Genomic DNA, 143126 nt, shown 5'->3' with positions numbered 1-143126 from the left:
TTCAAAAGCACGTCGTTTAAAAGCGAAACCATGGCGAAATTGTCATCAAAACGACGTCTTATGTACGCCCCATCACGTCTAAATATCATTTTACGTCGGTTTTTACATAATTATGTCGTTGGAAAGTTATTACACGTCGGTTACGCAATTTGTTTTTTCTTTTATATTATGAAAACCTCAACAAATTTTCAGGGAAAAAAAGGATGTATATTATAAACAAAATTTGGACATTATATATTATATAAAAATATCAAGTGTTCCAACAATCATCTAATCCATATGAAGGCAAACAAACTCGGCCCATTCTTTCCTGACTTCATCAATGGCTGCTTGGGGGTATGGCGCTTGATCTTTTCCCTTGGCAAACTGCAATCCATAAACAATGATTATTAAGCTTTACAAAATAAAAAGAAATTCAGAGACAGACGACGTTGTTTTTCATAACCGACGTAGTATATCGATTCAACGACGGTAATTTTAAATGACCGTCGTTGATAATACAAAAAACCACAAAAAATGTTTCTGAAAATTTTATTCTTACCTTCTTCTCAAACTCCAAGGAAGGATCCATGATGATGTCCCTCATGAAGCGCATCACATAATACCCGCATTCGACACTGCTGGGTTGCTTTGGTGTGCCTGGCAGAGTTTTCAGATTGGTGCTTTACGGCCTGGTCGCCTATGTGGGAATTATAAATTTTAAAGCACTGTTCACGATGTTTTTGCCCTCCTCATCAACCACACGATTTCCAGGCAGAGGATCCAGAAAATAGACGGTTTCCTCTTTGCCCTCACAATCGCAAGACCCAATGACGGCGCACAAAAATAAAATAAAAACGACGGTTAATATAAAAACCGACGTATTATATAGTTTCACACGACGTAATAACTTAATCATCGACGTCATTATAAATTTATCACGACGATAATTAACTACCGACGTGGTTAGTTGTTTCAAACGACTCAATAAATAAATAACCGACGTGGTTAGATGTTTCAAACGACACGAATTAGTTAAACAGTTTTATAAGTGGTCAATTAGTGAAAATCATACAAACAAAATCCTTTTAAGGAGACTAACCCTGGATTGTAAGGCATCATGAAAATCTGTTCACCATCTGTTTTTGAAGTCGACTGGCTACAATTCGTGATCTGTCAGTTAGTGACCCATTGGCACTAACTTGAGCGAGGGTCGATAAAGCCAACCATGCTGCACATATTTGCTTCTCTCAAAACATCATATAAGCACCTAAATATATAAAACAAACGACGGTTATTTATACACAAACGACGTATTATACAATTTCACACGCGAAATGAAATAGAAACAGACGTGATAACTAATTTATCACGACGGTAGAAAAAGAACGACGTGTTTAGTGGTTTAAAACGACGTAATAATTAAACAACCGACGTCTTATGATATAATGTTTGATATTTGATTAGGACAAACCTCATATATCACTGCAACCACAGTAGCCCCAATTTCTTCCATGCCTGCAAACTGTGTAATATCTTCATGCAAGACGAAGGTACTTGATCTGCACCAAACACCTCCTTCTCAATGTTGAAGGTCATGATCTTCTCCACTGAGGCTTTAGTGTCGTTTCCACATAACGACAAAGGGACTGTAAGGAAGATGGCACCTCCACATTCGAATAATCAACTACTTCAGTACCCTCGCTTAAAGAAATAAAGCAAAATAAAATGACGTGGTAATTCATTAAAAACGACGGTTTAAATTAAAAAACGTCGTCTTATTATAATTTAAACGACGATAATTAAATACCGTCGTTTTATATAACTATCGACGTCGTAGAAAATAAATTCCGACGTCTAATGTGAAAACAAACGACGGTTTAAAGAAAAATATCGACGTCTGAAATGTGAAAAACAAATTAAAAAGGCAAAGTTATGAGAATATACCTCCTCGTCATGCTTTTCTTCTTCTTGTTTTTCTTCTTTCTTCTCTTCATCATTTGTTTCTTCCTTTTGTCCTTCATCTTTTTCTTTTTTTCTTCCTTCTTCCCTTCATCTTTGTTTTCTCCTTTCTTCTCTTCATCTTGATTATCTAAAGCCCCAGATTTCTGTTTTAAATAATAAAGAAATATATATATAAGACAGATTGTACAGAGAGTAAAAAAATTAAACCAAAGCGTCGTGGTAAGGCATAACCTAAGACGGTATGTAAGAATTATGGACGTCTTAAAATTATTAAACGATGGTAAATAATAAACGTCGTGGTAATTGTATATTACGTCGTTAAGGACTAAAACCGTCGTCTAAAAACCACAAAGTACGACGTCTAGTGGCGTGTAAAACAAGTAAACTAAATACGACGTGATATTTAAATAAACACGACGGGTTATTTATAAAATCGTCGTGGTATGGTTTTAAAACGACGGGTTTATTCATAATAACGACGTCTAATGTAAAAAAAAAAAGAGAATTCAAAGTTCAGTTATGTTACCGCTTCTTCCTCGCTTCCCATTTTTGGCGGATCATCCTCTAAATGTTGGGATCTCCTTCAGCCCAGAACAGCTTGCTTTATCGACATTGGATTTATGGGACTTTGCTGTAGACCTTGGTTTTGAGAGGGGCTAGTTTTCGGTTTAAGCATGCTTGGATCAAAATTGGGGATGAGGTGGGAAAGCTGACTTAGTAAATGTTCCCTCTCAGCCTCTACTAATTGTTTGGTTCTAGCTTCCATCTTCTTAGTCTCCTCTTGAAGGACAAGTCTTACACTTTCCTTCAATTGATCAGCAAACTTTACCCTCTGTGGTCTAGGTAAATTGAAGAATTGCCTAGGGGAAATCCCAGCACCTACCCCTCTTACTCTCCCTGGATGCTCGGGACCCAAAGCCAAGGTCAAGACATCATTACTGCCAGTTACACTCAGACTGCCTTCAGCCACTTGTTTTTGCAATTCATCCTAAAACAAAGACATACAAAAAAGTCAGCACAAGAAAACACACGCGGTTATTTATAAACAAACGACGCGTATATAATTTCACACGACGCACCAAAATAGAACTCGACGTTATAATATATTTATAACGACGTTAATTAAAACCGACGTGGTTAGATGTTTAAAACGACGCAATAAATAAACCACCGCGTCTTTTCTCTGTAATTACAGAAAACAGAGTTGTGATTCCAGATTTAGATCTTTCACGACGTTTTTGAAAACATTTCGGACGTAGTAATAACATTAAAAGCGACGAAAAAATTAACCACCGACGTCTTATCTATAATTACGAAAACGAGTTGTGATTCCAGTTTTAGATCTTTCACGACGTTTTTTAAAATATTTCGACGTAGTAAAATCATTGACACGACGAAAAAATATAACATTAGACGTAATAAGAATTATATATACACAGTTTAATAAATTTTAAAACAGAGTTGTGTAGGCTTACAATTAATTTTGCTTTCTCTGCCACCTTTGGATCCTGGGATGTTACCATGTTTGTCCTGTCTAGCTTTCTTCCATAAGGTAGATCGATCAATTTCTACCCCAGGCATGGTTTCCTCCAATTGATCCTCCAAACCAGCATATCCTTTTCGAGACAATCGATGATTGTACTCAAGTTTCTCCCTAATCTGTGAATGTTGAGAATGCACAGACTCAAATTCTTTGGATAACCTTGAAGCTACAAAGGCATCCCATTCTGCTTTCTCTATGAATTTATATACTTCAGGGGGTTGGCTTAATTTCTCCTCTCCTTGATGTATGGAAGGATATAATGCCTCGTCAGTGTAGACTTGAAATCCTTCCATTTCTTGGCAGCAGAAGATAACACCGAGGTCTTGCCCCCTTGACCTACCACAAAAGCCATGTCAACGGCTTCCCAAATCTGCTCCTTTATATCATTGGGGATTTCAGCCCATTTCTTGTCCACAAGTGGGACTCTGGAGCGTGCCAAGACACCAATGTAGGACTGCATCTCAGTATGTGCAGGGCCACATCCTTTCCCCCTTTTATTGTACTCAACAACGGCTTGATTTTCTGCAATTTTCTCTTCACAACACGAGGCATTGTGCTCATACCTCGACCTGACTTTGAATCCTCAGAAATTGTTGTCGGGCTGCTTGGTTCTGTCTGGATGAAACAAACTTCATCTTCTTCAAGGGCTTGTCTGAGGAGTTACCATTCCAAGCTCCTTACCTCCATTTTTTTTGGAGCCAGAGTACTTACTTTGGTCTTGAGAAACCATGGTTACAGAATAAACAAACTCTGCAAGTGAAAATATTTCGGGAAAAAATTAGAACACACAGACGGTTATTTATACACTACGACGTATGATAAGATTTTACACGACGTAATAACATAACATCAGACGTAATAAATGTTTAAAGAAGAAACAATACAAATGTTTAAACAACGACGAAACAATATTAAATAAGACGTAATAAGAACTTATTACGGCGATATTTACACGACGTCGTGATATTCATATTAACACGACGTAAATATTAATATACCGTCGTGTTATGGATATTCACACGCGTGAATAATAAGCTACCGTCGTATTTATAAGAAACCAAAAACATTTTTCTTTCTCTGTGAATGTTTGATTGCAGGTTTAATTTCTCTGAAACATGGTTTTTGTTTTTCCTAATTTGATAAAATACAAAGAAAAAAAGCTTTGGCATCTTTTTATAGACGACGGTATCTTAAAACAACGTCGTGGTATGAACATTCACACGGCGTCAATAATAAGATACCGTCGTCTATATAAGATACCAAACCCTACTTTCTTTCTCTCTGTATTTTATCAAATTAGGAAAAACGAAAACCATGGTTCAGAGAAATCAAACCTGCAACTAAACAAGCAAATAAAAATTTGACCGTCTGTTTAAAAACAACTTAGATCAATTTTAAGACGACGCTAGGACGACTGACGAACCGTCGTGGTCTACATATTTAACCACGCAAATACAAAGCTACCGTCGTCTTATTTAGTTGAATTAGTTGTGTTCAAAGTTGAAACTTTCCCTCTCTTTCTGTGTATTTTATCAAACTTGAAAGAGTAAAAATGATTTTCGCCAGAAAAAAGGTAAAAAGATTTTCAAAACAAAAACAGTATGAGCATGCAAAATAGCAACAAAAATAGTGAGAAATGAAAGCTTACCTTTTGCGTGCAATGAAAGCTTTCTCTCGGATTTTGGTGTTTAAGTTCAGAGGCGTACGACGAAGACAAGAGGAAGACGATGAGATACTCTGACAGTGCTCTGACAAGGAAAAAGGACGAAAAGTTTTCTCTGGGAGATTGAAATTTTTTCTCGGGTTTGGAAACAGTGCATGTGTAAGTCAGGTAGACGAAAAGTTGTATATGTATACAAACCGTTTCATAGTAATAAGACGGCGGTTTACATATAACGACGACGTATTAATAGACAAACTACGACGTTAATTTGAACTTATGACGTGGTACATAATACGACAGTAGTGTTGTAGGTACCGCCGTAGTAAACTCCTAAATAAAAGTCGATAACTCAATATCTCGCGTCATGGTAGAAATATTTAACACGACGGTTGTTTTAAATTTACGACGTTTATTTTTATAATATACGTCGTTTTATTGTAATATACCGACGTGGATAACACTAAACTAAAACGACGTATTATGTTTTCACGACGTGGATTCGTTTTTACGCCGTTATGTAATATAACCGACGTGGATTTTATTTTTTATTATAAATATAATTTTTTCTCCTTTTTCTTATAGTTTATTTTTCAAAAAAGGTTGCCTTATACATATAGTTTTTTCCCGAGGAAATTAATGTTCTAGAATTTATAAAGTTTCTTTTCTAGGTGACTGATTTAAATCAAATAAAAATATAAAACAACGACTGTTTTTGTTATACCGTCGTTGTTTCTTGTCGTCTTAAGTAAGAAGAAAACGACGTAATGTATTTGTTACCGACGAGGATTATTTTTGTTAAACGTCGTTATGTGTAATATAACCGACGTGGATTTGGTTTTTTAATTATAAATAGGGTTTTTTTCCACGGGTTCTTTCAGTTTTAGTATTCGATTAGGGTTTCAACTTCTTCTTGCCCCTTTCTCTGTCTCACCTCATCTCTTGGGAGGCTGATTGCAAATCTGATTGCAAATCACCAATTTTCAATAAATTGTCTCACTGATTGCAAATCTGTGGCTGCCGTCGTGAAGTTTTAGGAGGCAATTGTTTGATGTGAATGTTCACTTCCAAAAAATTGTCTCTCTGATTGCAAATCTGAGGCTGCGTCGTCAAATTTCAGATGCAATTTTTTGGATGTTAATGTGTATGTGCGTTTGTGTATCTCAAAGACACAAATACACATACATCATTAACCTCTAAAATATTGTCTTCTGTAAGATGATGATGAGCAACAGAGTTCCATCTTGTAAGATTTCCTAACCCTTGTGATCTCAGAATAATCTGATTATGTCGGCGGTTTTCTATATAAACCGTCGTGGTTATTTCAATTCTTGTCGTTAAGTAGATCTACCGACGTAGGATAACAAAATCCAAGAAATAAATTGTTAAAAACAATTCTTATTCAGACGACGGTTTAAATATAATGTATGACGTATAAAGTGGACAAATACGACGTTAAATTATATAATACGTCGTTATATGAAAACCCCAACTTGGTAAGAATTAAAGATGTAATTCGTCGTAGAAATACGAGAAAGACGTCGTTATATTTACCTTTGCCGTAGTTGTACATTAATTTAATACGGCGGTATTTTGTATTTTACCCGTGGATTTATTTGTAATTATACGGCGCCTTATACGAAAACTTGGTCGTGTTAATTTCCGGGTAAAGCACGACGGCTTTTTTTGAAACCGTCGTCTTTACTTTCTACGTCGGTCGGTTCATAACTTCCGCCGTTATTTGTTGGCTTCGATTTTACCTCTTGAAAATCCTATTTCAATAAGACGTCGGTTTTTAAATTAAGTACGTCGTGTTTTATGAACAGCCATTTGAAACTCCATTTTTAGTTGTCTAATGTGTTATTTCACGGCGGTTTTATAAAACGTGTTCTTTATAAAACAACGACGGTTTTCACTTAGACCGTCGTGTTTTTCTGGTCGTCTTTTCACTTTTTGTAGTAGTGACAACACTCCCATCTACAAAATTCCTAGCAACAATGGTGGAAACAAATGTCCCATGGCCCATTGTGTCTCTAGAAGAATTCATTTTTATTTCAAAGCTAGTATTGTGGTTTAGCAAACCGTCATTAAAGTACCTGGCTCTTATAAGCTTTAAGTTACACATTGAGGACTTTAATCTTCCCCTTCCTCACATGAACCCTGCCATTTACTCAGATTTGTATGATCTTCAAAGTTTGGGCTTTCAGGCCACACTCCAAAATCTATGATACTGATAATAGTATCTTCATTGTAAGGAGAGAAATTTAGGTGTATAGGTACTCAACGATGTTGTAATTTGACCACAATCAACTTATACAAATCATTGGTACTTTTTTAAAGTCTCTAGTTCTTCTAGTGATAGAACAACACTAAAACCATGTAAAACAATCTCATATGTGTATAAAAGTGACGGTGAAGATCGATATAGGTCATCAAACAATGTGAAATTTGTAAATTTAAGGGAATCAATAATGGCAAGATAGCAACAAACATATGAAAAATAAAGAGTAAGGAAGCAATTTTTTTTGGTTCTAGAATGATTGAACTACAGTTTTGGTCTTTATGTTCTAACCTTTTTTGAGTACAAGCGATAGTCTAAAGGGAGAGGATTTCTCTCACACACATAACCACTAAGCGGATCCACAGAGGCGCAAAGAGGTGCAGCTGCATCTCTCCTCGCCAGAAATTTCCTTGGGAATGTTGGAATTTGCCCCTTTGCTAGTGCCCACCAATTGTTTCACTAAATGTCTCAAAGACGTTGTTTTGTTTGCTGCTGTGTGAGACCCTGAATATTTACCTTAGATTATTGGGCTTGATCTCACGAGCATGTAGGAGAAAACAGTTCATCAATTGGAGCTCCACAACCAAAGTTATGAATTTTCTAAGTTTTTCTAGAATTAAAGTTGAGTTGCAGAGGCTCTTCGAGGAAGAAGAAAGACTCCACGTGCTTCTCACTTTTGATTCTTTTTTAAACAGTCCAATAGCAAGTTGACACATGTCCATTTCTAATTGGCCTAACTTAAAAAATTCATTAAAAACTCATATGTGTGCCAAAAATTCACCGAAAATTACCCCGAACTTTTAATCACGTCTACTTTTATCTCGTGACCTCCAAATCACATGTGCTTTTGGTATTAATTTTGGTTAGATTAATTAGTATTGACTTTTGTTAGATTAATTATGTAATTGACATGGATTTTGTTCATATTTGATATGAATTTTTGTAAACTAATTGTGTCACTGACATGAATTTTGTTCATATTAATTGATATTCCATACAGACTATAATCAATTAGTAATACACGTAAAATTCTTATTTGTTTGAATTATGAATGACATTAGTATTGTTTAAATTCTAAGGGCATTTGGTTGTCTAAATTAATTTTTGAATTTTTAGCTTTTTTTTTTAACACACCACATGGATATTAGACTTAAATCTTGGACCTTGCTTGAGTCCTTTGCGAATTTTTAGCCTTTTAAATATTGCACATTCTCTGAAAAATTCCTGATCCACCATTGCATACAACTAAGGTGCCATGAAAGTTTAAACTTGAAACCTCTTGTCACAAGTCAAGACTTTTTCACTGGGCAGACTGTTCCGTTAGCTAATATTTTAACGTAAAACATATAATTGGTTCATGAGATTTAGATTTATCAATTTGGTCCCTACATTTTAAGTCATTCACAACTCTAGGACAATTATGAAACTCCATCAGTACTTAAATATGCATCATGTGATTGTTTTTCTAGTATTTGATATGCGTAAAACGCCTCTCTATATTTATTTCGTACCATAAAATGTATGACAAATTGGTTATAATCATAGTAAGAATTCCAATATCACCAACAGTTGAAGAGTCGAGGATCTTATACAAATCTTATCTTCACTCGATAAAAATATGGAAGGGACAGAGAGTTGCTACAATGTTATGGTCGCTAATTATAGTGTTATTGTATAATTATTAGTACTTTCTTGTTGTCAACAGACAAGTCTCTTCAAATATATAAGAGTTTAAAAAGGGCTAGAAACTAGGCATTCTTTGTACAATTTTGAACTAGAGTTGGGACGCAACACAACTAATGTAAATAAAATTTTGATATAAAGGATAGAATTGAACGGCCCCGATTTGTAGTATTGTCGTTTTTAGGTTTTAGTTTTCATATGTTTTTTTAGAGAGATATAGAAAATATATGAAAGAAAATAGGAGGGCGATTGAAGGGTGATAGAACGTACGTGAAAGAAATGTATATACAATTCAACATACATGTGTAATATAATGAAAACTAAAACCAAAAACGACTCGAGTTACAAGCCCCTTACTATCTCTATAAAATAGCTACACTTACAAGCCTCTTACTTATCCCTGCTAGCCCCACTCAGCTCCTATGAAAAAACATGGTTCCAGTCCAGCTCACATTCCTCTACAGAAATAGACTTTCAAGCGAAGCAGACAATCTGATAACACCATGCTTTAGTTTCTTTGAATAAAAATAATCATTATGGTAAATCCAGTGTTTCCATACTACAAATATTATGTATATATGACCCAATCAATCAGTTCACGAACAAATATAAAACCCACTACAATTTAGTAGTTTGATTTAAATTGGCAATCCACTCTAATCAAAGGAACCCAAGAAAAAGAAACTTTGGAAAATCATTATCATCCACATGCTAAAGAATTTTCAATTTTCCATGGGCCACTGAAGTCTTTGCATGCTCCAAACGACACAATGCTTTTTGAGTTCCACTCAACCCAGAACATGTTGGACTGGCTCCTAAAGTGACAGCAAAGTAAAGATAAACAGTGCAGAGGAAAGTCAGGAGTGCTAGGGCCGTTAAGAGGAAGCGGTGCCGCTGAAATAGAGTCGACCAGCTACCCAACTCATTTTGTGAGAATTGCTTTCTGAATGATGCTGACTTCCGAACAGGAGAAGACAAAATGCTGTCAAGAACCATGGTATAATATGTACTGGCCTTGCTCAGACTACCTGAAGTTTGCACACTTGAGGTCATGATGACAGGTAAGAAAGCCAAATTTTCATCATTAGGAGATGGTGTTCACAGATTCATTCGATATTACAAGCAAGGTTACACAGACCGAGGACACAGTTACACGCAGAGATCAAGGGGGTACAGTTAAGGAAAACATGACCATACTAGCACGACTAATCATAACAAATTTGTCTTCAGTTATAATCAACAGTCACATTCATACTTGAAGAAGGACGTAGCAAAAAAAGTCAATACAGTGAAAATTATCAAACCATTCTTTGGATGAGAGAAACGCCAACAAGAAACAAGTTTTAACAAATGCTGAAAACAAATTACTGAATTTTATGCCACAAAGACCAACTAAACAAAGGGATTAACCTACTAAATCATAAATCAAATGGTAGTACCATTGACAGACCAACATTATTTATGTACAATCAAGGATGTCAATTGGGTGGACTAGCCGAGGCTCAGCCCGCAAAAACGAGACTAGCCCAAAGGGTTCGAACTCAGCCCATCAGGCTTCAGGCTGAGTTCAAGCACTATTCAGGTTTGAAAGGTCGAGAAGTATGAATTTTAAAAAAATTGCACATCATGTAGCTTGAATTCACAACCTCTAGCACAAGATAAAAAAGTTCAGCCATCATCCAAAGAAAAATCTTAGTTAGAATGGTAAAATATAGTATATGAATATAAATTCTATAAAAAGAGTATAAACCAAAATAACAAGCAACGCGTACTGATTGGAAATGCTTATGGGAGGGCTAAAACACTCTTGAAAAGTGCTTCTGGGTTCTAATAGCACTTTGTAGTGCTTTCTGGAGAAGCACCTGCCAGAAAGCATTGAATTAGTCCAAATTTTCCATAAAATAGCCTATTGGCTAGTAGCAAACTGAAACACAATGAAAGATCGTATTGGCTCAACAAAATGATGATTTTATGCCTTAACAAAAAGAGGTTCTCCTTGAAAAACTGCAACTGCAAAATGAGAACCATACTTCTGGAAAATGTACTAGAAGCAAGCTACAGTTCTCATGCAAATCAACATCTTGCAACGTGTAAGGCAACAAAATTTTTGCAAAAGCATACCAACTAGCACATGCACTAAAGGCAAACTTTCAAGGAAAATTACAAGTAGCAAATGACATAAATTTTACAATGAAACTTGCTTTTCTCCAACTTTACTGAAATCCTTCAAGAACCCACGGAATACATTCATAATAGCTTTTAATATGTTCTTCTTGACTAAGAATAATGCAAGAGATCAGGAAGGGCAATGCCAATTTGATTATGTACACCAGAAATGTGAACAATACAGCACACATATATCTACCAAAATAAGAAATTAAGACCTGACAAGGTCCAATGCAAGAAGATAAAAGCACCCATGCAAGCATGTCCATAAAAGTTCAAAACTTTACAGATGGATGGAAGCTTGGCATCTTAATATTTGCAAGAGCAAAACGTTTGGCTCAGAATGAAAATAGAATTAGAACTAAAACCCAAACTAAACCCTACCAAAAATAAGAACCAAGTTCTGGAAAGAATATTAACTTGAAATAATGGCTAGTTACATGAGTATGAGAATCTACTGTTCAAAGGCACCTTAACAATAATAAACTTCTGAAAAATGAAGATGCAACACTATGCAGTAAAATCAGATGGAATTGCAGGAAGAAGCATAAAAAAAAAATTGTCTGCCCCATTGCATAACCAAAATTGAAGCGATTTTTAAAATCTTATGTCGTCTTACCATGAGAATCAAATACTCTTTTGAAATTTTCTCCAACTATAGTTGAAATTTCTTAAGGTTTGTTTGCAACATACAAGTGAGTTCAATTCATTATAATTGTCAAAGCAGCTCCTTAGTCTATTAGTTGGCCTGCTTTCAAGCAAGAATCTAAAAGTGATTACCTAATGTTTAGCTTATTGAGTAAACAAGATAAGCTAATGTCTCTTTGTTGCACAGTGGCTGGCTGTACTGTAGTTTTTCTTTTTCTTTTTTTAATTAAAGAAATTATGTTTCAAATCAGAAAATACATATTATTATTATAATACCAATCCAATGTTGATAAGTTAAACTCAATAAGAAAGCCCAGTTCTGGAAAGAATATTAACTTGAAATAATGGCTAGTTACATGAGTATGAGAATCTACTGTTCAAAGGCACCTTAACAATAATAAACTTCTGAAAAATGAAGATGCAACACTATGCAGTAAAATCAGATGGAATTGCAGGAAGAAGCATAAAAAAAAAATTGTCTGCCCCATTGCATAACCAAAATTGAAGCGATTTTTAAAATCTTATGTCGTCTTACCATGAGAATCAAATACTCTTTTGAAATTTTCTCCAACTATAGTTGAAATTTCTTAAGGTTTGTTTGCAACATACAAGTGAGTTCAATTCATTATAATTGTCAAAGCAGCTCCTTAGTCTATTAGTTGGCCTGCTTTCAAGCAAGAATCTAAAAGTGATTACCTAATGTTTAGCTTATTGAGTAAACAAGATAAGCTAATGTCTCTTTGTTGCACAGTGGCTGGCTGTACTGTAGTTTTTCTTTTTCTTTTTTTAATTAAAGAAATTATGTTTCAAATCAGAAAATACATATTATTATTATAATACCAATCCAATGTTGATAAGTTAAACTCAATAAGAAAGCCCAGTAACCCCACTTCAAATCCCCAAGTATACCGAGTAAGAATATATCTGATAAACAATAATTACTACACACAAATGAACATGCACTGTCAACTCAAACAGGACCAGGAAGGTATCAACCACTGATGATGTATATGACACAAAAAAAAAGGTTGTCAATCATATAAATTTTAAAGGCCATTTAAAAAAAATTATATATATGTGTGTGTGTGTGTATATATTTTGAAGGATTTCATACGAAATCAAATCCACAAATCACCAGCCCTTCATCACTACACAACCCGCTTATCATTCTTAATTTACTAGTTTTTAGTTCCATCATGATTAACATTATAACTATATCAATAATATACATTATGAGGAAAACAATATAATGAAAAAAGGCAAATCCATCCCGGTATAAAATTAGAATTCAAATCCGTGAAAAATAGACAATGCCTAGACAAAAAGTTAAAAATAAACAAAAATATATTCATAGCAGCACCATGCACTAAAGCTCATTGTCGCCATCAAACTACACACATCACACATTTCTTGACATCAATTCAGAAAAAAATTAGCCAATTTACTGTGTTCTGTGAGATCCCAGCAGATCGTACCGCAAAACATAGAAGGTGCAGCATTATCAGTGCTCTGAAGGCGTTAGAAAAAGAATTTAAAAGCTATAACCATGGGGGCATTTATCATATCTTTTTCTTTTTTCAGTAGATTATCAATAATTCAGCTATCCTTCTCAAATGGGTTCAATCCAAATCAAGAATTGACCTTCTACCTAAGCTTTTCTCATTCTCATAGGACCTAATCCAGATCTCCTTTCCCTTTCACGTTTCCTGATGATACAATTCTAATATCTCACATGAAAAACCCCATTTCACATTTATAACCCAAATCAACCCAAATCATGTCATTCTCGAAAAACCCATATCCATAAAAACAAGAAATACAAAGAAAGTAAAAGGAAAAAAATTGAAAAACAAAACACAACATACATGAAAGCAGTAGCTCAGATCTGAAGGGAAATGAAAAAGGAAAAGATGTGGGAAACTTACAGATGAGGCAAAATTCGATTGGATCAAAAGGAGCTTGATGGGTATTCTACGTTTGGTCTTCTTCTTCCTTTTTTCTTTTCTTTTCTTTTCTTCTCGTTTCTTTTGGGGTCTGTGTCTCCTTCTTCTTCTCCTTCTTTATATGATGTTTCGGTTTGAAGTTTGGAGAAGAGATGAGGAGGAAGTGGCCGTCCGGTCCACCGTGTTTTGACCACAAATAGAATAAATAAACAAAACAGATTTGCTGATTGAGTGCGCCGGTGTCACTCGTTTTGTGTCTTTTCTACGCGCTCAAGGGCCGTTAGGCATTATTCAGTACCTTAAACGGTGCGTTTTAGTTTGTTACCTACAAGGTCTAAAATATCGATGGTATCGGAAATCTCGGTAGTCAAAAAACATAAATTTTGATGGAAATATCGGAATATTATCAATATCAATAAAAATTGAATAAAAACCATGTAAATTGTCAGAAAAATTTGAAATTTTTTATTGAAACTTTGGAGGATGTTTATTTAGTCAAATATCTATTAGTTTATCACAAAAAATTGGAAGAAAATGCATTGCATGATAGGTTTAACTTATTTAAGTTGATTATATAGCGAGCTGACAAACATTATGAGTGTAGAAAATATGTAGTAATTAAGGAAAAAAGATTAAATACACCATAATCATTTATATATGATTTACCACAATATTTTACACTTTATACATTGCATGGTAAGATATATGAGTAACTTAGTACCATATAGAGTTCTTATGAGATTCAAAATTTTCACTATCTTCGTGACCCAAAAAAACAATAATATCCTTGATATTTTGTTGATATTATCGATATTTTAGACTATGATTCTTATTACGTTCTTTGTTTAATTCAAATTTCTTATAGATTTAATCTATCTTATCGCATTTATTTTATTGTCATTTAGTTTCTTTCATTCATCATAATCATTGCACTTATCATAAAAACGCTAAAAACACACCTACGAAACCTAACCTTCTCAACCATGAGGAAGTGAAAGAACATAGGCCAAGAAAAGGTCCCTGACTTGGCCAATCAATCATTGATTAAAACTTAGAAGCGCAAACACATCCATTCAATCTTTTCTATCTGAGCCATTAATATACTAAACATATAACTTCTAGAGTTTATACCCAAAAAAACATAAAACGACACTAGTAGAAAAAGCCCTAATTATTCTATGAAGTATGTGGAATATGTGTAGAATGAGTATATATTCATATAAAATAATGTGGCCTAGAAATCGAGTTGGGTTCAGACGGTCAAGGCCTCAAACTGACCCATAAAATGATTAAGTTGAGGTTGAGCATGTCTTCATTAGGGGTTGGCATTTGAACCGGTGAACCGAGTCGGATAAAAAAAACCATGTTGACAAAAAAGTAACTTAGGCTTAAAAACTAAATCGGACCGTGATGGATTGGTTCTCATCCCGATTCTTCCCTTGGACAAAAACATTCTAAACTAAATCGAACTGGTTATGTTAAATTTACATACTTATTTATATCCAAATTTATTAGGAAGCCTAAATAATACTAGATACTTTAGCCCAATTAATACCCAAATGCTTTATTCCCAATTTATACCCAGCTAAATAACAATTATAGCCCTACTTCTTTTTCTTTTTGGTGAACTATAACCGTTCTTCTTGTTGCACCTCTGTCTTTCTCTCTTTTCCACCTCTTTCTTTTCCCTCTCTCTTCCTCTTCCTCTCTTTCTCTTTTCTTTCTCTTTCTTGTTTCTTCACCTCTTCCTCTTTTTCTCTTCTTCCAAATCAAAAACCAACCAAATTGAACCAAAACCGTATAGCACCAGCCATTAGCCCTCCAAAATGAACCGTGTAAGTTTTGGGGAGGCTCCAAACCCATGCAACACGTTGTATGAAAATCTAACTAAACTCGTATGTAACTTTTGGTTTTTACTCCAATTAAAGGGATAAATCAGAATGAACCGAACTATGCTCACCCTTAATGTTCACCTAATTCTAACTTGTCAAATCGGGTTAATGATTAAGTTAAGTTTGGGATGATCCAAGTTGCACCTGTAGATGAGAGTGTTTATGTTGAATTGATAAAGTTGCTTTTGTACAAGGAGAGAGAAAAAAACCCGACCCCACCTATGGTGTTTGTGGAAATATCTGAGAAGAAAACCCGACCCGACCAACGTGGCGACTCAGTTGGACTTGAGACAAGGTCCAATAAAACCGTGGAAAATTCGAATCCGAACCTAAAAGCAAAAGTCTTTGTAGCTTTTATTAGGCTCTTAATCTATCTTCGCTCTGTTGATCTTTGCTCTCCAATTTCCAGAAGGTAGTCGATCTTAATTCTTTACTATTAGAATTGTATGATCAAATTTCAGGAACAATTAATATGTATTTCATTAATTACATCATGGGTTTTGTATAAGTTTCTTTCAATCTGATCGAATTTCTCATTTTGTTTATGTTGTTTCTAGGGTTCTAGTTGTTTTGCAATATAGGTTTATAATTTCTTTGTTGAATTATTGAATTGAGCTGCAATCTCAAATAGGGCTTTGAATAAAGCTCAAGGCCTGAAACTTATTTAAAATTTTCGTATTTAGTTGAAAATTCCATCAGGGTTTTGTATTTCATATGATAAAGTCTTGAATTTTTTTTTTGGGGGATTAATTTGCTTATTAAAGAGTTATCTGTGGGTGAGGCGTGAAAGAAGAAGATGTGGGCAGCTTCCTGCCTGGCGTCGTGCTGCGCTGCTTGCGCCTGCGATGCGTGTCGGACGGTGGTGTCGAGTATCAGCCGCCGGTCTGCAAGGATTGCATACTGTGGGCTCTTCGCGCTTTCTCTGATCGTCTCATGGATTCTCCGTGAGGTCGCAGCTCCCCTCTTGGAAAAGATTCCTTGTAAGCCACCTCTTTCATCATTCCAAATATTAGGCTGTGGTGTTATGATGTACTTGCTGTGCTCTGTACAGATGTTTTGAATGTTTGGTAATGCTTTATAAGAAACTCATTATGACATAATGTCTTTAAATGGGTGAAATTTTTTTGATTTCCCATGGAAGTTTGACTACAACTAGAGGATTGTTTGGTTCTTGGGTTTAGTGGTATGTGGTCTTGCATATGACACTGATCTCAGACTGGTTATTGATGCAGGGATTACTCAGTTTAATCAGACACATAACAGGGAGTGGTTCGAAACAGATGCAGTGCTTCGTGTTAGCTTGGGAAATTTTCTCTTCTTCACCATTTTAGCTGTTATGATGGTTGGCGTGAAAAGCCAGAAGGATCCCCGTGATAGTTTGCACCATGGTGGATGGATGATGAAAATTATTTCCTGGTGCCTTTTAGTGATCTTCATGTTTTTCATGCCAAATGAGATTGTTAGCTTCTATGGTAAGCACTATATTCTCAGGATTTTTTTTTCGTAGTGCATAAAATTTTCGCTGTTTTCTTGTTTCAAAAGTCCCAAGATGAATTCCAGTCTCTGGGCTTGATGAACACATTGCAGTTTTACATTTAAGAAAAAAAATCAGATGCTAAACTTCAGTACATTTATTGACCTTTCTTGACCAGTTACTGCTAATCTCTGCCCACAGAGACCAATCATCTGTTTATTTCTTAAATTTTGAACAGACAAGAAGTGTCATGATTGCGCTTTCTTTTCAAAGAAAATATACTTAGTATATCTCATGTTGTCACATCTGAATAGTATTGCATACATGCAACATGAATTTTTTTTTACATCAATAATACTCTTATTGATTTAGCACTTATTGCAATCAAAACAGTATATCATACTGTTGTAAGTTCAGTTTATTATGTTATCATAATAGAAAACCTATATGTCTGTAACAACTAGTATGTCCTTGTCATCTGCGTATTTCCATTTCTTTCTGTGAGTGCTTCACGTACTTGAGCGGAATGATAATAGTGGTGATTTTCTGCTTTAGTGTAATCTTAGATTATTCACTCATCTTTTTATGTTTTCCATATTATTTTTTGACTCCTGAACATTTTCTATTGCTAAATCAAAATAGGCTTTACAAATTGGAGAACTTACTTATGGGCTTACATATGTTGAACCTAGAGAATAGTAGCTAGGTTAACACTCCAACATTGTTCTACATCTATCTGTGAATTATGATTCGTTTTTGGGTTCTATATATATTTTGCTCTTAATTTTTTTAGTGAATTAAAATGTACCTTGGTTAGAGTATCCTGATGCTATAAAATAAAAGGTTTGTGGTCATGATTTGTGATGCAAGGAAACTGAGAAGATTGGATTAATATTTGAGTCTCTTCTGTTAATTTCCGAATTTAGGTTCTTCTGTTAATTACATTTTTGGAAACTCTTTTCATTTGTGTGACTAAAATTGACAGTTAAATATCGTGTTTGCAGAGACAATTTCAAAGTTTGGCTCAGGATTTTTTCTCCTTGTACAAGTTGTACTTTTGTTGGATTTTGTTCATGGGTGGAATGACAAATGGGTTGGATATGATGAGCAGTTCTGGTTAGTTTATTATTTCCTCAAGTATCTACTATTTATTTTCACATTTCTACATTTCTACATTCTTATATTGATTTTAACTTGAATCTTCATCGTTTATATAGGTACATTGCACTTTTTGTTGTTTCTCTTGTTTGTTATCTGGCAACATTCGTCTTCTCTGGACTTCTTTTCCATTGGTTTACGCCATCCGGACATGACTGTGGGCTCAACACCTTCTTTATTGTCACAACTCTGATCTGTGTGTTCCTTTTTCTCATAGTCGCTCTGCATCCTGCTGTAAGTTTTTAAATTTCATGGTTCTTTCTTTATAGCTAATTATAATCAGTTACCAAAAAAGGAAAAGAAAAAAATAACACCATAATTGTATCACTCATGTTTGCAAAGATACAACTAGAAGAAATAAAAAATGAAGAGGGATAATACAAGTTGTATAAGGCTGATATTGGTGATTATAATTCAAGGGATTGTTGCCTTATCTTTTACTGCTTCTACGAGGGCACAGAGACTAGCTATAGATTCAGTGATATACCAGAGTTGCAGAACACACAGAGGAAAAAAAATAGCCCTTGTTTTATTTATTTTCTTTTTTGGCAACGACAAAGAAAGAGGCAAACAAGGAAGAGAGGGAGGAATTTGGAGGAAACCATGTTCTATTTCCATGGGACATTGCAAAGTCTGACTAGTTAAAACTCAAAATGATATATTAAATTGGGATTACATCGATTCATGCTTTGTATAGATGAGTTAACTGTCTTCTTGGGCTAAACCAGAAGTATATCACTCTCCAGATTATGGTCATCTGTTATAAGGCAATGCAGGTGATGAGTGAGGTTTTCATAAACTTGGTTCAGTCTACTATTTATCTCTGTATTCTGTTGAGAGCAGCATATGTATTCAATACTAAATCTAGATTCTAGAACTGTACTTCCACTTAGCTTAAAAGAGTCTATATGTTGCTTAGCTTCTTGGTTGCACATATTTTGTATTGGTATGGTTCTTTTTACATTTATACTCTGATGTTATACATGTGTAGCCATGGTATGTTGATTTGTGCAGATTCATTCGTAATAATTCAGTATTATGATTTCTGTAATAATTCAGTATTATGATTTCTTAGTTATGATTTTTATGTTATACAGGTAAATGGCAGCATTTTGCCAGCGTCAGTTATATCAATGTATTGCACATACCTTTGCTACAGTGCACTTGCCAGTGAACCAAGGGAATATGAGTGCAATGGTCTTCACAAACATTCCAAAGCTGTTTCCACTGGGACCCTTACCCTTGGTTTGCTAACCACTGTTCTTTCTGTGGTTTATTCTGCTGTTCGTGCTGGATCTTCTACGACTCTTCTCTCCCCACCAAGTTCTCCTCGTGCAGGTAATTCTTGGCAGAACCTTTAAAACTATTGTTTCAACATATGCAATTTGTCTGTACTAACCGAGAAAAATGTGCTTAAACTGTCTTACAATTATTTTGTTTTTGGTTTTTGTTTCTTGAACAATTGTATTTGATGTTTGGTTACATGAGAAAATTTTGAAGGCAAAAATATTAACATTGATAGGCTATCTAGTTTTGCTATAATACTAATATTCCTTTTCTGTTTTTTTGGGTTGTAAATTTCTTGCCTGGTGAAGGTGCTGGAAAGCCTCTGCTTCCATTGGACAAGGCAGACGAACATGAAGAAAAAGAGAAGGCAAAGCCAGTATCATATTCATATTCGTTTTTCCACATCATCTTCTCTCTTGCTAGTATGTACTCGGCAATGCTTCTGACAGGATGGACAACCTCAGTTGGGGAGAGCGGGAAGTTGGTTGACGTGGGGTGGCCATCTGTGTGGGTGCGGATTGTGACTAGTTGGGCAACTGCAGGTCTGTTCATTTGGTCTCTTTTGGCTCCTATTCTGTTCCCCGAGAGGGAATTCTGAACCCTGCCACCACCAAACTAGAAGGGTTTGCTCATCAGTGTCTCAAGTATATTTATTTATTGTGTGTATGCATCTTCTATTGTACTTAAAATACCATCCACTGTGTAAATAGAATGGTGTGTGTTGACTTTTGGAATAACCAATTGTGCTTGGTAAACTACATGTTAATGAGCAAAACAATATTATCAGTGATTTCCCCCAAAGTTTCTTTAATGGATTTGATCTTTTTTCAATACTTGGCTTACCACTTGAGCTAGCCCTTGAGGTTCTTCCATGCACCATCTAGGTATGGATAAGGAAATGTCAAGCCTGGTTTTGGTTCTAGCTTTTGTTCCATTTCTTTTTACGCGGCCTTGTTCTCTTTCATCAGCAATTCTAACTAAATAGTGTGAAGATTGCGAAAACAAGCAAAGCCTAGAAGATTTCGATGCAAATAAAAGGATTTCTCCACTCCAGTTCTCATGGTTTCTACGTTTGCAATTCCTAGGGAACTAAAACATATTTATCTTTGGTGAAGAATAACCAACACCATTTTAGACAGGTCTCTAATTCTTTTTCCTTAAAAGGATCAAGCAATTCAAAATGTCGCAACCGTCATTTAGATTTGGCGTTACCGATTTGGTTGATTCATGGAGGTTAAATTGATATAATGTTTAATTTTGGACCTGTTTGAAAACCATTTTAGTTTTCATTTTTTCAGTTTTTAGTTTTCAGTTTTGATTTGTATAAAACTGAAAACATAAGTTTTTATTTTATTTTTATAAAGTCCAATTTGGGAAGGGGGCAAACCGAGCCTTGGGACCTTGAAAATAATAAACTTGTTTAGTAACTCTTTTTTAATTTCAAAAAAAAAAAAAAAGAATTGTTTAAAAGTTGTTTGGTAAGGGGGCAAACCGAGCCCTGGGACCTTGAAAATAATAAACTTGTTTAGTAACTCTTTTTTAAATAAAAAAAATTAAGAATTGTTTAAAAGTTGTTTGGTAACAATTTTCAGTCTTATGTTTAACTTGGAAATTAAATTTTTATCGGAGGTCATAGAATGAAAATGCATGTTACAAAAAGTCTCTTAACATTTTTTAGAGTTTAGGATGAATTTTGGTTCTAAAAGTCCCAAGGCTCGATTTGGGCATGCAGGCGAAAACAAGAGTCGAGCTCTGTTCCAAGTCAGGAGGTCCCAAATACCGAATTTTAGGACTAAATTGAAATGTATGTGTAGTAATGTAAAATTGGTAAATGAGAAAGGAGGGTAAAAAAAACTGAAGACAGTTTATTATTTTAAAAAAATATGAATGATTTTGAAAATTACTTCTTTAAAAAAATAAAAAATGGAAACTGTTATATAACATGTCTATAGTTTTCACTGAACTGGTTATCAAACAGACCCTTAGTGAAATAATTAAAAAATTTATGTCCCCAAAGTAGATTTAAATTGAAATAAATTTCGTACAGTATAGGGGAACAATATCAAAAATCGATGACAGAATAAGGATGACAATTCTCTGATAATAATAAATAAATAAAGATGACAAGATGTAACATTTAAAAAACATAAGTTAAAATAGAGACCTATAATATTAAAAGAAAAATAAGTTAAATAAATTCTGTGTTTATTGAACCCCTATTGTTCTTGAGATGCAGACGAAATATATTTTTTCGAAGGAAAAAGAAACTCAACCTTTCCTTTGTCAACATACTGTTCTCTCACAAGAAATAAACCTCAGCAAAAGATGTTCTATTTAAAAATTCCATCTGGCAAAAACAATTACTATTAATTAAATTCATTATCTGGGGACATAAGCTGCTCCAAACACTACACGCACTACCTGAGTAAAGATGCTGCAAGTGTCAAGGATGCGGATTCAAAAGAATAAAACTATGAATCCAATGGGGGTAAGCATAACTGGGTGTTTAGGACAATCATTCAATCCTCAAAATCTCCAGCATTCTCCAATAAGTAGTTTGCTGCCAATTCTTCATTGCGATCGCATGCTAAAAATGCCTCGATGACCAAAGCCCTATCAAATCCCATTGCTTCGAGCTATAGAAAATACCAAACTAATCAGTGAATGTAAAAATATTACATGCAACAGTTCTCAGGAACAGACAGAACACATACTCGTCCAATCTTGATAATAATAAAAAATACATACTCGTTCAATCTTGATAATAAAAAAATAAACACTCGTTCAATCTTGATAAATAAAAAATACATACTCGTTCAATGGCCTCCTGCTCAGCCGGGGTTACGTTGATGGCATGAGGCATATCTTGGTCAGGGCCGTCAGGCTGATCAAATATGTCACTGGAAGATGGAGTACTTTTATAAGAAAGGCAAGTCATGATTTTGACAATTTCTATGCATGAATTAATTCGGTCTTTTTTATGACACTTACCCTTCAGACCCCTCAAGAGGTTCATTTATTAACTGAAGGAACTCAGTGTGGTGTTCCTGAATTAATCTTAAAAGCTGGGGGTTTTGCTTTCCAAGCTCCTGCAGCATGGGCTGTAACAAAAGCAGCACAAAGCAACTGTGAGACATTTAAAAGAAACCATCACAATTTTTAATCTAAGACATAAAGCAAATGCAAACCTGTAAAATTTGTGGATTTGCTTGCACCATTGAGCGCAACGCTTGGAACTATAACGAAAACAGACATTAAGTAGAGCACACCTTACATAGTCAACAAATGAATAAAACATGCAAACTAAATCAAACATGATCTCCAACATTTACTATTCATTAGAAGCACGTAATAGTGCTTTTGTACGACTATATGACATAGTTTAGCCAAACATGGCTTGCTACAAAGAGAATGATATCCACTTTTGGTTGCTTCTACAACATTATTTCTTCCCAGAAAATACAAGAATGAAATAAAAATGTAAAAATAAGTGATATGATAAAAATGTATTATAAACTCGTATACTATCTCCACTCAACACATGCGCCATCTACCCTGTTTCCAACACCAATATTATAAAAACGTCAACAAGTTCAATCGTGTTGATTTGCTAATTTATAGAATCCAATATACAGAATATACATCTTGGTTGGAAATATTATAACAGGAAGCTTACCTGGCGATTATTCCTGAGGAAGGCGAGGGATCCAAGTGCACCAGCACCAGCACCAGAGAGTGTTTCCTGGAGGACTCCAGCTTAGATACCCAGCTAAGTAAATGTAAAGGAAACATATCCAACAATCCTACATTTTACCTGAGGAAACATATTCAAAGGAGCAGAGTTAGGTGCTCCAGAGACAGGTGCAGCATTGGCTGGCCCTGTTTCAGTTGCCTGGCTTGCCGGGAAATGTCCTACCGGCACTGCAACTTCTGCTGTTTCTGGAATACTCTGAAGAACACTATGTCAGCGGCTAAATAAAGATCAATATAACAGCAACAAGTTTAAGAAATCTAGACATACAGAGTACAAGTAGTCGACTGCTCTCTCTGGATTGTTATATGCCGCTCGAAGTGCACGTGTAACTGTTTCTCTGTCCCAGTTTCCACCGCCCATATCCATTATTTGTTGAATAGTCTGCTCAAGATTAGTACCAGCAAGTAAAGTTGAAGCAGCTTGACCATAGGTATCAGTATGCACACTGCAGTTGTAACAGAGGGACTTAAAATCATCATGGTCTATGCCAATCGAAGTTAAAACAATGCAAGGGGAACCCCAACAAATTTTTTTTTTTATATAAAAAAAATAAACACTGTTCTTTTAAAATACATTAAAGAAAACAAATTAAAAAGAGGACTATAAGAACAGTTTCCGGATTACCCTTAAAAAATTCTGATTCATACCACACAAGAATATATTATAAACATGCCTAAACTAAACCAGCAGCATGCCAACATGGATAATACATTCGCTACATCACTGGATATTCACATTGAGCAGCCCATCCTAGCTACATCTACATTAATTAATAATATCTGATTGTGTACAAAGAATTTGTTTAAGCAAGGCAAAAGTTAACAAACAACCTGGTAAACAAACTTAACTAAGTTCAGGAGCTTGACTTCAAGGCTCAAGTCGCATGTACCAAGATGGTTTTGAAAAACTTTGTATTGACAGTTAGAATCCAATTTCAACCGTAATATCTGATTACACACCACCATTGCAAACTGCAATCTAAAAATTAATTTTATACACAGTGATTGTGCATGCTTTCTGTTTGATAAATAAATTAACTTAATTAAAAGGCGCCAGTGGGCACAAACCAGGTATACAAGAAGTATACAAGGCTAAAATCGTAAAGAAACAATGAAGGCCACGAGAGGGAAAAGGAAAAGACAACTCTAGTCATCCACGTGAAGGTGTCAAAAAAATTAGCCTTCAACTCAAACAGAGGATTCCAGCCTTCAAAAGATGCTTAGTAAAAGTCATTTCAATCACCGTACTTGATTCCTCAGTAACAACTGCAACTTAATGCAACAACCTAAGGTAATTCAACTCTCAACTGTTGTACAAGTATCTTCATGCCCTAGCAATAGATTGTTAAATATAATCAGGATAAAGAATCATACTTTGCAGTGTCGGAAGCAGATATGGTACTCTGTACGGGTCTGCGGCAGCACAAAAAGTAAAGGTTTGTTAAAGAGAACTAATTTAATCTGAACACAAGTTCAAAAGGCTCCTTGTCATGTAAACTCACGGTGGTTGTGCAGGAGCTTCAGGTCTAGTTGTAGAATTTGTGGTTGGTGGAGTTGCAGGAGGATTTGTGGAAGTAGGCTGCGATGCAGAGATACAAGAATTAGCTTAAACATTAAAATACAACCAGGAAAAAAAAAGGGCCCAGAAAACAATAAATGATTGATAATAATACCTGAGCGGATGAAGCCCCTGCTAAGCCTGAAGTTTTACTCTGAAAATTGGCAGAAAGAAAATGAGACAAAAATGGTAGGGATGAGGGCTTATGCGGATTGCAGACAAAGCAGACAATAAACAAGTTTCTAAAGTCGTCTGCCAATCTTGGTTAAACTTTAGAATACAGATAACTTGTGGTAAAGCAAACATGTACCATTGAACATAAACCATTAGCAAATTAAACTTCCAGAACTACCCAAATCAATTAGCAAAGTACAAGGAGATGAGAACACATACCATTGAACAGACATATGTCTTTACAAAATAATTCATGCTCCAGAATGGATATTACATTTTTTAGATTATATATCTTTACAAAATATCATTTGTGCAAGTCAATGAATAAAAGAACAAATGAAAATCTGATTGCATGTCAACTAAACAATATATAGTGATTCAAAACAACTTAATCAGGAACACAGCTAATATATAGTATCACAATAAAAAATATTATATACCATCAGAAAATAGGCATTCTTGCTTCATTAGGAAAAAGCGTGTTTTTTTTTTCCCAGCGTAACAGCAGAAATAATTAATGTATCCCAAGTTTCTAAAAGACGATAAACAGTATACACAACCTAGAACTGTTAATCATAGTTAGTAAATTTGCATATAATATGCACATTATGCACATATGTATTTTTTAAAGTACTTCCATCTCCAGTACACTTCCTAATTATAGAAGACATGTTTCTCAAAAACCCAATGTATTATATGGGTAATATACACATGCATATGTATTTTCACATTTAATACATGTATTATCACATATGTTTCAATAATATAGTACAACTTACATATTATACATGTATTTTTCACGTATTACTATAAAAAATACTAAATTAGAACTTCCATATTTTTAACGTATTTATTATACGAGTAACTTACATATTTCATTCATATGTTTCCTATCCAATATTTTATTAATTATCCCCTAATTCAATATCTATTTTCCTTTTAGTAATATTACTAGCATAAAATCTGATTCAGTTTTAAAGGCTTCTCTCATCGTTACTGAATTGTAGTTTTTTTTTATTTTTTCCGCTTTCTCTCTCTCTAGCCTCTATCTCTCCCTCTCATGCTCACACATACACAGAGACTTATCCTTCTAATATCAATCAAATGAGTGTTAGCTTTTTTTGAAGATTATATCACATTTTATTGAGTAAAAAATAGGGCCTTAATGTACCTCACTTTAGAACAAACGCCAAGTAAATTCTTTGTTAGCCACGCATTCACGGAAGCTCCATTAATTCTTAATGTTGTAAACTCTTGCACTCCATATAATGACAATTACCTTGACATATTACTCAAAATGCCACCGTATTACTTCCAAAGCCAAAATTATCAGGCTCAAATCCTCAACATTGTTAGACTAATATCTGATTTGATTAAATCATAAACTATAAAAACTAATGAAACTTGTCCTCTTCCCAAAATAGAGGTGTGGAAGCATGTGTATCTTGCCGCATTTATTAATTATCCCTTTCCATACGAATGTTTAACCATTACTCTCATATAGGTAGTGGATAACTATTAATGTACAGAAGCCAAAAATACTGTACAAAAGTCGTGGCCTAACTTATAGTATACACGTTTTTGGCAGAAAAGTTCTGCATTACCATTACCTACTGTTTTTATATGTTTCATTAGATTGAAAGTAAGGCCAATCATGATGAGATAAAACACATATGTCCAAACTAGCAATATCTCTATAATTACTGATTTCTAGTACAAAAAATTGCCAAACAGCACATAATAAGAAACTTCTTTACTAATCTTAGAACCAAGAGCAAAGTATCCAAAAGTGAAGAACTGAAATCATATAATTGATTAAAAAATCAATAAATAAAAAGTGGCTGCCATATTTGAATAAGAGCAACTTTGAATATAATTAGCACATTGCCTTTGGATTTAAGAGAAATATACCTTGCTAAGCATGACAACAAGAAAACCATCTTCTGTGACCTTGTTGTCAGCCAATGTAGTTTCATCTTTCAAGACCTTCCCATTGTGAATCAATAACTGCTGCCCACATGGATAATTATCTTTTCCTTGTACATCTTCAATGTTCTTCTTCACAGCCATAACCTTATATTCAAAGTAATAAATGTACATTATAAATATATTAAATTTCAATGCAGCTAATTACATCAAACTTCTATACAACAACCACTTTGTATTAAAGTTATTCTTTTATGCAATTATATTCATGCAATATGTAAGTAAATGTGCATATAAATAAAATAAAATAAAATATAGATATATTTAAGCAAAATTAACGACATTTCAATTATTGTGGTGCCCAAAAACGAAAGAAAAAGTTTCAAAAATCTGAATTTTCATTATGTTTTTTCTCTCCTTGTTTTCTGCCTAGCTATACAGACTGAATAGGAGCAAAAAAATTCAAAATTCAAAAAAAATAAAAAGGAGATGAAGAAAGATGCTCACGGTGTCAGTGGGCTGAACCCTAATTTCGAAATGGCTGCCTTTGAGGGTCTTTACAGTGAGCTTCATCTCGGCGAATTGGAAAGTCCAGAAACGACAGCGTCTGGATTGGCGAGAGAGAGAGAGAAAAACCCTAGAAAAGCAAAAGGCCGAAGCCTCAACGAGAAGGGAACCGAGTACAGGGAACGAGTAGGCACTATATCAGTCTTTCATTTCCTTGGTAATAAATAGTGGACTGCACGAGTGGCGCACGTGACTTAAATGGAAATTGTGCATGTGGTGTTTTGTGGCTACTAGTTTGGAATTGAAGTGAATATAAGAGCTCGTCATGAAGAGAAGCACGTGGGATTAGGGATGGCAATGAGTCGAATTGGAGGTGGGTATGTCATTCCTTTTCTTATTCTTGTTAAGCTTTTTTCTCCCCATCCCCGCCTTCATACCCGCAATATTCATATTAGGGATTCCCCATCCCCATCTTCGTTCGAGAATGAGTTCCCCAACCCGCCCCGTTACGGGAAAAAAAACCAATATAAAACTACTTTGTTGAAAGGAAAAAAAAAAAGATTAGGGCAAGATAATGAATATATATGTAGAAGACAATATAAAAATGTTTACATATTGACTAGAACTTAACTAAATATATAAGTAGGGTGTCTTAAGATTTATATAAATTATATAAATATATAATATAAAATTTTGTCGGCACAATCACTTTAATATCATATATATATATATATATATATATATTCTAAACTAGGAGGGTTCTGGTCAAGGATTAAAATATCATCCACGCCCCTCCCCGAATACCATACCCATAAAATTCCCTGTACCCATCCGATACTCATTTTTTATCCTTCATACCCGACCTATTAAGGTCGAATCCCCACGAAGACCCTTACCTAAGAGGAAAATTGTCATCCCTACATGGGATGTGCTTCTCTATAATGATCACCTTAATTATAAGAGCCTCTCCAATAGTAGTAGCAAATAAAACTCTTCAAATTGAAGTTTGTCGACTTACGTGGCAATTTGAAAAGCCTTATTTGCTACTTGAATAATTTTTGCTCCAACAGACTTTTCAATTCAATTAATGCAATATCATGGAAAATAATGAAAAAATATGAAAAATGTCTATGTATTTATTATATGAAAAAAAAAATACATTTTTTTTTTAACATTTCCAAGGTAGGTTTTGTTTTTCCAAAGTAAAATTAAATGTTTGAAGAGCCAAAGTTAACTTACTAGCCATGAAGAGAGAGAAAAAGGTTGCAGCTTTGATGATTGAGATTAAAAAGGCTGTTGGAGAGGGTTTTTGTGATGTAACTCACCTATTTTAGAACTCCAAAGTTGTTGAAGAGGTTGTTGAAGATGCTCTAAGTAATTTTATGTGATAAATGGACTCGTTTGAGAGTGATTCTAGATAAGGCCAGAATTCCTTTTCCGGCTTCTTCATAAAATCACTTAAATTGCACAACCTATTAGTAAAAAAAAAATATTCAATTGATATATTCCTCTCTTCAATACTATATATGATACAGTATATATAATAAAAAAATTATTTTCATATAATTCTAACTATTTTCTTATAATATAAATAATATTATTCTAAGCATTGTTGGTTTAATTTAGTAAGTTATTTTGGGGTTATTATAAAAGTATGAGGATACTTTTGGTATAAAATTTGGATTACTAATGGCCCATGATTACCAACAATCACAATACTGCCCAAATTATAGAGTTCAATTCCTGAAAAATGAGGTGTGATTGTTGTTTTTATGCATGCACCATGCTTAATATGATTTCCTAAGTGTTAATAAACAGTGGAATGACCTTGAATAGAAATTAACTCTCATTTCATATTAGTAAACACGTCATTGTTGTGGATAAGAATCATGTTGGCAAAATACTCGATTTGTTAGCCAAGGTAATATTTTTATTTCTCAAATAATTGAACTCTTCATAAGTCTTTAACTTTTTTAATAACATAACATCATATTTGATTTCAAAGTAGTTATTAAGGCAATTTGTACCAAATTATATCCATTTGTAATCATAATAATATTGAGTGCTTAACTTGAGCTACACGCTTTTAGTTAATCATTGATTAAGGATTTCATGGCACTTTATATTGTTCAAGAAATCGATTTAGGCGATGTACTTGAGATATTTCATAAGCTTATTGAAGGATTTCCTTATAGCATACGGTCTTGATTAATATAAATTGAATATACATGCTATGAATTGCACATCAAAAGAATAACTATATCTCATATGAATGTGGTTGCATGTTGGGATACCATAATCATATCTCTACCGAAAAACCTTACTCCATATTAGTGATTTTATGTCACTTAATTATAAACACTAATTCATAACATTCAAGTTTAGAATTTGGTGTAGAGCTATAGTTCAATATCTCTCGCTTCTTATAATGTTAGGGAAATAGCTCAAAATGCCACATATTTTATAATTTTTTTGTGAAAATACCACCCCTCCCCTAAAATTTTAAAACTATCACCTATAAATAAATTTTAATTGTTCACTGATTGCACAAATATCACTTTTTTCAGAAATTTTGGTCTATCTCACCTCTCTTGTTCTCTCTTTGGCACAGCTATATGTCTTTCTCTTTGCGCTCTCTCTCTCTCTCTCTCTCTCTCTCTCTCTCTCTCTCTCTCTCTCTCTCGCTCTGTCTTGCTCTTTCTTTTGAATCGCGAACCCCTTCCCTCGACCCCGTATTGGAGGTATGTCTTCTGAATAGGTGCTTGCAACCTTGAAGCTCTACTAGATCGGTGACCTTGAAAAGGTAGGGTTGATGATTATTTTCTTAATATATGTGGAATTATGTGAAATAGGTTTTGTTTGATTGCTTGGGATTATGTTAAATTGGTTTTGGGTTTAATTGCTTTCAGTTAGGTTTTTTGAATCTTCATGCTCATCCATCTGGGTTTGACCAATTGCATTTAGATTGATATGGATATGTAAATCTGGAAACTTGGGATTTTCCATCTGATGTAGTGGATGTTGTTGTGTTCATGTTATTTTGCAGTCGTATTGTTGTTACATTGCTGTTATATTGTGGTTATATTGCCTTTATATTGCTGTTGTATTGCCTTCTTACTGCCTAGTTATTGTGGTTGTACTGTGGTAATGAAATGTCATTTTTTCATGGTCAGAAATGGAGACAATTGTTATTCTGGTTTGTTACAATGAAAAATGGGTAACCTCAAAGAAGCTGTGCAAATATGAAGGGGGTGACTCAAAAGGCTTAATAGTTCCACGGACCATCACATTTGCTGAACTGTTGGATCATGTGCATCAAATTGGTAATACAAATTTGGTATTTTCCCAAATTTCCAATTTTATATGCAGTTGCTTTGTATTTGTTTTTCGGCCGTATCACGTTTCTATATTTTCATTGTTCTTCAGATTTTGTCATTTTCAATCTTTATGTGATTTGAGTATATTTGAAAATTGGGCATTTCCCAGTAAGGTAATTTTCCAATTTTCCAATTTGGCAATTTCATTTTCTATGTTTTTAAAATTTCCAAAAATTGCTTAGTTACATAATTTATTTTTGGCCTGAAATCCAATTTTATTGCTATTATTGTAATGCTCTAATGTTCTAAATTACAGCCAAGGAATAAATGGTGTACATTTCAATCCAATCAATTTAATGCACCAACTACATACCCAACTTCGTCATATATAGACATGCAACTAACTCCTTGAACACAATATAAAATAGACAAGTTCCTATACATAATTGAAACATAGGTAGCTTCTTAATATGAGGTTTGGGAAATGTCATTCTTCTGCACTTACTCAAAGACAAACATTCTCCAGTAAAGCTGACCATATTTTTGTTTACAAGTTTTCAATAAATACAATTATGAGACTGAATGTACCTTTGAGTTTTTTTGCAGACTGCAGTTGTCAATTGTCCCCAGCAATAGTTAAAAATGTCGGACGTACTGCCTCCAAATGAAGATGTCAATTACCCGGGAGACCAACCGTGGCATGTGCCGTTCCCATCTCCTCCTCTTACTCTAATTGCCACCCTATTGCGTGTATCCTAGCGATAGTTATTGCTACCCTATTGCGATTATATTGCCTTCATATTTCCACTAGATTGTCTATATATTGCCTAAATATTGTGGTTCTATTGTATGTATATTGACTAGGGCTCGTCATTGGGTTTAAAATTTATGGCATACTTTATTCGAAAACAAGAAGAAGAGGAGAAAGGAACAACGTGCCTTTCAAAAAGAGGCACTTAGCTGCATCATAATTACACTGTAAGACATTGTAAGAAATAATTATTAAAAATTATTTAGAAAAAAAGGAAGGTATGAATAAATATGCAAATGCTTGGTGATGGGTTGAAGAAAAGCATGATTGTATTTGGTTGTATGATTATGTTTGGTGATATGATATGTTGTTCGGCTTAATCTTCATATATGTAATTGTTGTATTAATAAGCGACACAAATTAATCTTGTAATCATCCTATTATTAGCTAGTAATGGGTCAAGATGAGTAAATAAAATGAAACAAAACAAGAAACCCAAAATAAACACAAACAACAATTTCCAACACCCTTTTATTGCCACTATATCGCCACTGTATCACCAGTTTATTGCATTTTATGCAGAAATGAATTATGCACTTCCTCTATTTTCTACCCATTATGCAAATTTTGTGTTATGTATATGATTGGATTGAGCACAGAAAATGAACAAAACTACACGGACCAAATGTCAAAAAAAAAGTAGAAGTCAGTGGAAATGAACACGTCATTTCAAACAAATAAACGGTCACACCTCCATAAAGAGCAAGTATGCTTATATATAAAGCAATATGAAATAGTTGAACTTCACAATCTAAATAATAAGTAGGCTAACCATGATTGCAACTCGAAAACAAAACCCAAAAATGCAATCAATGTATGTGCCATGTAAGGCAATTAGCCACTGCCACCGACTGTACAAATTACATTTCACGTGGCTATACAGAATATTTAAACCAAATAGCTATATTAAAATGTATGGATGATCATATAAAGCACCTCCAGCACAGCTTCTATGTCTGCATCTTCATATAAAGGATTTCCTGACATAATTAAGGAGCACAGTGAATTCCCAAGTGATAAGTGAAGACTGAACTCAATTCACTAACATTATCATATTTACCTCATATATATGCCTCCCCCCTTAAAGCCTCAATTGCAAGTTTAAGTCGGTAATATGTAATCTTCGAAGAGTCAACTTTATCCAAAGAAATGCCGGCACTAAGATGCTCAATGAATTTGGCCGTTATGATTCCTCACGAGGTATTGTCGGGCCAAGAAGTATAGAAATTAGAACTGCAATTATGTACAATATTGATAAACTGCACTAAATTCACATAGCTTACCCATCACGTTGTTGTGGCACATCTCCAATAAGCATCCATTGAATAAACAAGTGCTTTGATACCTTTTCCTACAAATTAACAAAGGACACCATCGTCCAATGAACTTTATTAATTTCCAGTGAAATTGGAAAATAAATATTGCTTAATATTAAAATTCCAACAAAAGCTATTGCAGCTGCAAAAACAAACTATAAAGATTCATGTGCCTAATGTAGAGACTATAAATGAACACCTACAATTTTCCTACTTTGGATGAAACAAAAACAACAAACAAACACAGAATTCAATTGCATAAATCGCCAAAACCATTAAAACCACAATGGAATGGGAATAAAACAATAATAAACTAGCAATAACACAGCAATACGATGCTAATAAAATACCACTAAAATGGCAATCCAACATCAATAAAACAGTAATACGATACCAATAACAGCAGCAAAACAACATCAATTTCAAATGAAGAACAAAGAACACACTCCTTCATTGTTTCTGAAGAAACAGAGTTTTCCTTGTATTTCAAAACTGATATTACAATCCATTTATACATGAGGAATATGAACATAAAACCTATCAGTTACTTCATAACGGAAATGCATGTACAAACTAATAATAACATAACAGCTGCAAACAATTTTATGCTGGCATTCAATGGTTTTAAACCACCCGTTACTGGTCATAATGAGGATAGCGCCTAACATTCCCGTAAACTGGACACCGAGAGGTGACGAGTTTGAAACAAGATGTGCAAAACGATCAGGTAACCCTTTTGTGAAGACATTTGCAAGCTGAAGGTGAGAAGGAACGAACTAAACTTTGTGACTGCCAGAGGCGACCCGTTCATGGACAAAGTGGTAATCAATAGCAATGTGTTTGGTACGAGCATGGAAGACAAGATTAGCGGCTAAGTATGTGGCAGACAGGTTGTCACAATGAAGTAAAACCGGACGGGTAAGCGGACAACGGTTCGTTAAGAGACATTGAATCCACAGAGTATTTGCAGTGCATAGGCAAGAGCTTGATATTCAGCCTCGAACGGAAACGGTGGGCTGCTTCTTAGCACTCCAAGAAATGAGGTTAGGTCCCAAGAATACACAATACCTGGTTGTGGACCTGCGAGTGTCAGGACATCCAACCCAATCGACATCGGAATAGGTGACGAAGAAGGAACAATCAGGAGACTGCGGACAGGAAGGATAACTCCAAGGGTGCCTTTGAGATAACGTAAAATCCATTTGACAACTTCAAAATGAACATCACGGGGTGATCCCATGAATTAAGAGACATGTTGAACAGCATAGGAGATATCTGGACAAGTCATGGTGAGGTACTGTAAGGCTCCAACCATCTGCAGATAAGGTATATGATCCGCAAGGAGAGTACCATTGGTTCGAGAAAGGGAACCTTTGGAAGTCATGGGTGTAGAAACAGGTTTGCAGTCCAAGAGATTGCTGCGTTTGAGAAGATCAACGGTGTATTTGTTTTGAGTAAGATGGATGGAAGTAGGGTGATAATGGACCTCCACACCAAGGAAATAATGTAAACGCCCCAAATCTTTTATGTCAAACTCAGTGCCCAATGTGCGGAGAAAAACAAGGAGATGAGAAAAATCACTGCCAGTGAGAATAATGTCATCTACCTAGAGCAACAAGATCATAACAGAAAATTGATCATGATAAACAAACATAGAGTTGTCAGCCTGACTTTGAGTAAAACCAACACGGAGGAGGAAAGAACTAAAACGCTGAAACCATGCCCGGGGAGCCTGCTTAAGGCCATAAATGGCCTTATGAAATTTACACACATGATTGGGCCGGTGAGGATCAGCAAAGCCAGGTGGTTGCCGCATATAGGCATCTTCGGATAGGGAGCCATGCAAAAATGCGTTTTTGACATCGAGTTGCCGAAGAGGCCATCCAAAAGAAATAGCCAAACAGAGAACAATGCGTACGATTGTGGGCTTAACCACAGGACTGAATGTATCAAAATAATCGATACCAGATTGTTGATGGAAGCCTTTGGCAACAAGGCGTGCCTTATATCGTTCAATTGTGCCATCGGAGTGCCGCTTGATTCTGAAGACCCATTTGCAACCAACCGTATTAAGCGAAGGAGATGGTGGTACCAAGGTCCAGGTGCCCTGTTGAAGAAGGGCATGATATTCATCTAGCATGGCCTGTTGACATTTGGGATGATGACATGCTTGTGTGTAACATGTGGGTTCAATTTCTGTAGTGACCAAAGCAGAGAAAGCATGAAGAACGGGATACCGAGTAGAAAAATTGGCATGATATTTGGGATTGGGCTTGACAATTCCAAATTTGGATCGGGTGTGAACAGGACTGAGACGGGCTTGTGATGGTGGAGGAGCGACGACAGGTACAGAAGAGAAGACAACGAACAAGGTGGTGGAGAAGAGACAGATACGGATGGCTAGGAAAGAACAGGAAGGCATCTGGTTGTGTTGGAGAAGGTGGGTCGGAGGAGGGGGAAGAGACGGCCGGTGGTGGAGAATAAATGGGGACGGCGTGGGGTAAAAGGGAACGACATGCTGGTGGGGTTAAAGAGCCAGTGGATTGATGATGGGGGCGATATGGGTGATTGTAGAGAAGAGACGGGAGCTGGTGGTGGAGAGCTAGGTTTGACGGGAAAAGATGGAGAGGAAGTGGAGCCAGAGGTAGGTTGGGCTGATTCTTGGGAATTGATAGCAATAACGGGCTGAGTTGGTGGACTAGGAAGAAAGCCCACGGGGACTACAGAAGATCAGAGAGCTGAACAGGCTTAGAAACAACAGCATAATAGAGTTGGTCTTCATGAAACATGACATGGCGGGAAACATAGAGCCGACCTGTAAGAGGATGAAGGCAGTGGTAACCATGATGGCGATCACTGTAGCCAACAAAAACACATTGAAGAGAACGAGGTTGTAATTTGTTAGTTACATAATCTCTAAGGTAAGGGTAACAAATACAGCCAAAAACACAAAGGAACGCGTAATCCGGGGAAATGCCAAATAATAACTTGTAGGGGGAATTCTCTTTAAGGATAGGGGTTGGAAGGCAATTAATCAAAGAAACTGCCGTACAAAAGGCTTTGACCCATAGGTTGTGAGGCATGTGAGCAGTGTGTAAGAGAGTGCGACCTATGTCAGCAATATGACGATGTTTGCGCTCTGCTAACCCATTCTGCTGGAGTGTATGAAGACAAGAAAAACGATGCACAATGCCATTAGTAGCACAAAACTGTTTAAATTGCATGTTATCATATTCCTTCCCCCCATCACTTTGAAATTGTTTGATAGACAGAGAGAATTAAGTTTTAACATACATAGCAAAAGTAGAAAAATGGCCAAAAACTTCAGATTTAAGACTCATAGGAAAAATCCAGGAATAACGAGTGTAATCATCCGTAAACAAGACATAATATCGATATCCAGAAATAGAAACAACAGGAGACATCCACACATCTGAATGGATTAAAGCAAATGGTTCAGTAGAACAATGGTCATGAGATGAAAAGGAGAGTTTTATTGATTTAGCTAACACACAATGACTACAAGGTGAATTTGATAAACGAGAAAGAGAACCTAATAAAGAACTAGAAACAAGTGAGCGTAGAACTTTATTAGAGGGATGACCAACATGATGATGCCATAGGGAGGACGACGTGACAATAGAAGAAAAAGCGTGCTTGGAACAAACAATAGCGTTGGAAAAATAGGATAAAGACCATCTTTACATAGGCCCTGAAAGAGAACAACACCACTCTGTAAGTCACGAATTTGGTATCCCCAAGGAAAGAAAGTAATACTAACAGAGAAAAGATTTTTACGAAGGGAAGGAACACGGAGAACATTAGAGAGACGAAAGACAAAGGTACCAGAAGAAAAAGAAAGGTTACCAGAATGAGTGATGGGGAGAGTGTCACCATTACCAACAACAACTTGATCTGAAGGGGCATACGGAGTGCGAGAGTGTAATTGCTGCGCATCATGCATCATGTGATTGGTGGCACAGGAGTCCAAATACCAGCTAGGGTCCGAAGAGGATGCAACATGCATGCCCACGAAGGGACGAAGAGAGGGGCACTTGGCTTGAACATGGCCAAATTGATTGCAATTCCAACATTGAATGGACCGACGAGAGGGTGGAGGACCCAAAAGACCGGTAAAGAATGAGGAAGGACGGGAAGCACGATGGGAAGGCTGGCCCAGGCCAGAGAAATGGCGGACAGGAGATGGACCACCAAAGGAATGAGGGGTTGGTCACGTGGGCGCGAGTGGCGGGGGCCATGGTGGGCACGAGCAGCAACAAAAGCGGTAGGGGAAGCCACAGAGCCAACCGAGCTGCTGAGGCATGTTGCCCTTCAAAGCAAGGAGGCGAGTTCGAGGTCCGAGAAGGATGGAAGCGGGGAAGTTCAAAATTGCCGCCACGATCATTTGGTAGTCAAGACCTGCACCACGGCACATAAGTAACCTGGTCGGAGTTGGAGACAAGTTCCTGGATCGCAGAGAGTTCATCAGCCAAACTCTTGGCCTGAGAAAGGTATTCAGAGATGGATTTGGAACCTTTGGTAATAGAGAAGAGGCGAAATTTGAGCGGGGCAGAATTGGCAAGGAACTGCTGCGAGAAATTTTGTTAGAGACAATCCCAAATTTCTTTTGAGGTAGAGAACCCAATAACTTGGGAAAGAACACTCTCAGACAACGTAGCACAAAGAATACTAATCAGACTTTGGTAAGTTTGAAACCAATAGACATAGTCAAGATTGGCAAACGGGGGAGTCGAGGATTCAGACTTATCAGAAGGAGGAAGCGTAGGGGAAGGGCAAGGATGAGAGCCATCAATAAAGCGCCAAAGATTCTAGCCTAGTAAGAAGGGTTTGACCTGGCTATGCCAGACAAGATAGTTGGTATCAGATAGTTTGACAGAGACAAGGTGAGAGATATTGGGAATTGAGATAGCAGGAACATTGCTGGAAGCCATCGAAAAGAGAAGAAAAAAAAAACTTAGGCTCTGGATACCATGAAGAAACAGAGTTTTCCTTGTATTTCAAAACTGATATTACAATCCATTTATACATGAGGAATATGAACATAAAACCTATCAATTACTTCATAACGGAAACGGAAATGCATGTACAACCTAATAATAACATAACAGCTGCAAACAATTATATGCTGGCATTCAATGGTTTTAAACCACCTGTTACTGGTCATAATGAGGATAGCTGCCTAACAGTTTCAAACAAGGAATCATCACAATCAGACAATTTCAAAGAAATCCTTAAACCCTAAACCAAATTCAAAGAAACCCCTAAACCAATTTCATAGAAACCCATAAACCATAAACCAATTTCAGACAAACCCTTAAACTAATCTCAGACAAACACCTAAACCCTAAATCAATTTCAAAGAAACCCCTAAACCCAAAGAAAATGATGATGAACAGTACCTTTTGGACATGAACAATGGAGTTAAGCTTCGATGAATAGACACCGTTGAGGGAGGAAGACCACTGCGTCACAGTGAGAGAGAGAGAGAGAGAGAGAGAGAGAGAGAGAGACCAATAGTGAGAGCTGAGTGAAGACGGACTGAGACTTGAGCGACGGAGAGTATTGATAGGTGATAGTTTTAAAATTTTGGGGGAAGGGTGGTATTTTCACAAAAAATTATAAAATGGGTGGCATTTTGAGCTATTTCCCTATCGTTAATTGGAATTCACTCTTTCCATTTTCCTAATCACGTAATTTGTCAAAATTCATGAAATATGGTGTCATATTTTTCATCAAGCACTTAATGATTTTAGTAGCTAGGATAAAACCAAAATTATCATTGATTATCATCAATTCATAATCTACAATTCTCATGTGCATACCATGCCACTTAGAGGACTTTCATGTCAACCATCTTTTCTAAGATGAATTGTTCAAGAATGTTGAATAGGCTCATAAATATCCCTTTGCACTATTTGTAATAAAAATTGAGTCAAAGTCAATTTTTATTTAGTCTTATAACCAATTTTTCTTGTAAGAGAGCTTTCATTGGACAAGAAAATATGTCAAGTCTTTAAAATATCACCTTGTGAATTTGTAATAATCTTATGTATCATTCTGGATCAAGGATGACCATGACGACCATGTGAAAACATAAAAGTTATTGTGTCAATAAACTTCTAGTTCATGACACCATTGATGATAATTACTTTGATCATTATAGTATACAAGTATGAAGTTCCTTCAACAAATAGCTCTGACTATATTAATTTTGGACTCTCACATCGTAAGTTTTGAAGATATTTGGAGATACTAGTCAACCAATATATTTCATAAACAAGGCTAGGGCATTCTAATTATTAAAGATAACACCTGCTCCTCCTTACCCACCTTCTTTGTAGCCAACGAAACATGTGTATCCGAACAGACACACATGCGATATATTCAAAAGTCCACCACCGTCCATCATCACAAAATCTTAGTATATTCAAAATTCCAAGTTCTAACCCCCAACAAACAATTAACGATTCAATTACTAGGGTTCATATTCAAAGAGAAGGGGTTTTGTCAAATTTCCAATTAGTTTCAGAAAAATATGAATTGTTGGGTTTAGTCTTCAAAGTATGGGAAATGGTTTACTTTTGAACAGAATGGGACTTTACTCAGGGTGAGTTGGGATTGGTCAAGGTGGGTTGGGATTGATGGTTGTTGAAGATAGAGTGGGGAGGGAAGACATAGAAATAGGGAGAGAGAAGGAAAATAGGTGGGTGGTGGAGAAGACAAAGGGTGGGGTTCGTGGTTGTAGATGAGAGAGAAGGCAAGGAGAAAAAGGGAGAGAGGGAGCAGGTGGGTGTGAAGAGACAGAGGGTGGAGGGTAGGACCTTGTTCAGAGGTGAAGGCACATGGGGACCACTGCAGTTACTAGCCCCTATTGAAATTTTATTATAAAAAAATAAAGTACTATTATGTAACTCAATTGCCAAAATTATATTACCACAGGACAGGACGTGGCCTAATGAATGGGTCTTAGCACAAGATAGGACATATATGGACTAAAAGTAGTATTCAACCAAAAGTATATTACCATGTGGATCCTATTGATCAGCCAAATTTCCTACAATCATACACTACCCACTCCCAAAAGGATTAGAATTCTTATTATAATTATATATTGCCTTATTTTATAAATTAATAAACTTGAGCCTTTTTCTCTTTTCTTAGATAAAAAAAACATGACCAGACCAGCCAGTTGCTTGTGAGTTTTTTTTTCTTCTCAAATTCTAATTATATTATCAAGTTTTTCTTTCTATTTATTTTAATGGGTCTTTCAATTTATGTGTAGATTTCCAAAGGAAAAAGGCTTTGAAGATATTTGGTAAATCGCTATTTAACTCCAAGTATGTATTTTCCTATCTCTTGTAATTTTTCTTGCGTAGTATGTAATTGTTTATCCCTTTAATACAATTGTGAACTTGTGTTTGTGAATTTTAATTTTAATTTATAAATTTCTATATATATGATTCTCTATTAGTTTGATTAATATATTGCTTGCTCAATTTTTTTCGGTTTATAAGTTTGAGAAGATGTTCATAATTGTTTCAAGGCTTATTTACTGTAGTACCCCCTGAAACTTTGGTCAAATCTCACTTTACCCTCCGAAAGTTAAAATGGCCCACTTAACCCCCTTGACCAAGGTTTGGTGTTTCAGTTTGCCCCCTATCGTTATCTCCATTAATGACTTCGTCAGTTTTGATCATGTGGCATGACTATTTTAATCTTTTTACCATAAGTGATGACAGGCCCCATTTTTTCTGCTTAAGTAGACTAAAATATTAATAAAAAAATTAAATTAAAAAAATTTAATAATTTAATTACTTGTTAATATGAAAAAATGAAAAATGAAAAAAAAAACTAATATTAAAAAAATCTCTTCTTCTCCATCTCCCTCCCTCTCGTCCCCTCCCTTTCCCTTAACTTCACACCACAAGGCATGGTTGGGGCTCCAAAAAAGATTTATAGAGCCCCATTTAGAGCTCCGATGGAATCTTTGGGGCTCTAAAGGAATCTCTTCCACAATGAGAGGCCCTATATTCATGGCGGGCTCTATGTTTTTTTTTTTTTATGATGTAATTTGATTTTGTGAACATTTCAACAACAAAAAATCAAAATTTGGATAAGATTTGGAAATCAACAATTTATTTCATAGATACGATACAACATGGTAAAATTAAAACAAGATGCACAACATTAATTTGGTAAGTTGGATATGGGTCCCTTGCATTATGACTTTCTACCCCTCTCTTATCTATATTGTCAGATAATAATTGTGGTAGCATGGTGATATCTGGATATGGGTCCCCTTTGTTATGGCCTTCCATCCCTATGCCATTTATATTTGTCAGATAATAATAGTGGTAGATGGATGTGGATCCTATTCATTATGGCTTTGGATAAAAAATCTAATCTCTTCAGATTACATCTTAGAATAACCGTTGGATCGAATTACCTCATATGAATCTCATCCGTATATTTGTTATCTCTTAAACCATCACATCCTCTATAAATGAACAAACACCTTATTTTCATAACACACCACTCCCCAAATCTTGTTTTCTCAATATTCATTATTCTACCACCGCACTAGAATGGCCAACAATGGATATGATAGCTCTACTAGTGATGAGATAGGTGCCAACATAATATTTTTGGAAATGTTGGAAAGCTACCAAAGGAAAAAAGCAGCGAAGAAGAAGGAGAAGACCTAGATAGTTGTCCACGGGAGTACATCGTCACGACGACGTACTATACCAAGAGATCGAGTAAGTGCCCATGAAAACCTTTTTCAAAATTACTTCTCTAACCATCCGTTGTATCCCGCTTTAGATTTTCGTAATAGATTTCGCATGAGGCGTGAGTTGTTTAATCGAATAATGGAACAAATTGTCCCTTTCAATGCTTACTTCAAACAAAAACTTGATGCCACTAGAAAGCTTGGTTTCTCACCACAAGTGAAGATGACAACCGCCATGCGTATGCTTGCATATGGTACGGCAGTTGACCTCAATGACGATTACCTTAAGATAGCAGAGACCACATCCTTTCAAGCATGCAAGAGATTCTGTCATGCAGTCAACAACTTATACGGAGCTGAATATCTTCGTAAACCAAAGAGGGCGGACCTACAAAAACTGATCCAAAAAGCTGAGGAACGGGGGTTTCCTGGCATGCTAGGAAGCCTTGACTACATGCATTGGGAGTGGAAAAACTGCCTAATGTCACACTATGGGGCATACACGGGCCACCATGGTTGTCCAACCATAAAGCGGTTGCTTCTTACGACACATGGATTTGGCACGCCGACTTCGGAATGCCGGGAGTATATAATGACCTCAATGTACTATACAAGTCACCTATTTTTTATGACGGCATTCAAGACGTGCACCACGGGTCTGATATTATCTGAATGGGAAACAATACAAGCAAGGTTATTATCTTGCATATGGAATATATCCAAAGTGGAACACAATTGTCCAGTCATTTTTGGATCCTCAGGGACGACAACATCAATTATTCTTTAGGATGCAAGAGGCGTATCATAAGGATGTGGAGAGAGCTTTTGGAATTTTCAAGCTCATTTTGCAGTTGTCCCTAGGCCTGCCCGTCAATGGTACCAAGAAGACATTTTGGAGGTAATGAAGACTTGCATAATTCTTCATAATATGATTATTGAAGATGAGCGTGACCAAGATGGCATAACTCCTGCTGAGGACACACCATAACATGTGGAGAAGGCTCTGGTACCACATGAACGTGGATCACGCAATATACAATTAGAATCTATTAATTGAAGCATAATAAATGATCCAATTGCCCACTACAATCTTCGATCTGATATCATTCAACAGTTGTGGGAGCAATATGGAACATAACTTTAATTGTTGTCGGTGTTTTTCAAAGGCGAGGCGTATAGGCGATGGGTTTTTAGTACCACTATACGAGGCGTAAGCCTTGAAGTATTGAGGCGTAAGCCTTTTGAACATTAATTTATTTTAATAAGAAAAATTTATGAATAATACAATACGATTAAATGGTACAACTAATTCTTATTCAACCATAACAATCTTTTAAATATAATCAAATATAAGTACTAATTGTCATTCAAAGCATAATAATTAATCCCAAAACATAAAATATTTATTCAACATCAAAACAAAAACATAATTCACTCATCCCACTCCTCAACACTAATATCATTCAAACTAGCATCACTATCATATTGATCAACTGTATCAATATGAAAAGGATATTTCCCACCATCAAATGTTGAAGGATCTTTATCTATCTCATCATCTTCATCCATAAGCATCGCTCTTATGGACTTGCTTTTGACTTTCCTCTTACTTGTACATATGAACAATTAATTAAAATTATAAAATTTAGTGGTAATGAATTAAACACTAATTGTAACTTTCACTCCATGATTTACTTTCCATACTTACTTGAGGTTTCACCATCTTTTTTTTTTTTTTTGAAGCTAACGAGGAAAGAAGAACGTCATCGTCAATAATAAGATCATCATCAATAATAGGATCTTTAGTTCTAGAATGGACAATAGGCTCTTGAGTCCTAACATGAATATTCCCTTGCTCCTAAGTCCTAGGATCACCAATAGGCTCCACAGAAATAGGCACTCGAGTATGTAGATCAGTTTCATAAGGTTCAGTGGACCTATTTCTGATGACATCAACGTCATATAATTCTTGAGAATTAAGCCAAGTAAGATCAGTTGGTAGAATTGGTTCTTCAACCTCAGTTATCCATTCATCATCAGACTCAATTTCATTCACCAATATTGGATCAATCTTTGACCTCCTTCTAATACTTCTCTCTCTTAGTGTTGTATTATACTTCTCTCTCTTAGTGCTGTATTATGCTTTACATATACTAGAATATTGAGCTTGATATTCAAGTCTATTTCTTTTCTTTGTATGAATCTAAAATGAATATAAACATTCAAAATTAGATTTAGAAGCATAAAAATTTGAACAATAAATTAATTGAAGAGCTTTACCTACTCAAATGTGCTCCAATTCATCTCACACCTAGATGCACTACAAGTAAGGCTAAGGACCCGAATAGCAAACTTCATCAACTCAGGTGTGCCCCTTCCAAAACGCTTTCACCAATTTGCTAAAAAAAAAAAAACAAATCCATCTAATTAAGTTTAACATTTATTTCAAGTGTTCATTATACTCGAATGAAAATGACAAAGTAAAGATTATAGCCCGGAGTTCGTAGTTTCCTTGAATTCACATCAAGACAACTTCCAAACTCTCCTTTTGCCTCATCATACAAGTCCAACTAGATATCAGCAGCCATACGATCCTCAAAAAATAACATCTTAGTCATGCAATCTTCCAATCCCTTCCTCACTTCATCAGCATTAGAAAAGGTTTCTTCATAACGCAATTGTGGGTTCAAATAATAACCAGCATGTAAAAGTTGATGAAGTTGTGGTCCCCAAATTGGTTTATACTTTCTTTCAACTTTTCCACAATTAAAAGCAATCTTCTCTTTTGCAACATCCATTAACTCATAAATAAATCCCAAAGCAGGTCTCTCCTCCGAATCAACTTCTCTCAAAACCGATACTAATGGAATAATATTTTTGATGCAAAAAGCAACATGGGACCTAAAATTAACATCATATAGTATAGTTAAGTGAGAATTAATTCCTTCATTATGTTGAACAAATGGTTCATTATGCCATTCTCTAGAAGAAAACATTGCCTGAAGAGGTTGCTTTTGCTTATAGATACTTTGAAGAATAAGATAAGAAGTGGCAACTCGTGTGATTGTAGGGCGAATTATCTCTTTCTTTTTTCGTGAAAGATTTCATCGAAGTAAGAACCCATGTATGCCCATAAATAAACTTCACTACTTGCTTGGCTAGTCTAATTGTATCTTCAAAAACTTTCATTTTGCTAATATCTTCTAACATCAAATCAATGTAGTGGGCAATACATGGAGTCCACCATAACTTCTTCCTCTTCTCCATAAGTTTCACTTTAGCATTCTTATAATTAGAAGCATTATCTGTTATTACTTGAATGACATGCTCCTCTCCAACTTCTTCGACAACATCATCTAAATATTTCAACAATAACGTTCCATTTTTTATGGAATCAGATGCATCAATAGATTTCAAAAACCAAGTACTTGCAGGGTTATTCACAAGAAAGTTTATTGGTACTCTATTTTTACCATCAATCCAACCATGAGACATAATAATACATTCATACTCTGCCCAAGCTTTCTTATGTTCTTCCATCATCGTATTAATGTCGCCAACTTCTTTCTTAGAATTCAATGTACTTGCAATTTAGAGTTGTGTGTCTAATAATTAAATTGCAATGTTCTTGAATTCAATCATTTTATTAAATTAAACAAACTATAACATTTTTAAAATAATAAAACAAAATACAATGGAATTTAGATAATAAAACAAAGTACAATGGAATTTAAATAAAACAAACTACAATATTGTTTAAATAAAACAAACTATTAAACTATTCTAGAAATCATCATCTTCTAGGGGTTGGGATGATAGACTTCATCCTTAAATTTTAGCGAACGGGAAGAACACTTCGCGATAATATTAGCTTCTTTCTGTTGGACCCATCGCATTCTCGCCAGAGTTTGGATTGTGTCGGTTTCCTTAAACATAACATTCAACTCTTTGTTCTCAATCATACAATCTTTGTAAGACCTCATAATTTCTTTGAGCTTTTTATCGTCTTGAGATGACTCTTCCACAACAACCTTTCTTTTTGGCTCATTAGCCTTTTTTTTTTTTGTCTCATTGGCCTTCGCCGTGGGTGTGAGGTTTGTTGAGGCACTTGAATTTCTAGAACATATTCATACGGTGAATCATCATCTACATAAATAGATTCACTCATTGGAGAAGCGTTCACAGAGGGGGAGGATTGGAACCCTTCAAAGGGTTGCCACTTATGAGCATGTTGAACAACATTCCAACAGTGGTCAAGGAGGAATGCTTTCTTGGTCTTCTCGAAAAAAAGTCGTTTTGCATCAATAATCTACACATTATATGCAAGAATTTAAATTAGTTGACAAAATATTAAGTTGGCAAAATAAAATAAATTAAATTAAAGAACTTACATTGTCGTTTTCATTTTGGCCACTCTTGTTCAACCTTGCCACTTGAGTAAGACACTCGGAGAATTTGTTACACATTTGGGAGATGTTCGTCCAACGCAATTTCAAGCTCTTTGATGATCTAACTTCTTAGGCATCGGATGAAATTGTATAAATTAATCTCTTATTCGATTCCACATCGTGCCACTTAATTGACAATTCCCAATAATTGGATCTTCACTAATGATTATCCAAGCTCGGCATAGAGCAACATCTTCATCGATGGAGTAATTTGCACATTTTTGCTTCGAACTTTCGGCCATTGGTGGAAAAGAGATTAACAAAAAATTACAAAAAATTAAATAATCTAGTGAGTGAAAAAATTTGACAAATTGAGCAATAGTGATAAAGATGTTGTGGTGTGTAAAAATTATAAGAGATATGATGGATTTTATAGGGAGAATTGAGTTGCAAATCTATTTTTTTATTTTTTTTAAAAAGAAAAAGAAGAAACAATATGGCCGTTTATAGCCGTTGGACATAATGTAGCCATTTATATTCGTTGGCTTTAGAAAAGTGGCTTCACAATATAGTTGTTTGCACAACTTTTGAAAATTTGATTTAGCATGTTGGGTTAGTATGTTGTTGACAAAACAAATAAATAGCAAGTATGGCCTTATACAATCGCAGGCAAGTGAGAGACCAAAAAAGTGGGCTGCAACTTTTTAAATTTGCGGGACACACTTAGTTTCAAGGGCTTCAATCAAGCTCACACATTTAGCAACTACTTTGGTTGGGCTTCAAGTTTTAGAGCCCCAAATTTGCACCATTGGGGATGCCTTTTTAAGGAGAGTTTGTATTTATGGGAGCGTTGTAGTGGTTGAGTCCCAAATAGAGCCCCCATTGGGGATGACCTAAGACCACAACCACCACTCAACCTAAAGCCACCCTCACCACCACCACTCTAACCTTACCCAACATCACCCACCCAGCAACCAACCCTTACCACCCTCCCACCACACAACTTCTCAAGACACCACCACCTATCTCTTCTCCCAAGCCCAGCCCCGACATCCACATAGTCACCCACCCCGCCATGACCTCCCAATTCCCAAGCCCCTTATTCTGAACCTACCCCCTCTTTCCCAACACAACGCATCAACCTAAACCCTTAGTCCACTCCTTAAAAACACGGCCTCCATCAATGGACTGGATCTGGAAATTTCTTTGCTAGCCAAATACCAAAACATGTATTTACCAATCTAGGCCAACTTGAATATCTCAATCTCTCCATTAATCATTTCCAAAGACCACCGCCATAAAACTTTCCCAATCTTAAATGCCTCCATTTAGCAGTGAACCACTTTAGTGGCCCAATTCTTGAAGATATTGGTTTGATATATGCTCTTCAGCATATTGACCTACTTCAAAATCCACTTGAAGGAAAAATTTCATCCTCTATAGGCCAAGTCAGGCAATACCTTAATTTTCAAAACAATTCCTTAAATTCTTCAATTCCTATGGTGGGTATGGTGATTTAGATGATAGATTTTGATGTTTGGATATGTGGGTATGGTGGTGTTGGTGGTTTATATGGTGGAAGGATATAGGAGGTGGTAGTAGGGAGTATGAGGGATTGATGTGCAGTGGTTGCTGGGGAAAAGAGAGAGATGCAGAAGAAGATAATTTTTTCATATTAATTTTTCAATTTGTTCATTAAATAAGTAATTTATTTTATTTTATTTTAAAATTAATATTTTAGTCCACTTTAAGCAATAAAAAAAAATGGAGTCTGCACATGACACATCATCACTTGTAGAAAATAGACTAAAATAGTCCTGTCATGTCATCAAATTAACGGAGTTATAAATGAAGATAACGGTAGGGGGCAAAGTGGAACACAAAACCTTGGTCAAGGGGGTTAAGTGGGCCATTTTAACTTTCGGAGGGTAAAGTGAGATTTGACAAAGTTTCAGTAGGTAATACAATAAATAAGCTTTGAAACAATTATGAACATCTTCTCAAACTTATAAACCTAAACAAATTGAGTAAGCAATTTATTAATCAAACCAATAGAGAATCATATATATAGAAGTTTATAAAATAAAATTAAAATTCACAAACACAAATTCACAATTGCATTAACGGGATAAACAATTACATACTATGCAAGAAAAATTACAAGGGATAGGAAAATACATACTTGGAGTTGAATAGCGATTTACCAAATATCTCCAAAGCCTTTTGTCTATGTTGTTATCTCTTTAAACTTGATATTGGAGAGCAATTTGATGGTAAATCTTTTGTTGGTGTTGGATTTTCGAATTGGAAGAAAAAAGATAGATTACAAATTCATGTTGGAGGATCGAGTAGTGCCCATAATATAGCTTGGAGAAGTTGTGAGGTCTTATTAAACCAAAAGTAGTATATTGAAACAATTCTCTCAAAACATTCAAACCAAGATTGAATTGATTATCAAACTCATTTAGGTGCATCAGTTGGTGTTAGTAGGACACTTTTACAACAAGGGCTTCCATTTTGTGGGCATGATGAATCTAAAAATTCAACCAAGCAAGAGAATTTTCTTGTATTTTTACAATGGCTATGTTGTTTCAACGATGATATAAAAGTTGTCACGCTAAAAAATGCTCTTGAAAATATGAAGTTGACATCACCTGATATCCAGAAGGATATTTCAAGTGTTATTTCAATTGAAATTATCAATGCAATCATCAAGGATATTGGTGATTCATTATTTGCAATTCTTGTTGATGAATCATGTGGCATGTCTTCGAAGGAGCGAATGACCATTGTGTTAAGTTATGTGGATTGGTCATGTAATTGAGCGTTTTGTAGGTGTTGTACATGTTACATATACTAAATCTCTCTCACTCAAGTTAGCAGTTGATGATTTCTTTTCGGAACATGGATTAAGCATCTCTAGATTGCGAGGGTATGGTTATGATGGGGTAAGTAATGTAAGAGGTGAATTTAAGTGTCTTAAAACACTCATCCAAAATGAGAATGACTCTGCTTTTTATGTTCAATGTTTTGCTCATAAACTTCAGCTAGCTTTGGTAGCTGTGGCAAAGAAACATACAGAAATTGCATATTTATTTACTACGGTTTCTAATATGGTGAATGTTGTGAGTGTATTCGCTAAGTGACATGATATGCTGAGTGAAAAGCATGCTGATGCAATTTTTGAAGCACTCAATAATAATGAGCTTTTAAGTAGGCAAGGCTTGAATCAAGAAACTAATCTTAAGTGGTCTAGTGATACATGATGGAGCTCTTATTATAATTGTTTAATCAGTTTGGAAAACATGTTCCCGTCTATGATAGATGTGCTTAAGATTGTAAGAACATATGGATCATGTTACGAACAAAAATTTGAAGCAAATGTTCTATTAACTTTTATGCAATCATTCATCTTCATTTTTGGTCTACACTTGATGAAAAAAAATTTGGGAATCACAAATGACTTGTCTCAGTTATTACAAAAGAAAGATCAAGATATTTTGAATGTCATGGAGTTGGTCAAAATATGTAAAGGAAGATTGCAAAGTATGAGAGATAATGGTTGAGATTCTTTACTTGATCAAGTTGCTTTCTTTTGTGGCAAGTATCATATTGAAATTCCTAAAATGGATGATATTTTTTCTAATGGAGGGAGACCAAAACGTAAGGCTCAGCCTATCACAAACTTACATCATTATCATGTTGATTTATTCGTTGATGTCATTAATATTCAACTTCGTGAGTTAAATGATCGGTTCAATTAGAAGAATACTGAATTACTTCTTTGTATGGCATGCTTGAGTCCAAGTAATTCATTCTTAAAGTTGATGTGACTTGCCCAATTTTATCCGAGTGATTTTTCTGAACATGACCTCAAATTACTTGAAGAACAACTTGAGAATTAGATTTGGGATGTGAGCTCTAATAATGAATTTACATAATTGAAAAGGATTACTAATCTCGCACAAAAGATGGTTGAGACAAAAAAAGATCAGATCTACCCCTTAGTGTACTTGCTTCTGACACTAGCACAAATCCTACCTGTTGCAACCTCAAGTGTAGAGCGAGTATTTTCTGCTATGGATATTGTGAAGAATCGGTTATGCAATCGAATGAGAAATTGTGGATGAATGATTGCTTGGTTGCATATATTGAGAAATACATTTTTTTAGTATGGATGACGAGGTTGTTATGCAACAATTTCAAAATATGAAAACTCGTCGATGACAATTATGATTGCAATGAATAGACAATATAGACAATATGATTTGTGATGTTTTGATGTCTTGTGAGTTTGAAGTTTTTATTATTTATATTTTGTGAGAGGCCCCCATACACATGAAATCTTGGCTTTGCCACTGATGGTGTTGGTGGTCGTGTGTCGAAGAGAGAGATAACGAGGTGGTGGATAAGCTCATGTATAGAGAATAATTTAATTTTTTAATTTTTTTTAATTTTTGTTAAATGGTAGAATGGGTGGGTAGGTTTTTCCCCAAGTCCTTAGAAGTCATTTTACAAAAGAGTAAATTTGTCTTTAAAATTTTGAAGATAAAGTGGATGGAGAAATAAGACAGAGGATGGAACAACAGTACTGATAAAGAATAGGCTTAATTGCTACAATGCACCCTAAAACATTGGTCAATTCTCACTTTATCCTCTTAAAGTTAAAGTGACCCACTTGCCCCCTTGACCAATGTTTGATGTTCCATATTGCCCCTATCGTTAACTCTATCCAAAAGTCTGTTAAGTTTGATGACGTGGCATGGGTCTTTTAGTATTTTTGTGCACCTAGGTTTTTAAATTACTTTTAAAAAATTAAAACAAGAACATAAAATTGAAAATAAAATAGATTTTAGAAAAGAATATAAAAACCCTACCCATCCATTTTCCCCCAGTCGCACCAACCCACCAAAGAACCCACAACCCACCCATTTCCCTGTAGAACCCGGAAAGCCATCGCCTCCCACCTGCAACCCACCCTCCTTGCACAGTAACCCAGAGACCTATTCCTTCCCCCAACTTGCAACCTACAACCCACCCCTCCTGCGCAAAACCCTCAAACCCATCGCACCCCTCACACACACCCTAACACTCCCCTCCGCCCGTAGAACCCACCCTCTCTACACGTAACCCAGAAACCTATTCCTCCCCGCAACCTGCAATCCACCCACTCCTGCGCAGAACCTAGAAACCCATCGCCTCCTCCCTTGACAACCCACTCTCCTGGGTAGAACCTAAAACTCACCGTGCCTCCCTTTCCCCCCACCCCATTGATTTCTTTCACCTCCCCGATTTCTTCTTTGCTCCATTCTTTCCCCATAGAGACCCATTGCCCCCTCCCTCTGGTTTTTTCTACCCCACTCCTACAGAACCCAGCCCCCATACTCATTCCCCTTCTCCCAACTCGTGCCCCTCTACAAAATTCTAAGAAACTATAAGATGCGATTCTTTATGAGTCCAAGAAAAAAATGCACAATTCTATGGAACATCATTTTTCAAGTAACATAGGAGAGGAGAGAGAGAGAGAGAGAGAGAGAGAGAGAGAGAGATTAATTTTTTAAAGTTTTAAATTTTATGTTATAGAAGCCCAAATTAAAAAAAAAATCCTATATAAAATAGACTTTAGAAACACACCCAAATCTCATTTACAACATAACAAAAAAGCCTTTAACTTTTTTTAAATTATAAAATTGCAATTGATTTCTTAAAACAAACTCAACCCCCAAACCTCATAAAAAAGCCCAAAACACTCAATAAGGCATCGAAGTAATTTAATAATTAAAATTAAATTCAATAGTGCCAGCGTTCATTTTTTGGATTTTTTTTAGGTTTGTTTATAGAAATTAAATAGTGTAGGGTTTATTTATAGTTTTAGTGCTAAGAATAGGTATATGACTAAATATCTTTTAATTTTTTTTATCCATGCTGGTGTAGGGGACTTTTTCTTCCTGCAGCTAATGGGTCAAAAGGCGACTGAGGAGATTGTCATTTTTTGTTTAGGTTCGAAAATTAAGCCCCAAAATACCTCGAAAGGGCATCAAAACCTTAGGAGATATTTTGGATAATCTTCACCAACGAGAATAATGGTGACTTGCAGATAGTTTTGGCATGCTTACAGATGTTCTTTTTAGCTCAGCATGAGTGGCATGTGGCATGAGAGCAAAACCAACATGAGTTTAGCATTAAGAGAGGGATTAGGCTTGGTTTATGAGAAAAGAAAGTGTTTAAGTAAGGAATGAGGTGTTTTGTGAGGAATTTGACTAGGGAAAGAGGAAAAAGAAAGGCAGAGTTCTTCTGGCAGTTGCCAAAAAAAAAAACAAATTGGAGAAGAAGATGAACAGTGCACGAGTTTGTTGAGTTTTTGCAAGTTAGAGAGAAAGCTTCCTCTCTGCAGGTTGTGGGGTTGTCTCTGTTGGGTAGGGGAAGGCTCAATTTATAGCTGCTGGAAATCACCATTTTTCAAGAAACCCTAATGGCTTCTACTTATTTTGGCTAAGTTTTTTCTTCCTTTCTCCTCCTCTTCTCTGACTTCCCTTTCTTGACAAAGATTGCTTCTGTCTATTTACATGAATTCAGGGGATTTTGGGGCTCAACATCCTCCTTTCCCCAGCTGTGCAGTGGGAGCTTCCACTCTTGGTTTGTTGTTTTTCTTCTTTCCTTTCCTCTATTTTAACCAAATCAGGCAAAGGAAAGGAAGTGAAGATGCATATCTGGTCCAAGGGATGCTTCGACAGCATGCGGGATAGTACTCATCGATTCTTTGGATGTCTCTGACTTGGGACTTGTTTCCAGCAACTTTGCTTAAGGAGTCTGCCAACCTCTCTTCACGTGTCCTCTATTTTCTTCAAACAAAAGCTGAGGTTTTTGTGGACTATTTTAGGATTTTTATATGGGCCAAGGTGATTTTCTAAGCAAAGGGTTTTTATTAAACATTGGGCTTCTTAGTTTGAGCTTTATTTCGGTTGGATTGTTTTGCTTGGATATTGGGCTATTTTTTTCTCTTGTGCTTACCCATATGTTTGGGCCTAAGAAATGGGCTGAGCCTCAAGGCTCCCAAGTAACCCTAGACTTTTCATTTCTGGCCCATCAATGGCCTCATGTTGATTTATTACCATCCGTTCCATAACCCACTCAAGCAAGCCCCGAGTTTTTTAGTGGCTTGGGCCCACCTAGGCTTGTAGCGTGGTTGGGTGCGAGATAACGGCATGACATGTTGCTCGACATATTTTAATTTATCGCTCTTGGGAAGGATTGTTTTAATTTTAGCATGAGTTAATCATATTTTTATCGCGAATCATATCATGATAATTTATTTATTTAGCGCGGCATGTGGATTATAACTCGCATGTGATAGACCTTTTTTTCTTTTCCTTATAGAATATTGTATTGGGCTGATAATTGCTCGGGCCCAATCCATGAATTTTTTGGGCCTCAACAGCTGGAGGTGGGCTCCATTTTGCCACATTACTCACTCAAATTTGTGAATAAAAAATTTGAGTGCCCAAAATTACTAAAACACCCCTCCCACGTCATCAAACTTAACTGACTTTTGGATGAAATTGACTGCAGAGGGCATTATGAAATATCAAACTTTAATTAAGGAGATAAAGTGGATCATTTTAACTTTAAGGGGTCAAGTAAGAATTGACTAATATTTTAAGATTCACAGTAGCAATTAAGTCTGAAAAAGATGTGAGAGGAAAAAAAAGGTCAAACTCTTTACTTCCGCTTGGGCCGAAAAACTCAGCACTGGCCTGGATCGAATAATCAAAACAACAGTTCGACTTTTCTTTTCTTATAAAAAAATGGAATCCTAAAGTGACAGCAAAAGGTGTCAGAAGTATGTCGGCCCAAATGAAACTGATAAAAAAAAAAGTCAAAACAAACAAATAAGACTAAGACACGTGGGCATCACGTGCCACCAGGTTGAAAAATCGAAAAAAGAAAAAAGAAAAAAAAAAATATAAATTGACTATGTAAACAAACAAGTGGCGGCCTGGCGGGATTCCTGCATACAAACGTTTCCTCCTCTGTCTTCCCCTCTCTCTCTCTCTCTTCACAGCTTTTAGCGGCGATCCGCTGCCTTCGCGAACTTCATCGACATTTTCTCTTTCTTGCCAAAATCCCAAAATCACCGAACGAACAAATTAAATTTATGAAAATTAAAAAACCTGAGCTTTGCTTTTAATTCTTTTTTTCCTTTTTTTTTTTTTCACGAGAAAGCGTTTGACACCAACACCAACACCAGCACCCAAAAAAACCACAAACTTGGTTTCGTCGTCATCGTTTTAGCATTCAATGCCGTTCTTTATCTTTTCCTTTCCTTTTTCCTCACTCTCTCTGCGTCTCTCATGTGACCGCCATTAAAGCTCGCTCTCGATAATGCCTACTCTGCATTTGGTCCTTTCTTCATTGCCTTCTCTGCTTCTGGCTCTGCGCACCACACAATGAGCTTCTGCTGCTGCTGCATTTGCAATTTCGTTTGATCCAAAAGCGAAAGAACGTGTTTTTGTCGTCGTCGTTGTTGTTGATGATGGAGAAGAAGAAGTATCCGATTGGACCAGAGCACTACACGCTGTATGAGGAGGTTGGCCAAGGCGTAAGCGCTTCCGTACATCGTGCGCTCTGTAAGCCCTTGGATGCGATCGTCGCCATCAAAATCCTCGATTTCGAACGCGACAATTGCGATCTGGTACTCTTGGAATTTGATTTTATGATGTTTTGATCTGTGTTCGAAATTTTCTTTGGTAATTTGATCGGTATAAATGCTAATAAGGCAATGGGCCCACCTTGTAAATGTAGTTGAGAATAATTTGAAATTCTGCTTATATCAGCTAGTTTCAGCTTCAACAATTGGTTTGGGGATTTGAATTATTCACCAGTTACTGAAGCCATCTAATTCTCAATTGGTACTTAGAGAAGCTAATGTGGCATGTAGTTTTGGAGAATACATACATTTAGTTTAGATTTTTTTTGGTAATTTCCCATGACCCCATTGGAAATTACGTTGGGTATTTGCTTAGATTATATATATGTGTGTGTGTGTGTGGTGATATTGTTTTTACATTTTTGTTGTATATGATTTCTTTCTACAGAACAACATTTCTCGTGAAGCGCAGACAATGATCCTGGTCGACCATCCTAATGTCCTCAAATCTCAATGTTCCTTTGTTAGTGATCATAATCTGTGGGTTGTCATGCCATTCATGTCTGGGGGTTCTTGTCTTCATATTTTGAAGGCAGCATACCCAGATGGTTTTGAGGAAGTTGTTATAGCCACCATATTACGTGAGATTTTGAAAGGTTTAGAGTATCTTCACCATCATGGCCACATTCATCGAGATGTCAAAGTAAGTATTTTATCGTTCAGCATCATTCAAATATATTTATGCTGCATCGCATGCCTAGTTGGACAATGTAGCAGTTGTTTCCTTGTTTTATTGTCTCGAACTTGTAATGTTTTTGATTGCATGGTAACTCTTTTAATTACACCATCATTAGACTGTCTTTTATACTGTATTTACAGAAAATCTTAAATCTTAAGGTTGCTCTCTTTGTTTTTTTTTTTCCAATTATATTTGTTGTTTATAACAACATTGTCATTTGAATTCTTCAAAGATTTATAAACTTTGCTTATAGTTTGTGCCTCCGTAAAAAGTTAAAATTCTGTCATTGAGAACTTGTTTATATACCGTTGATATACAGGACTATTGTATCGTCACAACTTACCTGAAGCAAAACAACAGTTCATCCATGATAGATTTGATACTGTGAATTGTCTGGTATATGATATAATTTGTTATCGTGTCCTATACTTTAATTTCTTTTGTGCAGCCTGCCCAACATTTGTTTTTCAATGTGAAAGATACAAAGTAAACTTTTGCTGCCCTTCTGCATATTAGCTCTCTGCAGTCATTAATATTGATTTACATTTATCTGGATTGGCACATATAGTATTTTCTACTGGTGACAACCATTGTTTCTTTTATTTCGTTTTGTTGCAATTGTAATACAGTTGGGCACATGTAGTTCCTTTTTCTTTTCTTTGTCTAATAAATGCTTCTGATAGGCTGGGAATATTCTCATTGATTCACACGGTGCAATCAAGCTCGGAGATTTTGGGGTTTCTGCTTGCCTTTTTGATTCAGGTGATAGGCAGCGCATGAGAAACACATTTGTGGGAACACCTTGCTGGTATGCTTATGTCTGCTACTCTATGAGTTTGTACATTCAAAAATTTCATTAGATTTCCTGTCTAGTACTTAACTGCTCAAGATACTGACATGCCATATAATTTTGGCTGGTCATCAAGGCCCTGGTGCACCTTAGCTGACTTCACCAGAGAAAGTATATACATATCAATTAAATCCACTTATAGCTTGGATTATTTTTAACAGTTAAGAAACTTAACTGGGAACGGTCATACAGCATAAGCTTCCCCAGTCTTATTTTTCTTAATACTTTGTGTTGTATAATCAACCGGTTTTGTATCTTTGTCTTGTAGGATGGCACCAGAGGTTATGGAGCAGTTACATGGTTATGATTTCAAGTCAGTCTTTTATTTTCTTAAACTTTTTGCTTGTTTTACATTCATTAAAATTTTTTTTATCAGGCAGCATAGAGTTAATGTTTGGTTGACATATTTGTGCAGGGCTGATATCTGGTCTTTTGGTATAACTGCACTGGAGCTTGCCCATGGCCATGCTCCTTTCTCAAAGTATCCTCCAATGAAGGTGCATGTCAATTGATACTGTATCCTTCTATGAACATCTTGGAGATCATTATGAGTTCATTGAACCTAATGCAAATCTGCTGTTGCTAGGTACTGCTCATGACATTGCAGAATGCACCTCCTGGCCTTGACTATGAAAGGGATAGGAAGTTTTCAAAGGTATTTCTCACGAATTTGTATTGGAGTTTCCTCTCAATATTATAGTTGTCACAAGAAATGGTTTTTTGTTTCCTTTTTCTTCAGTCTTTTAAGCAGATGATTGCTAGTTGCTTGGTAAAGGATCCTTCAAAACGGCCTTCTGCAAAGAAGTTGTTGAAGCATTCCTTCTTCAAACAAGCTCGGTCAAATGATTATATTGCACGAACACTTCTCGAGGGGCTGCCTGCTCTTGGTGATCGCATCAAGGAATTAAAGGTTTTTAATCATATGTGACTATTTGATACTTATTGATTTTTCATGCTATAGTGATGCACATTATGCACCTAAAGGTATGCCTTTATTGAATGACAGAGAAAGGAAGAGTATATGCTTGCACAAAAGAAAATGCCAGATGGGCAGAAGGAGGAACTATCACAGGCAGGAATCTTCTATCATTAATCATTATGATAATGCTTTGTTGAACAAAACTAATTCTGTGATTATTCTGTTTTCTTTTGCTTACTTTTGTTAAGACAGTACTCTTTAAGAAGATTACTTTAGATGACATATTAATTTTTTTTTTTACCGTGATTAAATTGCTTTGCAGTATATGTTTACAAGAAACAAAATTTTATTAAAGTGCTAAATTGGTTTGCAGTAAAAAAATTACATTAAATTGATCTCTAATTAGATTGTCATCATAGGTTAGATACTATTGTTTTATAAACAGAATTTTGGACAAATTAATGACAAGGCATTTGTCAATATTTTTTTATAGGAAATATCTGATATTTTGTACAGCATTGACTAAGAGTAGCTGCACTCATCAAATTTTTCGCTTAATATCCATCTCATGTAACACAGTGTACCACCATCACTGCCTTCATTAACTTGAGTTGAACCCTAAATGAAATCTCTTGTTCCTGTCTCTATGGAATGTTGAAATGAAACCATAAGATGCGTTATGGGCGACTCATAAAAATCAGTTGTTTCTTCTTTTAAAGTCTTTGATAATATACATAAGATGCATTATGAATGTTGTGTGTGTTTTTCTTTCTTTCTTTCGTTCTTCTTATTCTTGGTCTCCTCCTCTCTTTTTTTTATAAATATTGTCTTTCATAACACACATTAGATGCATTATGTATGCTGCTTGTGTGTGAACAGTTCACTAGCATTCTTCAAAGTTTGTGCAAAGAGGTCACTAGTGTTCTTCAAATTAGTCTTCTTATGATAACTTACAACTTTCAAAACAGTAATGGCTCCCCTTAGTTACAGATACACATCTGCTCCAGTGCATTGTCTATTCTTTAGCCTTCTACTTGTTTCCTTTCTTGGAATTTGGATTTCCATAACCATATGAGGTCATATTAACTTGGAGACTTACTGGGAAATTGTAGGTTGCATTTTTATACCATTGAAGTGAGAGTTTTTAGTTATGTTTGATGCTTATTTACTTTTATATGGGTTCCCACGAACCTACTATAGGCAATCTTGTATACTCAAAAGCTGTCTCAAGTTGGTCAACCAGTAACAGAATCGATGAGACTATTCTTCATCTTTAAAAAAAAAAAAAGTAAGAGCTTATTCATAATAGATGAGAATTGTATTTTGGGCATTAAGAGAATCTTATCGTAATTTGATGTCTGACAATGTGGATGTGGTAACTTCGGAAAAAGAAAATGTGGTCTGTTGTTCCATTGCCTCGTTAAGTAAAGTAAGTGTTCTCCTGCCAGTTCCAATGTAAAGGTGTGACTAAGTATGTGCTATTGCGGTCATCTTAGTATTACTATGAACTATTTTGAGCAATTAAGAATTCCTGGAACAATAGATGGCTGAATGCTTTCTAGGGGTTTCACTTAAGTGATGATGGTCTATGTTGCAGTGGATAAGTACACCATGGTAAAGGAAATGTGTGGCTGTTAAATAGGTTATTTTGAAGTTTGAACGGAGTTATGTTTATTACTCCTTTTCAGCAAACAACATTTCTACAGTATATATATATTTTTTTTATAGCAATAACTGCTACCTTTAATGATTGCTGTTTGCATTTTGTGACACATTTCTATTCTTATATAACTTTGACAGCTATTACTCGTAGAGACAAATCCACTTAGCTCCATTCATTTTTTTTCTTTCAATGTTTGGGGTTTTTTTCCCAAAACATGAGGCATTCAGTTTGCGTCTTGTTCAGATATAGAGGAAGTCAAACTAAAATTAGAAACAACTATAGAGTTGCCTGAAATAATTTGTTATTATTTTTTTTCACAAAAAATATAATGTTAATGTAATCTTTTGTTTTCAAAGAACCCACTGACAGGAAGTATGCTTTTCAAAAAAATGAGATGCGCAGCTAAGTTGACATTCAATTACCAAAATCAAAATTAAAACAGCAGCAAGACGGGATGACTAGTAATCTAGTTTTACTGTTTTCTTTGATTTTCAGTAGATGTCTATTGGTTTGTTTCCAGAATATTTTGAGATTTAGGTATGGGCTTTTAATTTTATTGTTGTGTTACATTTCAGTTACTGGTTTTGGGTGCCAGTTGATCTTACTTTTTGTTCCTTATGTTTCTTTTTGGCCTTTTACTCTATTAAATCCTGAGTGCTGTTATATTTTCGCTGTATATTGAGCTAATTTTACTGATTTGAACGTCCACAAGAATCACTGGTATTGGTAAAATCTTAAGATTCTTGCTTATTTATTTATCTTCTTAAAATTTATATTGCAGAATGAATATAAAAGAGGAATTAGTGGTTGGAACTTCAATCTTGACGATATGAAGGCTCAAGCTTCCCTGGTAAATGTGCATCTTGACCTTCATTTTTATTCATATGATTCCTCAAAATTCTAACAATGGTCCAAAATATGTTTTTCTTTCAGATCCAGGATGCTGATGAACCTGTACCTGATAACATTCCGATGGGGACTTCCAATTCTCTGTCTGCTCTTGATGCACAACAAAAGCAATCACAATGTCATAACTTAGATGCAGTTGCAGACACGGTATTTATTAGTTTGGTCGGACATTTATGGTAGTTTAATACTATTTTCGCATTTTATATGCATAACATGCATACATATCTGTAATAGTTGTTCTCTGTGGTTACTCATAAATTTTATGTGTTACAGGAAGACAATGATATGACTCGGAACCAACAAGCTACTCTTCCACTCATTGACACAACTTTATATGATGCCAAGTATGTCATCTGAGATGTCTCTATTATAATTTGTGTTGCAAATATATATCTCTATCTTTATGAATCTTGATTCCAAAAACAGGAAATAATATTTTTTTTAGTTTTAAATTTTTATAAATGTGTTGTAGTACCTATTAATCAGTACTGACTATTAATGTTGTATACACGTTTTATATACTAGAGTTAGAAGTGACAAATCCGATGATGATTCTAGCATTGCTAGTTCTAGCCATGAACCACATCTTTCACGAAATTCTTCACCTCGACATGATGATCGTACTGAAAACAATTTGGGTGAAAAGCCTAATGTTGATAAACTGGAAGCTACGGCTATGCATAAAAGGCAATGCTCATCAGGCAGCAGTGGTTTATCAGAAGTTACTGATCCACTTATTAAAGGAGAGAGGTATGTCATTTCATAACACTAGAATTTTTCCGATTGAAGCTATTAGCTTGTAATTTGTTATTATCATATCATACAGGACATGACCACGGAGAAAAATAAGTTGTCCATGCTCCAGACTTTCTTTTTCTGGTTCCCTGGTCAAATTGGGCCCACATGGTCCTTAAGTAAAGATTTGAAAATACAGAGTCTAAATGTAGCTTAACTTTTTGTTGAAGAATGTACAAAATACCACATCGGAAACTTGACAAAGTAGGTTGACTAATAACAGTGAGGCATTTTATAATGTAACACCACACCTGCTGGGAACAATTGGTAGTAGTAGGCCAATGGTCTGTCTCTCTGAAATCTTAACACGGGCTAGAGTGGGCTTATTTATTGACTGGGCCCAAATTATTGGATCTTGACCAAGTATATGGCATTCACGTGATCAGCTTGAATGACTGGGTTCGAATTGCTCGGTCTTTACTAAGTCCATGGTATTGACATCCTGGGCTCAATTTACTAAGCCCGAACTACCTTCTACCCTTAATTGAAAAGAAAAAGGAAAAATTAGATCAATAACCGATGTGGAATTGGTGATCCCACATGAGGATGCGTCTTGAAGAATGTAAAATTCCACATTCATACGTGCCATCTGTAAATTATAATTTGAAAGCTCGCAACTTGTATGTGCTCATACAAGAATAGTGCTAGTTTAACTACATACCTTTGTTTTCGTGTGTCAGTAGTTATGTATGATAGAATTTGATAGTTCTACTAAATTTAAGTGGGTAGTAACAAGGAATTCTGTTCACAAAAAACTCAAACTAATGGTGGAAGTACCAAAAAAACTCAAATGAACTAAAGAGATAAAAGACGCGTTTATGTTTCTGTCGTTTCTGTCAGTATTCCAAAATTCATAACCTATTAACGACGTGAATAAATTGTTGTAATTTCTTTTATGCTTATTAGAAGGATCTCTCCCTAAGAGAGGTCCAGAATCCAGATTCCTGTGAAGTGGTTTTTAGGTTTTGAGGAAAATCAAATTGTTAGCATGTAGATAGAATATCAGGATTTCTGATATCTGCTGTTCTAGTTATGTTTATTTTAGCATACAAATTAGAAAAACGAAAAGAAAGTGCTTACCAAGGATACCAAAAGAAAGTAACCCTTAACCAAAAAGTAAATGTGTACATGGAATCATACTTCATGTAGGAAGAATTTTACCTTTTAGATAAAACTATAAAATCTTCAATTGCATATATGATGAAAACCTTTTGTTAATAGCTATAGCTGTAATCGATAAAAACTGATATCTATTGTTTAACTAGCAGTAGTAAATCATTCTTCATGCTGTGTTTCTGCTTAGTGTTTCAGTTATGATTACTGCTGATGAACCTTACTTTTGAATTTTCTATTTACCATGTTTTTTCCCTTTTATTTTCTTCTTTTGCAAAAGTTAACTTAAATTAGTGGAATGTCCAGTGATAAATTTCCAAGTCAGCACCAAAGTAATTTGAAATGCAATGCAGCAGTAGTTCCACAACTAGCAGATGATACACTTGCTGAGGTTCCTCCTAAAGCATCTAAATCACCAGGCATGCTCTGATATTATAGCTGTCGTTGGATTCATTGTGTGGTTTCTCCTTGTTTTTGGAATTAATTCTTATCCTCTAATAAGATCCTTAGTTAAGTAATTGTTTAGCAACTGTTAGGTCAGATATGGATGAAGAAGATGCATGGTGGATGAGGTGCATCTTAGTTGTCTATATCTGATCTCATTGGGAGTAGAAAGCTAAAGTTTCTTGGGAAGAAGAGGGAGATAGCAATTCCAGAATGTTCCATAGGATGCTAAATGAGAGGAAGAAGCGGAATGTGATACATAAAGTGTGATTGGGGGACAAAGGGGTTGTTGAGGAGGGGAACCTAAATGAGCTCGGGGTGATAGTTGCTATTTACTTCTTTGAGGCAAAAGCTTTAGGAATGCTATATAAAGATTTTTTTTTTTATAAAAAAAAGGACTGACTTCTGTTTCAGGCAAAAGGCTTTAGGAATTTAAGTATTTTATTTAACGACAATTTGTATTATTGTTGTTGTATTATTATTATTAATTATTATAATTAACTATCATTTACATTAGACAAACATATGCATACATATACAGATAAGCTTTTTTCTTCCTGATCTCAGGTAATCTCTGCCTTCTTGATTAATGAAGTTATTCTTAATGCAGCAAATAATGATGAACTTGATGAGAAAGCAAAGGTGCCAGTTGTACAGCAGAAAGGACGTTTCAAAGTCACATCCGAGAATGTTGACTTAGAGAAGGTGTGTTTGATAATTCCAGCTTTACTGTTTGTCTTCATGTGAAGACTGGATAATTAACCTTTTCTTTTCAGGTGGCCCCGGCTCCTATACTGCAAAAGAGTCACAGCTTGCAGGTTCGTAGTTCTGAGGTTAGCACAATTGTGCCAAAATTCCTATTGAGCTTTTTGTCTATGATTTCGGTCATTTCCATTAGTAGATATAAGACGTGCCTTATCCTAAGCATCTAAGAGTAATAGCGGATCTTAACAGTATTAGTGTATCTAACAGAGACAGTTCGAATGCTCTCTCTCTTCTCTACTTCCAGAAAGAACACATTCTGCACCCCACACTCGCACAAAAATAAGATCATTCATATTGTTTTCGTAGTTCTGTCAGCCTCTTGTCTATGATTTCGATCATTTGCATTAGTAGATATAAGACATGCATTATCCTAAACATCTAATACTAATAGCGGATCTTAACAGTATTAGCAGATCTAACAGAGACAGTTCGAAAGCTCTCCCTCCTCTCTACCTCCCGAAAGAACACACACAGCGACCCACGCACTCACGCAAAAATAAGATCATTCATAGTGTTTTTGCTACTCAAGGGATCTGAACCTCTTTATCCATGAAAAAAAGGGTATCTGATCCTTTGAGAACGCCTGAATAATCCCTGGGGTTGTTGGTCTATTAGGTAATTAGGGGTGGCTCCAAGATGTGGGCATTATTCAAATTCAGGACTATCGGTCTTTCAATGCAAGTTTCTGGTCGTTCAAAAATCCCTGATGTAGAACAGTCCGTAGGTTTTAGAGTAAACACTTAAGCAGTAGAACAGAGAAGAAATATAAGAGATTGACGAGATGAAATATAGATTGAAAAGATGAAAGAAAAGGCAGAACAGTAGAACAAGCAGAATATCGGAGGTCGAGGAGACGAAATATGGATCGAAGGGACAAAAGAAAGGACTGAAATCAGAGAACCGAGAAGGAAGGACAGAAATCACATAGTTTTAAGAGAAGGTTTACTCAATATCCAAATCTGAATTTTAAAGAACTACACGGGGTTATTTATAGAAAACTAAAACCCAGACATAATAGGATAAAAATCCCCTGCTTAAACAGAAATCCTAACCCAAATAAAATAGGAAACTTAAAACTAGAAATCTGGAAATCTGGAAATCTGGAAAAGTAGAAATCCTACTAGAATTTGGAAAACTAGAGAATCTAGGAAACTAGTAAATTTAGGTCCTACGCATCCTGCATCAATCCCTTTGGGTTAAAATGGAAAGAAAAGGCTTTCTAAAAGTATCATTAGCGATAAATTGTTCTTATGCACTGTTTTGTTCACGAATGCTTGGTGTGCTCTAGATTACTCAGCTTTTTAGATATTGCTTTAATTTATCATCAATGTTAACCTTTGAAAGTTGAGGATTCTCAAATGGTTTGATGGAAAATGCTCCCAAAAACCTTTGTTTAAGAATAAATGGCAGAAGCTGTTTTAATATGGACCCCATTTCTCTCATGGTTTATTTTGCCAAGTATTATATATTACCATTCCACTTTAGATAAATAAATAAAATTCAAATGGTACCTTGGACTGCTTTTTTTTAATCATAGGTTTCATGAATTCATGAAGGTTTTTCTGAGTCTTATTTTCCTCTATGAGATAATACTAAATTTGTTTAAGAAAAAAGAAAAAGAAAAAGAACAACAAAATGGCTTTATTTATTAGGAACCTTGTATATTTCAAAACTGTTTACTACGGTTGTCATATGTCATTGGATTTCACCATTTCTTAGGACATAAATCTGCAATACCAGTTCAGTTTTGGAGTAGCATTGTTTTTTTGGACCTAACCAGTAATTCTTTAGATGTGAGGTGTAAACTCTTTAGATGTGAGGTGTAAACTTAGTTCTACAATGTTGATTGTAGGTGGCCTATATGCCTATCAAAACATCTTCGCTGATAAATTGTGGATTTATATCCTAAGGGCAGAAGATTATACTAGTACTTTTTACTGAATGTCTTGCTGTAATGTTGCTGGTTATGTAGGTGATTAGCATGAGTCCTGCAAGTCCTCTACCATCAGCTCTTCCATCACCCTTACCATCACCTCTAACATCACCTTCTGATGCTACCCCATCAGCTCTTTGTGGCTTTTCTCTTATCCCATTGTTAAACACTGTTTTGCAGACAAATATTATTCAAAGGGTATGTGTTAGCCACATAAGTTTGACTTATTTACATTATAAGTATTATAAATATTTATTCGACATTTTCTTCTCAACAGGAGAGTATTTTAAGTTTAATGAAGCGAGCTACTGCTGCTGATATCGCAGGTTCAAGCAATTATTGCCCTTTCATTTTAAACATATTTTAATTCAAATTCGATGATCCTAACTTACTGTTTTAAACCTTCACTCCAGCCAACCGTGCAGCTGATGGAGGATCCTCCCAGGCTACTAGTGTGACAGAGAAACCAATGGTATGTTAGAAAGGGGTTCATTTGTGTGCTATCCCATGCTAAAATTTTTGCAACTCCAAATTCTGATGCTCTTTTATCAACTCTCCCTCTGAAAATCTCACATTGTGTCAGATTCGTAGAATACAGAATTACACATATATAGTTATGTGGTATCTGTCAAGAGATTATCTCTTAGTAAAACAAAAAAGATAATGCTATAAAGTTTATTCACTTTTTAAAGATGAAATTACAATAAATCTGAATGTCATAAATGTGGAGAACTACTTTGAAGATAGCACATTGAAGTAAGGATTTACAATTTTTGTGGTCTCACTCAATAGAGTGCCATTTCTTTGTTATCATTGCCGGGGCTATTGGGTGAATAAACTTTGACCATAAGATTTGATGAGAGAAATGTTGATTTCTAAATATGATGCCATAATTATGGCTGAAGTTCACCCTCAGTAGGTTTTCTCATTCTTAGATACCACAGCTAGCTTAAAATCTTTGGCTTGGCATTTGCTTCATGCCTCCAAAATGTTGCTTGCTATGGGACTGGGAGACAGCGCTGTATTCTAAATTATTGACAGTAAGATAAAGATAGTAATTTTGGAGAGCTTTAGTGCCAAAAATAAACTTTTATGCTACTTCCTTCACGAAAATTAAGCTGGCACGCATGGTTGATACACCAATGTTATTGCAGTGTTTAAGTTCTGTACCGCTTAACTAAAGTATTGGGTTTTTGTTCTCTTTATTATTTTTACATGAAATGATTAATGGTATGCTGAACATGCCCATGCCACCAAACCTGATAACAATGGTTGTTTTCGGTTTAGGGTTATGGAGTAAATCCTTAATTTATTTTATTTTATTTTATATTCCTTTTCTATTTTAACAAGTACTCAATGCCTTTATGTCTATCTGAACCCTTTTATCCCTAGACTGAACATTTATGTTTGTTGAGGAGTTCAGTTTATCTATTGTCATCATGCCACTCAGATCGTAATTGGGTGGCATATCTATATTCAGTTTATCATATTGGTGCTGGTATATCAGATTGAGGCATTGTGATTATGAGAAGACTGCGATTGCCATCCCAAGTTATTGATGGAAGTGAAATTAGTTCGCTTCCCATGTTCACTTAGATAGGATCTTGTGCTTTTGATTTAGTTGATTTTAAGACTCCACTGGATCCTAGTCTTTTTTTGAGCTTACTTAGAAGATCTTAGGGGATTGGGAACATCTTGTGCAATTTCTTGTGGGAAGGTGTAAGGGAAGGAAAAGGGGATTGCTTGGCTAATTAGGAACTGGTGAGTAAAGCCAAAGAGGATGGGGGGATGGGTACCACTTAAGAATGAGGTGCTGCTTGCTAAATGGCTTTGGAAATTTCCTCTGGAAAGGGAAGCACTATGGCATAAGGTAATAAAAAGTAGATGAGTATAGCTGGGATTTTGGTTTTAGGAGAAATCGAGAGTGAATGATGAATGAAATGGAGTAGATGTGAAGTGTTGAGGCTGTTGAAGAAGGTGAGATTATTCCCATACATGGAGGATTCAAGAAGATGGTGCCTGGAGCCTTCTGGACAACTTTCTTGTAGATTCTACTTAAATAGGTTGACATATATACCAGGCAGTCCTCCTTTTCTTCCTTTTAGCATGATTTGGAAATTCAGTGTTCCACCCAAGGTAAAGATTTTGGCCTGGTTGGTGGTAGATAACATGCGATTTAATCCAAAGATGTAGGCTGGGATCTTTTTTATGCCCACATCGGTGCATCTTATGCAAGAGATCTGGGAAGAGTGTGGATCAGGTTTTCTTATATTGCTCTTTCAGGTGGAAGCTGTGGTGCTTTTTATTTAATGAGATTAATATTTATTGGGTAGTGCCAAAAGATTGTTTCTCTTTGTTGAGGGAGAAGTCAAGTGGTGGGGAAAAGGCTAAATTAGGGTTGTTTGGTTATGGCTATTAGTTGGGGTATTTGGTCAGAAAGGAACCAGCGGATCTTTGAAGATGTTAGGTGGATGGAAGTGGAGGAGGTGTAGGAAAAGGTCAAGTTCTGAACAGCGCTTTGGGCTTCTGTATTTACTGTTTTTAGGAACACAGCTCTATCCGATATTATTCTAGATTGGAAAGCTGCAGTGTCATGATCAACTTTGGGTCTTAAGCTAGATGTGTAGGTTGTTTGATTAATGTTCTTTTCTCTTCTACCCTTGGTGGATTAATTGTCCACTCACTGTACTGTACAGTCTTTTGAAATAAAATTTCATCTTTTTGTTTCCTAAGAAAGATCGTAGGTGATTTTGCTATATTACTTAAGTGGCCTGTCTGTGTTTGCTTGCAGCCTCAAGCAGCTCTTGAGAGGGAAGCCGAGTTACTTAATGAAATTATTGAGTTGTATAGGAGGTATAAATAGCCACTAACACATCCCAGGTGCAATTATTATGTTCTTTTTAAAATGGTAGTAATCTTAGATGTTTTGTCTTATGTAGGCTCATGTTTGCCCAAGATGAGCTCCAAAAGTTAAAAGTAGATACTGCTTAACACTCAGGTTATACGTTGGTCCAACATTTTGAAAATCCCATGTTTTCGTTATGGTTCTTGATTCTAACATACCAGTTTCAGGTGTGATTCCATTATCCAACCGGTGCTCGGACGATGTAGGTGAATTCTTCAAATGCAACAATACTGACAATTTGTAAGGGAAAAAAAGGACTGACACAAGATAAGGGGCTAATTTTACTTGTTAAGGTGATGAGAAACTTATTTTTATAGCTTTCCAACTAATCCAACTTCAGCAATGATGTTAGTTATGTTATCTTTTCATGCTCTGGTTGTAACTTGTAAATATAGATTTTCCTCTGTCTGGCATATTCTCTGCTCAAATTATATATATATATATATATATATATATATATATATATATATTATGTAGATTAATTCCTGCATCTTCGGCTAACTACTGTGGTGCTTTATCTTTCATAATATTGTTTTCCTTGAAATTCTGAGAGTGATGTTGCCAAATTCGTCTTTGCTTACTTGACTCTGAGCAGAAGTTATGATACCTAAATATAGAGGGAGCTTCAATTAAAGAATCCCTTTAATAACCTTATTTGAGACACTTTTGTAAAACCCATTCCACATAGTGTTCAATGATCTGAACCGTCTTTTAGGTATTCTGTCAAAGATGCCGACAAAAATCACTTGAATCAAAAACCATTAATCACACGATTAAAAAGTTCTCATTTTAGTGTTTTAATTTGGTCTATTTTGTTGGTCACAACTCAACTATTTGTCTTAAAATTTGTTTAATTTTTTGTTTTCATTCATAACTATCAGAAGCTATCTCACATGTGCATGTATAAATACTTTTTTTTTTTTAAAAAAAAACAAAAAAAAAAACAAGGACAATAGGTTTCAGATGGTTGATGTACTTGTATATGCATTTGCAAGACAATGTCAATAAAACATAGTAAGGCAATCTATATCTCATTTTTGTTTCTGTATAAACTCGAATCAGTGGGCTGCAATGAAGTTAATTATATGTCTTCTTATGAGAATGCTTTTACTTGAAAAGAAAAAAAATTGAGAGAGAGCGAGTAGGTAGATAGAATCAAGAATTCAAAATAGAACAAAAATTATTTTTGTGATAATTTGCTGTCATTTTTCTCTGTTCGGGCGTGGTGGCACGTGTTTGTTGCCCCCACAACCCCAAGCAACTTTAGTCTAAATCTGTGCTCGAGAGATAGCTATCCATATACTGATAAGGGATGTATGGATTCTCGAGAAGAGAGGAGCCGTGGTGGTCCCTCCCGGACTGCCTGGATCCCACGAGTGAATAGAAAGTTGGTTCTAGAAATAACTCCGATGAGAAGAAAAAAGAAGGCATTAAGAGACCATCCTGGCCCAACCCTAGACACTCTAAGATCCTTTTTCAAACTTGCTCCCATTTCAAGTCAAGAGATAGATAAATATTTAGTTTAGAGAGAGAGAAAGATAAATGCTTTCTTGTTTGTTAGAATTAAAAGAAGTTTAGAGTGAGCTTATCTATAAATTTTCTTGCCATTATGTGAGTAGGGATAATTTATTATACACAAAATTAATTGGTAATGAGTGAAGAGATCTGAGATTAAAGCGAAGTCTCTATTTCGCAGGGGGGACAAATACTCCCAGCATCACTATCCTAAAGAGACATCCCTCTAGTAGTATTGGCCATTTGTCCCAGTTATAGCCACATTTTATAAATCAGGCCACAAATATTTCGTAGTTGGTATAGGTTGTTGAAATTTGGGGCATTCAACTTTTTCTCAACGTGATCCACGTTCATGCTTTGCTAATACTCTCTAATCATGTTGTTTGCCGCATTAGGGAAAAGAGTGAGACACTGAGACCACTATATAAAGCATCAACACCTCAAATTAGGTCACCAATTAATATACTGCAACCAGTAAAAGACTACTAGAAACCCAATGGCTACAAATAAGGATAGTAAGGAAATGGAGTCAGGCTATGGGCAAGGCTCTGGCTCTGGTTTTGGATCACTCATTACTGCTGCAGTCTCCACTGTTGAATCGGCTGCCGGTTCGGTTGTGAGTACTGTTACTGGATCAGAATCTGGAGGTACCACGCAATCGGTGTCTGATTCGGGTTATGGTATTGGTTATGGATATGGGTTTAGCCAGGCTAGTGAAGTCTCCGGTATGGGTTCTGGTGTGTCAAATAGTACTGGTACAAAGTCCTCTACTTGAGCAATCAGCACTACTAGTACTAGACCCAAATAAATATAACATTATGTTATGCATGCTATGATATATTTGATATATAAGTATTAAGACTGCTGGCAAGAAATGTAGTTTGTTTGTGTTCAAGTCTTGTTGGTATCAAGTGTAGCTGTTGTTGATGATGTGAAAAAAGAAACAAAAAACAAAAATTGTAGCTGTTGTGGTACGTACTAAATAAAAGCTCACTATTAATACTATCGCTGTTGCCACATATATTGATAACAAATAGCCTAAACATAATATTCAATAACGTGCAATACTCTCTAGATATAGTTGATTTACGACAGCTGCACAGCCGATGACACAAAGTAAAGTTCACGTCTTTGATTAACAAGGTTATATTTTATCTCGATGTTACCCAAATGTGGAGGACGTTGTTAAACAAAAAAGTGAGTTTTATTCTCACTTAAGTGAATGATCTATATTTTGCTGAAAATATCATTTTAAAGTTGGTTATGTAATAAAACATGACCAGTTTTAACGAAAGGTTTTTCGAGAGATGAAAACATGGATCAAATTGATTTGTGGATCAAAAGATGAAGAATCACGCTAATCAATTTGAGAATAAGTACTAAATGAGGAATAGCAAAACAATCGAATGAGGTCACCACTACAATGCAACAAATACTAGACAAGAAACCAATCGAATGGCTACAAATTATTAAGGAAATGGGCACTATATTTTGATATCATTTACTTTTGTTACTTTGATATCTCCCACTATAAGAACGAAAAGGTCACATAAAGTCTATGGAATGGGAGGGATTTTTGGAGATTCGGGCATTATATATTTTTGTTTATTTAAACTTTTTAATTTTAAATTGATTTATCTTTTCCAATTTTTCTCATAAGATCAGGTGACTCAGCAAGTCAATCGAAGACGGTCTTTTGATTGTATTTTGCTACATCCCATTTTGATCACGTGCTCCTTTTGATAGTAAAAACTGTGTTATGCTATAAGTAAAATGAAATTGAGGACGTTCTTCATTCAGTATTAGTTTCATACAAGCCATAGTAGGCATTGATAAATCATGCAGTAGGGTAAGAGGCAGACATAGCAATGCCACAAAGTCCTTCTGCTTCATCAACATCTCTTTGCATTCTTATGTAGCCTTCTTCGCCCCATTCTGTGCCCCATGAATTCTTCACCAACCAAAACTTAGTCCCATCATCACCGACTCCGTAACCAACAGCAGTAACACCATGGTCCAGGCTCGTTCCACATGTTCCGGTAAAGACACCACTTGAATAGAATTGGAAGTCAGAACCACTTGCATCAATGGCAACAGAGACGGGTTGATTAGCAACAGCCTTGAGAAGGGCTTGTTCACTGTTTGTAGGCACGTCTTCATAGCCAGTTATCTTGGCTGCAATGCTGGCTTCTTTCTTGGTGTTGCATGTACCATCAACACCGCTGTAGGGGTAGTTAGCTTCCGTACTAAGCCCATGATTTTGTTGGATGAACTGAAACGCATCATCCATTAAACCACCCTCACAGCCTTGGTCTTCGCCATTGGTGTCACAATCAACAAGCTCTTGCTCAGACAAAGAGATGAGTTTACCTGTTGTAAGCTGAGTAATTCCTTCTGTTGCTGCCACCGCTGAAAAGGCCCAACAACATCCTATATTTTGCATGAATTTTGCATGATTGCAATTAGTAGCAGTTAGAATATATATAACAGTAAGAAAGTTTTAAAGGAGAATACATAATGTTTCTCTAGTGTAATAAGAATTGGCAAGAAGCTTAATTACCACATTGGCCTTGATCCTTGATGGGTGTCACGGCTCCTTTCTTTCTCCAGTCCATAGTAGTCGGCACTGATGCTGTTACATTTTCATATTTGAATGAAGTCGTCTTTGTGGAACACTCATGCCCCTTGAATCGATTTCATGACGCTTTGAACTCATCATTTGTAAGGTCTGCAAATTGATTGACACTTAGTTTGTATAGTTTGTTTGCATTATCATTGGAAGATTCTATATATGCCACATTTTCCTTGAATATGTTGAAACGTTTCTCCTTCTCCCTAATGTCGTTATATGTGCGCCCATAACGAGCCATCCATTGCTCGTGTCTTCCATACATGGATGCATCTTGGAGACTACGAGAAGTGGCTTCAGAAGACCATGCCCCCAACATGATGAGGATCAACGCCAAACAAACACATGCTTTGCCCTGCAGCCGGCTAATGAACTCCATGGTAGCAAGTTGGGATTTGGTAAAGAAGAGGAATTAATGAGCAGATACACAAAAAAAGTAGACTGCTCCGCAGTTTATATAGAGAATCGCCTTGTCTTCTGCGTGGCCCAAAAATTAATCCACACGCTATTCTTCGTGCCCCAAAAAATGTTCTGATATGGACCTGTATGATATATTAAAATCATATATGACTACTGGCATAGCTTACTATAAGTTATTAGCCATCCCATTGTCCTTATTAATTAATAAAATAAAAATTAAACATTGTCGTTTACCATAAAATAAAAAAGAAGGCATTGTAATGACTTGGTTGACCGTAAACTTGTTATTTCCAATAAATTTAACACTGATAAAAAAAAAAAATTTGGTTGAAAAATTTGGTTTTCTTGGCTTCGATAAAGCTATGCCATTTTTTTTGTGTTTTAATTTCAAGAACTTGCAAACATTGGAAAAGGTTATCCGTTTCATGTAAGTTGCTCTCTTATTTATTTTTTTCGGATTTGAAGTGTATTTTATTCTTGCGCGATTTGGTGAAGCCTGTGACCTCAAAAGTTGCGACCTGAATTTATAACAGTAGAGAGATGCATACAAAAATGATGCGGCCTGGCTTTATAATATGCAAACCTGATTTTTCTTTTGACTCAAATCAGGTATTTGATGACTTATTTTAGTTTTTCATTTTCAGTGGATGTTATAAAGAATTCGTAATATTTTTTTAGTGAATTATTTGGAGTTAAGATGAAGTTTGTATAGGTCTTGAGGTTCGTATTGGGTCTGCAATGGAACACGAGTCAAGCGGTCGTGTCCAAGTCGAGAGGTCCCAAATAGAAAAAGTGCACATAAAAACTTAAAACACTGAAAATGAAATGATCATCAAACGAGCCATTTAATTATATATTCTGAAGAAGAAGAAAAAATTTTGATTACTCTTGAATTGAATAGATGTGGAATTTTACTATTGTAAAATCGATGAGTTGGGAATGATGTGGAATTAACAAAATAAAAATTATCAGCTGTGTGAAATTGAGATGAATAGATGTGGGTTCATCGAATAATAGCTGATGTCCTCTAAAAATTTGGTCTCTTTAGTCTAGTGTCGTCGTTTGAGTAATTGACATCTATTTTTAGGCAAAAAAGTGAATACATTGTCAACTGGGACTGACTGATCTTTCTACAAACCTGTAGGAAATCAACTCCACCATCCATCTCTTCCACCATTTTCAACCAAACAATAAAAAAAGTTCCTGCATATTTGGCGGCACGAAGACTTACTCTTTTGCTCAAACATATATAAATAGATGCCTCTTCAATCCATTGGGACGCAGGCACCTCTCTCTCGTTCTTTGTTTGTTTGTCACTACCTTTTAATCAAGACATATATAGATATCAATTGATATCAAGATGTATTTTATCAGGCTCAACACACCCATTACTTATATCTTCCTCTCTTTCTTTTTCGTCTTCTTTTCTTCATCGTCTGCTTTTAACATCACTGAAGTTCTAAACAAGTACCCGGAGTTCAGCATCTTCAACGACTACCTGACCCGAACCCAAGTTTCCAGGCAGATCAATGAGTACCCAGTCGTGACGATTCTCGCGGTCAACAATGCCGCCATGTCCTCAGTAGTAGGAAAATCAATGGACCTCATCAACAAAGTGATGCGCATCCACGTATTTTTGGACTTCTATACCCTCAATAAGTTGAAGAGCTTGCCATCTTCGCAGCCTTCCCAAGTGACCACATTGCTTGAATCTCCTGACCAACAACGCTACTTGAACATCACAAATGTTGGCACCCTCTCAATTGTTTCGGGTGCTGGTTCTGAGAAAGTAGGTGTCCTTCGAGATATTTATCCTGACGACATTTATAAGACATCAATTGTGGAAGTTAGCAATGTAATTATGCCTTCAAGCTTATTAACTACTTCACCATCATCACCATCACCTTCTCCACCATCTTCAGTGCCTTCTTCACCCTCATCAGTGCCTTCTTCATCCACTTTCAACATCACCAAAATTCTATTCGACTATCCAGATTTCACCACATTCAATACCTACCTCACCGACACCCAAGTTTGTGACCAAATCAATGCAGGCTCCTCCGTCACGGTCCTTGCAGTTAACAATGCCGCCATGTCCTCTTTAGTAGGAAAATCAGCCGACATTAAGAAGAAGGTGCTAAGCCTCCATGTTATTACAGGCTACTATACCCTCAACAAATTCAGGAGCTTGCCAAATTCGCAAACAACCCAACTGAACACAATGCTCGAAGCTTCTTTCCAATCAGTAGGCTTTCAAGGCTTGTTGAACGTCACAAATGGAGACACTGTCTCGCTTGTTTCCACTTCCGGTTCTGAAAAAGCACAGCTAGTTAAAGATATTTACACTGATGATTTCAAAATATCAGTGGTGGAAATTAGCAATCTAATTGTTCCTTCAGACTCACCAACTTCACCGCCTTCATCTCCTTCTGCATCCCCTCCTTCTGCATCCACTTCATCGCCTCCTTCATCCACTCCTTCTTCATCATCTCCCTTTGACATCACCAAAGCTCTAACCGGAAGCCCTGATTTCAACCTCTTCAGCACCTACCTTACTCAAACCCAAGTAGCTAACCAGATCAATGAACGTAAAACCATGACAATCTTTGTTGTCAACAACGGTGCCATGACCTCTTTAGTAGACAAACCAATGGAGATTAAGAAAAAGGTTTTGAGTCTCCACGTTATCATGGACTACTATACCGTCCAAAAGTTCCACAACTTGCCGGTTTCGCAGCCCACTCGAATAAACACATTGCTTCAAGTTACTGACCAGCCAAGTGCCCAACAAGGCTTTGTGAACGTCACAAATGGGGACACCATCTCGATTGTTTCAGCCGCTGGTTCAGACCAAGCAGTTGTAGTTCGAGATATTGCTGCTGATGAAAGTTCTTACATATCAGTAGTGCAAATTAGTAATCTAATATTGCCTTCAAGCTTAACTGCACCAACCCCATCACCTTCTTCAAACCCAGGTAAGTTGCGATCTGCAGCGCCAGTCAAGGCTCCAACTAGCAGCATTGCAGCCGCACCAAAGGTAGGAGACACTTCATCTAGCAGCATTGCAGCCGCACCAGTATCCAATGCACCAATTACCTCAATTGCCAGCGGACCAATTGGAGCTGCCCTAGCTCCGCATGCTTCTGCAGTCTCTTCTATTGAATGTGCTTCTATTGTAACTACAATTTTGGTGTCGGCTTTTTCTCTGGCTTCCATGATCCTGATTTGAGTCATAAGAAAAATCAGGTTTGCATATTATAAAGCCAGGCTCCATCATTTTTGTATGCATCTCCACTATTATAAATTCAGGTCACAACTTTGAGTTCACAGAGTTTACCAAAACAAGCAAGACAAAAATACACCTCAAACCAAAGAAAAAAGAAAAGAAAAGAGAGCAACTTCAATGTGGAAGATGTCATGTCACGAGCTCCAGTCTTTCCTCCCCTATTGATAAAAAAAATAAAAATGGTGTAAGCGAGATGCTTTTTGCATTTGTAGCCAAGTTGAGTTTTGCATTTGGAAGAAATTTAATCATCAGCATTTCAATCTTTTGGGGGACCTTCCCGTCCTTTCCTTACTCATAATGATTCTGCAAGAAAACATGACATAATAAAAATTTCAAGATCGAACGAAGAAAAACCACAAAAAGAAAAAGAAAAAGAAAAGAGAGAGAGAGAGAGAGAGAGAGAGAGAGAGAAGGCCTCTGTTGAAATGTATGCATGTCACATGCCTCACCATATGTACCATCACAAACGAGCATTTCGTTTTACAAAATTCGATGAAGCGAAATTTCTAGAAATTGACACTCGTATACTGTTCAATTATTTTTGCAATTAATACATGCATCTTCTTGCTATATTCAATTACAATTAGGGAAGGATTTTCCTTTAGTTCAACAGCTTTTAATATCCTCATCGTTTTATCACTCAACTTTTATCTCATTGGAATTATCTTTTTCTAGCTACGTTTATTTGGGGAAAAAAAAATATTCTTTGGAATATTCGATCACGTGAAATGACAAGAAATTTGAAAAACTGTGCCAGAAGCCGTTTCGGTTAGCTTTCAATTTTTTTAAGTCTTACATTTGTGTTTTTTGTAACTTCACGTGAAACCAGTGAACAATTTGTCTGTAGTTAATCAAGCCTTGATCCACCATTGATTTTATCGACCAAGTTTTTTCTTATAAATACCTTTCTCCCCAACCTTCTTTCCAAATATTGTACATAGCTCATATGTTCATAGTTTCTTCCTTTGATCATGGTTACCAATTTAGAACTGGAGAATCTGATCTTATATTTTAGTGGGAGGAGGAAGAAGTGGAGAAAGAGGGGAAGGGAAAAACAAATGGGGAGAGGTAAACTTGAGAGGCTGTTACTTAGATTAAGAAACTTATCTTATTGTATAGAAATGAGTGGCATGGGAGAAATAGGAATTTGAGAGATGCTCGGGTAAGAGAAGGCACCTAAGAAGGCATTTCCATTGGAAAATCTAGCCGCCCTCTTTGGAGGGTTTTGCGGTGCAGTTTCTGCAGGCATCAAAGGTTTTGTGTTGGCCATTTTTGCAGAGGTGACCACAGGCTTGATGTCCCTACTACTGGTGGTGCCCTTCCTGCATGGAATTTACACAAGTTCAGATCTTCAGGAAGAATGGATGATACAAGAGTTGAATTCAAGTGAATGTCACAGGTCAAAGCAAACTAAATACACACAGAGTCTTAATTAGAAAGGGATTTCAATCTGAAACCAGCAAGTTGTCTCAAAATTAATGGTACTGCAGTCATGAATGTATTGTGGTAATCCTTGAAAGTACGTATATTCCTGTATATATTTGTATAAATATACACGCATGTATGGCCATATAACGAATTCAGCATAGTACCAGGCAGAATTTTAGATATGTTATGTATTCTAATTTCTAAGAATCAGAAATCTTGCCTAACTTGTTTCATGTGCCACATTATGCTGAACAAAAAATCATGAGCATCACTTCCGTTTTGATCCTTTATTTACCAATTCATTGGTTTACCAGAAAACAAATTGGCAGGTAAATAAAGGAAAATTTCTAGTATTTAGTTAATTTCTTAATGCAATTTCAGATTAAAAACTCTATCAGTCTACTATGTAAAAAATAAAAAAATAAAAAAAATTATTTTTACAATGAGTAGTTCAGATACTTGGAATTGACTCTGCAATAACAACTTAATTAACAAATATGTCTTACTTTTTTTTTTTCTTTTCACATGTTCTTAAAAATACATATGTATTTTGATCAATCTATCTTCAAACAGAAATTGAGGTAACTTACATAAAACGAACAAAAAAAATGACACATCAATCTGTGATAACATGTAAGCCGCTGATGTCCTCCAAAACAATGGTCTTGTTTCTGAGATAACATCTATTTTTAGGCATTAAGTACGAATACCAATACTAGGACTGAATCTTGTGACAAACTTAGAAATCAACTTCAACATCTAAAATCTATTTTAAGACATTAAGTGGGAGGAAGTGCGAAAACATTGTCAACTGGGACTGACTCTTCCTACAAACTTAGAAATCAATTTTCCCATCCATCTTTCTGCATCATTTTCAACCAATGAAAACATGCTCCTGCAAATCTGGCAGGATGAAGACTTGCTCTTCCTCAAACACATATAAATAGATGCCTTTTGAATCCACTCCGACACAGACACCTCTCTCATTCCTTGCCTGATCTTTTGCTTCTCTGTGAAATCAAGATGCATCTTACCAGGCTCAACGCGCCCATTACTTATTTCTTGCTCTCTTTCTTTTTCGTTTTCTTTTCTTCATCGACTGCTTACAACATCACTGAAGTTCTAAACAAGTATCCTGATTTCAGCATCTTCAATGACTACCTCACCAGAACCAAAGTTTCTAACCAGATCAATGAACACAGAATTATGACGGTCCTCGTGGTAAAAAATGCGTCCATGTCATCTTTAGTAGGAAAATCAATAGACGTGATCAACAAGGTGATGCGCATCCACGTATTTCTGGACTACTATACCCTCAATAAGTTCAAAAGCTTGCCTACTTCACAGCCTGCCCAACTGACCACACTGTTTGAATCTCCTGACCAACACCGCTACCTGAACGTCACAAATGGGGCCACCGTCTCAATTGTTTCCGCTGCTGGTTCAGAGAAAGTAGAGGTAGTTCGAGATATTTCTCCTGACGACATTTATAAGACATCAATTGTGGAAGTTAGCAATGTAATTCTACCTTCAACCTTAAGTACTTCACCAAGATCATCTTCTCCATCATCACCATCTCTGACAGTAGCGTCATCACCTTCTCCAACAGTAGCTTCATCACCTTCTTCATCAACCTTCAACATCACAAAATTTTTAAACAACTATCCAGAATTCAACCAATTCAATACCTACCTAACTGAAACCCAAGTTTGTGATCAGATCAATGCACGCTCAACTGTCACGGTCCTTGTGGTCAACAACACCGCTATGTCTTCTTTAGTAGGAAAATCAACCGAGATTAAGAAAAAGGTGCTAAGCCTCCACGTTGTTATGGATTACTATACCTCCCAAAGTTTCCACAACCTGCCTAGTTCGCAGACTACCCAACTGACCACACTGCTCCAATCTTCTTTCCAATCAATTGGCTTTCAAGGTTTGTTGAATGCCACACATGGGGACACGGTCTCGATTCTTTCAGCTGTTGGTTCTGACAAAGTAGAGGTAGTTAAAGATATATTTACTGAGGATTCAAAAATATCAGTGGTGCAAATTAGCAATCTAATTGTTCCTTCAGACTCAACTTCATCACCTTCAACACCTTCTCCATCACCTTCTCCATCCCCGTCTTCTTCATCATCTGCTTTCAATATCACCCAAATTTTAAACAAGTACCCAGAATTCAGCATATTCAACGACTACCTGACACGAACTCAAGTTTCTAACCAGATCAATGAACGTAGAACCCTCACGATCCTCGTGGCCAACAACGAAGCCATGTCCTCTTTAGTAGGACAACCAATGGACGTGATTAGAAAGGTGTTGAGCCTCCAGGTTGTCCTGGACTACTATAACGTCCAAAAGTTCCACAACTTGCCTGTTTCGAAGCCCACTCGAATAATCACACTGCTCGAAGCTGCTGACAAACCAAGTGGCCAACAAGGCTTTGTGAACATCACAAACGGGGACACTATCTCGATTGTTTCAGGTGCTGGTTCTGACCAAGCACTAGTCATTCGAGATGTTGTTGCTGATGAGCTTTTTACTATATCAGTGGTGCAAATTAACAAGGTAATAGTGCCTTCAGGCTTAACTTCACCACCTTCATCACCCTCTTTATCACCTTCTCCATCACCTTCTTCGTCAACTTTCAACATCACAAAAATTCTAAACGATTATCCAGAATTCAGCCAATTCAATACCTACCTGACCGACACCCAAGTTTGTGACCAGATCAATGCACGTACAACTGTCACGGTCCTTGTTGTCAACAATGCCGCCATGTCTTCCTTAGTAGGAAAATCAACTGAGATTCAGAAAAGGGTACTAAGCCTCCATGTTATTACGGATTACTATACCTCTCAAAGTTTCCACAACTTTCCTACTTTGAAGACCACCCAATTGACCACACTGCTCCAAGCTTCTTTTCAATCAAATGGGTTTCAAGGTTTGTTGAATGCCACAAGTGGGGATGCGGTCTCGATTGTTTCCGCTGCTGGTTCTGACAAAGTAGAAATAGTCAAAGATATATTTACTGAGAATTTGAAAATATCAGTAGTGCAAATTAACAACCTAATTGTTCCTTCAGACTCAACTTCACCTTCTTCATCACCTTCTCCATCAGAGTCCTCTCCTTCAGTACCTTCTTCATCAGCTCCTTCTTCATCTGCTGCTTTTGACATCACCAAAATTCTAAGCAGCAACTCAGATTTCAACCTCTTCAACAACTACCTGACTCAAACCCAAGTTGCTAACCAGATCAATGAACACAAAACCATGACACTCTTCGTGGTCAACAATGGCGCCATGACCTCAATAGTAGACAAACCAATGGAGATTAAGAAAAAGATCTTAAGCCTCCATGTTATCATGGACTATTATACTGTCCAAAAGTTCCATAACTTGCCTGTTTCGCAGCCCACTCGAATAAACACACTGCTCCAAGTTACTGACAAACCAAGTGGCCAACAAGGCTTCGTGAACATTACAAATGGTGACACAATCTCAATTGTTTCAGCTGCTGGTTCTGACCAAGCAGTGGTTGTTCAAGATGTTGCTGATAAAACTAATACCATATCAGTGGTGCAAATTAGCAATCTAATACTGCCTTCAGGCTTAATTGCACCGACTTCATCACCTTCTCCATCAACTTCCTCAAACCCAGTTAAGTCACGAGCTGCTGCACCAGTCCAGGCTCCATCTAGCAGCATTGCATCCGCACCAAACCTGAGCAGCGCACCATTGCCAAATGCACCAAACATGGGCAGAGCACCATTGCCAAATGCACCAAACATGGGCAGCACACCATTGACAAACGCACCAAACCAGGCCAGTGCACCATGGCCAAACGCACAAAACATGGGCAGCGCACCATTGTCAAACACACCAACCATGGGCGTCGCACCATTGTCGAATGCACCAATATCCGACCCACCAATGAGTGTGGCTCTTTCACCTGAGTCACCATTGTCGAATGCATTTGCTGCAGGTCCACAGTCATCTGGGACTCCTGCAAGGTTTTCTATTAATTGTGCTTCTGTGCTAACCATAATTTTGGTGTCCACTTTGCCTCTAATTTCCGTGATACAGATTTGAGTTAGAAGAAACATCAGGTTCATGACTATAGAATAAGGAAGAAGAGTCACATGGTAAAGTAGGTGATTTGATTTATTTTTTTCTTGGTGTATGCAGCTTTCAGTTGTATTGTATTAATTAGTTTCTAGGGATGCAGTTAGTGTTTTTCAGTTCATGTACTCACTTTGGCTCTGTTTTGCAAGAACCAGACAACTTTAGCAATAAAATTTCCTCATTGCCTTTCATTGTCTTTCCCCTTTCTCTCTTCCTCTCCAAGGTTTTCAAATGGTATCAGAATCCAGAGCCATTGTTGACACACATGATCTCAAAGTTCCCATAGGTCAAGCATTAGATCAATCTAAGATCAATTTTCTACTAGTCATTTGATTAATTGAAATCAAATTTTGAAATTGATACTAAAATATTTTTATTTAGGGATTTAGGAATTACCTCTTATGGCTTGGTCTGTCTAATGTCTCACCAGAAGCCGCTGCTCTGCTCAGCCACACCACAAAGCTTCATATTCTGGTAAGAGGACTTTTGTCTGCTCAGCCAAACCACAAAGCTTCATATTCATATTCTGGTAAGATGAGTGGTATAATGGAAAAGAATGCGATGAAGCTATGAATGATTGTACATTACAGGAAGAAACATTATCAGATCTTATAGTTCAAAGTTCAGCAGATGATCAGCAGGATGATACTGGCAAGATAATTAACGAAGCGTATGGATGCAGTCAAGTAGTAGGAGAGGATTAAAAAATTAAAATTTCAGTACCAAGTTATATAGAAGTAAAAAATTTCTCTTCTTCCTTCCTCCACTCATTAGCCGGTAACCACAAATCCCTTTTTTTTGCTGGCTTTAAAAGACACCCTTCTAAGGCACATTATGCATTGGACTTCACTAATTCCAATTTTTTATTTTATAGATACTCATTCAAATATCATTTCTATAAAAAAAAAATCACTTGAATTTGATAGTATTTGACCACTCAAGTGAATTATTGAAATTTTAGTACTTTCTTGAAACACTGTGTTCATTGATTTTGAAGGACACAATTGAATATCGAAACTGTTTCCGATTTGTCTAATTTTTTGCAAAGATGAACTATGAATGTAGACTTCAAAAAATAGATAGTTTGGATCGTTGAAAAAAATTTCATAAGGGACCCTAAAGGATGTCCCTCAAATAAAATTATTTAAAAGATCCCTCAATAAAAGGAATATATATATATATTATGTAATTACATATCTATGCCTTATGTCAACAGTCAGTTATTCCGTTTTTGAGTAGAACAAATAACTATAGAAAATCATAAAGATAGACAAATGTCAAAGATAAACAACATATCCACAACACAACTATGATGTCTCAAGTTTGAGGACTAGTTAACACTATTGCAACTTATGAGTTCTAGTTTGACATGTGAGTAAGATGTCCATCCTAGAACTCGTGGTTTGATAGCGTTCAGCATACTTGCCATTACAAGCACCTATACACACTTATCTTAGTGTCTCTACATGCAATAACTTGAGACTAGTCATTCTCCCTATTAAGCAGATATAGTGTGTACCAGTCTTTGCGTATCATCTATTTTTAAGTCTACATTCAAAGATCCCATTCAAAAAAAATTGAACGATCCAAACCATCTATTTTTCATATATTCATTCAGAGATCGTCCTTGCAAAAAATAGCTCCCTGTATATATGAATGTAGACTTAAAAAATAGATAGTTTGGATCATTGAAAAAAAATTCGTAGGGGACCCAAAGGGTGATATTTGGTCTATTATCATAAAAGTAAAACAACAAGTCCTGAGAGTATAAAATAGTATATATCTAACATAAATAAATTTACTCTTTTTTTTTTCTTCCCTTTTTTCTTGTTTGTCCAACTTTTGAATAGCTTGAATATTTTTTGGGAATGGGTATGCCAAAAGAGATGTCCCATCTGGTCCAGAAAAAGTAATTTTACTATCTTTGGTTTGGATATGATATTGTCTAGGGGTCATCATTTGGCCTATAGGCTCAGGGGCCAATGAAGGCCTGTCTGGCCTATAAAGAAAAAGTTCGGCTCATCTGTTATGGGCCATAGGCCGCCCAGCCTGCTTAAAGCCTAGCTCGGTCCATAGGCCTAGCTTGTTTGAGCCCACAAAGGCCCAATCCGGCCCGCCCATCAAAGCCCGACCCGTAGGCTCATATTTAATTATATTATATAATTCTATTGGGTTGATTAGTTCGCATAAGATTTTTTGGGAATGGCCAAGCCCAATGAGGGAAAATCCCAATCCTATTACCACCTCTATTAAAAAAAAAAACATTTTACTGTGTTTCAATTGTAACCCTAGGCGCACTACAACAATCTGCATCATCCTTCTCATCTCTCTCTTTCTCTCTCTTTGATCCATTGCTCTTTCGTCCAGGCAACTAGCAATCGTTGGAATCCCCATCTGTTAGGACTCTTCATTAGTGGGCTTATTGATAAGAGCCCATAGATTCCCTTTCTGTATCTGTAGGCAATACCGTTGCTGAGTTCACAATCTCATTGTATTTAGTCTAAGGCCTTTGGCCATTTTGGGGCATGAATGAAGAATTGTCTATTTGTTGTAAAGATAGTGGGTGGAGCCCACATGTTGGATTCCTAGTTAGCTACATTTTGGAGGCTTATCACTTGCACACTCACAGGCATCATTTCCTTAGTCTATAAATAAGACATTATTCTGCCTTTGCATACACACCCCAAGTGGGAGAAGAAAGAGAGTCAGGTAGAAAAAAGAGAAGGAAGAAGAGAAGGAAAGAAAGGGAGAATGAGAGGAGAGGAAAAAGATAGCAGAGAGAAATTCTCCAAGAGATAAAATTAGTGAGCCACATATATTGTAAACACTAAAGTTGTAGCCCTATTATTTTACATAGTGGAAAAGTTACTGCTACTACTCTCTGAGGACGTAGGCATGGCTGAACCTCGTTAAATATTGTGCCTCATTTACTTCACGTTTCAAGGATTATTTTAGTCAAAGCCGATCTTGCTTTGCGGATTTCATGAAGTTACTTTTTCAAAGCATCTCGAGCACCTCACAATTTTCTGTAGTTAATTTAAGATTCAACATATCAAACTGTTTCTCTAATTTATGTACAAATATGTTACTAATGAAATTTTCTTTGTAGAATACATCCAGTTTTCTCTAGTTTTCTCCATATCTAATGATGCAATATCCACTTGTTTTCCCTATAAGTGAGCGCTCGATGTGCTTGAGAAGCGAGACTATCTCTGATCATCCATTCAGGAAGCGAGACTATCCATGATCACGTTTCAGCTAGATCAAGGAACTGTAAGGATGACCACATGCTCTGATCTCCTGAAGTTCTTCTAGGCTAGGAGAAACGAGAGTTTGTTGTCTGTTACCTCACTACTACTTCCTTCCCTGATTTCTTACCTACCTTGCAATCAATATCACAATCCTCTGTATCTTTTATTTCTTTTTATAACTCTCTATTCATAAGAGATTTTATTTCTTTAGAACGAACATCCGAAGAACGAATCCATGTAGTGATCCTAACACTAAGGGTTTTTTTTTTTTTTTTTATAATTATTTTTTTTTTATAGAGACAAAAGAATTGTGATTTTTGTTCTTGCAGGATATAACTGGATCATCAAGCGTTACATTATATTTGCTGAGGCGATACGAGCTTGAATGATATTTAAGCAAAGTTTCTCCACCTAAAGATGTAAGCAATACTTGTGTTATTTCATGCTTGTACTCTTATTTTGATATTTGTACAACATCCTTAAAGGTAACCAAATGGGGAGATAAGACCGTTCCAGAAGAACGCCATGCAAAGGACCATTCCAGAAGAATGACTTGCAATATAGATCGTTCTAAAAGAATGACTTGTATTATGACCATTCCAGAAGAATGACTTGTATCATTCTAATAGATATTCATGAACTATTAATGCAAATTTCACAGATTGCAAGTTGGATACATTAATAATACATTGCATAGATTAAAGTCCCATAAGAACAGAACATGTGCATAGCAGTGATCAATATGATGCACGCATGTTGTGTAGCAAATGATATGGATTGAAGTCCCAGAAGGACAATCCTTTAACATGTCAATATTAATACAGTGGACGCCTAATGCGTAGCAAATTATATGGTTTAATGTCCTAGAAGGACAATTCATTGACATGCGTGTTTTAATCTATGGCATGCCTGCAGCAAGACAGATATATGAGTTCTAAATGTTCCAACTCCCTAAATGGAGATTATCCACGCCCCACTGTAAAATAACGCTCCATTTGGAGGTTATGATCCAGATTCTAACATAATTCATCCTATAAGAGATGTCTGTCTGGAAAAAGACAATAAAAGCCCATTTGAGTGGCTTGGGTACCCAAAAGCAAAGAAATTCTATAATTAACGCATGCACATCGCATGCACATGAGAATAGTGCGATCACAGATTGATGAATGATAATTTTTGATTTTGGAGTAGCTACTCAAATCATCAATGGGCTGTGTTGATTGGAACCACGTTCTATTATTAAATGTCAACAATATCATTGGCCAAAAAATGGAAAGAGGCAATTCCATTACAGATGAGAATGAATGTGAAGGAACAAACCCCAAAAGTGTAATTCCTTAAATAAAATCCCCGAAGGATTGAAATTGCATGAAGCAAGTCTCTAAAGGACATGCACCTGAAGCACAAATTTTGTACTAAATACTAATATGTATAAATTGCCTTAGTGAATACATTAATTATAATATGGTTGCAACACATTTCAACTCCTAAAGAGTTGATAATTGATCAAAACTCCAGAGGAGTTAATACTTGGTTAAAACTCCTGAAGAGTTCAAGAAATATTTGTCTTGGCCTGAAGATCGAGTATTATGCCAACGAGATTCTTGCTTATACTTAGAAGATATTGAAGCATTTTTATGTGGATTATCCATTGGGCACTTAAATAATTTCCCGGAAGTATACTGGACCGAACATTGTATTTTCTAGATAAAGCTCAGCTCCATCACCAACACTTTGGGATGATGAGAGTATTTGATGCTATCTCTACATAACAACATATACAGGCATATTCTTTTCAAGTGAACTCACAAATAGCCTAGATTTTGTTGGATATGCAGACTTTGGAAATTTCTATGATTTACATAGAGATCACTTAATGGAAGTATATTTACTTACTCAACTAAGTAATTTTTTTATGGCTACATCCTCCACTCACTCCAAAAGATTTTCCCTCCCGAAAGTTAGTCATGAAGATTTCAGGGGGAGGTATTCATCAGGGGAAGCATGCAAAAGTATGCTACACTAATTGATGTACTCTTCTTCCCTCCATCAACTCTTTATCTCACTGGGTTTTCTCCTCACGAAATTTTAGTGAAACGACTCGTTAGTTACTTGTGGTCTCCAAGAGGGAGTGTTGTAAAGATAGTGGGTGGAGCCCACATGTTGGATTCCTAGTCATCTACATCTTGAAGGCTTATCACTTGCACACTCACGGGTATAATTTCCTTAGCCTACAAAGAAGGCATTATTCTACCTTTGCATACACACCCCAACTGGGAGAAGAAAGAGAGTCAGGCAGAAAGGAAGAGAAGGAAAGAAATGAAGAGTGAGAGGAGAGGAAAAAGATAGCAAAGAGAAATTCTCCAAGAGAGAAAAATTAGTGAGCCACATATATTGTAAACACTAAAGTTGTAGCCCTCTTATTTTACATAGTGGAAAAGTTACTTCTGTTGCTCTTTGAGGACGTAGGCATGGCCGAACCTCGTGAAATATTGTGTCTCATTTACTTTACATGTAGCTTAATATTCTTGCATATTCCATCCATTTTACAACACTATTTTTATTTCTCCTTTATGCCTTTATTTTCCTTTCTTCTTGTTGGTTCCTATAAATTGGTATCAGAGCTGTTCCGAACATGGGATGGCATGATTCCCCACCGGCGCCGCTGCCATAGTCTCTTCCACCACTCTATGTTTCGAATTCTATACTTCCACCACCGTGGACTGGAGTGTTCGACGGTAACATTGGGCGATTGTATTATTGGAACCCCCGAACCAATGTCTCATAGTATGAGAAACCCGTTCCTATCCACCATTATTATTATAATCTCATCTATTTCACTACCTATCTCTTCAACGCCCTTAACCACCACCCCTATCTCCTCTGATTTTTCCACTTACCACTCGTTTGACTCATTCCTTTTCTCATTGGCCACGACTTGGGGAAATATGTTGATGGCTCATCTCCTCAACCTTCTCCTTTTCAGCCCCTACCCGCATCCTCTCCTAACCAAACACCTAATCCTCCTCAACCTAATCCTGCCTATGAAACATGGTTTCAACCAGACCAACTCATTATCGTTACATCTTACCAGACTCTATCAATCAGCCTTGTCTCTCACCAATGGTTGTGACTCCTCAAAAGCAATTTGAGATTGCTTACAACACCACTTCTCTCAGACTTCGGTGGATAGCGAATCAATCCTCCGTTTTCAACTCATGGACTTGCAAAAAAGAACACAAACTATGGACCAATACCTTTGTCAAGCCAAATCTATTGCGGACTCTCTTCCTGCCATCAATGAGCCCGTCTCCAATAAGGTCTCTCACTGGCGTTCTTCATGGTTTGGGTCCCTGATTACAAAATGCTAGTAACAGCTCTTTTAAATTTTCCTCCTCTTCCTGATTTTTCTTACCTGCGTGCTCGATTACTCTCATATGAAGCTCAGACTCCTTACACCAATCTTGTTCACACTAGCCACTCCACGGCTCTCATGGCCACTCAGTCTCAACCATTTTTCTCTCACCGTGATGGCTCTTCTAACCAAACAATATAATATAATAAACAAGGTTGCCCTAGAGAGTCGATGTCTGTCTGTCGCTCCTTATTCCTTCATACTACACGAGCTGCTATCTTCTCAAATTCTTTGAGCAAGTGACTGCAATTCAAGTTTCGACTGCAAATCAAGTTCGCTGCCAGCAAGGTTCTCTCTCTTTTAATAATTTTATATTGTTTACTTTGTTGTCTCTAAAGCAATTAACACCACAAAAGCTGTTTTAATTTGATAATTTAATATTGTTTTACTTTGTTGTTTCGACTGCACGGCATATGCATGTTTTGATTCGATAAAAGTTGTTCTTTGCCTGATATGCATGCCTTGTTTTGATAAAAGGCACCAACATGTTCATATATATATATATATATATATATATATATATTTTCAATATGACATAACAAAAGAAAATCTAACAATAATTAGTTCAATAAAATATGTACCTTTTCGATCTATGGAAACCATGCAAAACCATTGTATGGAGTGCCCTTCAATACCATGCTAAGAGGTAACCTTGCTGGGAATATATATATATATATATATATATATATATATTTTGTCGTGACTAATTCTTTTCTTATTGTTTAATATTGTACCTTCCAATTGATGTATCAATCTTTATAAATTTTTTTTTCCTAGATGGGTGACGACAATGAAGAGACTCAAGTTCCTGAAACCCAAATTGAAGAGGATAACAACCCTACACCAAATGAAAATGATAGCAATCTTGCAATAACTGAAAATAACAACACGGAAGCCACAATTTCAACTTAAGCTGCTGTGAATAAAAGGAAAGGTAGATCTCCTGCTTAGGAACATTTTGAAAAGAAAGAAATTCGAGGTCAAATAAAAGCTGTGTGCATTCATTGTAAGAATATCTTAGGCGCAAGTAACAAGAATGGGGCTAGACATTTACTTGATCATGTAAAGTCTTGTCTTTATAAAAGACAAAGAACCATAGATCAATCAATGTTGAATCCTACAAAGTTGAGTGATGGGACTGTCAAACTTGGCACTTATAATTTTGACCACGACCATGCTAGGAAGGCACTTGCAAATATGATTATTCTTCATGAGTATCCATTATCCATGGTTGATCATATTGGATTCAAGATGTATTCCAATGCTTTGCAACCATTATTTAAGGTGTGCTCTCGAAACACAATCAAGGACATATTTAAGGTTTTTGAAGTTGAGAGGGAGAAAACAATGAAGTTGTTGGACACCAACAAAAGTAGAATTGCCATTACAACGGATATGTGGACATCAAATAATCAAAAGAGAGGATTCATGACTATTACATCACATTTCATTCATGATGCATGTAATTTACAAAGCCAACTAATAAGATAAATGTATTATACTTTTTGTTGATGCTCTTTTTGGGAGGCCATCTTAGATAGAGGTGGAACAGTGGATGATATGTGAAGACGTGGGTCTTCAGCATGTGTGTGAAGATTTGGGCAATCAATAAATATAAAGAAGAAGAGATATATGTGGTTTACCCTTAATGAATGTGCTACGTCCACGGAGAAGTATGTTCTCATTATAATAATCTATGTTTACATTTGTACATAGGGCTGGACCCAAATATAAAGATAACAAGTGAAAAGCTCAGCCCAGTCATGGGACCTAGAAGAGAGTCCCTTTTGTCAGGGAAGAATAGTCTTCTTTTATAGGTGAGAGAGAGTCTTCATCTCTTGTAGTTTTCCGATATGGGACTCATCTTCTTGCTTTGCTTAAAGTTGTGACTTGTGGTAATACTTATTTGGCTAAGGTGATGACCTCTCAAGGCACGGCACGTGGATGATCTAGCCTAGCTAGTTGCTTGGTCAGTTACGGTACCAACAGTAGTCCCCCAAGTTTGCGAGTAAGAAGGTACTTCTTGATTAGGGACTTGTAATTTTAAGTGCACTAGCCGAGCAACACCACAGTTCGTCTTCCAAGCTGTATAATGCACTACCCATAGTCCCCCAAGTCCCCGGGTAAGAAAGACATTGGAGGGAGAGAAGTTGCAACAAATCTTGCATGTCACAGGGCGATGTGGCTAGGTAAGAAGGTGCCGAAGGCAAAGGGGATGCCGAAGGTAGCCTAAAGCTTGCATGTTGCAAGGCGATATGGCTACGCAGGGGGGTGCCGAAGGTATAAAACTTGCATGTTGCAAGAGAATGTGCTTAAGCACAGGGGTGCAGAGGCAAAGGGATGCCGAAGGCACGAGGGTGCTGAAGGGAAGAAATGCATATGTGCATTTTTTTTTTTAATTTTAAGAAATAATAATAATAATAGCATTTTTTTTAAAAATGTTAAAAGCTAGACCTTCAGTGAGCTAAGACTTGTATGTGGGCCTTCCAGATAAACGACATGACCCTTGCCGTTTGGCAATGGGTTGAGTCCCTCGGGTTTGGGCTTGGTTGAGTACCTTCGGCAAAAAGGCTAGTTATTTTGGCATAAGATGAGGCCTGGCGTAACATGGTAGGCTTTCAGCAAGGGTCTTTAGTGAGCACAAGGTTTAGAGTTGGGCCATTGGGATTTCGGCAAGGACTTGAGGCAGGCTGCTAGAGCTGGGACCTAGCCTTTCGTTTTGACATGGGCTGGGCCATTTGGAGTGTGGCATAGTTTCGGGGCTGGGCTTCAGTAAGGTTCCGAAAATGGGATAAGGTGCTAAGGTTTTTTGTAGAAGGGTCGTGAGTTCCTTTGTTGTTTTACAAATCCTGTCGTTCGCAAGTCCCTTGAAGAAGCTTGCGGCGCAAGCAAATCCTTAGTTTCGCACATCCTAGCTTCGGTAAGATAGTTCTGTGAGACCCCCTGTGTAGGCAAAAGTGAGCTGGTGAAAATCTGTCTTCGGCAAGGACATGGAGGTGAACAAGGCGATTTGAAGGAGGAGAATCGGGTTGTACCGCCTACCTTCAACAAACTTGCTGATCGGCAAGGTTTCGAGAGGGTTTTGTTGCAGATTCCAGCTTCAGCAAGGTTGGGTTTGGTAAGAGTTTTTTGTTGAAAGCTCGGGTTGGAGCTTGGGTGGATTTGGAATAGCAGGGATCGGGTGGATTTGCAGCGGACTCGCCGTTCGGCACATTTAGTCGGGACTTCTTTGTTTCGTAATTTCTGAAAGGCTAACACGGCCGAGCTGGGTCCGCTTGAGCCGGGCTGTGCTGTAAATTGAAGGAGCGGGAGGCCTCGGTAAGGCTGACTCGAAAGGATTGCCTTCTCCTTGTGCTATGCTCCCAGCATGTGTGTAAAGATTTGGGCAATCGTTAAATATAAAGAAGACGAGATATACGTGGTTCACCCTTAATGAATGGGCTACATCCACGGAGAAGTATATTCTCATTATAATAATCTATGTTTACATTTGTACATGAGGCTGGATCCAAATATAAAGATAACAAGTGAGAAGCTCAGCCCAGTCCTGGGACCCAGAAGAGAGAGTCCCTTTCTCAGGGAAGAGTAGTCTTCTTTTATAGGTGAAGGGGAGTCTCCATCTCTTGTACTTTTCTGATGTGGGACTCCTCTTCTTGCTTTGCTTAGAGTTGTGACTTGTGGTAATGCTTTTTTGGCTAAGGTGACGACCTCTCAATGCATGGCACGTGGATGATCTAGCCTAGCTAGTTGCTCGGTCAGTTACGGTACCAACACTTTTCTTATTTGAATTATTAATCTTATTTTTTTTTTTAATAATTAGATTTGGACTTATTTGGGTTTTATTATAGGTTTATATATGTTCCATGTCCACACAAGGCGGAGGTACTTGCTGATGCTTTATTGGAATGCATGTTCGAATGGAATATTGACCGTAAGTTGTCTACCTTAACTGTAGATAATTGTTTTACAAATGATTCCATGATTACGATAGTGTTAGATAAGATTTGCTCGAGTTCACTTATGTTAGATGGACGTTTATTCCACATGCGGTGTTGTACTCATATTTTGAATTTGGTAGTGAGAGATGGCTTAGAGGTGATTTAAAAGAGTATTGAGAAAATTAGGTACAGTGTTGCATTTTGGCTAGGAACCCAAAAAAGAGAGGAGAAATTTCTTGAAGCGGCCAGGCAGTTGAGAGTTCCAACCTCTAAAGTGTTAGAACTTGATTGTAAGACTAGATGGAACTCTACATATTCCATGTTTAAGACTGTAATGATATACAAAGATGTTTTTCCTTGTTTGAAGCACCGTGAGCCATTGTACAAAGAAGTGCCTAGTGAAAGTGATTGGGCAAAGACAAAGAAGCTTGTTGATAAGTTGGCCATGTTTTATGATGTGACTGTCCTTTTTTCAGAGACCAAGAATCCTACTGCCAATCTTTACTTTAAGAATATTTGTGCTATTAGATTAGCAATTTATGATTGGCTTAGTTCTGAACAAGAAGAGGTACAAGCAATGACATTACATATGCAAACAAAGTTTGAGAAATATTGGGATACAGTGCATGGTTTGATGGGAGTTGCAAGTATTTTGGATCCAAGCTTCAAGATGAAAAAAATTGAATTTTTATGCCCTCTAATATATTCAAACAATACAGCTCAAGAGATTAAGAAATATAAAGATATTCTCTATGACTTGGTCAAGGAGTATCAGTCAAGATCTCAACAAAGTCAACATGTGCAATCTGAATCTTTGATTCCTATTTCTTCATCTAGACCATCTATGCCTAAACTTGATTTGGTAAAGCAATTGGATGTGTTTGTTTCCCACTCCACTACCCATGGACATGTTAAATTTGAGTTGGATCATTATCTAGAAGAGTCTCTTTTACCTAAGAATAATGATGATGATTTTGATATATTATGTTGGTGGAAATCAAATGGGATCAAATATCCTACTTTGCATGATATTGCTAGAGATATTTTGGCTATTCCTGTATCCACAGTTGCTTCTGAGTCTTGCTTTAGTACTAGTGGAAGGATTATAAGCCCTCATCGTAGCCGGCTTCATTAAAAAACAGTAGAGGCATTGATGTGCGCTCACGATTGATTATGGAGTGAGATAAGAGGTATTGAAATATTTTTGTGGTTATATTTTTCATACTAAGTAAAACATTTTATTATTGTTTTCTAATATATATATATATATATATTTATACTATTAGCTTCAAGCTCTAATGAGAACGAAGCTAGAAGAGTCACCGTTCAAGATGAAGAAGTTGATAATAATGAGGAAGAGGTAACATTCTTATATTTAATAGCTCTCTTTAATTTTTTAAATGGATTTTTCTTATATTGGCCAGTTTCTCATTTTCTTTTAAATAATTGTAATGTCTCTATCTTATTATTATTATTATTATTATTATTATTATTATTATTTTGTAGGAGTCTACCATTGAAACAGAGAACATCTTTTTGATAACAGAATATTGTTAATATTTCTTTAGGATTGGTTTTCTAATTTATGACTAGATGGATTTATTATGCTTACTGAAAAAGTTTCTAAAGATTTGGATTGAGAAATTATTTCAAGTTTTGTGTCCTCATTTGCCTTGTTGAGTAATTATTATAACAAGAAATATCTTGTGGTGGCTGTTTTTAAAATTTCACAATAATGTGACTGTGCTTTAGAAAATCATTTTAACAAGAAATATCTTATTAAAAACCGGGGATTGGGACGGGTATGAGAGGCCCTTCCCTGATGGGGACGGGACGGGATTCCTGAAAAGCCTAAAGGGGATTGGGGCGGGGCGGGGTGGGGAGCAGGGACGAGGATGGTATTGCCATACCCTTCCCCTAATGGCCAGTTGCCATCCTTACATCCGGCATCTCCATTCTTCCACAAGCATCTGGCACCTCCATCATTCCACCAGCTTTTGGCACCTCCATCCTTCCACAAGCTTCCGCACCTCTACCTTTCCACAAGCTTCTGGCACCTCTACCTTTCCACAAGCTTTCAGCACCTCCATCTTTCCACAAGCCGTAGTCTCCACCCCAAAGCACAGTATCGACCTCTGACCGCGCACACCATCTATGGAACCTACGCTAGTCCTTGCTCCCCTGGCCTCTACGGACCCAACTCCTCCACCACCTATCGAACCAACACCACCAGAGCTTGCTCATCCCATGCGCACACGTCTGCGTGATCGCATCTCTTAGCCTAAAATAAAAACCGCATCGACGACACAGTTCGATACTCAGTCCCTCGTGCTCTTTTAACTGTCATTGATGATGTTGAACCCACTTGTTTTTCTTAGGCTTCCAAACAACCAACATAATGCACGGCAATGTCTAAAGAAATCAATGCCTTGCTACGAAATCAAACTTGGTCTCTTGTTCCTCCATCTCCCACACATACTCCAGTCGGTTGCAAATAGGTCTTCCGTATCAAGCGTCACTCTAATGGCACTATTGAACGCTAGAAGGCACGCCTAGTAGCTAAGAGATTTCATCAACGCCCTGACATTGACTACTTTGAGACCTTCAGCCCTGTTGTCAAACTAGCCACAATCGTTCTCAGTCTTGCTGTTTCTCGCTGGTGGTCCTTACGACAACTCAATGTCAAGAATGCCTTCCTTCATGGGTTCCTTCAAGAAAACGTATATATGGTCCAACCCCCTGGTTTTGTGAACCTTGCTCATCCCACTCATGTCTGTAAACTTCACAAGTCTCTTTATGCCCTCAAGTAGGCTCCACATGCATGGTTTAATCGTAGTAGCACCTTCCTCTTATCCATTGGTTTTTCAAGAAGTTTATGTCTCTTTTGAGCACCAATTTGACATCAAGGACCTTAGTCCTCTTACTTACTTCTTGGGTTTACAGCTTGTTTCTCATAATGGTGCTCTTTATCTCAATCAACTCAAGTATGTTCATGATTTGTTACACAAGAATAATCTCCTACATGCCAAGCCCTCTTCCACTCCTTTTGCAGCCAAGTCTGTTCTAACTGCCAGTGCTGGTGACTTGCTCGCTTCTCTCACAGAATACCATGAACTTGTAGGAGTCCTCGTACCTCACCCTTACCCGCCCAGATATTTCCTTTGCAGTCAACACTGTGGCCCAGTTTATTAGCTCTCCTCGCTCTCCTTACATAGTTGCCGTCAAGAGGATTCTCCGCTATGTTAAGGGCACCATTGACTTTGGCCTCCATTTTACACCCCAAGATCTTTCCACTCGTCTCATCATTTACTCATATGCCAATTGGGCTGGGTGCCCAAACTTCATCTACTTGGGCTCAAATCTTATTTCCTGGTGCTCCAAAAGCATGCCAGTGCTCCAGGTGGAATCGAGCATCTTGTGCTCTTGCTTATGCCTGCGCCAAATCTTCTTGGCTCTGTTCTCTGTTACATGAACTGGGCGTTCGACGCCTTTTCTAGTTCTCATGCATTGTGACAATCTCAGCACAACTTATATGGCGGCAAACCCAGTATTCCATGCGCGTACTCACCACATTGAACTTGATTACCACTTTGTTCGCAAGAATATGGCCCTTGGGAGTCATCAAGTCTGCTTCATCCCCTCTGTTGATCAACCTGCGGATCTTCTCACTAAACCACTTCACAAGCCACGCCATCTCTTATGTTCCAAACTTGTTCGTCCAAAGCTGCTCAGTTTACGGGGGGTGTTAAACCACAGGCACTCATCAAGGAAGAAGAATCTATAACGGATTCTTCTTAATCACAATAGTTGACTTCCTCTCCAAATATTTTGTATTTACTGTCATTCAAGGCTCTTACCGTTTATATCTTTTGTAACACCCCGATTCCAAATTTAATTACCCATTTAAATAATTTAATTGAAATTACGAATTTACCCTTAGGGTAAGGGTAATTTGGTCACTTTCTTATCCAGAAGTATTTTGGGACAACGAGTGGTATGGTTACGTAGGTCGTATTGAGACGAGTCTGTAGACATATGGTAGGCTTGAATCGGAGTTGTAACGAAGTTTTGGTGACCAAAATTAGTTCAGTGGCAAACTTGTAAATAATTCGAACTTGGGTGTAGAAAAAGGGGAAACTGACTTTCTCTCTCCTCACGCCCGCGCACAGCGCAACTTTGTCTCTCTCTCTCTCTCTCTCTCTCTCTCTCTCTCTCTCTCTTCGATTCTCTCACCCGCCATAGCAAGGGCCGGTCCGTTGCCGTCTTGCCTTGACGCCCGGTCACGACCCACCCCTTTTCGGCTAGAGAGCTCGAGATTCGCCGGCGATATCGACTAGTTTCTCCAGTTGTTCACAACCTCGCTAGGGCCGATTTCGACAGCCATCTCCAGCAACCAAGGTACGATTTCTCACCTATTCTTCACGCTCTAGCTGCCTGTTATGTAGGAATTGGATGATAGTCGTGTTTAGAAACTCGATTTAGAAGTTAGCTTTTGGCCGAATTTCAAAGTGAAATTCCGGCCACTCCCGCTTGTTTTTCGGGGTAGGTGCAAGAACAAAAGTAGCTCCAATTGATGTCCTAAACCTAGGGTAGGAAGCTTGGCCCTTGATTTTGAGATTTTCCTGCGGGTGGTATCACTTTGGATACCCACGCGTTGCCGACGCATGTGGCTGAGTATGGGTAGAGTGGTTGAGCTACATACTATCTTAAAATGATCTCCTAGTTGTCACGTGCGCATAGGTGTGCTCGGATTCCAATTTGGAAACCGTTTGAGTGTCGAACGGATTTTGCCTAGTGTGTGATTTCCGGGTTCGATAGGTTCAGACGTTGGATCGAACCCAAATTAATATATGTTAATCAAGACATCCTTAGTATCGTGTAGGAATTCGCGGATCGTGAATCAGAGCCCCGAATGTTCCAATTCAATAACATAAAGTTTGTGTTTTGCGATAACCGTCCGATAGTACAATTGCGAGTGTTCCGGCCATTCGATTCGGACCAAACTTGCAAGAGGTATATTCTAAACTTAGAGGAACTCATAGGAATTTCAGGATTGCTAAACAGAGGTTGTGGGTCCCGCGAGCCTGGTTGACCAAGTTAGGCAGTTGGACCCTTTGATTGACCGTGAGTCTTCCGAGGTAGTTCACCCTTCGAAAAGTATTAGGATAACCTTTTAATCGAGTCTTAATAGTGATTTGAGGTTAAATTGGAAATTGATTTGATTTGGAATTTTCTTTAAAGGCTGTTGCTTATCATTAATTAATACCATTTGATTATAAATAAAGTATAATGTTCTAATTGTGTGGTACAGTATTTTATGGAATTTGTGTGAAAGCAAGCATTGAGTTCTATTTAAATTGTTTTAGGATCTTTATGAAATTTATGTTTATGTGCATGGTCGTTGGTTTAAAAATAATATTATTTCCACTGATTAAATTACGTTGCAGTCTACTATAGACTTGTATCGCTAAATTGTGAATATCTCTATTATTATTGTGATATTTGAGACTTATAATTATTCGGAATATGAATTATATATATGTTGAGTACCATCCCTCAGATACTACACTTCCCATATGTGGCGTTGGAATTTCCGGCATATGGGAAGATTATGTGATTGTTAAGTCTCACACGTGGCGTTGGAATTTCCGGTGTGTGAGACACTTCTTCCCATACGTGGCGTTGGATTTTCCGGCTTATTGGAAGAATATGTGATTGTTAAGTCTCACACGTGGCGTTGAAATTTCCGGCGTGTGAGACACTTCCCATACGTGGCGTTGGATTTTTCAGTGTATGGGAAGAATATGTGATTATCAGGTCTCACACGTGGCGTTGGATTTTCCAACGTGTGAGACACTTCCCATACGTGGCATTGGATTTTCTGGCGTATGGGAAGAATATGTGATTTGATGGTCTCACACGTGGCGTTGGATTTTCTGGCATGTGAGACACTTCCCATACATGGCGTTGGATTTTCCGGCGTATGGGAAGAATATGTAATTTGATGGTCTCACATGTGGCACTGGATTTTCCGGCGTGTGAGGCACTTCCCATGCGTAGCATTGGATTTTACGACGTATGAGAAGAATATGTGATTTGATGGTCTGACACGTGGCGTTGGATTTTCCGGCGTGTGAGACACTTCCCATACGTGACGTTGGATTTTACGGTGTATGGGAAGAATATGTGATTTTATGGTCTCACACGTGGTGTTTGATTTTCCGGCGTGTGAGACACTTTCCATACGTGACGTTGGATTTTTCGGCGTATGGGAAGATTATAAAATAACAGGGAGATGAATAAATGTTTGTATACTATATTGGGAAAGTTAGATGTTTGAAAAAGATTACATTTGGTAGGTTCTGATTTAAAGAAAAGGGAAAGGAATAATTCTAGAATTTACTATTTTGTATTGCTGTAATGGATTTTATGTTATTGGAACCGGGATTTTTGTGTAAGAACTACGTGTGGCTTGATCCCTCACAGGGGGTACGTAGGTAGCCTAGGATCTTATCTAGGTGCAGCTGCAGACTAAAATTTACTTATATTTGACCTTATCATTAGTCCTGATACTCAGCTGAAACCGAGGTGCGATTGAATAGTTGTTCATACTTCCGTTTGGTTAAAAGAGGGGTTGTGTAAATTTGTTCGGGTTAAAACAGGTATAAAACCCATTTTGGATTGTTGTATGTTTTGGGTTGAGGCCTTAAACTACTTGCGTATGATTAAATAATTTGGGAAGTTAATTTATGTTATTTGCAGTGGGCATTTATAAATAAGTTTGGATTTGTTATTTACATCGTTTAATGCATTATTTTGATTTTAAAACATTGCTGGCGTTCTGTTTCTAATTATGTGAAGGCCGGAGGCCGATTATGTGATTTGCATGAAATTAATTTGTGCATGCTGCCTGTTGGGATATTAAATTGTGAATTTTGTGCAGGTTAAAATTTTAGGGAAATGTTAAATTTAGAGGGGAGACTCTACTAAATTTTGGTAGAAAGTCTCAGTCTTCAGTAAGTGAGCCCGGCATTGGTGCGATGTCAGAAATTTCCACAGGATTCGTCCCGCGTTCCGAGGAATTTGGGGCAGCTCCTGTCATCTTTATTGTGCAATTATAAATATTGTAATATTTACATGAAGGAATACAATTAGAATTCAAACTTCTACACAAGGTCACACGAGATAGCCTATATAAGGTGTTCATCCTTAAAAACTCTACGATGCTTTACTCTATGTCAAACCACCATGTACAAGAAATTAAGATCAGTCCAACCATCATGTTGTTGCTTTTCCATAGAGCCATCATAGCTAGTCATCATGATGAAATAGTCTCAAAGCCTTCAACCATCTACTTCACCAAAATAAGGTGGACTTCATAGAACAATTCCATGAAAAGTTTCTCGTTAAGCAAGCAAATGAGTATCTTCGGTTCCTTGATGTTCAACACATGGAACTGCTAGAAATTAGCAGGATAGAGTTCATGACACTATCTGCATTTACCCATATCTTCTCTTTACAGTTCTTTTGTGCGTGGCTTTGGACACTCATTTCTTTTTTAACATATTGTGGGGACCAAGTCTAACTTATCATGGCCTAGCCCATATGCCACGACTAAAAGACGTGGGATGATCGAACTTGCCTCCCACTAAAGGAGTGCGGAACAAGGGAGACATAAATCACTCATCTGATCCCATTACCATGAAGTGGAGGATGGGATGCGCAAAGCTAGGGAAGTGGGGCTAGACCCAAGATCTCAGAACGCTATAAAAACCCAGCTAGACCTCCAGCAAAGGTACATGAAATTCAATTGACCACTACGAGTATGCTGCATGAACATTGACTTGAGCGTCGGAGTGACTTTTGCAGGTATTCACCCCATTCCCATCTTTCGACCTCAGGAGTGTAAATCGGAGCTCTCTTCCAACTAAGGAAACGTGCGGACTTCAGTCAAGAACCTGAGGTATTTCTTGAAAGAAATCATGCTCAAACAGTTGGCACCGTCTATGGGAATCTTGCAAAGTTGATCATAAACATGGTGAACCTGCACAAGGAACTCCAAACACCTCCATTTCGGGGAATGCGGTGTCCACCCCTTGACCCGGAAGCGTAAGGTCCAACACCCAAGATGGGGAACCAAGCCTTGCTGTTATTCAGTTAAGGGAAATCATGAAAGAATTGCGCGAAACAAGAAAGGTAGCCGAAAAAGCTCTGGAGAAGGCGCAAAACACTGTTTGCCGTGAGGGCTCAAAGGAGGGTAAGAAGAAGCAAAGGCATGAGATCTCTGAGGGAGACTTCTCCGGCAGCACATACTCGAGTGTTCGTGATAGGGTCACGGCAGAGGATCAAGACGAAGATCTCGACCTGCATAAGATGGCGAAAAAGGCAAAGGACATTGATTTGCGCAATCAGATCGAGAAGATTGTCAGAGGGTACAAGCCACAAACACTCGCCGAAGCTCGAAGCGCGAAAGGAATTTGGAAGTCGTCATTCACAGAAGATTGAATTATGTAGTTTGAGGGCACGGCGAAAGGAATTTGCAAGTCGCCATTCATGAGATCTAATCAAGACGTGGTCGAAGATCACGCATAGAAAAGCGATTGGAAATCGCACGTAAAGAAGTAATCGGAGATTACAACATGATCGGGGACCATGACATGGTTAGAGGTCAAACAACATGAATAAGAATACACATGAGATAAGGTCGAAGACCACATGATTAAACATAACAATAGCGTTAGGCTCTTATGGCCACAAAAAGAAAAACATGAAATTTTTATAGGAGGAATGCCTCCAAATTATTCAAAGCTGAAAAGTGCATAAAACTACTGAGTCTACAGGTGCAAACCCATAAGTAACATGGGCTAGTCTGATGGCAAGGGGAGACGATCCCAATCCACGTAAAGGTAAATCATTTTTGCCTTAGTGCGGAAGTGGTGGATGCCCTGTCTAAATCCGTCACGTATGCCGTCGGAATGAGCTGCGAACACGGCGCGATCCGCATTAGCAAGATCACTCCGAAGGCGAGTCACTTGGGCACTAACGCATGCCAGATCCTCCTTGAGTAAGTCTCACTCCATCAGCAGCATGTTATGGTCGAAGTGACAGGAGCGGCGTGGGGCACGAGGACGGATCAGCTTCATCCCGCGCCCTTGGGGTACTCCTTCTCATAGTAGCCTTTCCTCCACCTCTGATATCACCAGATCGGGACCTGGACCCATGGAACGAATCAAGAACCGCCGAATAATCTGAAACATCCACCGGAGAGTCGGCAGAGGAATCCTGAGAGCATATCTCAATGATTCCATCAGGCTCTTGGAATCTCGCCAGGGACTCCCTCCTTGATAGATACGAAGTCTTCCTCCTCGAGAGAGTCTCCTTTTTTCGAACATCTGCGCAAAGGCGAAGTGGAGCTTTAGCTTGCGTCTATGAGCCATAAGTGGGATATGTATGTTCACCTGAAAACCGAGTTACCCTTTATATAGAGGCTTATCTAGAGACGTAGAGGACGCCTGATAAGGTCGTAATGTGGGGACGATAGGATATCCAATCCCTTGCTTTTTGAATTTGAAACTAACGGTACACCCTGGAAGGATCTTGGCTAGGTTTGAAAAACCACCATGCTAAGCCTCAGGTAATTACGTTATAGTTAAGATTCAAATCAAGTGGATAACTCATAAAGCCTAGCAAGTCTGCAATTCTAGGAACGTGATCCAAGATAATTAAGTACATCAAGCCAAAGATAGAACCAAAAAAGAAGATACAACAAGTACTGAACGAAACAAGGCAACCTAGGGACAATGGGTCGATAACGACCTCCGAGGTAGGCCCAGCACAAGTGGAAAATCCAGCAGGTGAGGTGAAGCCCGTAAATCCAAGGACAGGCCCAGTATTGGCAATAAACGATGCAGCATTAGCACTAGGGACAATGGTCCCAACCGACCCAGAATGGGTTGGCCCATGAAAGACTACTGGTGGGGTCCTACGATGAGGGATATAATCCGCAGGAGGATGATCTGCAGGGTGCATACCCTGGAATAGTTCGTAGCTAGCGGGGTCAAATTCCAACTCATCATCATAGTCATCTGGGCCCGCCACAAATCGGTGCTCGGGGAGTTGTTGACCTTGAACCCAACCGTATCTGAATTTCTTGGCCATCTCGACCTTGATCTGCTTGGTGTTGGCTTGATACTCTTCATCCCTATTGCGTGCGGCATTTATCAGTGCTTGCTTAAGGCGGTCGGCAGTCAACTTTCATCAATACAGTGTTTTGGCCACTTTTTAGAGTTTGCAACTCTCCCTACTGCTGCTCGAGCTCAACCTCACATTCCTTGATGCGCTTCCCGCTAAGTTCGAGGGTCACTGTCTTTTCGCATATCTCACGGCTCATAGTCTGAAACCTCGCCATTTGCGCGCCAACCATCTGCCAGAAATAAAAAGTGGGCATTAAACCGACAACTATGATATAGCAATCGGATGTGAATCCTAAACGTACCACGTTCAAGCACTGTGATTGATAACTCCACATATGTTCGTCATTCATGGACGTAAGGTCGTTCTCTCCCAACGAGTAAGCAAGAGTGAGGGTGCGAGGGACTTGCTGAGGTCGAGATGGTGTGCTTGAAGTAGACACATTCGGAGAACCCAAACCCAAAACAACCTGTGAAGCATGACAGGATTTCTTCGCAGACCCGGAGAGCTCGGGCCTCATTTCCTATGGCCACAGGACCGACAATGAGCGTGGTCGACATATCCGATGATCGGTATCCCTCGGTTTCTATGGTCAGAACACATCTTTTGGTGCGAGCCTTAAGTATCTCATAGTTCAGTAGGACACCATCAGACTGAGGCCAAATCTCATGGCTCGACATGAAAATAGTACTTACTAGGCGGTGGCAAGAACAAAGAACCCTTCGGTGGAGTTCTCAGACGCACAGGAGACTTCCCTATCTTTTCACGCCTAGAACTTATATATGAGGAACAAGAGCAAATGGTTTTTGCGAGCGACTGTACCCCATCACCAAAACTTTCATAGCGGGAGCGAAGATTGGGAAGATAATTCACAGAAGTCACGGGAAAAAGTTTATCAAAAGCAAAGATAAGGCTAGGTGTGGCCGGCTCAGATATTTGTCTTAGGCTCTGACAACAAAGCCTGGACTGATATGACCACTCGAAATTATTTCTACCCAATGCATGTGCTCCTCTGGTAGAAAGTCGCATGCACCTGAACAATGACAAAGAAAAGCAGCAGATGTAGGCAATAAGTGGCGCAAGGTACTAAGTACACCTATGGAGCTAGGCTTGTTCACCCCCTCACGCAAAGACTAAAGCACGGATAGCTGAAGCACAAAGGAAAAAGGAAAGAAAAGGACCCAAAAAAAAAAGTCGCGAACACCTTGGATCGGTTGGGAGACCGACAGACGAGCCCGGAAGGACAGCTAAGGGATATTGAGGCCCGCATAGACAGGAAGAAGCACAAGGAAAGAAATAAGAAGAAAAAAAGAAAAAAAAAGTCACGAACACCTTGGATCGGTTGGGAGACCAAAGCGCACAAGCCAAGGACACTAGGGGTATTGAGGCCCATAGACAGTGAAGTAAGCGCAAGGAAAGAAAAGAGAACAAAAGAAGAAGAAAAAGAGAGTAAAAAGTCGCAAACACCTTAGATCGATTGAGGGATCAAGGCGCATGAGCCTGGAAGGATAGCTAAGGGTATTGGGGCCCGCATGGATAGTGAAGAAACGCAAGGAAAGAAAAGAAAAAAAAAGTCGCAAACACCTCGGATCGGTTGAGAGATCGAATGTGCACAGAAGGACTGCTAAGGGGTAGTGGGACTGACGGTAGTGAAGTGCAAAAACAAACAAAAAAGAAAAGTCTCGAACACCTTGGATCAATTGGGAGACCGAAGGCGCACGGGTCCTAAGGACAGCTAAATGGGTATTAGGCCACCGAAGTGACCAGAGCTCAAAGCCAAGATAGGATCGGCCAGGAAAGAGAAACAAAGTATAGTGTTGGAAAAACTTAAAGGCACATCCCAATTCATTTGGGATCGGCTAGGAAAGAGAGAGTGAAGGAGCATGGGGCTTATTGGATTGGCAAAAACTCGAAACCCAGCGCACCTAGAGATGGGATTGGCCAGGAGAGAGAAACCAAGACACGTGGAGTGAGGAGCATAGAATCGGCAAGAGCTCAAAACCAAGATGGGATCGGCCAGAAGAGAGGAACCAAGACACTTGGAGTAAGGAGCATGGGATCGACAAGAGCTCAAAACCAAGATGGGATCAGCCAGGAGAGAGGAACCAAGACACGTGGAGTAAGGAGCATGGGATCGACAAGAGCTCAAAACCAAGATGGGATCGGCCAAGAGAGAGAAACCAAGTATGGGATTGGAAAAAGCTTAAAGGCACATCCCAATTCATCTGGGATCGGCTAGGAAAGAGAAAGTAAGGAGCATGAGGCCCATTGGATTGGCACCTAGAGATGGGATCGGCCAAGAGGGAGAAGCCAAGAGATATGGGACCCATCGGGTTGGCAAAAGCTTATAGGCACATCCCAATCCGTTTGGGCCTGGCTAGGAAAGAGAAAGCAAGGAGCATGGAACCTACCGAATCGGCAAGGGGGCAGAAATCCAAAATAAAGAAAAGGGTCCACTTACGCATGGGATTGGCCGTCCGCATTCGAATACTCCACATGGGGATAATAGTCCACATATGAAACTTGAGAAGTTGGCAACGTGCATGAAAATGCACATTTGGATATTTCACATGCAAGGTGTGGAAGCAACATGCATGGGTTGGCAATAGGCCAATAGGGATCATATTTTTTGGCTTGACCAGCAAGCCCAAGAAAAAAAAAACGTATGGCTTATTTTTGGGCTCAGCCATGAGCCCATCATGGCGACATAAGCTCAGTCCGAAGAAATCATATTCCAAAATCCCAATTAGGTCGTTTTTCCCTCTCCACTTGTGAAGCGTGTAGAGAGGAAAAAAGGGGGCACTGTGGGGACCAAATCTAACTTATCATGGCCTAGCCCATATGCCACAACTAAAAGATGTGGGATGATCGAACTTGCCTCCTACTAGAGGAGGGAGGAACAAGGGAGACACAAACCACTCATCTGATCCCATTACCATGAAGTGGAGGATGGGATGCGCTGGCTAAACCCAAGATCTCGGAACGCTATAAAAACCCAGCTAGACCTCCAACAAAGGTACGTGAAATTCAACTGACCACTACGAGTACGCTGCATGAACACTGACTTGAGCGTCAGAGACTTTTGCAGGTATTCACCCCATTCCCATCTTTCGACCTTAGGAGTGTAAATCGAAGCTCTCTTCCAACCAAGGAAACGTGCGGACTTCAGTCAAGAACCTATAGAGGTATTTCTTCTTGAAAGAAATCCTGCTCTAACAATATTTAAGTGGACAAGCCTTTATTCAAGAGGGGTGGAATGTTAGGACCCTTCACTAGTGGGCCTATTGATAGGAGCCCATAGATTCTCTTTCCGTATTTGTAAGCAATAAGTTCACAATCTCATTGTATTTAGTCTAAGGTCTTTGGCCATTTTGGGGCATGAATGAAGAATTATCTATTTTAATTTCAATTTTATTGCTTTATTTTCCTTTTTGCTTGTTGGTACCTATCACCATCTTTGTTTATGAATAATAGTAAGCACACTATTTGGCCTTCTTAATGGTCAAAGCCCAAAGTTCATCTTTGATTTTTTATTTTTTTTAATTCTTGGGTACTTGGTATCTATTTACAATTCTCATATAATGAAGCTTCTTTTATTGTTATATCTATAATTTGTTCTTACATGAATCAGCTATAGAGGAAAGATCTAACCGTTTGTGTTTGCACTAATTTTTCATTTTTCAATTGCAGAAAATTAAATAAAAAATGGAGAACATGCATATTAAATTAAATTAAATATGTAGATAAACATAGAAAAAAAGAAGGAAAAATAAAAGAAAAACAAAGGATGTCTATTTCGGCCCGCCCAATGGCTCAAGCTTGGTCCGACTTGATGGGCTTTCTCAAGCCCAGCCCATGAGGCGGGCTTTGGCTTTGAATTTTCTAAAAAAGCCCAACCCAGCCCGGTTCGTTATTTTCTCACTCCTAATTAAAGCCTAACCCAACCCAACCCAAGCTCATAAAATTTGAATTGAACTAGCCCAGCCCAGCCCATTGACGACCTCTAATATTGTCTATCTATAAATGGTTTTATAAAAATCACTTATTTCATAAGTAATATCTACATCTACCTGTAAAACAAAAGCAAATAATACCATAATGACTAAACATAATAACATAGCACGAGTATCTATAAGCAACAACTAGAAAGCATTTTTATTTGTAAGAACTATGGAAAATAACGGACACCGTTTGTCTTCTATGGAAGAAAATATTCTTCATCCGTGCAAAACACAAAGAAATTCTTTTGCACATATATTAAATTGTGATTGGTAAAAACTAAGAAATTCGTACTTCCAACAGAAGAGGCAAGTATTTTTTGTAAACAATTATCTCTCATTTGGCGTTGTAATGACTCAAATGGTTGGTTTCAATTTGGAAACTACTAGCTCCGAATATCAGAAGAAAAATGTAGAATTAACATTGATTTTCAAAACAATCTCTTCTTTCTCTTGCTACATGTGTGTTTTCTTGAGAAGATGAGTCATGAGCCACAAACGTGTTGTGTTAGTGCATAAGTAATTCTAATTTTCGAATTAAATTCTTTGGTCAAACTAAACCAAACCGGTTTGGATTTTTTCAAACTTACATTTTTCACCCGTCTCTATCTTGGCACTAAAATTTATCTTCTACTTGACTACATCCATATGCTTCGCAAACCATCTATTTTTAAGAAGAGAAATTTTTTACTTTTATAAAACTTGACACTAAAATTTTAATTTTTCAATCCTCTCCTACTACTTGACTACATCAATATGCTTCGCAAACCATCTATTTTTTAAGTCTATATTTAGAGATTCCATTCAAAAACTATTTAACAATACAAACCATCTATTTTTCACATATTCATTCAGAGATCATCCTTGCAAAAAATCATGCAAATTGAAAATCATAATATTTTATATTCCAAGGACTTGTTTTACTTTGATGATAATAGACCAAATATCACTTGTAGGGCCTACTCCACATTGTATTTCATTAACCCAAACCATCTCTTTTGTAGATATCCATTCAAAATTATGATGTCTTATGTTTGTATTCAGAGATCCAATTCAAAATTATGAAGTTTCAAAAGGTTTGGCCCAATAGGCTAGGCTGTCATGGGCCTAAACGGGTTAGCTTTTTTTAAAATTTAAAATTTAAAAATTTTCTAAGTCTTTTAAATGTTTTTGTAACACATTTTTTTGTCAAAAGTGATGGATTTAGCCTTCTCTTAAACAATAGTATGAATTACAACATAACTTAAGAAAACAAAAATATAATAGCCAAACTTTTTTACTAAACCTAGACCAATAGCCAATATTTAATATTAAGACCAAACTTCACTTTTCGTCACTCATATTGTTAAATTGTTACGGTGGTACTTTAATTATGCCTTTACTTTCAAAAATGGTCATTTTCGTCATCTCAATCAACTTTTCCGTTAAAAATGATGACATGGCAATGACAAGTCCTACTTAGCATGGGCAAAAATGTCTTTTCACAAAAATAAATTTAAAAAATAAATCAAATCTCTCTCTCTCTCTCTCTCTCTCTCTCTCTCTCTCTCTCTCTCTCTCTAGCCCCCCCCACCAATTTCTTCCCCATCCCCATTTCTCTTCCCTTCGTTAACTAGAACCCTTACCTAGAAGCAAAAGAGAGAGAGAAATAATAACCCCCAACGAACCATAACCCCAACCCATAGCTAAAATTTTGCCAATAATTGTCTGCTGCAATTGATTCGCCGAGACTGACTAAGGAAGCAAACTAAATGGGAATAGCAATGACATTGGACTCTCCAGCAACAATAACAAAGGCAGAATATTAGATCCTTCTCAACTCATCATACCACAAGTTTTGTGTGCTCTGGTCTATAGCTTGTCGTGCTTTGGTTGCATATGGCGAGCTGTGATTGGCAAAATTGACATATACAAGCAAAAGAAAAAGATTCCTTTGTTTCTCTGTTTTGATCATATCTGGGGTGAAGGATGAAGGCTAAGGTTCTGTGTTCGTGGGTGCTGGGGTTGTGGGCTAGGGTAGAGGGTTCTAGGTTTGTGGGTGTTGGGGTTAGGGAAGAAGAGATTGTGGGGAAGTGAGAGAGAGAGAGAGAGAGAGAGAGAGAGAGAGAGAGAGAGAGAGAGAGAGAGAGAATTATGAATTTCCCAAATTGCCCTTAATTTTGACAGAAAATTTAATTAAGTTGACGGAAAGACTGATGATACAACATGAGACCTAATTGAAACACCACCGCAACAATTTAACAATGTGAGAGACGAAAAGTAAAGTTTGGTCTTAGTTGAGGGACCATTGCTACAATTTTGCTTATTTTTTTATTATTATATTTTTATTATTAATTTATATTTATTTTCTTTTTGTTTGATTAATTTCTTATTTATTTTACTTGAATTGCAAGTTTACCCTTATAAATAACAAAATATTAGATGAAATTCACAAAACTTAACGGTAATGGCTAAATTGAACATTTTAATTAATTCAAGTGTTAAATTGACTGACTTTTTTATTCGAAAGGTTAAGTTCGATTGAAGTCCTAATTTGGGGTATTTTGGCAATCTACTCTAAAAATATCTCAAACAATAATATTGAATATTCCAAATTACCTATTGTATCTCCCACATCAGCCAAGAAAATATAAAGATTTCCCAAGATACTTTGTACAAGTAAAAATAAAAATATATATGAGGCGTACTGTGGGATCTGAAAAGGTTCAAAATTGCAGGGCATAATAGAGCGAGAGAAAGCTATAGAGAGAAAGATGTCTTCCGGTGCTCGGGAGAGAGATAAGGTGTTTGTGGAGCACTGTAAGGGCGCAAATGGCCTTGACAAGGTCGTTCTCAGAGAGGTTCGAGGCTCTTCCGCTGAGGTACCAACCCTTCTCTTTCTCCGATTTTTTTCATTTCCTTCTCAACATTTTTGTTAATAATGTTCATTATTCTGATTCTAATTTTCATTTTTCCGTAAACATCAGTTTCATTGAGTTCTTTCATTGTTGATTAATTCATTATCATTTCTATATAGAATACTTCTGCATTCTGTTTTTGTTAGAAACTTAAAATGGCACAGAATCTTGAAACCAAATTGTGATAGATACATGCGCTGTCCTCGAATTTTCAATTTTAATTCATGTACTATATAAAATTCTACTTGATTTAATTATTTATATATTTTTACTTTTTGGATGTCCTTAGATATAGGATGAGCTTTGTATACAAGTATGGAATTGCAATTTGTTTAGTTCAACAACAACGGATAGAATCGTTGCTTACTGAAAATTTTTATTGCTTGAATCCTGTCATTGAAAGGAAGAAATAGAAAACAAAAAAAATATATCAATGCAATTTCAACCCAGGTAATGTTTGATTATCTTTAGCTTTTTTCTTGCTTTTTTCGGTGTACAACATTATCGACATACCTTTTCCTTTGGTGGAGCTTTAATTTCTTGAATATCTTATTAGTTTCGAAAGGTAATTGTTGTTTGGAGGGGCAGGCGGTTGCTCTAATCGTCTTGTTCCACATATTTGGGCTTTCAGAGTGTATAGTGGATTTGATTCCAGTCCATTTGTGATGCTAAGTACATCTTAGTATTGGCTGTGTGCTACTTTGAGTGTGCGACCATTTTACAAAAGTTTAGTTGGATAACATTCCTCCCCTGAGGTTCTTTTTTTTGGAACATTGGTGGGTCAAATGAGTCAGAATACTGCTTCTGGGTTCAATTTTTAGTGTCCTCAATGGACAAAGAGATTTGAAGCATGTGTCCTTTGTAAGGGATAGATTCAATTTATGGTGATTAAATGTGCTATTATTGGTCGGTAAATGGGTTATGGGATTTGGTCGAATGTCGCATTAGCTGTGCTGCAGTGGGTATACGAATACATGTGATCTATTCAATAGTAAGAGTGTGGATTGTCAATTACTTTTATTCTATTTTATTATATTTCATAACTCTCATAGTTATAAACATATGTAAACAAGTTCATGTGCCTTTTACCTATGTGAACTCTTAACACCTTGGCTCCTCTTTATTTTAACTTTGCTACAGAAGATGAAAATGTTCTGGCTTTTGCACTTTGTATATGTTCCCACGCTAAACACTAATCTGTTTCCTGTTATATGTCATAGATCTCATAGTACAAAAAGTTCTTTGAAAGTTTGTGTGCCATTAACCTATGTTAACTCTACAACCTTATGGTAGAGAATGCCATTGGAATTTTAAGTTTACCGCAGAATATGGAACTTTTCTGGACTACTATGCTTTGTGTGTGTGTTTGGATGCGACTCGAGAGTGTGCGAGCATGTGTAGTGTTTAGTATAGATTTGCTAAAGCATTTGAGTGCATTCCACATTCTTCTTTGACAAAGTTTCCGTGTGTAATAATTCATTTTTTAAAAGAAAATCTATGGTCTTAGATTGATGTGGTTGTCAACTTGACTGTATTCCTTGTTCAATCTCATGAATTCTGCCTGTATGGCGTTAACTTGAGTGTTCCTCTATATTTCATGCATGAGTCGTCAAGTCTGACATCTAAGACTAATTCTTAGATTACTAATGAATATTTTTTGTACTTTTGAAACAGGTGTCTTTGTATGGCGGTCAAGTTACATCATGGAAAAATGAATATGGGGAAGAGTTGCTTTTTGTTAGTAGCAAGGTATCACATTTTGGTAGAGATGTTGCACGGAAGTTGTTTATCTTTACATAACTGATAACTTTTCTTGAAGTTACTTCTAGTTATTCATATGCTATTGATTGGTTTTCAGTTACACGAGGGACTAGGAAAACAAAACGTGCATGTTAGATATTATTCGCACAAGCGCAAGTTACATTTCAGCTGTTACTTATTGTGAGAAAACTATTTAAATGAGATAAGTATATTGTCACAGATGTTATTAAACAGTCAAGTCATTTTGCAGAGTGCAACCCATTTTCATGCAAAACACCCAATAAACCTCTTGGAGAGATCAATGCCATAGTTATAGCTTGAACCTGATAACCCACTTTTAAGAAGTGCTCTTTCAGCCTTTTTGTAGAACGCAAACTTGATGTAGCTTGACCTGTCATTCTATTGATGATTTCAAACTTCTTTCTTTATTATGTCCCAAATGAATTTAGAAAAAATTTAAATGTGGACAGCTAATTAAAATTGTATGGGGAATCTTGCTTAGTAACCCTGTTGCATTCGTAGCTCCGTGGCTGGCTTTAAAGCTTAGAGAGGACATAGAACTAAAAGGAACAAACTCAGATGATGGATATTAGGAGAATGATTGTTGAGGAACACATGGATGAGATGACATAATCTGATCTTTGTTAGGCCTTAAGATTGTTTCAGTATGTGTTCCCCCTCCTTTTCTAAAATGTATGCATGTTTCTTGCAGGCTACTTTTAAGTCCCCTAAGGCTATCCTTGGAGGAATTCCAATCTGCTTTCCGCAAGTAGGAGTTTCTCATCTTTTAACTTCTGTTTTATTTGCTTTGGTTAGTATTTTTATTTTTTTAAAATTTAAATAATAATTAGTTGGCACATGCAGTTTGGAAGTCATGGTTCTCTTGAACAACATGGATTTGCAAGGAATAGGTTTTGGAGTATTGATCATGATCCCCCTCCATTTCCAACAAATAGCGGCAACAAGGCTTTTATTGATTTAATCCTTAAACCCTCCGAAGAGGATTCAAAGATCTGGTCGCACAGGTAGTGGACTTAAATTTGATAATTACATGTTTAATTCAGCTAAGGTAGCATGTAATTGCTTCCATGGTGGCTGGAACAGGAAAATTCCAGATCTGTGCTTCTGTTTATACACACATACATGCACAGACATATCATAGAACGTCATATGTGATTATAGTGTTATAATTTTGCACAATCAGTTAATCAGAATGCAATTCTATGCTCTACGAAGTGTTAGATTTCAAATATGTCAGTTCTTAATCATTTTTGTTTTTTGTTTTTGCTTTAATGTATGTTTGTTGCAATCCCATGGTTCTCTGTTTGCTCGGTCAAGTAATGATGTAATAGCAATCACTTGCAGATATGAATTTCGCCTTAGGGTTACTCTGGGACCAGGAGGGGATTTGATGTTGACTTCCCGCATCCGAAATACAAACACTGATGGAAAGTCGTTTACATTCACATTTGCTTATCACACCTATCTTTTCGTAACTGATATCAGGTTTAGTGATGCAATTTCTTGCTATTGTTTTGAATTCTTTATAATCAAATTCATGTTTCCTGGGCAGCTGTATTTGACTGGAAAGCATCATAAACATATGCTATTATTGTGCCTTTGCCGTTATTTAACCAGTATTAGTTCAGCCATATATTTATTAAAAACACCAGGTTATAATTCCTTTCAGAATCCGGTTGTGAAAATGGAATGGTAAAATGATATTCTAGGGTAACATTCGTCAGATTTTGTTTAGTTCTGATCTGCATTGTATGCCATTTCTAGCATTATAAGAAATAGTCTAGTAGACAATTAAACTAAATAAATTATCTTTTAATATTTTTTTTGAAGGGGCAATAACACATCCCACATTCTAGCTGTGATATTTAAATGTGATCAGAAGTTTTAGTTAAATACATAATGGAGATCCCTGTAGAATCCATTGCTGGAAAGTGTTCCTTTTGTGTGGTTTGCACATTAACTGTCATGTTGCCTTTGTTTAGTGAAGTGCGAGTGGAAGGACTAGAGACACTGGATTATCTGGACAACTTGAAGGGTAGAGAACGATTTACTGAGCAAGGGGATGCGATAACATTCGAGTCAGAAGTTAGTGTTTGTCCTTATCCAGATGCATTGTATTTTTGACACTGTTGTTTTGGTTCTTATATATATGTTTATTTGTTATTAAATGATACTTTCATTGTCAAGGTGGACAAAATTTATCTGAGTACGCCTACAAAAATTGCTATTCTGGACCATGAGAGGAAGAGAACATTTGTGTTACGGAAGGATGGACTTCCAGATGCTGGTGAGTTTTTGTTCATTCATTTTTCTTTGCTAGAAAACTATATTATGTTGAGAAACTTATCAAAGAAAATAAAGGCTGTACTTTGATGAAGGTGTATAGGGTTTAGACAAGCTGTTATGATAATTGTAAACATTAAAAGAATTAACAAAGAACCAATCTGTCTTTTATTATTTTGTTAAGTGAATGCTACTGTTTATTTAACTATGGCTGGATACCAAGTCAATTGAGCGAACATAGAAGTTTCTGCATGTTTCGTGTAAGTGCTTATGGCATACAAAACAAAACTTGCCCTTAGTGTTTATCAGATGGTCCTTTTCCATTGCAGTGGTCTGGAATCCGTGGGATAAGAAAGCAAAGGCAATTTCTGATTTTGGGGATGATGAGTACAAGCATATGCTCTGTGTTGAGGCTGCTTGTGTGGAGAAGCCTATTACTTTGAAACCTGGTGAAGAATGGAGGGGAAGGCAGGAACTGTCTGCTGTCCCTTCCAGTTACTGCAGCGGACAGCTTGACCCACGTAAGGTACTGCAAGGCAGTTAAGTGATCAGCCATTTTGATGCATCTCTTGTACAGGTAGTTTACTACACCTACCCAATGTTTAAGTTTTTTGATACATTAGCAAGTTCTAAATTTCTATAACATAATACAATTTCTGCTAGACCCCTTTAAGACTTGTTCTATAGTTTACTTTATTTGGAAATTATAAATGCATTTGGTTTGAAAAGCGGGATTAGGTCATCTTTAATTTGAGGGAGGAAAAGGGTTGTAGATTGTTATTCTTGCTCAATCTGCAGCTGAGGTATATAAAGTAGGCATTTTAGAAATCCCCCACCGCCCCCAATGGTCATGCCCTATACTATAAAAGGCCGTACATTGGTTTTATTTATTTTTTCTTATGAGTTGGATTTCAGCTTCTTTTCTTTTTTCTTTCTTTTTTATAAAAAATAAAAAATAAAAAACTCTTTCCACAATAGTTGTCTATACGAAAATTTTTAATTTTGCCTGCAAGCTTCTTAATTTGCTTGTTTTTTTTTTTTTTCCTTCTTTTGTTTCCATTTGTGATGGAAGTGGTGATGATGACTATAATGAATGCATTGCAGGCACACTATGCATTCTAGATTTGGCAGGCTTTTTGTTGGATGACAGATTCAGTAAGCAGAATTGTCTATAATGATTTCATTGGACATTTGATTGAGGAAAGACGACAGAAGAAGGCAGTCAAAGAAAAGTTAGTTAATATTTTGTACATCTATAGGGACTTAATACCGAAGAAATGAAAAGAAGAAAACTGAAGGCCTTTTGGTACCCCCTTCGTTTTCTGGCCCCTTTTAATCTTCCCTCTCTTAAACTGTTCTCTGATACAATTGTATTCTTTCCTGTTAATGAGTATTCTTTGCCCTCGTCTAAGGATGACTCTTGTAATTCTCTGGTTTATATTTGGAACGTAATGTTACCAAGCACCCGGTGGATGGAGTCATTTCCAAGATTTTAACACCAAGATTTAGTTTGTTTTGCAAGTAATATTTCTGCAGTGTAGTTCTTTTTGGTTTCTTGAAAGGAAAATTTCGTTTTTGTTACAATACCCACCATGTTATAAAAATAAAATAATCGGAGTATGAAAACTACCACTAAATATTGGGAGTGGTATTATATTTGCTCTTCTAATGTTTACATTGACAGAATTCTCTCAAATAGAACTCTCTTAACACTTAGGTTTCACTCTCCTTTCCTCGCACTCTTCCTTTCTTCGCTTCCTTTCTTTCCTCTCTTCTCCGTTGGTGTGTTTTGCTAAGCAATGGGAAGCCTATTTATAGGCAAATTAGATGGCTTCCAACATCATCATTAAGCTCCAACATCATTGTTAAGCTTTTTGAATATTATTTCATTCTTTTCTTTATGTGAGTTCCACCACTTTCTTTACAACACACCAAAATCCCCAATTCAGTACACCCCTCATATGTAGCAATGGTGCTCGTCTTTTACTTTACCTGAATTTTAGGTAACACATTTTGTAGCATGTGTAATTATATACATATTAGTAAGGATACGTAATTTTATATATCTCCATTTATTTCTGTTTTCATCATTTTTATTTCATGGATTGTATCCTATTAATAAGATAAGTTAGCAGCATAACATGTTCTTCATTTTTTACCTTTTGGAAAAATTGTGATTTCTTAAATGCGTTTTTACCACATACACTCGTCGAAGAAGATGGTTTGATTGTTTTTGACGATTTTTTTTTATTGTTGCAAATGTGGTAGGAGTAGTATTATTCTAATTTCAAACCTCATTACACATGGTGCAAGTCAAACTCAGTTAAGAAATTCAGAACCACCAACTTATATTATTTATATTTACAAATGATAATGGGTCAAAATGAGCTCTCTATATATATGGAGGCTCTTCCGAATTATCTGGCTTTTCTTTTTCTGATTTTCATGGAAAAACATTATTTATATTTACAAATGATCACTTGGGTAATCTCTGATAGTACTAATTTACACACAATAAAGGTAAAAATAGATACACAATTTCACCTTTTATCACTGTGTAGTTTTGACACCTGCAACAGCTTGTGTACCATACGCCACTGTAAGTCTTGGAGCAATTTGACAGTAAAAATATGATGCCAAATGTCTTTTTTTTTTTTTTTCTTTTTTTTTCGGGGACAGCAGCAACACATTATTAATTGTCACTATTTTTATAGTATCTGACTGTTTAATTTCATGCATGATTTGAAGAGAGTGGTGAGGGTTTACTATTGTTGCTAGAAAATTCAAAAACTCTCCAGAAGGGTCTTTGTTTGCGTTTGGAATTGTGACTTGTCAGCTCAGTGTCTCTGCTCAGCATCTGCCACATCACCTGCACATCTTGATATCCACAGGTTTGTACATCGTCATGAAGCTTCAAAAGGCCAGCACCTGCTCCAAAACAAGACTTGTGAGATGAGATGCGATTCTAAACCAAATACAAGTATCCGAAGAAAAGTGTCCCTTCTTAGCCAAAGAGTTATAGCAACCACAGATTAGTTTCTTGATAAGTATTCTAAATCGTTCGTGTTTTGATATGTACAGTTTAAGAACTTTGGTGAAAGGGAAGCGGATTCACTGTCTTGACCAACTGATTTAACCCACATGGACTGTTATTAAAAAAAGTTAGAATAGATTCTAGAAAATCAACTTAATTGAACCCATGTTAGCCATTAATTTATTGACCAACCAAAGAAATAATGTGACACTTATCATAATGATGTCCCAGGTAGTTGGGATATCATGTGATATATCTGATACAAGATGCTTCCAAGTGCCAGAGATGTTAGTGGTTCAAACAACATCATCAACCGTCGACAATGATAGTTTTTTGGTGTGGAAAATTTCATGCTCAAGATATAGTGATTAGAATAATATGTTGAGGTTGTTGTCAGGCCACTATTTTAGTGATCTGGTCGACATCAAGTTGCATCAATAAAGATGTTGATCCTATCTCTTTAAACCCCTCAGCTTTCGACCCAAAGACAAAACAGAAGATTGGTGACTACTTTGTAAAATAGAAATTGGATGGTCCCTAAAGTAGGTTCATCAATTCTTTTTTTTTTTATAAATTTTTTATACAAGAGAGAGATATTGAGAAAGAGAGAAATCGAACCTAAGATCTCAGATACAGGGGTAAATGATTTTAATCACTTTCGCTACAAACCCCTTGTCCATCAATTTGAATGGCAGGAGTTAATCACTAATTAGGAAATTCCGTACAATCACACACACTTCGGCCTGCCTTAATTTACTCTAGTGGATAGCGCACCAGCAATGGGATCTTTCAATAATCCATGTGCCAATCTTCTTTTTCTTTTGGGCCTATTTGCAAGAAATTACAGAAAAGAACAAAGAAAACAAAACAAAAAAACCTCTGTTTTTATAACTATTTGAAAGGTTTGGTTGAATTCATCATTGGTTGTGGTGGTGGTGGTGGTGGAAAGAAACTCCTCACATGATGGAATCAAAGCTTGTTTTCTCAAATGGCAAGGTATATTAAACTTGGATAAATTATCAGTTATTTTAAATTTATAATAGTAAATCTAAAAAAATACTGTAACCATGGCTCATAATTAGGCAAAAAAAGAAATGCATGAAAAAGTGGCCTATATATCTACGTGTGTAAGGTGTCGATAACCGTTGACTAATGTGAATTGTATAGTCTTTTTATGTTAATCGCATATCAATCAACAATTCAAAGTCGTTTAGAAAATGATGAATTTGCATCTACAATAATTCAATGAATCCTGCGCCTAGCAAACAAATTACGCCAACTTCAACTTGTAAGCATTCACTAGAGAATTGTGGAGGTTTGGTAAGAAACAACTTGATGAGTGGGGAGGCCAATGATGATGTGAGCTCAAATGAAAAAGCAGCACATCACAAGATAATACTATTGTTTTTTTTTGTTTTTGGCAAAATGAATTAAAAGTAATCTCCAATAACCAGCACCACTAAATTAATTATTTTTCTGTGAGCCCCCTTAATTAATTATTAAAAATTAGAGGGGTAAAAAAAAAAAGCCACACTCGTACTTTTTAGGTATGACTCATGAGTCTTCAAATTTATTTAATCTTGCAAGACTTTTCTCATGCAGGGTCATCAATCGGCAGTTGGGATTAAATATTTTCAAACGAAACCGATCGTTGATTTTGACTTTTTTTTTTTTTTGGTTACAGACAAATTCAATTACTCAAGCACCGACAATATTGATAAAATATACATGTTTAGATAAATTTGACCTTGTAGTAAAATAAAAGGAGATGCAAATTGTAAAATCGGTTGCTTGTAAGGGTAAACTACATATGTTTTAAAAAATGTATAAAGAAAACAGGGAGGGAAAAGATATATCAGTTCAAGTCGGATCAAAGAAAACGACTTTAGTTTTGAATGAGGGAAATCAAAGATTGAAGTATGAAAACTGTTATGTGGCTAATGATGTACAAGTGTTGTTAAAATAATTCTAAATATGGGTGATACAGAAAGGGACCACAACTCCAGAAGTAGGGAATGATATGTGGTGGCTGGAGATCATGGGGGAGAGAGAGAGAGAGAGAGAGAGAGAGAGGTGGGATCTAGCCTATTAAAAAAAAATTATATAAATAAAAAAAACCATTTAATGATGTAGCAAAAATTTTATTAAAAAAATGCAGCACTGAATCACTGATGGATCAACATTGGAGAGCTTGTTTAATCACAAAGAAAGGAAGAGTTATTGATAGGGAGAAATGAAACTAAAACTTTGCTTCTTAATGAAAACAAATAGAGATTAAATTATGTTGTATGTATTTTCTCCGGACGTTCGGATGTTATTATCGAGAAAATGGCATGGCATGTATAAAAGAAATAACAAAATAAATAAAAACAGAGATTATATATATGGAGCAGAAGAAAAAGAAAAAATTGTGAACTGACCATTTTTGCGAGCTTTGATGCGAGCAGAGACAGTAAGCCAGACGCGGCGGACAGGGAAGATCATCTTGTGCCAAAAATCCATCAACCTTTCTTTGATAACTTTTACTTTCTTTCTGCCTTTGATTTTTTTCTTGTTATACCCCCCACCACCACTACTCACTCTAATCGCTATGCTCCTTTGCCCTGCCAGACCTGCACCCTTCTCTCTTTCACACATACACTCTGATGATCTCTCTCCCTCTCTCACTTGCTACATATACCCACGTAATTTCTTGCAGATGGAGAAATGGTTTTAGAGAGACTCAGAGAGAGAGAGAGAGAGAGAGCGCGCTCTGGAAGAAAATCACAGTGGAGGCTGCCTGCCCCCCGGTTTGTCTGTTATAAGCTTAATAAGTGCCACCGACACTTGCTCTCTCTCTCTCTCTCTCTCTCTCTCTCTCTCTCTCTCTGTGTTTATTATATTCTTTATTTGCAAAACCCTACTTTACAAGACTTTTTTAAAAGTATGTATGGATGTACATGTATGGACGGACACATCTAATCTGGTTTTACTGTTCGTTCAGTTTTCTTCACGGCGTACGTCTTCTTAAATTATGTGAAAGTTGAAAATGACCTTATCCAATTGAATTGGGTAATTAAAAAAAATAAGAAGAGGGAACTAAGAAATAGACATGCATTACCTCTCTGTCTCTTCTTTGTATGAAAGGGTATTAAGATTTTTACTTGCAGGAAGCAGTTGTAATTATAATGTTCTGGCCATGGGGGAAGATTGAAACTAGAGAGTTTTAAAAAAATTAATTTTGGTTGGAGAGAAAAGAGAGAAGCTTTATGTAATGGTTGCTTGCATATCGATACTTTGTTTATATAATTAATAATTATAATTATACCATAATTAGAATCACAACCGTTTTTTTCTTTTGTTGAGAAATTCTATGATTGCATTCATGATTCAGTCAAAAAAATCACTTGTTAGTCATGAATACAAACGAACCATAAAAGGTCAATCGCAACTGCTTTGAGTGCTCTTGTTGAATAATTCACTCTGGTTTTAGTGGCTGCAAAGAAAGAAGGGTTTCATGGCAATAATTGTAGCCACTAGACTAACTCAAAATGATGGATAATATGTGGATTCAATTAACAATTAAGCTCCATAAACTACTACTAAACTAAACCCAAAATTATTTTTCATCTAAAAAAAGCCCTAAACGTTAATTACCAATATTCTTATATTTAATTGCCAATTATTAATGGCCATAACCGTGGGTGGGAGCAGCAGCCCAGAAAGGCAAAGCCAATTGTTTGGCCCCCTCTTATTCTTATTGATCACATCCAATCCAAGAAGGATGCGAGAGGCCAACCAATGGTGGCAGTTTATAGTAATTTTATGCACTAGTCAACTTGTATACGTAAGAGTAAACTTGTAAAAATATATTATAAAACCTGGGTGTGAGGAAATGGAGGTGGCAATAGCATAGCATATATCATTTCATTCTAAAAATTAAATAAGTTTATCACATAATGATTCTTTAATTTCGGTATTTGGATGTTAGTTATACGAAAACTCCACGATTTTTTTATTATTTAATTTTACCAATAGTGGGGGAGGGGGAAGGGGTGCAAAATCACACCCATTTTACAATGTCAGGCCTCGAACTCAGGATCAGTTGGATGAAGACAAAACTCCTTATCACTGCACTAGTAGGACACCAACTACTTCATACTTTTTATTAAGGAGTTACAATAGTTAATCTTACTAATGATAGGAAATGGTCACTTATCAGTTATATTGTTATTAGGCAATAACTCCATATTTATGTTTATAATAATGACTTGTTGTAACGGTATATTGTATAATAATCATATGAATCAATATAAGGGAAGATCAAGTTCTACACTTTTATTGATACAAGTATTGTTGTAACATAATAACACTTCCTTAAGAATGTTTTAAATTCAAATGAACTTCAATTAAGAAAAAGAAATCTTCTCTACCATAGAAAAGTGTTAGGCGGAATCAAAGCTAGAGTTGATCAACGATTATGAAAAGCACGTTCTGCATTTATCTCACATCAAACACTAGACTTTAAGTGCATGAATCACACTCTTAACTACTTAAACTACAAATACGCTACACGAGATCACCTGTGCGTGTTTGTTACTTCTCTAGATAATGCCTGGATTGTTAGGTACACATGTTTTGTAAAGTTCTAATCCTATGGTTTTAGAATCCATACTAGTACCAAGTTGAACGGCTGACCAGAAGAATACATCGTTGAATGGGAATATAACACGTGTTACAATTCTACCATGTTCTTGGACTTTTTGTGTTTAATCTTTTTGTAAGTTTCATCATTTCTGTTTTGTCGGAGTCTATATGTGGTTCTTTTTCTTCTTCTTGTGAACAGAAAGTCCAATAAAATCCGTGGGGAGGGCGGTTTGATTGTTTGAATTTATATGAACAACTTTTTGCCTAATTTTTTTTGTGTAAATTAGCAGTATTAAAATTCAATGAGAAATTCTGAATTCCGATAGAGTTCTTTGACTTTGTTAAGCTTGCTGTAAGTTCAATGGTGTCGGCAAGCTCGCTTCTCCACGTGTTCAATATTGTATGGCGCAAAACGTTTGGTTATTAAGCGTGCTCAAAGCTTTTTGAGAGTACCAATGATAACATAACACGTCACCATCTTAATATGACCGTTATATCATTACGCAGTGTTACCGATTAGTTGATATGTCATACAGATTAGTTGATATGTCATAGATTTAGGGTATATTATTAAATATTAATATATAAATACTCATAATATAATATAAGCAGATAGGTAAAATCATGTTAGATGAAGATTGGTAAAATCATGTTGGATGAAGAACATGCAATCGTTAAGCTTCCCACGTGGGTAAACTAACTCTATACTATGAAAAAAGTTGAGGACATTGTCTCGTTGTAGCCAGCTCAATAACACCCTACACATGAAAATCAACCTCGACCTTGACCCTCAAGCTCTGAGATATCATAATTAAACACAAAATAGCAATGTTCTATTCAATTTTAATGAAATCTAATATAATTTATTATATTAAGAACAATCCAATCATGCTCATCAAACGATATACATATACTAGAATGATACATTTATATACTGTAAATGAGAATCATATATACATTCAAACATGACATTGTGCCAATTTAGTTATCCTAATTTATAATGCGCAATATTAAACACTAGATTGAATAAGAAATAGCATACGAAAGACCTAGTGACAAGGAAGATTGGGACTTTCACTTGTCTAAAATCTTATTCTTCGAGGTTAGGTATATATATATATATATATATATGGTGATAATAATGAAATTAAAAGGAACAATACCTTTAAGTTGTAGTATATATTTGTATGTGCATTGTAACTTTAGCTAACTCACACGAAGACAATAATTTAATCCTGTATTTTCAAGTTAAAAATATATGAACCAAAGTATTGGTGAGTACTACTTCCATGTCCCAAAAGAAACATCTCAAGCTTGACCCAAAAATTAGGTGTGATAGATTGTCAATAGGCCTTCAAATGCTAACCCTACGATTACTGGGTAGAAAAATTCCAAGTCGATACCTTTTTCTATATATAAAGTCAAGAGAAAATAAACTAAACCAATAGTTAGTTAGGCATCTCCCTATCAGAATTGAATGCTAATAATCTTCGCATCCACAAATAAGGCACTCTTTTATTACATTTTCAATGTATTAAAGAGTTCAATCCAAAACTTTCTCTTTAACTTGAAGACAATGATAAAGCCATTTGTTATGTACTACGAAAGCGACTGATTGTATACAAATAATTGAGGCTTGGCAGATGTTCTTAATGCTTCTCTATCTCACTGGTCACTAGTGTCCCTAAGGAAGACAACAATGATGGAATTTTGAAATTTTAATGAGTGGAGGAAGCTTTGAGAGTGTGGCTCTCCACATCGTCTCGCCACTTAGGTATTCATCTTTCGATAATTAATTATTTAGTTGGTCTTTGGGGAAAAACACTATTACTGGGGATGATTTTACTCATATTCACCGCACAGCTAATAGTGTGACAAATCACCTTGCAAGATTTTCTTTGAACATTAGACCCTCCAACTATCATTAATGTGTACTTTTTGAGGATTTGTAGTTCCCTCTAATCACTTCTTAGTGGAGAGAGTAAGTTACTTGGTTAGACCGATGATGATCAATCCCTCATGTATAGAGATGTTCGCACAATCCTCTTCGTCTGTGCTTATCTGTTTCGAATTGTACTTCTTTCCTCAATTATATCATATCGTCTGTTTTTAAAATAATAATGATAATAATAATAAAAACAAAAGCGTGGAGCCTCGTTTTGTAGGACAATTTTGCAACAACAACAATAAAAAGATGAGAATCATGCTATATACTCTGAGAACTGATATTGTATGTATTTTGCCTACGCAAAAAGGATGATGAAGCATCTTCCATGTCGTGAATGGTGTTGAAAATTTGAAATTTCGACACCATCATGAAACTTTCCTTATTGAGTTTATTCTTGAATTAAATAATGTCAAAACAAAATTGGGGAGCATATGGAAGGAGATAAAGGTCTCTTGTCAAGTATGCGATATTATGTTAGCATCAAAGACAATGAGCTCACAAGTGATGCCTTCCCAACCAATCATATCATTTTTTTTTCTTTATCAAAGGCATCCATGCTTTAACACAAAGCCAATGAGACAAGATAGCACAATTAGTGCTATTGTGCATCTTCTTTTAGCATTTGCAAGCGACTTTACAATGTAAAGCACCAACCCTTAGACACATAAAATTGGCAGTTAAGATAGTCTTTTGCATGGTTTGCAAACAATGCTCGAGTTATCAAATTTACTTCCCAAAATATACGGGCTTAGCCAAGTTTGCTAGAATGGATGTGCTCTCTATTCTGCACCCGATTTCAAATTCCTCTCTCTTAAAAGATGCAATTGCTTTTATTATATAGAAATAACTTTCAGCTGTTTCATGTTTAAGCATTAGATTCCATGAATGCTTTCTTTTATTGATTATATGCGTAAAGAACCTGTGCGTGTGGCCCCCTTTTGCCTTTCAAGACTTTGCCCATTTAGCAAAATAAATAGTGAAGTAAAAAAAAAAAAAATGTTTAAAGCAGGATTTGAAATTTTTTTAATCAAAGTAGAGTTGGATAATCATGGAATTATGCTCTTGCCCTAAGAATTATTCACAAAGTCGTGAAAAATAAAGCAAATTCAACGAATGTTCATATTCCAAGTTAAGTTCATCCAGATGAATATTGGATAAAGCATTATCTATATAAACAGCTTAGGGTCCATAAATCATCTATCTCAGACGCAGATTGCTTTGTCCACAGAATTGTTGATGGTTGACCTTCGAAGCACATATTCTGTCTAAGATTTAGTGAGAGAAAAGTGGAGGTTCTTGTATGTTGTAAGATTGCTCTTTAATGCATGTGTTATATATAGCCAAAACTTCTGAAGAGAGATCCCTCTCCCTTTTAGAAAAGAAAGAACCACATTTTTGGAGCTTGGATGCATCTGGTGAGGGTCGGAGCTAGGATTTCATGTTTCGAGAGATAAATTATAAACAACAAGCTTAGTTGGATTGAATAAAAATAAATAAAATTAGAAGCTAGAAAAAGAAGGGGTCAATTTGAATTCCACGTGGCATTTGCTAAAGTGGTACAAGACACTACAGATATGTCATAGCTGAATCATTCGTTGAGCATTATCTTAGTGGCTGAGTAGCTTGTTCAGAGGGCTTGGAAGCCAATTAAGGCGTAGTGATTTCTCAAAATGTGATGGGTGATAATATCATAATATAATACAAATTGTTAAATCATTTTCTTTTCAATGAAAAGAAAGAATGTCTTAATCATCTGCTGCTATAAATTGTCACCATACTTTAGTGGATATACTTGCACTTCTGATCAAACCAGAAATATAAAAGAAAAACAATATTTCATCCAAATACGACGGAAAATATGGGTTTACCATTGGCGATAAACACACGCTCGTCGTTGGATTTGTCTGAAAACAATAAAAAAAAATTATAATATATATGTGCAAGTGTGTTTTGACAGTTTTGCTTTGTAGAGCTTGAAAATGACATTTCCACAAATCCATTTATGCAAACGCAGCAAATGCAACAGGCCAAGGATATTCCACTCACCATTGCATAACAGAACAAAATTACAAGGCGTAACAATGACATCCCAAGTTCTAGTCATCCATGTTCTTCATGTATTCCTTTGAAAGTTTAGTCTCCATTATCAATTGCTGTTCTTTGATCAGAGAATAGCCCGATTCAAGTAAAGCCTCAATGGTTTGCTGTACAAGGTAAACGGAAAACCACTCAATCGTTTGTTCAGCAGTGATATGGATTTCAGGTTTGAAAAGAAACACTGGTTAAAATTGATGACACTACCTTTGGAGGAGTAAACACAGGAAGGTTGTCATTTTTTCTTCGCTTTAGAAGTTTGTCTCCCAGACTTTGAACACCTCCAATATCTTCAACCCACTAAAAGAAAAGAAGGAAACTAGTTAGACAACAAATGTGCATAACTAATAAAAGTTTTACAAGAAATAAGATGCTAGAAATCAAGCTAACCTAGACTAGTTTTAACTCATAATGGGAACTATTTGCGCTGCTATCTCTCATTATCAAGTTTATCTGCAGGGTTCCTCTTGAAAACATCATTCTTTTTAGCATTGCCCTTTTAGAATTCTTGCGGAACAGATAACAAAGATTTACATGAAATATCAAATTCTGTTCTCTTATATTAATTGTGTTAACTTATGGCTTAACATCCATTTTTCTCTCAGATTCTTTGACACTAAAGGTTACACCATAATTTATCCTTCTGAATTTTCGTGATTATTTGTTTTGTTGGTTATTTATCAACGAGTTAGGCATGAAGACTTTGAGAAGCTGGAGCATTACCGAATATAATGCCCAACAGGTAAGGCATCAGGCATGAAAACTAGGCAACAAGTTAGGCATGATCCTACAAATATTATGTCAATACTAAACAGTAACACCGATCACCACTATGATATTTAACATCTAAATCCCACTGGGTAAAAAACAAATTATACTTATAGGATTCAAATGTTTAATCACAGAAAGACATGATTGACTTCCCAATCTTTTCACTTGATATAATAATTCGCTAATAAGTTACAGTGGTCGTACATTTCAAACCAGATTGTCATGTCATGTACCTTAGAAATTGACCGGTCGTATGTTCGAGACCTCAAAGCTCCATAGAAATCCAGTGCTGCCCAGTCATTGAAAGTAAATAGTAATAACAATAAAAAGAAATAAACTATAATGCAGAAGTCTTCAAATTATAATATGAAAATAACAGTCAACAAAAATCTTCAGATTCAACTCTCACAGCAAACCACCCACTCCCAACCGCTCGAAAAGAAATTTACCTAAGCAAAGATGCAGGTTGAATGTTCTAGAAAGATGATAGAAATGAACATTTTAGTACTGTATATAACAAAAGACATAAAATGGAGAAAAGAAAAAGTTATTTTCTTTAGTATGTTTACAGGAACTCAAACACACGCAGTGCCATTTCCTTTGTGCATGTGAGATTGCTTTCCACATATGAATATGATACTTGGGAAGATAATGTTTTATATTACTATTTTAACCTTTAGTATACTGTTTGTTTTATTTCAACTACGTTGCAAGATGTGACAGTGTATGAATTCAGAATTTTTAAACTGACTGGTCAAGATCACACACACACACACACGCTTGCAGACAACTGAGGATGTTATGATCAACAGCCTATGGTGAATCCAGAACATCTTGAAACTGAGAATCCACGTGTATATGGGTGTGTAGAAGTGCTTCTTGTCTATGCTTTTTTCTTTTTTCTTTTTTGAGAAGACGAAAACAAGAGTTTCTTGTCTATTGATTTATATTACTATTTTAACCTTTAGTATACTGTTTGTCTTATTTCAACTACGTTGCAAGATGTGACAGTGTATGAATTTAGAATTTATAAACTGACTGGTCAAGATCACACACACATACACACTTGCGGACAACTGAGGATGTTATGATCAACAGCCTATGGTGAATCCACAACATCTTGAAACTGAGAATCCACGTGTATATGGGTGTGTAGAAGTGCTTCTTGTCTATGCTTTTTTTCTTTTCTTTTTTGAGAAGATGAAAACAAGAGTTTCTTGTCTATTGATTTTCAGATTGGAATTACTATACATGCTGAAAAGAAAATTGAAGGCATTGATTTTGTGAACAGAGTGGATATGAGAGCAGTGGGTTACCTTGATTAGGAAAAGTGTCCACTATACTTACAACTTCATCCCTAGACATGCCATCTTTCTCATACATTCTGTAAACAATATTAATGATATCCTCGTGGTTAGGCTGCCTGTTTCAGAAACAACATATCAAACAAGGGTGATATGCCTTGGTTCCTTCTAATCAAAAAAGGAAAAGTATCAAACATAAACTCCATAAAATTAAATAAAAAAATACACAAACAATTAGTATAGAATAGCATTTGACATACAGCGGAAATTATTAAAGATACGGTGTGGTCAATAAAAGAAGAATGTAATTAACAATAAAAATAGTGCAATTCAGTACCAGAACATCAAGAACTATATTTGGTTTACAACTATCTTGAACAACATTGTAATCCACAGTAATCTTGGCTACATAGTCCAAGTTTACGGAAAAAGGCCCAACACATTTAATAGAGAATTCACGAACAGAAAAAGAGGCAAAGACAGCTGTTTCCAATGGAACATGCATGTTTTTCGCCATCCTGTGGTGATTATATTATTAATCATGTGGTTCATGCAAACAAGGTTGACGAAGAAATCACTTCTATAGGAAAAGACGTACAAAACATCTATCCAACTAAGGTCACAAACAAGAAGATAACCGATTTTCTTGAGAAAATTGATTGTATTTCCAATAGGAAAGATCCCCATACATACAAATACTTTATCTTTCATTCAAACAAAGACTCACTGATCTGAGGAAAATTTAAATAAGAAATTATGCAGGCAATTATTTCCTTCAAGGATGATGAAGGCACAAATCTCCAAGGCAACTTCTCCTTTCAATGTGCAAGTTTGGAGCTTGGAACTGGGTATACTTGAACACTTCAAAAATGAACGTTAAGTTTTTATCCAGTGAAAGAAATAGATGTCAAATTAAACTGGTTTGTTCCTTCAAATCACTAAACATGAGCTCTTAATCCTTCGTCAAAATTAACATACCAGCAAAAAGGCAAATTTATCCTTCGTTGAACAATCACATACCAGTAAAACTTTTCCATCCTTCCATCACGGATTAAGGGAGCATAAATTGTTGACAAATCATTTCCTGTAACAATGACAGGAATTCTGTTTGTAATGTCCGATTCTCGCCAGTCTTGTCCAATACTAACTCTTGTAGGATTATCACATAGATTCATCAATGTTCCAACAACGATTTGATTATTGACTGTCATTTGAGTGTTTCCTACAAAAGAATAAACAATAACACATTTTCACTAAAACTGAAACATGAATAAAACTAAACGGTCTTCAGTCATTCCTACACACAATGACTAATGTTGGAAAGATATAAAACCATATAACCACATTTTTTTCGAAAAACCAAAAAAAAAAAAAAAAAAAGAGAAAGAAAAGAAAGAACAGAAAAGGTTGGTACTGGCTGATTCATGAATCATATGCTAAGTCTTTCCTTTTTTCTCTTGGTAAATTATCAAAATTCCAGACTAAATCATACAGTTCTCACCAAATCTACCAAGGCCAGCATCAATGTCATTGATCATCAAGCAGCTCATCTTGCCCTGAAATAACCAAGAAGAATAGAAAGGTATAAAATAAAAATATAAAAAATTAAAATTGTTGGAAAAAAGGGTTGTCCATCATCACTAACATGAATGAAACATCACTAGCATGACCTAAACATATGTAGACTGTAAAACAACTTTTTGGAAGCAACTTATTTGACGTGTTGTCTTCTATGATGGTGTGAGGGAGCACAGCCTTCAATCTTTAGCTGAAGGATCCTCTCTGTCATTTTTCCAACGGATTTGACAGGTGATCTTTAAATACATAACCCTTGAAGCACAGTTCTAGTTTAAATGCAGCTGAGTTTGGCACCGGCGTGAATGTGGGGATAATATTAGAAGGGCAGTTCATTCATTACTGTAGCACTTCTAAATTTCTCTATATGGTGTACCTTGCCAGCAATTTTCCAGTGTGTCCTTCAATCTTATCCTTTCACATCATGTCATGAATGGTTCTTCATCCCTAGCATCAAGGGGCAAAAAGGAGGAAAATCTGAAACCCCTAAATAAATCCTTCCTAGCTTTCCGACAAGTATTTTCAAATTTTACAATCTCACTCTCAGTTTCCGGTGACTTGGTAGTGTTAAGACAGCCTTAGGCCTCTTGACCCATAGAGAAGAAAGAGATAAGCAATGAACAGACTAGACCAATGAAAATGGACCTAGGGTTTTATTCATTAGCCATACACTTTAAATTCAAAGTCTAAACTCTAAACCATCCTGTAGGCAATCGTAACTGCAGATTTTATAAAGCTGTTCCCCATTATTACGGATGGAGTGTCTAATAAAAATCCGAAAGAGATCTAAAGAAGCTTTTTCTAATAAATGTGCACGATGTACACAACAAGAGAATTGAAAATTTGAATTACTTAGTGCTTGACCACGTTATTCTTTTATAGCAGAATCTATTTTCTAATATAAAAGAAGAAATAAATTACTACTTGGGAAACCAATTCTCAAGCAGGTCTAACCTCCAGAGGATTTGGAAGAGGAAAGGAGCTAAAGGTGCTCTGCTAGTGCTTTCTTTCAGACTTCAGAAGAACACATCTCTATACCTTCTTTGAGATGACAATGCTAACCTCTCTCTCTCTCTCTCTCTCTCTCTCTCACACACACACACACACAGGCAATGTTCACAGACCCTACTATAAGCAGACGAAAGAAAAGAGGGAGAATCAAAAATCAAAGTAAATTTTGTGCAATGATTAAACACTGTTTAACTTCATAACCCAAGACATACATATATTAACAGTGAAAGTGGAAGAGCTTCTAACTTGGTTCTGGACCACTTGAGAGGCAGTTCTATAGCGGTCGCGTATCAGCTTTCCTGGTTCTCCTGTAAAGTAACTTTTGATTAAGATTAGTAAAAGGAGTTGCACAGAGAATTTATATATATGACATAAAAATATACTGAGTGATATAATTAGAAAACATCAATAATTTAGGAAGTAGCCATGGAGAAAAGAAAATGGAAGAAATGGCAGTATAGACATTCTACAAACTCATCTTACCAGCTCTTTCTGATTCTAATTCCCCGGCAGACATAATTACAGGTTCAACTCCCATGGCTTGGAAAATAAGTTCAGTCTGAAATGATTTTCCTTGTCCTTTACCTCCCCAAATACCTGTAAAATAAAATGATAAATTTCCAGAGCACATCTATTAACACGTAACCACGTAAGAAGACTAAAACTCATTATCATTCTCATTCAAAAGATATTAAAAGCAATGAGATAGTTTAAAGTAAGCGGCTAAAAGCAACCAAGAAGAAGAAGTTAGACCAATATTTTTTACCATATGGATGCATATGACTTTGCAAGATGTAATAACAAGTTATAACATCTTAAGAATCAGAAAAACTCTTAAAAAGAAACATGATTGAACACTCATAGCATGATATACCCACACTAAAAAATTTCATAAAATTTTCAACTTTCAAGTTCAATGAGAATCCTTACAACAACCAGTAAAAAGTTATTGTGACTACATATACCTAGGATTAAAGGAACTTTAGTATTGAGAAGATCAGCAAGGTAGTTCTTCGCAATATGGCAAACTGCAATTTAAGAAAAACCCACATATATAAGATTACAACAAATACTTATGGATAAAGATGACTTTGATAAGCTGCACAAAACATGAATGAATCCAATAGTAAAACATTAAAATTATCAATTACAGGTTCCATCAAGGACACACGTGTATGAATATAAGAATCCCTACTACAAGGCCGCTGACGGATAACATTAAGTGTAAATGAAGATAGCGTAGAGTTTTTGTACAAGCCGTTATGGTGTTAGTATTACACTCTTGAAACAAGACCCAATTTTTTTTATGTCTAACATTCTCGAATAAATAAAAAACATGGCTTCCATGACATAGGTTGTACGAGGTGTGGTGGTTGGGTAGTCGTAATATCAATAGTTAACACTGACAAATTTATTGTCTAGGTTATTTTATTTTAGCCTTCCTTTGCACAATGTAGATACGGGCAAAGGTAAGAACTACTGTTAGGCCCTTGGAAAGCTGAGCAAATGTCTGATAAACTGTATAGTAAATTTGCAAACTCAAGAGGACAAACGAAACATGTCAAAGTATATATAGCAAATGGCCACCAACACCACTGTAGAAAATATTGGAAAAGAATGTAGCACAGGAAGGTGAGATAGGTACAATGATTATTACCAAGTTTTCTTACTTTTTTTTACCCGAAACATCACAGGTATTTTTTTCTAACCTTTTGCCCAGTATCATAGAACTTACCAACTTTATCCTGTCAAAGAGAAAGGCAACGAAAAAGACACAAAATCACTTACCAGATATTGTCAGCATAAAAATAAAATTGAAAAAAAAGAAAAAGAAGCTAAAGATTAATTATTGTGATCTACATACATGACATCAACTAATAATAAATTCACACAGAATTCACATGGATACCAAATAATTAGTTTGCAATCGATCATAAGAATTGTCGTTGCTACTGCAAGAATCAATTCAATTGATCATTGAATTCACATCTATAAGAAGTTTAATACTCAAAATGAAGAATACATTACTCACAACTTAATTAATTTCACTAAAATTGGATGAAACACAAAAGGAAGAAGCAGAAACAAACAGGATATGACCATACCATGAACAGAGGCGCAATGTAATAATCGCCCTGAAGGTACTGAAAGGACCTGGTGACCTTCTGCCGATAATCAAACACAATATCAGAGTCTCGGCCGAGGAACTTGCCGACGAAGAGGTCATCGACGAGGCCCGCCCGGGCTCCGACGGCGATGTTCATGTTGTCGGCCTCTTTGCCCAACCTGTACAAGTAGTCGTTTCCCTCGGAGTCCTTGGCCTCCCACGAGGACTGGTCTGAAAGCTTCTTCTTGGGCCCACCGCCGCCATTGTTGGTGTCACTGTTGCTGCTGTTGGTGCTGGGATTGGAGTCAGGGACAGAGGAGGGGTTTGCTGAGCAGCAAAGCGAGGAAATGGGGAGTTGGGTTTTGGTGGTGGGATGAAATGGAAGTGAGAAGAGTGGGGTTTTGGAGAGAAATGGGTTGCAGTTGCAGAGAGTCATGGTGTTTGGGATTTGTGGGTTTGGACTTTGGAGGAGAGATATGTGGGGTTTGGCGCCACAAATTAACCCAAAGCATATCCTATGGAGTCTGGAGTGGCATTGTACGGACAATTTTAACTTTGAACTCACAACAATTTTTTTTTTTTTTTTTTGTAAAAAAAAAGTTTGGGGGGATATTGGCTACTCTTGCCATCAGCGACAAAGCATACCCACAACTTCTGGTTGAGAGGACTTACGCATGGCACCCAATTTAAGACAATTTTTAACTTCGCAGATGAGTACATATTTTGAGAAATGTTCATTAACTTTAAATTCACATCCTGACCATGTTTCCAAAAATGGTTCTTCCACACATAAACTTCTTCCTATTTTACCTCTGTCCTTTCTCACTATTGGTTACCTGACATTGACATGCAGATTGCTAGTTTTATCAAGACTCACATATTTAGCCGGATGAGACCAATTGATGGGTGGAAATACATGATAGAGGAGCCAGGGCCAAATGCGAGGAAAGGGAAGGGTTCTGTTACAAGATTACCAAGTCTATCCGATGCATCAACCCAACCCTTTAAGGAGGAAAACAGTGCAATGAGCGGCAGCAGCATTATGCCCTTTAAGAAGAGGTAGTTCGAAAGTATTCATAGCTACCGTATAAATTCGTTGTGGCAATTTTGATCTCTGGCTTTCTCAATGTATGATCGTACCATCCTCATCCTGTAGGCAACTAAAAAGTGCAATTAATATAAGTGAAAGAATGTATGCATTTCCTTCAAACCTGCTGTTCCAACTTCTGAATGGCATATTAACTTATAAGCCTTCAATATGGTTTCGTGGTCACTCACCAATGACCAAATGCTTCCACTCCATGATAGCCCCTTGTTTATTTGCTTGCGAAAAAAAAAACTTATGGTGCATCAGATCAGTCGCATTGACTTGTTACCACATGAACTTTTAGTTTAATGGTCCCAAAACAGGGTAAAAGAAGAGAGGAATCTCATTTTTTATGCCCAATCTCATTTGTTAAGAATTGTATCACTTTCCGGGAGGGCCGTCATTATGCTCCATCTTCAATCCAAACCGAAACCCAACCTTAAGAATAAGATAAAGTGTGCAAAATGTCCGTCGTATCAAATATTTTTTTTATCATGTATCGATAACATATCGGTACTAGCAATTTTAACCGTTTGACTAAATTGGTTAGCCGTTGAATTAAATTAGTAAACATAATCCAACAATTAAGATATATGACCTTACCTAGAGGCCATATATAAGGCCCTCCTTCTAGAATGACTCCAACATTCATAACCATAACCAAAACAATATACAAAATTCAGAGACATCATATTTCACAGGCTAATTGCTTTGTGGGAAATTGTGAAAAAATAATTGGATGGGTGCATGGGTGTCCTGAGATTAGCCTTGCATGTGCATTAAATTCTTCAAAATGAAGTTTTAAACCCTTATTAATTTTATATGGCCTCTCACAATAAGGGTTTAAGCTAGGGTGGGCATCGGAACTACAAAACCGAACCAAATCAAACCCAAAAAAAAAAAAGGGAGAAAACCATTTTGACTGAAAAAGTTAAAAATCGAGATAAAAACTGAACTTGACTGGTTCAGACTGGTTTCGATCTCGGTTTTCTACCACAAGAAATCGGTCCAATACAATTAATTTATATATTTTAAAAAAATGATAAGTATATGTTGTGTGGTTGAATTTGCTTTTCTAAAAAAAGTATTAGTTTTATTATCATGTACCTTTTTGTCATCTATATATATAAAGCAAAAGACAGAGAATGGTGAAACATTCAAAATACCATAAAATACCCTTGGTTAATTTAAACATTAAGAATTGAAATTATTAATTAAATGAGAATAATATGATAAATTCACATTTTTTCATATTAAGAAAATTAAAATTAAAAACAAAATCAGATAATATGTCCTACTTTTATGGAACATAACTACCTATGGTATCTTTTCTTAAATCTAAAAATAAAACCAATTGGCACATGCGTAGCATGTGTCAAAGGGCTAGTTATACATAATAAAAGCACTTCTGATAAAATTTTACCAAACACTTTGATTACTCATATCACTTTCAAATGTCATTTACTAAACGCCTAATTAATTTATTTCACAGCTGATTATTCTCGTAGCATAGCAAAATCATTTTTTTTTAAGCACAGTAATGTTGACCTAGCCCTAAGTCGGATCGATATAGGTGATGATCTCGTGTGTGTGCACGTATTGTAACCTCCGACACAATCAATAAAACATGGCCACATGTTAAAATATATATAAAGTATAGAATATAAATATATTAACACTATTTAAATATGCAATTGTCACATTTAAATTAATTAAAAAGAATAAGAAACAAAAAAGTTCAGATTACAAATAAATAAAGTCAGAACAGTAAATAAAATTTTGCTAAAAAAAATTAATAAACAAACAAATAGTAAAAAAATAGTAAAATTTCGCTGCCTCCACACCTCTCCCTCTTTAAGATTTGATATTGTTTTGGTGGGGAAACTGGGGATTGGATTTTTCGTGGCTAGAGTGAAGATGACAGAGTAGGGAGCTAGGGGTTGGGAATTGTTTAAAGCTTGGGGTTGGATTTTTTGTGGCGAGAGTGGAGATAACAAAGTGCGGAGCTAGGGGGTCCAGGAAGAATTGAGCTGCAACGGGAGGAAGAAGAAGAATCGAGCTGCAGAACAAAGGATTATTATTTGTTCTAGGGATAAAATTTGTCAATTTAGAAAGTTATTAGGGGTACTATGGGAAAAAGGATATATCATTTAAAAGAACCGGCTTTTTTTTTTTTCACAGCAGCTTTAAGAAGCTGGGTGGGAGCTGCTTTCGCGAATTTGTGAGTGACCGCAGTTTATAAAATAAGCTGCGTTCATTGGTTTTACCAAACACTTTAGGAGGTGTATTCAATTTAGATTTTAAAAGAATTTAAAGAAGTTCAACGGTTTAGGTGAATTCTGTTGATGCTCAAAATGGTTAGGCCAAGATTGAGTCCAACTTAGTGATGAGGTGTGATGGATGATGAATGAAGGTGAGGACCTTAAGCATGTGTATAAAGACTTGGGCAAGCGATAAATGTAAAGAAGACAAGATATACGTGGTTCACCCTTAATGAATGGGCTACGTCCACGGAGAAGTATGTTCTCATTATAATAGTGTATGATTACATTTGTACATGGGGTTGGACCCGAATATAAAGATAACAAGTGAGATGCCCAGGTCAGGGATCTAGAAGAGAGTCCCCGGCCCTAGGGTCTAGCTCTAAGACCCGGATCCTCTTCTAAGTGGGGAGAGGAAGTCCCCTTTTCACATGATACTACTCCCTATTTATAGGGAGGTGAAAGTGGGAGGTTTGCATAGAATTTCGATGTGGGACTCTTGCAAGTCACCGCGGTGGTGACACATGTCATGAGAATTAGGTTTAACAGTTTGTGAGCTTTGGCACGGGAGTTTCGGCAGGTGCTTGGCACCTCGGAAGAGTGTCTTCCTTCGGCAGAGAGAAGGCGTGTCGCCTTGGTGCTAGTTGTTTTGAGACCTGGATATGCTCGGTTGATTATGGTGTAAACAGTAGTCCCCCAAGTTCGCGGTCAAGAAGTGACTTCTGGGTTGGGAACTTGTAAGATTTTGTGTGATCATGACCGAGCATTCCAGGTTCAGTGGGAGCCGTAGGGCAGTCCCTAGTCCCCCAAGTTGTCAAGCTAGAAGTTGCGTTAACACTTGGAAGGTATGATAAAAGCTGTGTTAGCTTCATTGATTGTTGGTAGCTAGGTACCTTTAAAAGAAAAGTAGACTTGGGTTTTTGAAGCTTCAGCAAGGAAATCTGTGGGCCTCAGTGATTGTTGACTCAGGTCTTGCCGTTTGATAACCAAGTGATGGTTTTGAGTAGAAAAGGCCTGGGTCCCAAAAGATTAGGCTGAAGCTTGAAGGAGAAAAGAATATGGGCTTCCATTTTTCCATTTTCCTAGCCCCCTTGCCATTTGGGGCCCTTTTTTTTTTTTTTTTTCGAATGGCCAAGTGGTATGGGCTTGGGTAACACATATTTTTTGAGCTGAGCATGGGATTTTGGTAAAGAGAATCCCTTGGGAGCCCATTTCGCTAGTGCCCAAAATAGGAGCTGGGCTCGCTCTCTTTTGTTTTTTTTTTTTGGTTATTGGCCATGCGGTATGGGCTTTTAAAGAACAAGGGCCCAAGAGAAAGGCCTTTGGTTTGGCCTAGGCAAAGGGCCTGGCGAAATTGAATGGTGGAGCTAGGTCTGATCAGTTTTGGCAAGGTTGTTTAAGGGAGAAAAAGGGAAAAAATGGCCTGGGTCCCTTTGTCATTGACCTAGCTAATTGTTGGGGCTGGGCCGCAGTTTTAGCCTAGGTATGACTTAGGTAGTTGCTAGGGTATTGAGGGGAGTAGTGCGTTCTTTTTTGGTTTTTATGAAACCTGCCGTTCGGCAAGCAATAGCTAGGACTCTTGTTTTGGCAAGGTAGTGGGTCTTCGGCAGGTTTTTGGTTTTGAGAAGCTAGGAACATTTGGCAAGATTTTTGGTTTTGCCCCTAATTAGCTGAAGCTCGACCCCTGCCGTTCGGCAAGGGTTCATTGGGATTTTTGAGGGAGGTTCCCTTGAGACTAGGCCTTTTGAAAGGAGATTCATGAGCTCCCTTCGGCGAGGGAGAGATCTTCTGGTCCCTCGGCAAGACAGATTCCTGGTCCTCCTTAAGATTTGAACGGTGAGTACAAGGGCTCGGTGAGGGGTGAGACCTTGCTGTGTGGTGAGCTAGAGTCGTGACCACAGGAGAGAGATTGGAGCTGGGCCTTAGTACTTTGGTGACCTTGGCTCCATAGATCGGTTCCGCAAGGGTGTGTTCAAGCTTTTGGAAGTGGAGCTGGGTTCAGAGTTGATTCATGGAAGGAAGAGATCGGAGCTGGGCCTTTGGCAAGTTGAGGCTACACGAGCCGGATCTCTTCGAGTCTCTCGGTCTTGGCAGTTTTGCGGCAAGGGGTTGAAGTGAGAAGGGCTGCGTGGTCCCTGGCATCACTAGTAATTGAAGCTTCTCCCAAAGTTCTTCCACGGAGGTTGCCGTTCGGCAATTGAGTGGGCTGGTTCCAACTTCGGCAAGGGTGCTAGTTTCGGCCCCTACTTGGGTCCGCCCTTGAGAGCTTGATTCGCTGAACTTTGCCGTTATGGGTGTCTTGAGCAATTAGTGACTCCTCTGTTTTGAGCTCGTTGGAAGTTTGAGCTAATTTTATCTGCATTTTGTTTGAACCTTCGGCAGGTCAGCTCGGGGTTGTGCCTTCGGATGAGGGGCTAGGTCGTCTGGAGCTAAGCTTTTGGTGAAGTGGTGAGCTTGGTGAGTAAAAAGAGCTTGGCCTCTTGTATCTTGTGAAGCCAGTTTGTGTTTTCACTTGCCGTTCGGCAAGGGTGGGTTGAGAAACTATATATATGTTGTGCTCATTTTTGTTGGGTTCTTCTTGGCAAGTCCGAGCTAGGTCCGATCACTTGAGCCGGGTTGGTTGCAAGCTTGGGGCTAGGTCAATGTAGCTGCTGGGCTTGGTAAAGTTGGCTAAGCTACACGAGCCGGGCCCTTCCCTTTAAAGCGTGGTTGGGCCTTTTGTTTCGGCAGAGGAGCTGTTTCTATCCAAAGCTCAACCCCGCCATTCGGCAAGGGTGGCTTGAGAAATTTTAAGACCTCGCTGAAAGTGTTGGGGTCTTTGGCAAGCTGATTTGGAGCGTTGATATCTGATTTTCTGTTGTGCTCTGAACCTTCGGCAGTGTTCAGACCTTGCTGAATAGTTTGTCGAGTGGAGCTAGGCCTTTGAAAGGTGATCTTGGGCCCTTAGTTAGTGTTTAGAGAAAGGAGAAGGCTGCAACAACATGGGATTTGGAGCTGGATTTGCCTTGGAGTCGGGCGAGCCGGACCTAAGGAGATTTTTCGTGAGCCTCCTTCGCCATGCACCATGCTTGCCGTTCGGCAAGTGGCCTAGGATTCGTTTTGATGATCTTTGTTTGTTGGTAGTCCTTCGGTGTGGGCTGTTTTGGAAGAGGCCTAGGCCACATCTCAAAGGGGAGCTGGGCCTTCGGTGCGATCAGTTGGGGAGCACTTTTGTGGGCCTGTGCAGCTGGTGCAAATACTTGATCACTTGAAATTGGAGCTGGGCCATTTGAAATTTGGTGAAAATTTTCCGGAGAAGGTGGGGCGTGGTTGCCATTCGGTGTCCTTGGGTGCCCTGAGAAATTTTCCAAGTGTCCTTGGGTGCGCCCTTGAATGTCGTTGAATTTGAAGCTGCTTCCCATTAGGTGTTTTGATAAGTTTAGTGGCTGGGTGCCGTATGGCTTGGCCATCTAAATTGCTCCAGACTTTCAGCTAATTGTCATGTGGGCTTCTCATTGGATTGAAATGGTGGTTGGCCTCCTTAGCCCTGCAAAGTGATGCTGTCGGTGACTTGGAATATTTGGCACTTGCCAAATTGGAGCATCTTCAAAGTGGCCCGGACAACCTTTACTGATATGCAATATTCATGAACCATATTGTTGAATAGGATTGTGCAATGAATTATTTAAATATCACATGCTCGTATGCGATATTTATATGTAAGAAGAGAAATCTTATCTGGAGTAATTTTTTCTTGGCCATGCGCAAGCCATGCATGGTGATATCCTTGATGCATTTGAGATATTTGGCCACCCATAAATTGAGACTTTTTCAACGTGACCGGAAGGTGGTTCCTTGGGTTGAAATGGTGGCTTGGCCATGCAAGCCATGCAAGGCGAGGTGTCGAAGGCATAAGAATTGCATGCTGCAAGGCGATGGGCCGAGGCACGAGGGTGCCGAAGGTGACACACGATGTGGCTAGGCACGGGGGCTCTGAAGGCAACACAAAACTTGCGTGTCACCGAGCGATGTAGCTAAACTTGTTGCGTCTACCCAAGTGCAAGTAGTCACACGTAGTAATAATCTTGGAAGTCCAAGTATCGTATCCTCAAGGAGCAGGTAGGCAAATATCTGCACACAAAGAAATAATTAAACGTACCACAATAAAAGTGACAAGCAAAATGGAAAAGTAATTTGATTTGATTGTTGTGGAAAATTGAGTTTAAAAATGTAATATCAATAATGGAAATGCTGAGGCATCAAGGTTCAATTCTTTAAACAAAATATGTTTCATGCTCTTTAATCCAAATTATAACTCGACTAAAATCATTATTGAGAACTTTAACCGGAAGATAAAGAAATTAAAACCAATTTAATTTTTCAATGTAATCTTTTATTAATGATTGTTCAGAAAATGGAGTTGCTTAGTATCTACTCTTTTAATTTAAAAGCATGCCAAGTCAGTTCTTAACAATGAGAAAAATATAATTGAACTCATGAAAAGATAATAGCACTTAACATCAATCAAAATAAAAGGATATGAAAATATTGAACAACAAAAATAAAAGAATTTAGCAATTCATACCATATATTGGATTAAAGAACAATTCACAAACTTACTCAAAGAACATTCACTTTAGCCTTAGCTAGAGTTCTAGCAACTCATTACAAAAGAAAACATAAACTAAATGGATAAAGAAATCTGTCGTAGGGGTGTCCTTGTCAAATAAGTTGATGGGTGATTTATAGTAGTCAATGAGGTGAGTGGGAAGTTAATACATTCATAGTAGGTGATGAAGGGTCTAATTGAGTGATTAATTGGATTAAACATGTGTTGCTGGTGAAGAGTTAGTTGAAAAGAAATAACGGTGAGGTAAGTGGGCGTTAAATGGCTGACATAAAATAGGTTCTTTAGCTTCAACGGTTTTGTCTTCTCTTCTCCCTCTTTACTTCTCTTTATAATCACAATAACCCCACAATCAATTCTTCAATTAAATCTGCCAGCAATTCTCTTCACACCTAGCTTGAACTTGGACAAATGTATGTCTTCATCTTTTGGCTTTCCAACTTCCTACGGAAGATAAATTCACCTAATAAGTTCACCAAATTAATATAGAAAATTCATAAATCCAGTTGGTGAGAATAAAATGTAACAACAAGTGAAATTATATTCATTAAGCCAAAATTATATCATAAAGTCTCCAAAATAATAGTAAAAAGATGTAATTTGAGACTCTCATCACAACCCCCAACCAGCTTATTGCTAGTCCCTAGCTATTCAAGTGACTAAAAGAAACTCAAATTTAAGTAAAAATGACAACAACAAAAAATAATAATAAAAAACAAAAAACAAAAAAACAAAAAAACAAATAAAACAGCTAAACCACTTTCGAGGGATACGATTGCATTTAGCGTATGCAACAAGCCTTTAGACCCTTAGGTTACCCCTAAAGGACGAGTTGTAGTCTCGTGAGGGTTTCCAGGGATGATACCCACAAACATCAAGTATGAGGCTAGCACAATTATTCAGAAACATGAAATAAAATAAAATTTGGAAAATAATTTCAACATCTGTCACCAACAAAAAGGACAAAGCACAAAGTCCAAATTTTCAATTCATGAACAACGTTAAAAGAGAGAACACTTATTTAACATTTCAAGTTAATCCCACCTCGAAGTCCCAAATCATTTATAATTAGCTAGCAAAATTTTCACATGTTTCCTTTGGTGTAAAGTGAACCAACACAATTGAGTGGCATTAGCTAAATTCCAATCACATCACCCTTTTGATCTCAAGAGTTGTTGAACTCCCTTGCGAGAAACAAACCAAGGTTTTTATTTTTATTTTTATTTATTTTTAATATACTATTTTTTCTTTATGTGGGCTGTGCAATGCTTAGCTCCATTAAGCTTTCTAATTAACCCATATAGCGAGTGTTAGGCTAGCGACTCTCAAACCAAAAAGGCTTTAAGGCACTAGGTGTAGAGACACCCCTAAGAGCTTACTAACTCGAGTTAAAAAGGCTACGAAACTAAACTAGCCACACAAAATTATTCACACCTAGAACTTCACCGTTTGACGCAAACACTCACTGCTGATTAGGCAAGAGGCCCGGTTACTAAGTAGAAGCTTGAGTAGAACACTATTATTTCATGAACCTTTTTTTTTTTATAAATAAAAACCAAGATGAGTCAAAAGCAAGGTCGTCCAAGTTTACCAAAGACAAAAGATTAAGCACAATTGGTTTTTAACTTTATACCCCACAAAAGGTGTTAGTGTGCTTGTGTAAATTGTCAAAGAATAACTCATGAATCATCCACTAACTAGAAATAAATGAAAAAGACACAGAAGTGGGATAATTATCATATAATTCATATGTTCTCAATTTTAAAATCATTCATGAATATCAAATAAATCTAAGTGCAATGTAATCTTGTCATAGACAAACTATGAAAAACAAACAACATAGTGCACTAACCTCATAAACATTTTTTTTTTCTTCACACTTTTCAGTTTTTTTAATATTTTCTTTTTTTACAATTTAAATAAATGACGAAAATAAACATAAACAAAATACAAAAATAAAACCAAACCAAAAAACAAAAACAAAAACAAAAATGAAAGGAAAACTAACATGTTGCAACAAGAAAATAATACAATAAACACATCTTCTCCACCCCCAACCAAAGATTGACATTGTCCTCAATGTTTAAACATATAAGCATAATAAAAAGAAGAGGGTAGCATTACCTGAGAATTGACATCCAAAGTGAAAGCCTGCAACGTGTTAGTGTAAAAACAAAACAAAAAAACAGAAATGTCGATATTTTTTTTTTATAGCAAGTGAACAAAAATTTCTAAACTAATTATATACAACAGATGGACTAAGGGAAGTCCAATCAATCCTGGTAAACAGGTTCGTTCAAAGAAACTGTCTCATCTTCTGGAACACATCTCCCCAAGTAAGGTTTAAGTCGTTGGCCATTAACCTTAAAAATATTTCCATTCTTGGGATCCTCAACTTCAACAGTCCCATATGGGAAAACTTTTTTAACAATGAAAGGCCCTGTCCATTTAGTTCTTAATTTTCCAGGAAACAAATGAAGTCTAGAATTATACAAAAGAACAAGTTGAGAAGGCTCAAAATTTTTCCTCAAAATATTTTTATCATGAAAAACTTTAGTACGTTCTTTGTAAATTCGTGAGTTCTCATATGCATCATTCCTGATTTCCTCAAGTTCATTCAATTGGAGTTTTCTCAAGGTACCTGCATCTCCAAGACTAAAGTTAAACAATTTGATAGCCCAATATGCTTTATGTTCTAATTCAACAGGTAAATGACAAGGTTTACCATAAACTAGCCTATATGGAGACATACCAAGAGGTGATTTGTATGCAGTACGGTATGCCCACAAGGCATCAGTTAGTCTCAATGACCAATCCTTCCGGGTTGGATTCACCGTCTTTTCCAAAATTTGCTTGATTTCCCTGTTTGCAAGTTCTGCTTGGCCATTTGTCTGTGGATGGTATGGAGTGGAAATCTTATGGGTTATCCCATATTTTTTCATCAAAGCTTCAAATGGTCGGTTGCAAAAATGTGATCCTCCATCACTGATGATCGCTCTAAGAATACCAAACCTGGACAATACATTTTCTTTCAAAAATTTCAAAACAGTTTTATGATCATTCTTCCGACATGGTATGGCCTCAATCCATTTTGAAACATAATCCACAGCAACAAGGATATATAAGTAACCAAAAGATGGAGGAAAAGGACCCATAAAATCAATGCCCCAACAGTCAAAAATTTCAATAATTAAAATTGGGTTAAGAGGCATCATATTACGTTGAGTAATTTTTCCCAACTTTTGACAACTTGGACAAGTTTTGCAAAATTCATACACATCTTTAAAAAGTCTAGGACCAATAAAAACCACATTGAAGAATTTTGGCCGAAGTCTTTTTGGAAGAAAAGTGACCTCCACAAGCCTCAGAATGACAAAAAGATATGACACTAAATATTTCATCATCAGGAACACATCTACGGATTACCTGGTCGGGACAATATTTGAAGAGATACGGGTCATCCCAAAAGAATTTTCTCACCTCAACCATAAATTTCTTTTTATCTTGTGAGGTCCAATGAGGTGGAATAAGACCTGTAGCAAGAAAATTCACAATGTTAGCAAACCATGGTAATGTAGAAACACTAAACAATTGTTCATCAGGAAATGAATCTTTTATAGGCAAATATTCATAAGGCTCCTCAAACGATATCCTAGAAAGATGGTCTGCAACAACATTCTC

The 143126-nt window shown here is 36.8% G+C and overlaps 11 protein-coding genes, 1 long non-coding RNA gene and 2 pseudogenes across 21 annotated transcripts; 7 read left to right on the top strand and 7 right to left on the bottom strand.

Moving 5' to 3' along the window:
• Positions 1-9618: 9618 nt before the first annotated feature.
• On the bottom strand, positions 9619-14107 carry LOC103328240 (ephrin-A3 protein). Of its 3 annotated transcripts, XM_008230637.2 has the most exons (3): positions 13851-14107; positions 10884-10973; positions 9619-10139 (listed from the first exon to the last, which is right to left on the bottom strand). In XM_008230637.2, exon 3 carries the CDS (start codon positions 10105-10107, stop codon positions 9823-9825), a length of 285 nt encoding a protein of 94 aa, XP_008228859.1. In that variant the 5' UTR covers positions 10108-10139; positions 10884-10973; positions 13851-14107; the 3' UTR covers positions 9619-9822. The 3 variants fall into 3 exon arrangements, with proteins under 3 accessions (XP_008228859.1, XP_008228860.1, XP_088907058.1); XM_008230638.2 differs by lacking the exon at positions 10884-10973 and having other exon boundaries at positions 9619-10153; XM_089050932.1 differs by lacking the exon at positions 10884-10973 and having other exon boundaries at positions 13851-14105.
• A 1380-nt stretch (positions 14108-15487) lies between these two features.
• LOC103328241 (Serinc-domain containing serine and sphingolipid biosynthesis protein) lies at positions 15488-20510 on the top strand. 5 transcript variants are annotated; one of them, XM_008230639.3, is made up of 7 exons: positions 15488-16172; positions 16525-16740; positions 16993-17232; positions 18239-18350; positions 18452-18626; positions 19490-19730; positions 19988-20510. In XM_008230639.3, exons 2-7 carry the CDS (start codon positions 16557-16559, stop codon positions 20275-20277), a joined length of 1242 nt encoding a protein of 413 aa, XP_008228861.2. In that variant the 5' UTR covers positions 15488-16172; positions 16525-16556; the 3' UTR covers positions 20278-20510. The 5 variants fall into 5 exon arrangements, with proteins under 5 accessions (XP_008228861.2, XP_008228862.2, XP_008228863.2 ...); XM_008230640.3 differs by having other exon boundaries at positions 16032-16172; positions 16542-16740; XM_008230641.3 differs by having other exon boundaries at positions 16033-16172; positions 16551-16740.
• A 1341-nt stretch (positions 20511-21851) lies between these two features.
• LOC103328242 (ubiquitin receptor RAD23b-like) lies at positions 21852-27793 on the bottom strand. Its single transcript, XM_008230643.3, has 12 exons — positions 27598-27793; positions 27076-27237; positions 25106-25144; positions 24935-25011; positions 24807-24845; positions 23701-23878; positions 23494-23628; positions 23356-23421; positions 22868-22915; positions 22671-22780; positions 22492-22579; positions 21852-22315 (listed from the first exon to the last, which is right to left on the bottom strand). The coding sequence occupies exons 1-12, from the start codon at positions 27661-27663 to the stop codon at positions 22199-22201; spliced, it is 1125 nt and encodes a 374-aa protein (XP_008228865.1). The 5' UTR covers positions 27664-27793; the 3' UTR covers positions 21852-22198.
• A 14139-nt stretch (positions 27794-41932) lies between these two features.
• LOC148917832 (uncharacterized) lies at positions 41933-42781 on the top strand. Its single transcript, XM_089050414.1, has 2 exons — positions 41933-42396; positions 42655-42781. Exons 1-2 carry the CDS (start codon positions 41933-41935, stop codon positions 42779-42781), a joined length of 591 nt encoding a protein of 196 aa, XP_088906540.1.
• Positions 42782-43224: 443 nt separating this feature from the next.
• Positions 43225-46259, bottom strand: LOC148917831 (uncharacterized; annotated as a pseudogene).
• A 7938-nt stretch (positions 46260-54197) lies between these two features.
• Positions 54198-68278, top strand: LOC103328243 (Protein kinase superfamily protein). Of its 3 annotated transcripts, none has more exons than XM_008230644.3 (21): positions 54198-54873; positions 55277-55531; positions 56251-56375; positions 56686-56730; positions 56833-56914; positions 57004-57072; positions 57157-57327; positions 57424-57489; positions 59781-59849; positions 59933-60055; positions 60182-60252; positions 60434-60658; positions 62123-62235; positions 62871-62965; positions 63037-63093; positions 64998-65156; positions 65236-65284; positions 65372-65430; positions 67750-67811; positions 67898-67956; positions 68031-68278. In XM_008230644.3, the coding sequence occupies exons 1-20, from the start codon at positions 54712-54714 to the stop codon at positions 67947-67949; spliced, it is 2109 nt and encodes a 702-aa protein (XP_008228866.2). In that variant the 5' UTR covers positions 54198-54711; the 3' UTR covers positions 67950-67956; positions 68031-68278. The 3 variants fall into 3 exon arrangements, with proteins under 3 accessions (XP_008228866.2, XP_016649077.2, XP_088907395.1); XM_016793591.2 differs by having other exon boundaries at positions 54562-54873; positions 63037-63078; positions 68031-68231; XM_089051269.1 differs by lacking the exon at positions 67750-67811 and having other exon boundaries at positions 54562-54873; positions 68031-68231.
• Positions 68279-71215: 2937 nt separating this feature from the next.
• On the bottom strand, positions 71216-72386 carry LOC103328246 (senescence-specific cysteine protease SAG39-like). The gene is made up of 2 exons (XM_089050425.1): positions 71939-72386; positions 71216-71808 (listed from the first exon to the last, which is right to left on the bottom strand). The coding sequence occupies exons 1-2, from the start codon at positions 71991-71993 to the stop codon at positions 71216-71218; spliced, it is 648 nt and encodes a 215-aa protein (XP_088906551.1). The 5' UTR covers positions 71994-72386.
• A 1401-nt stretch (positions 72387-73787) lies between these two features.
• On the top strand, positions 73788-75656 carry LOC103328282 (uncharacterized). Its single transcript, XM_008230675.3, has one exon. It carries the CDS (start codon positions 73788-73790, stop codon positions 75654-75656), a length of 1869 nt encoding a protein of 622 aa, XP_008228897.2.
• Positions 75657-76778: 1122 nt separating this feature from the next.
• Positions 76779-81980, bottom strand: LOC148917830 (uncharacterized). Its single transcript, XR_016126326.1, has 2 exons — positions 81663-81980; positions 76779-77035 (listed from the first exon to the last, which is right to left on the bottom strand). It is a non-coding gene; the product is annotated as an uncharacterized LOC148917830 (long non-coding RNA).
• LOC103328245 (uncharacterized) lies at positions 77998-81233 on the top strand. Its single transcript, XM_008230645.3, has one exon. It carries the CDS (start codon positions 78165-78167, stop codon positions 81231-81233), a length of 3069 nt encoding a protein of 1022 aa, XP_008228867.2. The 5' UTR covers positions 77998-78164.
• A 7149-nt stretch (positions 81981-89129) lies between the features above and the next one.
• LOC148917829 (zinc finger BED domain-containing protein RICESLEEPER 2-like) lies at positions 89130-93452 on the top strand (annotated as a pseudogene).
• A 15268-nt stretch (positions 93453-108720) lies between these two features.
• On the top strand, positions 108721-114517 carry LOC103328247 (putative glucose-6-phosphate 1-epimerase). Of its 2 annotated transcripts, none has more exons than XM_008230647.3 (9): positions 108721-108920; positions 110631-110705; positions 111430-111486; positions 111582-111742; positions 112083-112223; positions 112721-112823; positions 112926-113025; positions 113351-113598; positions 114126-114517. In XM_008230647.3, the coding sequence occupies exons 1-8, from the start codon at positions 108813-108815 to the stop codon at positions 113563-113565; spliced, it is 960 nt and encodes a 319-aa protein (XP_008228869.2). In that variant the 5' UTR covers positions 108721-108812; the 3' UTR covers positions 113566-113598; positions 114126-114517. The 2 variants fall into 2 exon arrangements, with proteins under 2 accessions (XP_008228869.2, XP_088906775.1); XM_089050649.1 differs by having other exon boundaries at positions 108743-108920; positions 111569-111742.
• Positions 114518-115344: 827 nt separating this feature from the next.
• LOC103328248 (elongation factor) lies at positions 115345-118838 on the bottom strand. Its single transcript, XM_089050650.1, has 2 exons — positions 118476-118838; positions 115345-115949 (listed from the first exon to the last, which is right to left on the bottom strand). The coding sequence occupies exons 1-2, from the start codon at positions 118690-118692 to the stop codon at positions 115753-115755; spliced, it is 414 nt and encodes a 137-aa protein (XP_088906776.1). The 5' UTR covers positions 118693-118838; the 3' UTR covers positions 115345-115752.
• Positions 118839-124528: 5690 nt separating this feature from the next.
• On the bottom strand, positions 124529-132004 carry LOC103328249 (P-loop containing nucleoside triphosphate hydrolases superfamily protein). The gene is made up of 11 exons (XM_008230649.3): positions 131490-132004; positions 131120-131129; positions 130350-130412; positions 129868-129981; positions 129631-129692; positions 128300-128354; positions 127819-128020; positions 126811-126917; positions 125728-125783; positions 124931-125023; positions 124529-124833 (listed from the first exon to the last, which is right to left on the bottom strand). Exons 1-11 carry the CDS (start codon positions 131925-131927, stop codon positions 124726-124728), a joined length of 1308 nt encoding a protein of 435 aa, XP_008228871.2. The 5' UTR covers positions 131928-132004; the 3' UTR covers positions 124529-124725.
• Positions 132005-143126: the final 11122 nt, after the last annotated feature.

Source organism: Prunus mume, linkage group LG4 (assembly GCF_029339155.1).
Source record: "Prunus mume cultivar Tortuosa linkage group LG4, ASM2933915v1, whole genome shotgun sequence".
NCBI lineage: Eukaryota > Viridiplantae > Streptophyta > Magnoliopsida > Rosales > Rosaceae > Prunus > Prunus mume.
The sequence above is the reverse complement of the archived record's forward strand: the minus strand, read 5'-3'. Positions and strand labels throughout refer to the sequence as shown.

Coding starts and splice junctions, on each gene's coding strand:
- LOC103328282 (XM_008230675.3), top strand. CDS start 73,788: ATGTATTTTATCAGGCTCAACACACCCATTACTTATATCTTCCTCTCT.
- LOC103328246 (XM_089050425.1), bottom strand. CDS start 71,993: ATGGACTGGAGAAAGAAAGGAGCCGTGACACCCATCAAGGATCAAGGC. Junction 71,809..71,938: donor CAAGGATCAAGGCCAATGTG/GTAATTAAGCTT, acceptor TGCAAAATATAG/GATGTTGTTGGGCCTTTTCA.
- LOC103328242 (XM_008230643.3), bottom strand. CDS start 27,663: ATGAAGCTCACTGTAAAGACCCTCAAAGGCAGCCATTTCGAAATTAGG. Junction 23,629..23,700: donor CAGTCGACTACTTGTACTCT/GTATGTCTAGAT, acceptor AGTGTTCTTCAG/AGTATTCCAGAAACAGCAGA. Junction 23,422..23,493: donor CTTTGAATATGTTTCCTCAG/GTAAAATGTAGG, acceptor GGAGTCCTCCAG/GAAACACTCTCTGGTGCTGG.
- LOC103328249 (XM_008230649.3), bottom strand. CDS start 131,927: ATGACTCTCTGCAACTGCAACCCATTTCTCTCCAAAACCCCACTCTTC. Junction 129,693..129,867: donor ATTAGAATCAGAAAGAGCTG/GTAAGATGAGTT, acceptor GTTACTTTACAG/GAGAACCAGGAAAGCTGATA. Junction 125,024..125,727: donor ACGACCGGTCAATTTCTAAG/GTACATGACATG, acceptor CTTTTCTTTTAG/TGGGTTGAAGATATTGGAGG.
- LOC103328243 (XM_008230644.3), top strand. CDS start 54,712: ATGATGGAGAAGAAGAAGTATCCGATTGGACCAGAGCACTACACGCTG. Junction 56,376..56,685: donor TTTGTGGGAACACCTTGCTG/GTATGCTTATGT, acceptor TTTGTCTTGTAG/GATGGCACCAGAGGTTATGG. Junction 60,253..60,433: donor ACAACTTTATATGATGCCAA/GTATGTCATCTG, acceptor TTTATATACTAG/AGTTAGAAGTGACAAATCCG.
- LOC103328241 (XM_008230639.3), top strand. CDS start 16,557: ATGTGGGCAGCTTCCTGCCTGGCGTCGTGCTGCGCTGCTTGCGCCTGC. Junction 17,233..18,238: donor TGAGATTGTTAGCTTCTATG/GTAAGCACTATA, acceptor TCGTGTTTGCAG/AGACAATTTCAAAGTTTGGC. Junction 19,731..19,987: donor ACCAAGTTCTCCTCGTGCAG/GTAATTCTTGGC, acceptor TGCCTGGTGAAG/GTGCTGGAAAGCCTCTGCTT.
- LOC103328248 (XM_089050650.1), bottom strand. CDS start 118,692: ATGTGTGAAAGAGAGAAGGGTGCAGGTCTGGCAGGGCAAAGGAGCATA. Junction 115,950..118,475: donor CATCAAAGCTCGCAAAAATG/GTCAGTTCACAA, acceptor GTTTTGGAGCAG/GTGCTGGCCTTTTGAAGCTT.
- LOC148917832 (XM_089050414.1), top strand. CDS start 41,933: ATGGAACAAATTGTCCCTTTCAATGCTTACTTCAAACAAAAACTTGAT. Junction 42,397..42,654: donor GAGTATATAATGACCTCAAT/GTACTATACAAG, acceptor AGTTGTCCCTAG/GCCTGCCCGTCAATGGTACC.
- LOC103328240 (XM_008230637.2), bottom strand. CDS start 10,107: ATGGTTCTTGACAGCATTTTGTCTTCTCCTGTTCGGAAGTCAGCATCA.
- LOC103328247 (XM_008230647.3), top strand. CDS start 108,813: ATGTCTTCCGGTGCTCGGGAGAGAGATAAGGTGTTTGTGGAGCACTGT. Junction 108,921..110,630: donor TTCGAGGCTCTTCCGCTGAG/GTACCAACCCTT, acceptor CTTTTGAAACAG/GTGTCTTTGTATGGCGGTCA. Junction 112,224..112,720: donor CTTTTCGTAACTGATATCAG/GTTTAGTGATGC, acceptor GCCTTTGTTTAG/TGAAGTGCGAGTGGAAGGAC.
- LOC103328245 (XM_008230645.3), top strand. CDS start 78,165: ATGCATCTTACCAGGCTCAACGCGCCCATTACTTATTTCTTGCTCTCT.